General features: G+C 44.1%; 2 protein-coding genes across 2 annotated transcripts; one reads left to right on the top strand and one right to left on the bottom strand.

Moving 5' to 3' along the window:
- Positions 1 to 16,299: 16,299 nt before the first annotated feature.
- LOC142663001 (uncharacterized) lies at positions 16,300 to 44,009 on the bottom strand. Its single transcript, XM_075841295.1, has 9 exons — positions 43,366 to 44,009; positions 37,215 to 37,339; positions 36,987 to 37,142; positions 36,715 to 36,870; positions 34,601 to 34,718; positions 33,480 to 33,577; positions 33,115 to 33,226; positions 27,061 to 27,748; positions 16,300 to 17,871 (listed from the first exon to the last, which is right to left on the bottom strand). The coding sequence occupies exons 2-9, from the start codon at positions 37,293 to 37,295 to the stop codon at positions 17,031 to 17,033; spliced, it is 2,250 nt and encodes a 749-aa protein (XP_075697410.1). The 5' UTR covers positions 37,296 to 37,339; positions 43,366 to 44,009; the 3' UTR covers positions 16,300 to 17,030.
- A 2,214-nt stretch (positions 44,010 to 46,223) lies between these two features.
- Positions 46,224 to 95,029, top strand: LOC142663697 (uncharacterized). Its single transcript, XM_075842466.1, has 7 exons — positions 46,224 to 46,281; positions 63,407 to 63,530; positions 63,647 to 63,802; positions 73,673 to 73,796; positions 74,068 to 74,165; positions 76,392 to 76,497; positions 93,679 to 95,029. Exons 2-7 carry the CDS (start codon positions 63,453 to 63,455, stop codon positions 94,941 to 94,943), a joined length of 1,827 nt encoding a protein of 608 aa, XP_075698581.1. The 5' UTR covers positions 46,224 to 46,281; positions 63,407 to 63,452; the 3' UTR covers positions 94,944 to 95,029.
- Positions 95,030 to 101,000: the final 5,971 nt, after the last annotated feature.

Here is a 101,000-nt window from a genome sequence, read left to right as displayed (position 1 = left end):
TACATTTGTATGAAATGATGCTGTCAAATAAAAAATTTAATTTTTATCTCAAGTATCTATTTCAGTGATTCCAACTCACCTTATTTTGAAAACTCTACCCTTCAAGGTATTCATCTAGGGGTATAGTGAGAAATTTGTTAGGGGTTTTTCAAACATTTTTTAATTTGATGTGACTCATTATAACGTGAAACCACTTTAGGTATTCATCTAGGGGTGTAGTAAGAATCTTTATTTTTGTTTGGGCTTCTTTTAAATTTGAGTAAGTGGGCAAAAATATATGAAAATAAAATTACTCCGCTTCAAAAATCTATTTAGACTGGGCAATTTGTAAAATTAACGGGTGTATAAATAAAATAATCTAAAACTCAGTGGAGGTATGGTAAATTTTAAAGCATTCATTGATGCATAGGCCTGGCTTTGTGGGGCATGTCTCACACTGGTGGATAGTGTCTTTTCTAAAGCCTTTTTTGGAACACACCCGACATCTTGTTTTCTTCTCAGTGGGATTATACGGCAACTATAATCTCTCAAAGAAGTGCCCTCGTCTTCTGAATTGTCAAAAAAAAGGGCCTTGATAATTGTCTCCTGAATTTGGAGAAATGTACTTGTATTGCCTGCGTATCTGGACACCACAAATGCGTTATACATTGCTATTTTGGTGAGGTGGACTGCAAGCTTCTTGTACCAGGTATTAGTTTTCCGCATGGCACTATACGGCTTTATGACCTGATCAGATAGATCCACCCCACCCATAAAGCGGTTATAATCCAGTACGCAGGCAGGCTTGGCAGTTGTGGTGCTGGAGCCACGAACTGGAACGTGGATGCTGCTATCCTAATGGATGCTTGACAGAATGTGGACATTTTTCTTGTCCCTATATTTCACTAGCAGCATATTCTCGCTGCACATTGCTTTGCTTTCTCCTTTTGGCAATGTTTGCCCAAGGAGGGTTTTGGGGAGGCACTTAGATTTTTTTTTTTATTGTGCCACATGCCACTGCTGCTCTTGCCAAAAGGCACTTTTGGAGAGGGATGCTGTTATAAAAATTGTCTATATAGACATTATATCCCTGGCCAAGTAGCGGGTGTATAAGATCCCACACTATTTTTCCGCTGATACTAAGGGAAGGGGGGCACTCTGGGGGAAAAATTTTGGAATCCCTTCCCTCATAAATCCAGAAACAATGTGTGTACCCGGTGGAACTTTCGCAGATCTTATACAGCTTTATTATATACCGGGCCCTTTTATTTGGGAGGTATTGACGGAAGTGGAGCCTTCCCTTAAAACTGACTCGTCGACCGCAATATTTTTACCTGAGGTGTAAATATGGGCAAATTTTAAATTCAAATGGTTGATGACAGGCGGTCACGATCGCAGAGTATGTTGACTCACTAGGCCGCTCCGACGTAGCGGAGAGGCAGCTGACCAGGTCACAGTCTATACGAAAGTCTATAGTAGTAGTAACGCTATGGTACTTGAACTAGTCCAGACAGTGGCTGTGGCTTCAGTATGGATGGAGGATGGTTCAGCAGGTAGTGCCAGACGTGGCAGGCAGTATCCGATGTGGCCGAAGACACTGGACGTGGCAAACGACACTGGATGTGGCAAACGACAGCAGGTGCAGAAGGCACTACTCCGTCACTAGTTGGCACAGGAACAAGAACAGCACGGGATACAGGAACAGGTAACCGGGTACGGGTAACAACTGGAACGGGAAAGACTAAGGGACCGTTTGCAACACAGACTTGGGATAACTAACAACGCTCCGGCAAGGATCAGAAAGGCTGGGGCCTTCTTATAGACCAGGAAATCATGGGCAGTTGATGATGATGATTTCCTGTTGTGTGCGCGATGGCCCTTTAAGACCGGGCACGAGCGTAACACAACAGACCGGAGCGCAAGTGAGCGCTGGCGTCTTCTAGGAAGGAGATGGGGGCCAGTGCTCACGGATCCATGGCTGCGTCGGGAGGTGAGTAAACCCGACGGCCCGTGGCCATGGACGCTACAGTACTTTTTAATAAGAGCAGGAGCACTGAGGTTTTCTTTTGGCTCCCAGGACCTCTCCTCAGGACCAAACCCTCTCCAGTCCATCAAATAGAAAGTCCTTCCTCCTACCCTTTTGCAGTCCAGGATCTCCCTCACCTCGAACACATCAGAAAAACCGCTGGGAACAACTGTGGAACTAGAAGTCTTGCTGTAGCACTTCAGGACCACAGGTTTCAAGAGGGACACATGAAAGGAGTTGGGGATTTTGAGGGTAGGAGGCAGCCGCAGCTTATAGGAGACAGGGTTGATTTGTTGCAGAATTTCGAAAGGACCAAGGAACCCGGGAGCAAACTTGTAGGAAGGCACCTTCAAACGAATGTTCCGAGAGGACAGCCAGACTTTGGTACCCGGAAGATACTGAGGCGGCTCTTTTGGCGGAACAGGTGACGGTTACAGGCATTGTACCCAGATAAAGGTTAAGCCTGCCGCAAACCGTCACACTCCCGCCATCCGGGTGCCATAGCTTAGATGGCGCCCAGTGCTAGATGGGGATATGTCCCCTAAAACTGCATTACGTTATGTTTAATTTCCAGTTGTTTTATATTGTATTGTATTCAGTGCTGCTTCTATGTCCTCCCCTCTAGGGTTAATCTTACACTGAAGGAGAATGAGTCACAGACTGAGAGCGGGAACTTGTTTAATGTAAATAAGAAAAAGGAGGGGGCAAGAGCAGGAAGCCTGTTTCCTGAGGTAGGGGTGAGTGAGGGATATAGTGGTGCTGGATGAGTTCTCAGTTTAGTTGCAGCCCAGGAGAGGATGAGATAGCAGTGTGAGCTGCAGGCAGGGGCTGTCTACCTCAGAGATGGTACCTGACCTAGGGACAGTAATAGAGGACAAGTGCTGGAGTCCCATCTAACTAAGGAGGATCTGGAGACACCCCAAAGAATGAAAGGTACAGTGGAGAGACCCCATAGTGAGGTAGTAGAGAAGAGAAGAGATTGATCCAGCGCTGAATTGATTTAAAAGGGAAAAGCACGTCCCATGTTTATTGTAGAAAAAATTAAAATTGGAAAGGAGACGCAGTCCCAAGGCAAAGGTAGGAGATGTATGGGTAAATACCCAAAGCCTACGCGTTTCGAACGCGGTCTGCGTTCTTAGTCATGGCAGGAAGGTGTGAGGTAGCCTGTCCGATCCAGCCCAGACTGGAGAATCAGCGATGCATTGGTTCTGTGTGTGTCTGTCCCTGTTAATAAACGCGCCGCTGTGGCTTGTCCCCTGTTAATCTGTGTCGCCTGAATCTATCGCCCACATTCTCTTGGCGTAAACCGACCACCACTGACCCGGTTTCGCCACATTTGGTGGCAGCGGTGGGATAGATTCAGCCCGTTCTAGGGGAAGCGGCAGGGGATAGGTACCCTGGTACCATCCGGCGCTTCGCGGCCAGACCTCCAGGGCGGACTGCCACACGTGCTGCAGTACAGGGGGACCACAGGCACCTAAATCCCCAGTCATGGAGCCTGACTCTATGGATCCTCCCGGCGGAGCAGAGGCTGTCCCCTATGGCAGCTACCTCTGAATTACACTCCAAGAGCTGTGCCGGTTCCGGCGTATTGCCTTCTCGTCCCGCGACATCAAGGATCGGCTGATTGAGAAGCTCCAAGCCTGGGACCTGGCGAACCCGGCCGAGATGGGAGAGATGGCCGAGGGTGACGTTGACTACTGCCCCGAAGAACCGGCCAGTCGCCAGGGAACCGGCCGTAGCGCCATCTCGGACACCCAGGCCCTGCGGATGGGGGATCTGCTGACCGCTCTGGGGCCTCAAAGCTCCGAGGCCGAGCGCCTGATCATCGTTGGGGCCGTGGCCCGTGCAGTGGCACCCCCAGAACCAACAACCCCAATCCCTGCCGGGCCCCGAAGACCCCAAGTTGGATCCTTCGTCCACGGATATCGATGCGCACCTAACCATGCTGGAGACACAGCTACAGGTGCATGACATCCCCGGCCAACTTCGATGAGACCCCAGCCGCAGCCTACGGCCGCCCCGATCCCTCCAAGTGTCCGCGGCCCTACGGACTCCCGCCAGTGTTATGGGTGCCACCAGCCGGGGCACATCCGATGGGACTGCCCCCTGGCCCAATCAACGGTGCCCTTTCCCAGACCAACCCCAACCCGGGTTGCCTTTTGCCCGGAGGCGGGCGACCCCGATGAGTGTGACCACCTCCTAGATGCACCAGAGGTGGAGGAGGTGGTCTACCACGTAGAGCTTGCGAGCCTCGTGACAAACCAGGTCCCTGCCAACATGCAGGGCCACCGACAGCCCGTGGTGCTGGGACACCGCACCGTCCAAGGACTCCGTGACTCGGGGCATCCCTCACCCTGGTAAGAACGGACCTGGTTCCCCAGTCTAAGGTTCTTCCCCAGCGATTAGCCCGGATTGCCCTCGCGGACGGACAGCAGGGGTCCATTCCCCGCGCCAGAGTCTACTTGGACTGGGGGCCCGGAAAAGGGGAGGTCGAAGTCGGGCTCATGCCGGATCTCCCCGCCGATGTCTTATTGGGGAACGACTTTGGGAACGGTCTCACAAGTCAGTTCGCTGGGGCCGTGACCCGCAGCCAAGCCCCGGGAGAACCTTTACCGGCCTCCACCACCGACCCGTGTAACCACCGAGGCTCCTCTCCTGGAAGCCCCGCCCCCCGAACCGCCAGTGGTAAGTACCCAAGCCCCTGACGCCTCACAACTGACCGACCTGACGAACCCCCCGACAGACCGGGGAGAGGGGGTAGGGTCGCTTTTAGGGAGGCCCAGCATACGGACTCATAAAAAGGGCCGGGACCACAGGAATGCTGATGGACTCTCTCGGCAGCAGGACACTGATGGGCAGAGACTGACAGCACCGGGCCCAGATCTCATCACTGACCCGACAGAGGGTCAGCAGGACTGATTCTGGATCTAAGCTGGGGGAGGTCTGTGGCGGAACGGGTGACGGTTACAGGCATTGTACCCAGATAAAGGTTAAGCCTGCCGCAAACCGTCGCACTCCCGCCATCCGGGTGCCATAGCTTAGATGGTGCCCGGTGCTAGATGGGGATATGTCCCCTAAAACTGCATTACGTTATGTTTGATAACCAGTTGTTTTATATTGTATTGCATTCAGGGCTGCTTCAATGTCCTCCCCTCTAGGGTTAATCTTACACTGAAGGAGAATGAGTCACAGACTGAGAGCGGGAACTTGTTTAATGTAAATAAGAAAAAGGACGGGGCAAGAGCAGGAAGCCTGTTTCCTGAGGTAGGGGTGAGTGAGGGATATAGTGGTGCTGGATGAGTTCTCATTTTAGTTGCAGCCCAGGAGAGGATTAGATAGCAGTGTGAGCTGCAGGCAGGGGCTGTCTACCTCAGAGATGGTACCTGACCTAGGGACAGTAATAGAGGATAAGTGTTGGAGTCCCATTTAACTAAGGAGGATCTGGAGACACCCCAAAGGATGAAAGGTACAGTGGAGAGACCCCATAGTGAGGTAGCCTGTCCCATCCAGCCCAGACGGGAGAAGCAGCGATGCATTGGTTCTGTGTGTGTCTGTCCCTGTTAATAAACACGCCGCTGTGGCTTGTCCCCTGTTAATCTATGTCGCCTGAATCTATCGCCCACATTCTCTTGGTGTAAACCGACCCCCACTGACCTGGTTTCGCCACAGCTCTCTTCTCCTTGTATCTGCTGTACACTTCATGCGATCGACTGCCAGCACGATAGAGGACCGGGTCTGCTCTTTGGCTTGAAAAAACAAGTGGGTTGTAGATCAAGTGGAGTTCCAAAAACCGGATTGACTTACTGTGTTGTGTGTGACAAAGTGGGGGGCCATTGTATGTGATATATGTATTGATTGCTTGCTTGCTACAAAGTTTGCAAAAGTGACATTATTTAAAACCATTTTTCCCTTGCAGTTTCCTTCCTAAGTAGCTGAGTAAGGGGGAGGGGTTAGCTGGTACCAGGTGCTATAAATCAGGCCTCAGTACTCTGTAGAGCCTGCGCTGTGGCTTGAAAAAACAAGTGGTTTGTAGATCAAGTGGAGTTCCAAAAACCGGAGTTGAAAAGAGGAGTTAAAGCCCAAGTAAGTGCTCTTCTACTTCTTTTTCTTTTTGATTAACACCTGTTCGCTGTTTTTTTTGTAACTTGGATAATGGATAGCAAGATTGGAGGTTTTCTTCAGTGCACAGTTTGCCATATGTATGCACGACTGGAGCCGGAGTTCCAGGGTGAATATCTCTGTGGCAGATGTGAGCATGTTGTTCACCTGGAAGCTCCTATTAGAGATCTGGAGGAGCAAAATGCAACACTGAGGAGGATAGACAATCTTGAGCTGAGCTTGCTGCTCACGGAGCATGCAGTTAGTGGGTTACAACTGGAGGGTGAAGACATGGGTGAGCAGGATCATGTAAGTAGCTGGGTTAATGTAGTTAGGGGCAGTAGAAAGGGGTCAAAGAAAAGGAAGGCCGAATAAATGGTAGGTGGAGGAGCCTTAAGAATAATTTTAAAGAACTAGGCTACAAGCTGAAGGGAAGGACCTCCAAAGTAGTATTCTCAGGAATTCTGCCTGTGCCATGCGCATCACAGGAAAGACAGCGGGAGCTCAGGGAGTTAAATGCATGGCTGAAGTCTTGGTGTAGAGGAGAAGGATTTGGGTTCCTAGAGCACTGGGCTGACTTTTCATTGGGGTACAAACTGTATTCTGCAGATGATTTGCACCTAAATGGAAGGGGGTCCGCTGTGCTGGGGGAGAGAATTCTAGCTGGGGTGGCGGAGTATTTAAACTAGGGCTGAGGAGGGAGGTCAATGTAGAAAAAAAAGGGGTAGCCAGGTTAGAGAGGGGTCAGACTATATTGGTGGGGGGAGAAACAGAATGTGGGGAGAGGACTAGACAACAAGATAAGGAGATCCTTTCGTTAAAAAACATCAGTGTAAAGGCCCGATTAATGTCAAATCACATTTCTGATAATAAAAGTGAAAAACTGACAGGCAAGTTAAAGTGTATGTTCACAAATGCCAGAAGTCTAGCAAGCAAAATGGGGGAGCTGGAGGCCTTGATACTGGAAGAAAATATAGATATAGTTGGTGTTGCTGAAACATGGCTGGACTCTTCACATGACTGGGCTGTAAATCTACAGGGTTTTACACTTTTTCGGAAAGACAGGACAAATAGGAAAGGTGGTGGTGTATGTCTGTATGTGAGAAATGATATGAAGGCGAGTGTGAAAGAGACAATAGTGGGTGAATACTGTGAGGAGGTTGAAACCTTGTGGGTGGAACTAGAAAGGGAGGTAAACACTGAAAAAATTACTTTTGGTGTAATCTATAGACCCCCCAATATAACTGAGGAGATGGATGTTCAGCTATATAAACAGATGGAGCGGGCTGCACAGGCGGGTACTGTAGTGATAATGGGAGATTTTAATTTCCGGGATATTAATTGGTGTCATGGTTCAGCTTCAACTGCAAAGGGGAGACATTTCCTCAACCTGTTGCAGGAAAATTTTATGGGCCAGTTTGTGGAAGACCCGACTAGAGGTGAAGCTCTGTTGGATCTGGTCATTTCTAATAATGCAGATCTTGTTGGGAATGTCAATGTTCGTGAAAACCTCGGTAACAGTGATCATAATATAGTTACATTTTACATATACTGTAAAAAACAAACGCAGGCTGGGAGGGCAAAAACATTTAATTTTAAGAAAGCCAATTTCCCCAGGATGAGGGCTGCAATTCAGGATATGGACTGGGAAGAACTAATGTCAAATAATGGAACAAATGATAAATGGGAGATTTTCAAATCTACTTTGAGTTATTATAGTGCAAAATTTATTCCTATAGGTAACAAGTATAAACGACTCAAATTAAACCCCACATGGCTTACACCTTCTGTGAAAGGGGCAATACATGACAAAAAAAGGGCATTTAAAAAATACAAATCTGAGGGTACAGCTGTAGCCTTTGTAAAATATAAAGAGCTTAATAAAATCTGTAAAAATGTAATAAAATTAGCAAAAATACAAAATGAAAGGCAGGTGGCCAAGGATAGTAAAACAAATCCCAAAAAATTCTTCAAGTATATAAATGCTAAAAAGCCAAGGTCTGAACATGTAGGACCCCTAGATAATGGTAATGGGGAGTTGATCACAGGGGATCAAGAGAAGGCAGAGTTACTAAATGGGTTCTTTAGCTCTGTATATACAACTGAAGAAAGAGCAGCTGATGTAGCCGCTGCCAGTGCTGTTAATATATCAGTTGATATACTGAATTGGATGAATGTAGAGATGGTCCAAGCTAAATAAAATAAAATAAATGTGCACAAGGCCCCGGGACCAGATGGGTTACACCCTAGAATTCTTAAAGAGCTTAGTTCAGTTATTTCTGTCCCCCTTTTCATAATATTCCGAGAATCTCTAGTGACTGGTATAGTGCCAAGGGACTGGCGCAGCGCAAATGTGGTGCCTATTTTCAAAAAGGGCTCTAGGTCTTCCCCGGGTAATTATAGACCAGTAAGCTTAACATCCATCGTGGGGAAAATGTTTGAGGGGCTATTGAGGGACTATATACAGGATTATGTGACAATAAATAGCATTATAAGTGACAGCCAGCACGGTTTTACTAAGGACAGAAGTTGTCAAACTAACCTAATCTGTTTTTATGAAGAGGTGAGCAGAAGTCTAGACAGAGGGGCCGCTGTGGATTTAGTGTTTTTGGACTTTGCAAAGGCATTTGACACTGTCCCCCATAGACGCCTAATGGGTAAATTAAGGACTATAGGTTTAGAAAATATAGTTTGTAATTGGATTGAGAATTGGCTCAAGGACCGTATCCAGAGAGTTGTGGTCAATGATTCCTTCTCTGAATGGTCACCGGTTATAAGTGGTGTACCCCAGGGTTCAGTGCTGGGACCACTATTATTCAACTTATTTATTAATGATATAGAGGATGGGATTAATAGCACTATTTCTATTTTTGCAGATGACACCAAGCTATGTAATATAGTTCAGTCTATGGAAGATGTTCATGAATTGCAGGCAGATTTAAACAAACTAAGTGTTTGGGCGTCCACTTGGCAGATGAAGTTTAATGTAGATAAATGTAAAGTTATGCATCTGGGTACCAACAACCTGCATGCATCATATGTCCTAGGGGGAGCTACACTGGCGGATTCACTTGTTGAGAAGGATCTGGGTGTACTTGTAAATCATAAACTCAATAACAGCATGCAGTGTCAATCAGCTGCTTCAAAGGCCAGCAGGATATTGTCGTGTATTAAAAGAGGCATGGACTCGCGGGACAGTGATGTAATATTACCACTTTACAAAGCATTAGTGAGGCCTCATCTAGAATATGCAGTTCAGTTCTGGGCTCCAGTTCATAGAAAGGATGCCCTGGAGTTGGAAAAAATACAAAGAAGAGCAACGAAGCTAATTAGGGGCATGGAGAATTTAAGTTATGAGGAAAGATTGAAATAATTAAACCTATTTAGCCTTGAAAAAAGACGACTAAGGGGGGACATGATTAACTTCTATAAATATATTAATGGCACATACAAAAAATATGGTGAAATCCTGTTCCTTGTAAAACCCCCTCAAAAAACAAGGGGGCACTCCCTCCGTCTGGAAAAAAAAAGGTTCAAGCTTCAGGGGCGACATGCCTTCTTTACAGTGAGAACTGTGAATCTATGGAATAGCCTACCACAGGAGCTGGTCACAGCAGGGACAGTAGATGGCTTTAAAAAAGGGTTAGATAATTTCCTAGAACAAAAAAATATTAGCTCCTATGTGTAGAAATTTTTCCTTCCCTTTTCCCTTCCCTTGGTTGAACTTGATGGACATGTGTCTTTTTTCAGCCGTACTAACTATTTAACTATGTAACTATGTAACTATGTTGCCAGATTTGCAGAAAGTCCCCATATGCAGAGTCAGCAGCGGGTACCTGAGATGTAGTCGACACTGGAAGAGGGACTCTAGGATGTTGACTGTACACAATGTGAAATGGAGTGGAAGTGGTGGACTCACTTGTGTGGTTGTTGTACGAGAACTCGGGCCATGGAAGAAGCTGTACCCAGTTATCGTGCTGTAAAGAGATGAAGTGGCAAAGATAATTCTCCATGATCTGGTTGATCCTCTTAACTTGCCCATTGGACTGGTGGAGATAGGCTGAGGAAAAGTCCAATCTCACATCCAGGAGTTTATAGAGGGCTCTCCAGAATTTTGAAGTAAACTGAACCCCACGCCCCCCCCGCCCCCCCCCCCCCCGGTCGGACACAATGTGAAGAGGTAAGCCATGCAAGCGAAAGATGTGTTGAATGAAGAGACTCGCCAGTCGGGGAGCAGAAGGTAGGCCGGCCAGCGGGTTAAAGTGTGCCATCTTCGAGAACCGGTCCACCACCACCCAGACAGTGTTGCATCCTGCTGAGGGGGGAAGGTCTGTGACAAAGTCCATCGCAATGTGCTGCCAGGGGGCAATGGGTACAGGCAGAGGTAGAAGCAGACCAGCAGGCTTGGAATGAGTAACTTTGTTAGAAGCACACACCGTGCAAGAAGAGACCAAGAACATCCTTAGGTAGCGTGGGCCACCAAAAGTGACGAGCAATCAGGTCTCGGGTTTTACGGACACCAGCGTGCCCAGCTAGTTTAAAACTGTATCCCTGGCGGAGAATTCTTCTCCTGTCTGTCAATCGAACAAAAGTCCTCTCCGGAGGGATGTCTCTAACCTGCAGAGGATTAGCAGAGACAATGCAGGACGCGTCTATGATAGTCTGAAGGGACTCCACAGTGTCTTCCATCTCAAACTATCTGAACAGGGCATCGGCCCTCACATTCTTGTCAGCGGGACGGTAGTTGAGCACAAACTGGAATCTGGTGAAGAACAGCAACCACAATTTGAAAAAAGCTTTTTTGTAGACACCACTTCAGTTTTGAAATTACTTTGAGGGGACGTCACATCATGACGCTAGGACACCGTTCGTGGTGATTTTGTGATGGGGTGGATCCAACACTTATGCTCTATTTACACGACAGGGTCCAAGTGTCGGCCGATAAAAATGGCAGTTTTGCATCTGTTCCGCTATGGGCCGTGTTTCCGTTTTTAACGGGACGATTTTGACCTGTTTTGCATCCGTTTTTTTCACTGTCCGTTTTAAAAACGGATGAATTCCATTTGTACATTTCTTGACACACACTGCCTTCTGTAGATAATGCCACACACTGCCCTCTGTAGATAATGCCACACACAGCCCTCTGTAGATACTGCCATGGCCCCCCTGTAGGTAGTGCCACACAGCCCCCTGTATGTAATGCCACACAGCCTCCCTGTAGGTAATGCCACACAGCCCCCTGTAGGTAATGCCATACAGTCCCCCTGTAGGTAGGGCCACACCGCCCCCCTGTAGGTAGCGCCACACCGCCCCCCTGTAGGTAGCGCCACTACAGCCCCCTGTAGGTAGCGCCATACAGCCCCATGTATGTAATACCACACAGCCCCCTGTAGGTAATGCCACACAGCCCCCGTGTAGGTAGCTCTATACAGCACCCTTTTACATAGAACCCCCCCCTCCATAGATGGCACCCACTACCTTCATGTAGATAGCGCCACTGTAGGGGACCGTTCCAAGAGAAGTCCCTGACTTTAATGTCCATATATGGAGAGTGAAGTCAGGGACTTCGCCTAGAGCGGAAACACCGGCCACAACGCTGGGGATTCCGCTTCAGAAGTCTCTGAAGTCACTGTGTCCATATATGGACAGTGAAGTCAGGGACTTCGCCTAGAGCGGAAACACCGGCCACAACGCTGGGGATTCCGCTTCAGAAGTCTCTGAAGTCACTCTGTCCATATATGGACAGTAAAGTCAGGGACTTCTCCTAGAGCGGAAACACCGGCCACAGCGTCAGGGATTCTGCATAAGAAGTCCCTGACATCACGGTGTCCATATATGGACAGTGAAGTCAGGGACTTCTTCTGGGGCGGAAACACCGGCCACAGCACCGGGGATTCCGCTTCAGAAGTCCCTGAAGTCACTGTGTCAATATATGGACAGTGAAGTCAGGGACTTCTCCTGGAGCAGAAACACCGGCCACACCATCGGGGATTCCGTTTCAGGAGTAGGGGACCGGGCCAAGAGAAGACCCTGCCATCACGGTCCATATATAGACAGTGAAGTCAGTGACCACTCCTGGAGCGGAATCCTCGGCCAGAGCTTCGGCAATGCTGTGGCCGGGGATTGTGGATTTCGCTCCTACAGGGAGCTAAAAATACCCTCCTCCCCCTCACATGCACTTCGCACTGTGAGGAGAAGAGAGCGAACGAGTGGCAGAATGCTCGGCCGTCAGTCGGATCACATCCGAGTGACAGTCGTGCTTTACACGGCCCCATAGACTTCTATGGGAGCCGGGCGGCCAGGAGAACGGCCGAAAATAGAGCGTGTCTATTGTTCCTACTGCAGCCGTGTGACTGCCGTTCAAAGAATGGCCGTCGCACGGCCGGGAATCCCTGTCGTGTGAATAGGGCCTTAGTGCATTTCACGGCGCAGGGGTTTCTGTTATTTATATATTGGAATATATATGTCATGGCGCGGGGTGTGGACCCACTGGGCCGTACCGCGTAGCGGAGTAGCAGCTGACCAACAAGGTACAAAACAATGTCTAGAGTTCAGAACGGGTACCTGAGGCAATGTAGACAGTAGCGGGAGCACGACTTGACTATCACAGCAGGTGACACCGTGGATGCAGCGGGAAGACACGACTTGACTTTCACTTGTAAATACGATAGAACAGGATACAGGGTACAGGCAGCAGGAACGTGTAACACTGGGAACTGGAAAATACTGGGAGACCATTTGCAAGACAAACTTAGGTATACAAAAATGCACAGGCAAGGAACCAGTGGGCAGAGCCCCTTATTATAGTCCAGCAGCCATTTGGGCTGATAACTGATGGGTGACAGCTGGACGCGTACTGGCCCTTTAAGGTCGTGCGGGCGCACGCGCCCTGCGGGAATCAGCCCGAGGACCAGGAAGACAGTGCTAGCATTTCCCTGGGGGGAGCTGACGCCGTGAAGAGAGATGTCCATGGCCAGGATCGTCAAGGGGTATGTCTACTCCAGAACTAGGAGTCCTGGAGTAGCGGTTCAGGACCACGGGTTTCAGCAAGGAGACATGGAAGGAGTTGGGGATCTTGAGGGTAGGAGGCAGTCGAAGCTTGTACGACACAAGATTGATCTGTAGTAGAATCTCGAAGGGTCCAAGGAACCTGGGATCAAACTTGCAGGATGGCACCCTCAGCCGGATATTCCTGGAAGACAGCCAGACCTTTGTACCTGGAATAAACTGGAGAGGTTCTCGTCTTCTAGTGTCTGCCTTTCTCTTCATGCGATCCACCGCCAGAAGAATAGAAGATCGTGTCTGCTGCCATATCTACAGAAAGTTCCTGAAGGTAGAGTCGGCTGCAGGCACCTGAGACATAGTAGAGCCGGGCAGGGGTATTCGAGGATGTTGGCCGTAGACTATGAAAAACGGACTGGAGGTGGTGGACTCACTGGTATGGTTATTATAAGAGAACTCTGCCCACGGGAGCAGCTGAACCCAGTCAACATGTCGTCTTGAGACAAAGTGCCGCAGATAGTTCTCCATAATTTGGTTAATCCTCTCAACTTTTCCATTGGACTGAGGGTGGTAAGCTGAGGAGAAGTCCAACTTTACACCGAGTAGACCGCAGAGTGCTCTCCAGAACTTTGAGGTGAACTGGATCTCTCGATCCGAAACAATATGCAGGGGTAATCCGTGCAGACGGAAGATTTGTTGCATGAAGAGATCAGCCAGTCGATTAGCAGAAGGCAGGCCAGTGAGAGGAACAAAATGAGCCATTTTAGAAAAACGATTCACCACCACCCAGATCACACTGCATCCCGCAGAGAGAGGCAGATCTGTGACGAAGTCTATAGAAATATGCCGCCAGGGGGCATCTGGCACGGGCAGTGGTTGGAGCAGACCGGCTGGTCTGGAGTGGACAACTTTGTTTGCTGCACACACCGTACAGGGGAGACAAAGTCCAAGACGTCTTTGGGCAGCATGGGCCACCAGAAGTGACGGGCAATATGGTCTCGGGTCTTACGGGCACCCGCGTGACCTGCCAGCTTAGAACTGTGACTGCCAGCCATACAAAAGTTCTTCCCGGAGAAATGTCTCTAACCTGCAGAAGGTTAACAGAGTAGATGCAGAAAGGATCGATAATATTCTGTGGGGACTCCACAGTGTCCTCTGTATCAAATGACCTAGACAAGGCATCGGCCCTCACATTCTTGTCGGCAGGTTGGTAGTGGAGTTCGATCCGGAACCGTTCAAAAAACAATGACCACCTGGCTTGACGAGGATTCAGCCGTTGAGTCGTCTCTAGGTAGATCAAGTTCTTGTGGTCCGTGAAGACCAGGATAGGATGAGCTGCGCCCTCCAGTAGGTTAAACAAAAGAAGTCTCACAGGACACAGCAATATAAGGGTGGGATATAAAATCTCAACCACCCACAATATTTCGGAACTAGAGAAAAAAAGAGCCCAAAGTATCCAAATATTAAGAAAATACAAAATCTTTATTAATCAATACAGAGGAATCTAAAATACAATATTAACTAGATCAACAATGAAATACATTTAATAAGAATTGAATACAGATGATGCATGACATAAGTAAAGGTCCAATACAGGTAATGTATGATATAAAAAGATCACTTTTAGAAACATACTCATGTAGGCATATGTCAGGACAGAAAGAAAAAGAGGAAGTAAGAATAAGATGTAAGTAGTCACAGTTCGCATCTAATGAGCATAAAGAGTATCCTAGTTTTCAATAAAGCCTGACAAAGTCATGTTTAAGTGCTTACCCATATTCAGTGGTATGACCTAGAAGATAAAGTGGTGCCCCAACGCGCGTTTCGCGTATCGCTTCTTCATGGGGTATTGTTTCCATGTCCGGGCCCCGTTTAAATCCTAGACCCTGGTAGTCATGTGGTGTGTCGCTGGCCAATCCCCACCGGGAGTTGCGGCGCATGCGCTTGATTTTCCAGGAACAAAAATGGTCAAGCAAGGAACCAGTGGGCAGAGCCCCTTATTATAGTCCAGCAGCCATTTGGGCTGATAATTGATGGGTGACAGCTGGACGCGTACTGGAGCTTTAAGGCCGTGCACGCGAGCGGGCGCCCTGTGGGAATCCGTCCGAGGACTCGGAAGAGAGTGCCGGCGTCTCCCTGGAGGGAGCTGACGCCGTGTAGAGAGATCTCCATGGCCGGGATCGTCAAGGGGTAAGTCTAAACGACGGCCATAGACGTTTAGCCTTCTCTTTGGTCCGCTTTGTAGGTTTTTTTGAACTGTATCTTAGTCTGGGCTTCTATTGATGGGATGCAGATCTGTTGTGTGGCATAAACGACTTCACAAGACTGCAACTGACAACCTCTAGAAGAATCAAACATGGCAGGTCAGTTTTTTCATAGATATCTATTTTCAGTCAGCGAGTTCACGCTCATTCATGTTACGAAGAGACGCCGATGTTAGGTAAAAAAATTTCTAAATGGTCCTTTTCAGCTGACCAAAATCTCTAGTGTATGGCCAGCTTAAGCATCACTAGTAGGTTAGTGTGACTCAAAGTAAGCCACTAAGGCTACATTCAGAAGAACGTAGCAAACAGTCGTTTTTCACATCCGATGTGTACCCAAGCTGCATCCCACATAGAATAGAGCATATAGAGGGATGCATAAAGCGCAAAAAAATAGGACATCCTATTTTTTCACGGACCCTTCACACGCTCTGTTGAAACAACGGTCGTGTGAACGGCCTCATTGAACTACGAGTCCGTGTGATGGCCGTTGTTTTAACGGCCGTCACATGGACGACATATATGCTCATCTGAATGAACCCTTAGGAGGTAGTGTTAACAGCACTGAGTGTTAAGGCTGGTTTAGGAAGGTCGAGCCAGGTAGGGTGGCATTAGGGTATGTGCACACACACTAATTACGTCCGTAATTTACGGACGTATTTCGGCCGCAAGTTCCGGACCGAACTCCGTGCAGGGAGCCGGGCTCCTAGCATCATAGTTATGTACGACGCTAGGAGTCCCTGCCTCGCTGCCGGACAACTGTCCCGTACTGTAATCATGTTTTCAGTACAGGACAGTAGTTCCACGGAGAGGCAGGGACTCCTAGCATCGTACATAAGTATGATGCTTGGAGCCCGGCTCCCTGCACTGTGTTCGGTCCGGTACTTGCGGCCGAAATACGTCCGTAAATTACGGACGTAATTAGTGTGTGTGCACATACCCTTAGGGTGTAAACCACCTGCGTCAAGCTGAGGCAGTAATGTGAAAACATTTATATGCTCAATGGGACAGAGGTAACACTGTGTAATGCCCTGTTGTGAAGCGTTACTTGGAATATGTGGGTGTCGGTACAAGGAAGCCATGTTATGGGGTTAGGCCTGGAGGGATCTTATGAGTCAGTGCTATGTTAGTAGGTAGTTGATATCCCTAATGTGGGACCTGGATGCAGAATCGGTGGAGCAAATACAGCGTAAGTGCGCTAAAGGTTGTGATGGCATGTCTCCCACTATTTATTGTGTTGGGCCTATGTACGGACTGCATTTTTTTCTCGGGCACTAATGACCCTCAGTAGGGAACAGCAAGCAAGGTTTCTTGTGTCCTTATGGTCAGAAAGACGATAGGGGCCTTGGAGTTCTTGCTGACGCGGTGTAATGCTGCAGGGTGTCTTGAGCTGAACAGGGAGCCAAGTTCTGATGTTGGCTCAACCTTACACCATTTCAATTTGATGGGATATACAACACATACACAAGAGTAAAAGGTGTTGTCCCCTCAGGACAACCCTTGTCTATATGACCTATTAGAAAATATGGACATCATAGAGGGGAAGGAGGTCGTTACTAGCACTTCCGCTCTGGTGGACATGGTGCTCGTAATGAGACAACTCCTTTAAAAATAAAAAGAATTCAGATATTTTTTTTAATCCAATTGCTTTCCCTGGAGCACTATATCTGTGGTAAAACATTTGCTACACACTGAACATTAAAATAACTTCGCTTCTTATGCTGAGCAAGAGGTGATCTATGGTTATAACATTTCCCACATACTGAACATGAAAATGGCTTCTCCCCTGTGTGGATTAACTGATGATTAAGAAGATCGGACTTTTGGCTAAAACATTTCCCACATTCTGAACATGAAAATTGCTTCTCCCCTGTATGAATTCTCTGATGCTGAACAAAGACTGATTTCTGTATAAAACATTTCCCACATTCTGAACATGAATATGGTTTCTCTCCTGTATGCCTTCTGTGATGCACAGTGAGATCTGATTTCCGGCGATAACATTTTTCACATTCCGAACACGAAAATGGCCTCTCATCTCTGTGAATTCTTTTGTGCATAGAAATAATAGATTTCCTTTTAAAATGTTTCCCACATTCAGAACATGGAAATATTTTGCCCCCTTTATCGCCTGTACTTTGTTTAACAATCTGTGATTGACCATATGAAGGTTCCTTGTGATTAGTGGGATCAGTAGATAGATCTCCGCTGTGAAGGACAAACAGCATATTTGTGGTAAAAGGTGTTGTGGAAGGTTTCCCACAATAATCTTCAGTGATATTGTTGGATTTTTCTTCATAATCTGGAGATAAAAGATGTCCCATCACATTTTTGGTGCATTTATCTGTTGGAAATAGAAACAGGATATAATTAATCTTTTGCAAAACACAATAAATTAGATATTTTAAAAAATTCCTACATGGTGCTTCCCATACGACTAAAACCATTTTCAACCCATAAAATAACTTCTCTATTTTTATCATTACACAGTCAATATTCAAAAAATGTGTTTTTCATTTTCACTGCCCAATTTTAATAAAATCTATAAAACACCTGTGGGGTCAAAATGCTCACTACACAACTATATAAATGCCCAAAGGCATATCTCCATAAGTCCCTTATCGGCGGCAGCCCGGGACTTTTGGCTCCTGGGGTGCCCATGTCAACCCAAAGACCACATTGCAGTTTTGTCACGTTTTTGCCACGAATCGTGGCAAAAACAGTGACAAAACTGGAGGCCCCTGGAATAAATTGTATCTGCGTCCAAAGGACGTGGATACAATTGACATCACTAGTAAGGGTACCGTCGGTTCCATTCCCCACCATTTGGCCTTTTTTTATGTAGGCGGTGCGACAACATCATCGAGATGACATCATCGCGCCGCTTGCGTTGTTTTCCTTGGTGCGGCCTGGTCAGAAGAGACCTGGCCTTCATCGTCAGAGAAGAGGATAGTGCTGGAACGGGCACAGGTAAGTGTGTTACTAACTGAGGGGGTGGCGCTATATCCATGGGTGCTGTGTGTGGCGCTATCCACAGAGGGCACTGTGTGTTGCGCTATCTACAGGGGGCACAGTGTATGCGGTGCTTTACTTTAGTGTTTGACAATTATATTCAGTGGCACAGTGTTTGGTACTATTTTACTTGGGGACGAATTATATGGTGCTATGTGGAACCATGAGAATTTGATCTTCGTTTATAGGTGTGGAAATGTTGGAAAAGTGAGGAGCCTAAGACATCTGAGTGGAAAATTCTGCAGAAATTGGCCATGGCCAGGAGAACTCGTCATGCGGTCTGGAACGGATAGAGAAGAAAGGAAAAAAAACAAAAAACTACTAGAATCTGAGAAGTCACCTGTGAGTCACTGCATTTATAGACAATTTGTCATCTCTCCTGACTCGTTTATTATAGGAAATCCTTGTATTTCACAAAAAGTCATTGTGCAGTCCAGGACTGGCAGACAAATGGGTGTTACCATTCTCCTATCACAAGGATGTGTCCCTGCACAGTGCAATACTGTCAGCGATGGTTGGAGACTGACAGCATGTAGGGCCAGAATCCTTTGACAAGGGGAATCGTAACACCCATTTGTTAATTCTTGCACAAATAGGTAGTGTTAAAAATAGTTATGGCGCAGCAGCAGAGAAGGGGGGCTCAAATTTGGGTAACAGCCCAGGGTCTATGATCTATTTAATCTGCCACTGGATGTAGTTTCCAAAATGAAGTCTCATTTAAGGGGTCTTTACTGTACTGGTGCCTCTGGGTCTTTGCGACAAAAAACCAATCAAGCAAAATCTGACACTTTATTCTGCTGGTCAATACAATTACGGCGATACCAAATTTATCTAGTTTTTTTTAAATATTTTACTACTTTTACAAAGAAAAATATATGTTAAAAAGAAAAATATATATTATTTTGTTTCACCATATTCAGGGAGCCATAACTTTATATTTTCATCGATTGAGCGGTGTGAGGGTTATTTTTTGCAGGGCGAGCTGTTGTGTTTACTGGTACTGTTTTTTTGGTACATATAACTTTTTGATCACCTTGTCTTCCATTTTTTGACAGGCGAGGTAAAAAATGTTTTTTAAAAAAAAACTTGTAGAGTCAAAAGGCTCACTACACCCCTTGATAAATGTCTTGATGGGTGTAGTTTTCAAAATGGGGTTACTTCTCGGGGTTTCTTTTACTATTTGACCTCAGAGCCTCTACATTTGTTGACCAGTGCTGTGTAAATCACCAAATTAGGCCTTAAAGAGAACCTTTCACCTCCCCATACATGTGCAGCTGAGAGCAGTATGTAATGGGGAGGGCTGAACAAACCCTGGGGCACTTCACATTTTTTTTCTACCCCCCTCTGTTATTTAGATATCGGTGCTGTTATATTTGGCACCCGATATTTAAATAACCCCCTGAACAGTCAACGGGACGTGTACTGGCAAGGGGGCGTGTTACTATGGCTGTGACACTGTCTAATCAGATATGGACAGTGTTACAGCAAGAGCGAGGAGAGAGTGTGTGCGCGCACACACACACACGCTCTCACTCTTCAGCTTTCAAGATTAGTCTTCTCCCGAACTGGCAAGGGGGCGTGTCACTGCTACGGACAGTGTAAGGGTATGTGCACACGACCTCAAATTATGCTTGAAAAGACAGCTCCAATACGTCGGCAAACATCTGCCCATTGTTTGCAATGGGTCTTACGATGTTCTGTGCAGACGAGCTGTCATTTTACGCGTCACTGTCATAAGACGGCGCGTAAAATTACGGCTGTGTCAAAGAAGTGCAGGACACTTCTTGGGACGTAATTGGAGCCGTTTTTCATTGACTCCAATGAAAAACGGCTCCAATTACGTCAGTAAAAGACACCGCGAAAAACGTGTGCACTTGTAAAAACGTCTGAAATTCAGGAGCTGTTTTCTCCTGAAAACAGCTCCGTAATTTCAGACGTAATTTGGCGTTGTCGTGTGACCATACCCTTAGAGCTGTGGTGAGGAGCGCGCGCATGCGCAATCTCATCTCTTCAGCTTTTGCGAGAGATCAGTCTTGTATTGTCTACCGAACTGGCAAGGGGGCGCGTCTCTGCTACGGACAACATAAGCGCTCCCCAGCTCTTACACAGTCCGTAGCAGTGACACGCCCCCTTGCCAGTTTGGCAGATAAAGAACAAGACTCATCTTTCACAAGAGCTGAAGAGATGAGCCCTCTCCACAGCTCTTACACTGTCCGTAGCAGTGACACGCCCCCTTGTCAGTTCGGGTGAAAAGACACGCTCTCCTCGCTCTTGCTGTGGCACTGTCCATATCTGATTTGACAGTGTCGCAGTCCCTTGCCAGTCCACGCCCCATTGACTGTTCAGGGGGTTATTTTAAATATCAAGCGCCAAATATAACGGCACCGATATCTAAATAACGGAGGGAGGTAGAAAAAAAAATTAAAGTTCCCAGGGTTTGTGCAGCCCTCTCCATTACATACTGCACTCAGCTGAACATGTATGGGGAGATGAAAGGTTCTCTTTAAATCATACCTCCCAACTATTGAATTTGGAAAAGAGAGACATGTTAAGCCACACCCCCTAACCATGCCCAATATCCCGCATAAGCACATCAAATCACGCCCAGATTCTTTTTCAAATAAGAAGAGCACATTGTCACTGCGGATCTCTAGACTGTCTGGATATCACAGACATTATGGATCCGGTTATGTCGTCTTTGTGTTACTTTTCCTATCTTGGATATAACATTTGTTCATCGCGGCAGCAGAAGTGGCAGGACAAACCAAAAGACTGAGAACAATGAAAATCAAGAGGGAGACCCTGTGGTGGATGACTTTTCAATTGATAGGTGGCAGAGTTACATGATGGGGAATTGTATTTCCAGTTGTGTAACTCTGCTACCAGTCGTGGGAAAAATCATCCCCAAAATGTTTCCCCATGATGGAATACCACAAAGAAACACCTGGGAATCAGACATGATGGGGAAACATTTTTCCCTGTGGTGGATGACTTTTCAGCTGACAGGTAGCAGAGTTACATGAAGGGGAATTAGTTTTCATTGACAGTTCTATTGCAGCGCCGGGAAGAAGTCGCTGGAGGTGAGGAGACATTTTTTTTTATTCTTCATATTACTAACTTAATTTTTTTTTGTTTTGCAGGTTCCACAAGACTGTTTGGACTACGTCGCAGATTCGGTGGACTACTTCGATGATTCTTTTTTTTCAAATAAAATGGTCAAAGAGGGTTGTGTGGGGGAGTTCTTATTTCAATAGAAAATATTTTCTTATGTCTCTGTTTTTTTAATACTTTAATAGCGCCTTGGTAATGGCAGTTGTCTGATTGACCGCGTCCATTACGAAGGTGGGGCTTAGTGTGAGCCAGTAAAAAGGCTGCAACCAACCCCCCAATATTACCCCGGTACCCACCGCCAACAGGGGTGCTGGGAAGAGCCGGGTACGGTCCAGTACCTGACCATCTGTAGTGATGGGCGGGCACTGAGGCAGCCACAGTCTGGTAGTATTAGGCAGGGAGAGGCCGGAAACAGTGGTCTTTCCCACCCTGGTAATGCTAGCCTGCTGCTGCTATGTTGTATTTGGGTGGTTATGAAAATGGAGGGGACCCCACGTAGTTCTCTTTGTTTTTTTTAAACAACATTTTTCATAGTACATTATAGCAGCAGCCTAGCATTACAAGGGTGGGGAGGGCCATGGTTTTTGGCCCTTCCCAGCCTCATAATACCAGCCTGCTGCCACCCCAGTGCCCGCCCATCACTACAGATGGTCAGATACTGGATCGTACCCGACTCTTCCCAGCACCCCTGGTGGCGTTGGGTACCGTGGTAATAATGGGGGGTTAGTTGCAGCCTTTTTACTGGCTAAAACAAAGCTCCACCTTAGTAATGGACATTGTCAATCAGACAACTGCCATTACCAGGGCGCTTATAAAGTATTAAAAAAAAAAACATAAGAAAATATTTTTTTATTGAAATCAGAACTCCCCCACACAACCCTCTTTCACAATTTTATTTTAAAAAAAAATGTAGATCATCTCAGTAGTCCAACTAATCTACGGCGTAGTCCAAACAGTCCAGCGGAACCTGCAAAACAAAAAATCAGTATATCAATATCACAATAAAGTTAGTATTTACAAGGGGGGGCTGTGTGTAGATAGAGCCAGACACAGCCCGCTTTGTAAATAGTGCCATACACAGCCCCCTGTAAATAGTGCCACACACAGCCCCCTGTAAATAGCGCCACACAACCCCCTCCCCCACTTATACATAGTGCCACACAACCCCCCTCCCCCCCCTTGTACATAGTGACACACAACCCCCCTCCCTCCTCCTACATAGTGACACACAACCCCCATCTCCCTTGTACTTTGTGCCACACTGACGCCAGGGCGGAGAGGTAGCCTACTGCTACCACTCTCCGCTCTTCCTGACGTCACTCACCGTTAGAAGGCAGGCGGTCTTGCGGCGGCGTTCTGAATGGAGTCGGTGATGGCCCTGGAGTGGACCAGACCAGCCCCTACCTCTCAGGTAGGGCCATACAGCCCCCCTCCTAGGTAGAGCCACACAGACCACCTCCCTGTAGTAAGCATCTTTGGGGCTCCCCCTAGGAGTGGAATCCCAAGCCAAAGCATTGCCGATGCTCTGACTGGGGATTCCACTTCAGAAGAATATGCTGACGTCACTGTCCATATATGGACAATGTTGTCAGGGGCAACCCCAGAGCCATAGACCCGGTCAGCTCCCTTGGACTCCTGCTCTGCTCCTGACATCACTGTCCTTATAAGGAAAGAGTTGTCCGGAGCAGAGCTGAAGTCTTGGGCAGAGCGCTAGTAAAGACTCTGCTCCGGTACTCCATCTCTGGGGAAGCCCCTGACATCAGTGTCCATATATGGAAAGAGATGTCAGGGGCTACCCCCAAGCCTCCCTGTAGGTAATGCCACAAAGCCCCCTGTAGGTAGAACCATACAGTCCCCCTGTAGGTAGCGACACACACCCCCTGTAGGTAGCTCTACACAGCACCCTTTTACATAGAACCCCCCCCCCCCTCCATAGATGGCACCCACTACCTTCCTGTAGATAGCACCACTGTAGGGGACCGTTGCAGGAGAAGTCCCTGACTTCAATGTCCATATATGGAAAGTGAAGTCAGGGACTTCTCCTAGAGTGGAAACACCGGCCACAGCGCTGTGGATTCTGCATAAGAAGTCCCTGCCGTCACTGTGTCCATATATGGACAGTGAAGTCAGGAACTTCTCCTGGTGCGGAAACACTGGCCACAGCACCGTGGATTCCGCTACAGAAGTCCCTGACATCACGTTGTCCATATATGGACAGTGAAGTCAGGAATTTCTCCTGGTGCGGAAACACTGGCCACAGCGCCGTGGATTCCGCTTCAGAAGTCCCTGAAGTCACTGTGTCAATATATGGACAATGAAGTCAGGGACTTCTCCTGGAGCGGAAACACCGGCCACACCGTCGGGGATTTCGTTTCAGGAGTAGGGGATCGGGCCAAGAGAAGTCTCTGCCATCACGGTCCATATATAGACAGTGAAGTCAGGGACTTCTCCTGGAGCGGAATCCTCGGCCAAAGCTTCGGCAATGCTGTGGCCGGGGATTGGAGATTCCGCTCCTACAGGGAGTTAAAATTACCCTCCTCTTCTTCACATGCACTGAGAGGAGAAGAGAGCGAACGAGCGGCAGAAAACTCGGCCGTCAGTCGGATCACATCCGAGTGACAGTCGTGCTTTACACGGCCCCATAGACTTCTATGGGAGCTGGGCGGCCTGTAGAACGGTCAAAAATAGAGCGTGTCTATTGTTCCTGCTGCGGCCGCGTGACGGCCGTTCAAAGAACGGCCGTCACACGGCCGGGAATCCCTGTCATGTGAATAGGGCCTTAGTGCATTTAACGGCGCTGGGGTTTCTGTTATTTATATATTGGAATATATATAATCCGTTTAGCCTTCTCTTTGTTCCGCTTTGTAGGTTTTTTGAACTGTATCTTAGTCTGGGCTTCTACTGATGGGATGCAGATCGGTTGTGTGGAACAAACGACTTCACGAGACTGCACCTGACAACCTCTTTAAGAATCAAACATGGCAGATCAACTTTTTCATAGATATCTATTTTCAGTCAGCGAGTATCACGCTCATTCAGGTCACGAAGAGGCGCCGATGTTGGGTAAAAAATGGTCTAAATCAGGGGTCTCAAACTCGGCCAGGTAAGTGGGCCGCATATAGAAAAAATGTGAAATGGTCGGGCCGAATTACTTTCAAATTTGATACATTACAAAATTATTGTTAATCAAATAGTTATTTGAACTACTATAACACTATATTACTATAATTATAAAAACACTACACTACTATAATAATACCGCTAGGTTTAAAATTTGAGATATTTCTCCATGTGCTTATTTCAACAATCCAGTTTTCCAGTTTAAGTGTCGCTAAATGCAGTCCAGCAGCTCAGTTAGCAGCATTTGGCAAACACACGTCAAGATTGGGCAGCCCCTTTTTAGATAGTGCCGCAGTGCCCTCTGTGGATGCTGCCGCAGTGCCCTCTGTGGATGCTGCCGCAGTGCCCTCTGTGGATGCTGCCGCAGTGCCCTTTGTAGATAATGCAACACACCCCTAGATAATGCCACAGTGCCCTCTGTAGATAATGCCACAGTGCCCTCTGTAGATAATGCCACAGTGCCCTCTGTAGATAATGCAACACACACCTAGATAATGCCACAGTGTCCTTTGTACATGCTGCCACCTTGCCCTCCGCGGATGCTGCCACCGTGCCCTCCGCGGATGCTGCCACAGTGCCCTTCGCGAATGCTGCCACAGTGCCCTCCGCGAATGCTGCCACAGTGATGTCTGAGGCTTGCCCAGAGCTGGAGTCCCGGAGCAGAGCCGCTTCTAGAACTCTGCCTGTGATTCCAGCTCTGCTCCTGACATCACTGTCCATATATGGACAGAGATGTCAGGGGCAACCCCTGAACTGGAGTCCCGGGCAGAGCGCTAGTAGGCTCTTCCTGGGACTCCAGCTTTACACCTGACATCACTGGGATTCCTGCTCTGGGGAAGCCCCTAACATCATTGTCGATGTATGTACAGCGATGGCAGAGGCTTCCCCAGGGTCCCAGAGCAGAGCCTATACTAGCGCTCTGCCTGGGACTCTGGTTCTGGGGAAGCCCCAGACATCGTGTGTCCAAACATGGACACCGATGTCAGGGAATTCCACAAAGTCCTGGAGCAGAGCCGATAATAGCGCTCTGCCCGGGACTCTGGCTCTGGGGAAGCCCCAGACATCGTGTGTCCAAACATGGACACCGATGTCAGGGAATTCCACAGAGTCCCAGAGCAGAGCCTATACTAGCGCTCTGCACGGGACTCCGGCTCTGGGGAAGCCCCGGACATCGCTGTTCATATGCGAACAGCGATGTCAGGGAATTCCAGAGTCTCGGAGCAGAGATGACAGCCCCAGGGGCCGCAGATGACAGCCCCAGGGGCCGAATGCGGCCCACGGGCCGTGTGTTTGAGACCCCTGGTCTAAATGGTCCTTTTCAGTTGACCAAAATCTCTAGTGTATGGCCAGCTTAAGCATCACTAGTAGGTTAGAGTTACTCAAAGTAAGCCACTAAGGCTACATTCAGATGAACGTAGCAAACTGTTGTTTTTCACATCCTAGGTGTACCCGTTCTGCATCCCCCATAGAATAGAGCCTATAGAGGGATGCATAAAGCGCTAGAAAAATAGGACATCCTATTTTTTCACGGACCCTTCACACGCTCTGTTGAAACAACGGTCGTGTGAACGGCCCTTTTGAAGTACGAGTCCGTGTGATGGCCGTTGTTTTAACGGCCGTCACATGGACAACATATATGCTCGTCTGAATGAGCCCTTAGGAGGTAGTGTTAACAGTACTGAGTGTTAAGGCTGGTTTAGGGAGGACGAGCCAGGTAGTGTGGCATTATGGTGTAAAACACCTGTGTCAAGCTGAGGCAGTAATGTAAAAACATTTATATGCTCAATGGGACAGAGGTAATACTGTGTAATGCCCTGTTGTGAACCGTTACGTGGAAGATGTGGGTGTCAGTACAAGGAAGCCATGTTATGGGGTTAGGCCTGGAGGGATCTTATGAGTCAGTGTTATGTTAGCAGGTAGTGGAGATCCCGAATGTGGGACCTAGATGCAGGATCGGTGGAAGAAATAGTGGTAAGTGCGCTAAAGGTTGTGATGGCATGTCTCCCACTATTTATTGTGTTGGGCCTATGTACGGACTGCATTTTTTTCTCGGGCACTAATGACCGTCAGTAGGGAACAGCAAGCAAGGCGTCTTGTGTCCTTATGGTCAGAAAGATGATAGGGGCCTTGGAGTTCTTGCTGACGCGGTGTAATGCTGCAGGGTGTCTTGAGCTGAACAGGGAGTCAAGTTCTGATGTTTGCTCAACAGTACGCCATTTCAATTTGATGGGATATACAACACATACACAAGAGTTAAAGGTGTTGTCCCCTCAGGACAACCCCAGTCTATATGACCTATTAGAAAATATGGACATCATAGAGGGGAAGGAGGTCGTTACTAGCGCTTCCGCTCTGGTGGACATGGTGCTCGTAATGAGACAACTCCTTTAAAAATAAAAGAGAATTCTGATAATATTTTTTTTAATCCAATTGCTTTCCCTGGAGCACTATATCTGTGGTAAAACATTTGCTACACTCTGAACATTAAAATGGCTTCGCTTCTTATGCTGAGCAAGAGCTGATCTATGGTTATAACATTTCCCACATACTGAACATGAAAATGGCTTCTCCCCTGTGTGGATTAACCGATGATTAAGAAGATCGTACTTTTGGCCAAAACATTTCCCACATTCTGAACATAAAAATGGCTTCTCTCCTGTATGAATTCTCTGGTGCTGAACAAGAACTGATTTCTGTATAAAACATTTCCCACATTCTGAACATGAATATGGCTTCTCTCCTGTATGCCTTTTGTAATGCACAGTGAGATGCGATTTCCGGCGATAACATTTTTCACATTCCGAACACGAAAATGGCCTCTCATCTGTATGACTTCTTTCGTGCATAGAAAGAATATATTTGCTTTTAAAATGTTTCCCACATTCAGAACATGTAAATATTTTGCGCCATTTATAGCCTGTAATTTGTTTAACAATCTGTGATTGACCAGATGAAGGTTCCTTGTGATTAGTGGGATCAGTAGATAGATTTCCGCTGTGAAGGACAAACAGCGTATTTGTGGTAAAAAGTGTTGTGGAAGGTTTCCCACAATTATCTTCTGTGATAATGCTAGATTTTTCTTCATAATCTGGAGATAAAAGAAGAAGATGTCCCGCCACATTTTTGGTGCATTTATCTGTTGCAAATAGAAACAGGTTATAATTAATCTTTTGCAAAACACAATAAATTAGATATTTTAAAAAATTCCTACATGGTGCTTCCCATACAATGACAAACAATTTTCAACCCATAAAATAACTTCTCTATTTTTATCATTACACAGTCAATATTCAAAAAATGTGTTTTTCATCTTCACTGCCCAATTTTTATATATTCTATAAAACACCTGTGGGTTTAAAATGCTCACTACACAACTATATAAATGCCCTAAGGGGTGTAGTCAGTGGCAGATCTCCATAGGTCTCTTATCGGCGGCCACCCGGGACTCGAGGCTCCTGGGGTGCCCATGTCCACCCAAAGACCCCATTGCAGTTTTGTCACGTTTTTGCCATGAATCGTGGCAAAAATAGTGACAAAACTGGAGGCCCCTGGAATAAATTGTATCTGCGTCCAAAGGACGTGGATACAATTGACATCGCTAGCAAGGGAACCATCGGTTCCCATCCTCGCAATTCTGCCTTTTTTATGTAGGCGGTGTGATGACATCATTGAGATGACATCATCGCGCCGCTTGTGTCGTTTTCCTAGGTGCGGCCTGGTCAGAAGAGACCTGGCCTTCGTCGTCTGAGAAGAGGATAGCGCTGGAACGGAGACAGGTAAGTGTGGTACTAACTGCAGGGGGTGGCGCTATATCCATGGGTGCTGTGTGTTGTGCTATCTACAAGGGGCACAGTGTATGTGGTGCTTTACTTTAGTGTTTGGCAATTATATTCAGGGGCACAGTGTTTGGTACTATTTTACTTAGGGACTAATTGTATGGTGCGATTATATTTAGGGGCACAGTGTAGAATTTGATCTTCGTTTATAGGTGTGGAAGTTTTAGAAAAGTGAGGAGCCTAAGACATCTGAGTGGAAAATTCTGCAGAAATGGGTCATGGCCAGGAGAACTCGTAATGCGGACCGGATGGAGAAGAAAGAAAAAAAAAAGAAAAAAAATCTACTAGAATCTGAGAAGTCACCTGTGAGTCACTGCATTTATAAACAATCTATCACCTCTCCTGACTCGTTTATTATAGGAAATACTTGTATTTCACAAAAAGTCATTGTGCAGTCCAGGATACACAAATGGGTGTTACCATTCCCCTATCAGAAGGATGTGTCCTTGCACAGTGTGATACTGTCAGCGATGGTTGCAGACTGTCAGTATGTAGGGACACAATCCTTTGACAAGGGGAATCGTAACACCCATTTGTTAATGCTTGCAAAAAAAGGTAGTGTTAAAAATAGTTACGCGCGGCAGCGGAGAAGGGGGGGCTCAAATTTGGGTAATAGCCCAGGGCCAGTGGCGGATTATCATATGGGCGGTTCGGGCGGCCGCCCGGGGCCCGAGGCTCCCAGTGGGCCCATGGCAGCCCGAACCGCACATAGTCTTATAAAAAAATGTCTGCTAGTGCTTAGGACACGCCTCCCTGACAGTGCGGGCGCTGCCATTAAGTAACAGAACAGCGACGGATGGCTGTTCTGTTACTCCAAAGCTGGAAGAGAAGAGCTGGGCGGGCGGTCACAGTCGCTGAGGTTAGTACTGGCTGCCGATTTAGCCTCCTGCCCAACTGGTTCCCGACCGCTGGCTGTATTTTTACGGCCAGCGGTCAGGGTCCTTAAAACCCGAGCCATAGACTTTTTACGGCTCTGGTTTTAACTTGCTGCCCGCACTATCGGGCAGCTGAATGTCGGGTCTCCGGCTGTCAGTGACTGCCGGGGACCCTGAGGAGAAGATAGAAGCAGCTTTAGCTGCTTCTGTCTTCTCCGATGTCTTTTTACACAGCGCTCAATGAACGCTGTGTATAGGAATAGAGACAGCAACAGCGGCGCTGTCTCTATTCCTCCCGGTGATCATGTGACTGGTCACATGATCGCCGGGTGCCATTACTGACAGACTGCTGCTGGGTCTTAGTAGACCAAGCACAGCCCTATTAGTGACAATCGTCACTATGAGAGGGCTGATTTCCCCTGTAACTGGGGATGCTGTGAAGCCCCAGTTACAGTGGAAAAACATGGTGTAAAAGAAAGAAAAAAAGTATATAAAAGTTCCCCAAAGGTCTTTTTTGACCTTTGAGGGACAGACCATAGTAATAAAATAATAGTAAAGTAAAGTGCAAAAAAAAATTAAATAATAAATATACATAAAATACCCACCCCAGAAAAAACGTTCCCCCGCCAATCATTGTTGTAACGCTAGCGCTGACCCAATTACCCTAATATAGACATGTAATATATTAAAATTTACGGTAAACAATGACGATTACAAATAAAAGGTCTATTTTAGGGTAAAACTATGTTATTACCAAAAACAAAATAGCTGAAACGTAAAAAAGCTTAATTTTTTACTATTATTTTCAAACTTTATGAATAAAAATTCTAAAATCGCAAAAAAAGGTGTGTATAAAAACGATAAAAAAAGAAACCTGCATTGTCTACGGAAAAAAACGTTGCAAAACTCACGTCGTTAGCCCAACAAATAAAAAAGTTATAGCCATTTAACTAATGCGTGCTAAAAATGTCTAAACGGTGTCTGGTCCTGAAGGCTCAAAATAGCCCACTCCTGAACTGGTTAGAGTCACTGGCCGACGCTAGGTGGGGGATTATGCAGTAAGGGGGAGGGCTAACCATCTAACTGATGGCAGCTAGCTCTATGGGGGGATAATAGTTTCCTCCCATAGAGCTCTCTTCAGTCAGTTAGACGCTCAACCCCCCCCCCCTTGCATTATAGTAACTACGGAGGACCCTATGGGGGAAGGCGGGATTATTCCTAGAGCCCTCTGCCTGCAGTCAGATGGTAAGACCCCTTGCAGTATAACTCTCTCCCCCCCCCCCCCCATAGAGCTCTCAGCAGTTATTATATATTTTTTTTTTTTTATAAAAATGTGTGTTTGGTGCAACTTTGTAATTACGTTTTATTAAAAAATCTTTTTGCTTTTTAAAATACAGCTGCTTTGTATCCTGTATCAGTCAGGTCAGCAGGACTGACGGGATCAGTGAAACGGGCCCTGCGCTAAATTTTAATCTTAGATGTGATAGATTTGAGGTGAATCCTGCGTGTCACTGATTCGGTCAGTCCTGCTGACCTGACGGATACAGGATACAAAGCAGCTGTATCTCAAAAAGTAAAAATATTTTTTAATAAAATCAATCAAACACACTGATACACACACATACATTATATATACAGAGAAGGAAATAAGTATTTGATCCCTTGCTGATTTTGTAAGTTTGCCCACTGTCAAAGACATGAACAGTCTAGAATTTTTAGGCTAGGTTAATTTTACCAGTGAGAGATAGATTATATTTTAAAAAAAGAAGAAAATCACATAGTCAAAATTATATATATTTATTTGCATTGTGCACAGAGAAATAAGTATTTGGTCCCCTACCAACCATTAAGAGTTCAGCCTCCTCCAGACCAGTTACACGCTCCAAATCAACTTGGTGCCTGCATTAACGACAGCTGTCTTAAATGGTCACCTGTATAAAAGACTCCTGTCCACAGACTCAATTAATCAGTCTGACTCTAACCTCTACCTAACCTCTACAACATGGGCAAGACCAAAGAGCTTTCTAAGGATGTCAGGGACAAGATCATAGACCTGCACAAGGCTGGAATGGGCTACAAAACCATAAGTAAGACGCTGGGTGAGAAGGAGACAACTGTTGGTGCAATAGTAAGAAAATGGAAGACATACAAAATGACTGTCAATCGACATCGATCTGGGGCTCCATGCAAAATCTCACCTCGTGGGGTATCCTTGATCCTGAGGAAGGTGAGAGCTCAGTCGAAAACTACACGGGGGGAACTTGTTAATGATCTCAAGGCAGCTGGGACCACAGTCACCAAGAAAACCATTGGTAACACATTATGCCGTAATGCTTTAAATTCCTGCAGTGCCCGCAAGGTCCCCCTGCTCAAGAAGGCACATGTACTGGCCCGTCTGAAGTTTGCAAATGAACATCTGGATGATTCTGAGAGTGATTGGGAGAAGGTGCTGTGGTCAGATGAGACTAAAATTGAGCTCTTTGGCATTAACTCAACTCTCCGTGTTTGGAGGAAGAGAAATGCTGCCTATGACCCAAAGAACACTGTCCCCACTATCAAACATGGAGGTGGAAACATTATGTTTTGGCGGTGTTTCTCTGCTAAGGGCACAGGACTACTTCACCGCATCAATGGGAGAATGGATGGAGCCATGTACCGTCAAATCCTGAGTGACAACCTCCTTCCCTCCACCAGGACATTAAAAATGGCTCGTGGCTGGGTCTTCCAGCACGACAATGACCCGAAACATACAGCCAAGGCAACAAAGGAGTGGCTCAAAAAGAAGCACATTAAGGTCATGGAGTGGCCTAGCCAGTCTCCAGACCTTAATCCCATCAAAAACTTATGGAGGGAGCTGAAGATCCGAGTTGCCAAGCGACAGCCTCGAAATCTAAATGATTTACAGATGATCTGCAAAGAGGAGTGGGCCAAAATTCCATCTAACATGTGTGCAAACCTCATCATCAACTACAAAAAACGTCTGACTGCTGTGCTTGCCAACAAGGGTTTTGCCACCAAGTATTAAGTCTTGTTTGCCAAAGGGCTCAAATAATTATTTCTCTGTGCACAATGCAAATAAATATATATAATTTTGACAATGTGATTTTCTGTTGTTTTTTTATATAATCTATCTCTCACTGGTAAAATTAACCTAGCCTAAAAATTTTAGACTGTTCATGACTTTGACAGTGGGCAAACGTACAAAATCAGCAAGGGATCAAATACTTATTTCCTTCACTGTATTACACGTGCACAATGGTATTATTTAATGTATACTAGTATTTTTATAGCGTTGATGGTGCGGAATGATTATAACCTCTTGCTTACCTAAATATTGTTATCAGTGCTTTCTAGGTCTGCCTCCAGGTTTGTGTTTAATATTCTACTGTCAGGTAGAATGCAATGGCAAGAAATTAGATGAGAAGCAGGAGTCTAAGGCTTCATGCACACGACCGTGCCCTTAATTACGACTCATAATTACGGGCACAGCCGGCTGTTTTTACGAGCCGTGCTCCCATTATAAATTCTAGGAGCATGATCCGTAAAGTAAAAAAAATAGGACATGTCCTATTTTTTTCGGCAGGTTTCTACGGCACAGACACACTCCCGTAGGCCATAGAAATTAATGGACCCGTAATTACAGACGATTTTACGGTCGTGTTCATGGGACCTAATATGGGATAATGGGTCCAGGGCCCCCACATGACAAAGAAGTAAATAGAATAAAAAATTACTGTCAAGACTGAACAAGAATATGTGACCTTTTACAGCATTTAATGCTTATCATTTACCGGTGCTGATGTCTATAGGAATTTCCTCCTCCTTACACGGAGTTACATCCTCATGTGTCTCTTCTTCTGCTTCTCTTATGTCTTCAGTTTTTATATCAGTCAGATGTGTAACCTAATTCACCACATATGGAACAAATTATGTAAAATTAAGAAAACCGTTGGAAAAGTTAAAAAAGAAACCAAAAATTTTACACCACCGCCGATCATGATAACAAAATATTAGATGGCAGCCGTATATATTTACATTAGATAGTTAGATAATAAACTCCTAATTTCAGTTCATCATCTCCCTAAATATTTTAAGAACAAAAAATAGAATAATGCTAAATTAATGACCTGAGACAGCATTTAGTAATTCCATCTACCTGATGATCCTGTGGGACATTCCGATTCTCCTCTGGATCATTCTTGGAGTATAGAGGACTGGGATATCTCTCTGGTGTTTCTTCCTTATTGGGTTCAACTGCAGAAAACACAGTGACCGTAATCCACAATTATTCATGTAATGGCAGATTTTGGCATAAATTGCATGGGTTTAAAAGTCACCTTTAAAACAACAAAAAATTTGGGACAAAATTTGCTAAATTTTGCCTTACTTGTCAAAAAACATTTAAAAAAAAAGGTGCAAAGCAGAGTTCAAATTGTATGGCTGCTTATAGCCAGCGTAAAAGGTAATTCAAACAGAAAATTAGAAATGCACTAGATTTTTTTAAAAGTTGTACGCCTTTTAAAAATTTAGATGCAATTTTAGCCAACTAAACGCGAAAATTTCATGTCAATATTAAGAAAATTGGGACATTGTTTATATGTGATAATCAGTTGGAATCCACATGTAACACGTGGCAATTCCACAACTTAACTGACCTGTAAATTGTAGCAGACCTTTAATTTCCAAAAATGGCCTCAGTTTTTTATACTTTTCTGCCATTTATGAACTACTACAGTTTTTTTTTTGCGTTATTCACACATGCCATTTTTATTGCAGTGATGCCGCAGAATTTGATGTTTTTTTTATCACAGAAATATATTGGATAATTTAAAAAAAAGAAGCATATAAAAATTGTTAACTACAGCAAAAAACGTATATGCACGAACAGCCTAAGAAAACTAAATTGTTATAAGGCTGTGCTTTGTGAACTAAAGTTTTCATTTAAAAGGGGTTGTCCGAAAATTTAAGAAAAGAACCTGATGTAATAAAAAAACAAAACAAAAAAAAACACATGACATTTCTGCGTTCAAGCCCCTGCCGATCCCACATCGATGCTCCGGTGCCCCCTACTGGTCTTTGGTTACTTTCTCAGAGTAATAACAGTGGTTGGCTGCAGCGGTCACGTATATTCATGGCATGTTATCACTCCAGGAAAGTAAACTAGGACATGATTTACCAAGCGAGTAATGTTTGCTTTTTTATTTTATAACATTTCCTGTGATCCGTTTCATTTCTTGAATCTCGGACAACCCCTTTAAGGACAAGTTATTTTCTTACCTGGTGATGTGGTAGTCGGATTATCCATGATGTCATCATACTGATCCTTGTGTCCTTCTATATACTCCCACTCCTCCATGGAGAAATGGACAGTGACATCCTGACACCTTATAGGAACCTGAATCACATAAACATACAAACTCAGTGGGGAATAGGGGTCATCCACGGGATTATTTTTTTCTACACAGGCCTGTTTAATACCTCATGGCTCCATTTGGATAAAGGAATCCCATGGCACGGTACTGGCAGATTTTTCATGAGTGAGTTCCTACCCACTTTACGTCTGTTTAAGCAGTTGCGGATTGCCCAAAGACTATAAATGTCCGGACGGTTCGCCCATTAGGGTTGGAGGGGGTTTGCCCATTAGGGACATTTATGGCATCTCCACAGGATATGCCATAAACGTCAGATTGATGCGGGTCCCACCTCTGGGCCTCAAACCTATCTCTAGAATGGGGCCCCCTTAACCACATACTACCTTTCTCGGTTCCTGTAATTTTTGACCATGTAATCCGAAAACAGCGTAGCTCATTGACATACGCTCGTAATTCCCATAGAAATGTAAGGCAGTTACGGAAACAGCGAAGCTCAGCGAGCTACGCTGTTCTCTGATTACACTGTCGGAAATTACAAGTGGCAGCTGAAACAGAGAAAGGTAGAACGGGGTTTAGGGGGCCCCGTTCTAGTGATAATTGCAGGTCCCAGAGGTGAGATCCGCAACTATCTGACAACTATGGCATATTCTGTGGACATGCCATAAACATCCCTGATGGGCAAACCCCATCAAGCGCGGACCGTCCGGACATTTTTAGTCTATGGGCAATCTGGTTAAACAGACGTATAGTGACTAGAAACTCACCCATGGAAAAGATGCCAGTACTGTGCCATGGGGTTCCTTTACCCAAATGGAGCCATGGGGCATTGAACAGGCCTGTTTACAAAAACCTCTAAACCATTTTTTAATTTTTTGCATCCTTGATACTGCATGGTTTATTTATATGGGATTATTCAACTTCGCTGCCCAGGTACTGGGTTATGCTATCACTTTTTCTTTTAGGTTGTATTATATATTTGGTTATTTGCTTTTCTCCATATTGAAGGTCTGGTTAGTCACATGTTTGCACACTTTTTAATTGTTTTTAAAATGTTTTTTCTTATTGTTATGGAATATAGATTTTGCTACAATCTAAGAGGTGCAGTCTTTTATACATTTATTTCTAGCTTGATATGGTATTTCCTTACATGCTGACCTAGATATCAATTGGTCGTGCCCGCCTCTCTTTTGCAATATCTTGAATGGGACCCAAACTAGTCGTCCCCCCCCATGGTCTTTGGTTTTTAAAGCAAAGTGTTAGATATTATTTAAGGTCCTAGCTTGAACGGCTTGATACACACACAACACACACACACACACACACACACAAGGTTACAGTAGTCATCATCCACACGCAAGGTTACAGTAGTCATCATCCACACACAAGGTTATAGTAGTCATCCACACACAAGGTTATAGTCGTCATCCACACACAAGGTTATAGTCGTCATCCACACACAAGGTTATAGTCGTCATCCACACACAAGGTTATAGTCGTCATCCACACACAAGGTTATAGTCGTCATCCACACACAAGGTTATAGTCGTCATCCACACACAAGGTTATCGTCGTCATCATCATCCACACACAAGGTTATAGTCGTCATTCACACACAAGGTTATCGTCGTCATCCACACACAAGGTTACAGTCGTCATCCACACACAAGGTTACAGTCGTCACCCACACACAAGGTTACAGTCGTCACCCACACACAAGGTTACAGTCGTCACCCACACACAAGGTTACAGTCGTCACCCACACACAAGGTTACAGTCATCATCCACACACAAGGTTACAGTCGTCATCCACACACAAGGTTACAGTCGTCATCCACACACAAGGTTATAGTCGGCATCCACACACAAGGTTACAGTCGTCATCCACACACAAGGTTACAGTCGTCACCCACACACAAGGTTACAGTCGTCACCCACACACAAGGTTATAGTCGTCATCCACACACAAGGTTATAGTCGTCATTCACACACCTCCCTCCCGGTATTCCCAGCAGTCCTCACCTCTCCAGTCAGCAGCTCAGTGATCTTGTTGGTCAGGTCCAGGATCTCCTGATCTTTCTTATGTATTAGTGATTGAGGTGGAGACATCGTGATAGGAACCTGGTTCCTGCTCCATCCTTCACCCTCTTCAGTTCTCTTCTTCACTTCTGTGTTATCCTGTACATGGAGAGACATTGATGTCACTTTATACATTCCCGTCACCTCTCCCGTCATGTGCTTGATGTATTAAGATACAAGTCATGACATGGGATATAATTCCCAGAATCCCTCACCTCGCCAGTCAGCAGTTCAGTGATCTTGTTGGTCAGGTCCAGGATCTCCTGATCTTTCTTATGTATTAGTGATTGAGGTGGAGACATCGTGATAGGAACCTGGTTCCTGCTCCATCCTTCACCCTCTTCAGTTCTCTTCTTCACTACTATGTAATCCTGTAAATGGAGAGATATTGATGTCACTTTATATATTCCCTTCACCTCTCCCGTCTTCCCAGAATCCCTCACCTCTCCAGTCAGCAGGTAGATCATCTCTAGGGTGAGGTTTAATATTCTCTCAGTCATCCCATTTCTGTTCTTGTCCATCATTAGAAGGTCAGTCAGGAGAAGATCTATTTTTCTCCTTAAGAAACCTGAGGGAAACGAGAGCAAGTTATAAAACATTCTATATGAAGTATACGATCCCACTAATTGGAAGTTATAAAGGAAAATTCATACTGGAATATATAAACTAAAAAGAGCACAGCCTCTTAATGAACATTAACTATTGGAGGAAACTGTAGGAGCCATGTGTTTAAGGCTACCATTCAGTTACATTGAATGTTTCCCTCTAGTGTGTTGGTGTGTAGCATTTTTTTTCTTTTAATGTTGATGATTATGGGAACAGTTCATGAAAACCCAAAATTTCGTCTCTGTGAAAATTAGAATATTGGGTAAAAGTTGAAGATTGGTCACTCATGGTGTGACACTGTAATCAGCGAATCAACACAACACCTGCATTGGTTTCCTAAGCCTTTAAATGGTCCAACAGTCTGGTTCAGTAGGTTACACAATCATGGGGAAGATGCTGACTGTCTTCTGGACAACTGTCAAGTCATTGACACCCTCCACAAGGAGGGTAAGCCACAAAAGGACATTGATAAAGAAGCTGGCTGTTCACAGAGAGCTGTATCCAAGCATATAATGGAGAGGAAGGAAAAAAGTGTGGTAGAAAAAGGTGCACAAGCAACAGGGATAACCGCAGCTGTAATGACGGGGTAGGGAGACAGACAGGTGAGCCCTAATCTACCCGCCACTCAGTCCCTGCCTACTTGCACCGTCCGTCCTAGGCGACGGCGTACAACTGGGCGACGCTCAACACGCTCAATAAGTGCACGACGGACAAACAGACAAGGATACACAGAAGTTAGGGAAATGGCGCAGTTGCCCACGGTAGCACCGTGAGCAATGAGAGTAGTGAACGAGCCGAGTCAAACCAGGAGTGTACGAGGTACCAAACGCAGAGCAGGAGAATTGTCAGTAAAGCCAGGGTCAAAATGAAGCAGAGGACAAAATGTTCAAGCAGCAGAGCGAGGAAACAGAATCACAGGCAAAGGAGGAGCAGGAAATGCAGGTATAAATAGACAGAGGGCGGGAGCTAGCTCCGTCTGGCCAGGCTGTGATAGGCTCTCCCACTCCTCAGCCTCCCAGCCTGACTGGTAGAAGATCGTGTCACTCTCTCAGACTTAGGAGCAGGTGCAGACTGATTACCCACAGGCGTCGACACAGAAGCTGTGTCTGGCAGATCCTTTACAGCAGCCTTGAAAGGATTGTCAAGAAAAGGCCATTCAAGAATCTGGTGGAGATTCAATAGGAGAGGACTGTGGCTGGAGTCAGTGCTTCAAGAGCCACCACATACAGACATATCCAGGACACGGGCTACAACCGTCGCATTCCTTGAGACAACGTCAGAAGCGTCTTACCCGGGCTAAGGAGACAAAGGACGGGTCTGCTGCTCAGTGTCCACAGTTCTGTTTTCAGATGAAAGTAAATTTTGCATTTCATTTGGAAATCTCGGCCCCAGAGTCTGGAGGAAGAGTGGAGAGGCATCAATCTAAGTGTCCTGCGGTCCAGTGTGAAGTTTGCACAGCCAGTGATGGTTTGGGTATAGTTTGCTGGTGTTTGTCCACTGTGTTATATTAAGTCCAGAGTCAACGCAGCGTCTAGCAGGACATTTCCTAGCACTTCATGCTTCCCTCTGCTGATCAGATTTATGGAGATGTTGATTTCATTTTCCAGCAGGACTTGGCACCTGCCCACAAGTACCGATACCTGGTGTAATAACCACAGTATCACTGTGCGTGATTGGCCAGCAAACTCGCCTGATCTAAACCCCATAGAGAATCTATAGGATATTGTCAAGAGGAAGATGGAAGACACCAAACCCAGCAATACAGACGAGCTGAAGGCCGATATCAAAGCAACCTGGGCTTCCATAACACCTCAGCAGTGCCACAGGCTGATCGTCTCCATGCCACGCCGCATTGATAACACCTCAGCAGTGCCACAGGCTGATCGCCTCCATGCCATGCCGCATTGATTACACCTCAGCAGTGCCACAGGCTGATCGCCCCCATGCCATGCCGCATTGATTACACCTCAGCAGTGCCACAGGCTGATCGCCCCCATGCCACGCCGCATTGATTACACCTCAGCAGTGCCACAGGCTGATCGCCCCCATGCCACGCCGCATTGATTACACCTCAGCAGTGCCACAGGCTGATCGCCTCCATGCCACATTGATAACACCTCAGCAGTGCCACAGGCTGATCGCCTCCATGCCACGCGGAATTGATAACACCTCAGCAATGCCACAGGCTGATCGCCTCCATGCCATGCTACATTGATGCAGTAATTCATGCAGATTCGGAGCCCCGACCACGTATTGAGGGCAGATACTGGACAGACTTTTCAGTAGGACGACATTTCGGTATTAAAAATCATTTTTAAAATTTGGCTTATTTAATATTCTAATTTTCTGAGACACAAAATTTTGGGTTTTCATTAACTGTTACCATAATCATCAACATTAAAAGAAAAAAAATGCTGGAAATAGATCCCTCTGTGTGTAATGAATCTATAGAATATATGAGAGACACTTTTGAATTGAATTACTGAAATAAATTAACTTTTTGATGATATTCTAATCATTGAGAAGGATTAGTATGTATATACTAGGCCAGGGTGCGCCAAGAAAATAATCCCCACACCATTACTCCACCTTCACCAGCCAGTACTGTTCACACCTGACAGGAAGGGTTCATCGATTCATGCTGCTTGCACCAAATTCTGACCCTCCCATCAGCATGGTGCTACAGAAATCTGGATTTCTCTGACCAGGCGATTTATTTTCGCTGCCTTTTGCCCACTGGAGTCTTTCCTTTCTGTTTCCCTTAAGACAGTAATGGCACTCTAACTGGTCGTCTGCGGTTATTGCCCATTTGTGCTTAGGAATGACGGGCTGGCCCAGGCTAATCTAGAATCAATGACCAGGCCTTGTTCAAAGTTGGGGGTTATGTGTCTAATTTTCATACAGGGGAGCTCCAATCATTAAAAGGGAAGGTGTCCCTAATATAGAGGCCTTTCAGTGGATAACAAACTAACATTATATACAACCTTATACTATACACACACACACACACACACTATAGATATACACTGTACATAATACACATTATATATGCACCTATATTACATATCTATACATACACAGATATAATATACTAAAGCCATACCTCCCAACCGTCCCGGCAGTCTGCAAAATGTCCCGCTGGTCGCTGCATCCAAACAGCTGATCGCTGCTGACTGCAGCAGCGATCAGAAGAAGGCAGGAGTCTTGCGGCGGTGTTCTCACTGCGATCGATGCCGGCACGGGAGTGGACCAGTACGGTCACCTGACCTCATCGGTCAGGTGACTGGACTGGTTCATTCCCGGGCCGGCATCGACACCAGTGAGAACGCCGCTGCAGGACTCCTGACTTCTGACGGTGAGTGATTTCAAAAGCAGAGCGGAGAGTGGCAGCAGTAGGGCTGGCTACCTCTACCGCTCTCAGTTCTGGTGGCAATGTGGCATCTACAGGGGGGCTGTGTCCGGAGCCATCCACAGGGGGGCTGTGTCCGGAGCCATCCACAGGGGGGCTGAGTCCGGAGCCATCCACAGGGGGGCTGAGTCCGGGGCCATCCACAGGGGGGCTGAGTCCGGGGCCATCCACAGGGGGGCTGAGTCCGGGGCCATCCACAGGGGGGTTCTGGTGGATGATTTTTCCATTGACCGGTAGCAGAGTTACACAACTAGAAAACAAAATCCCCATCATGTAACTCTGCTACCTGTCAATTTAAGAGTCATCCACCACAGGGTCTCCCTCTTGACTTTCATTGTTCTCAGCTTTTTGGTTTGTCCTGCAGCTGCTGCCGCCGTGATGAGCAAATGTTATACCCAAGATAGGAAAAGTAACACAAAGACGATATAACCGGATCCATAACATCTGTGATATCCAGACAGTCCAGAGATCCGCAGTGAGAATGTGCGCGTGTTATTTGCAGAAGGTTCTGGCCGTGATTTGATCTGTTTATGCGGGATATTGGGCGTGGCTTAAAATGTCCATCTTTTCCGAATTCAAAAGTTGGGAGGTATGCTAAAGCTATGTATAAGGGGGGATTCACACGAGCGTGTATTCGGTCCGTGCGGGCCGCGTGGTTTTCACGCGGCACGCATGGACCAATACAAGTCTATGGGGCAGTACAGACAGTCCGTGCTTTTTGCGCAGCGTTTGTCTGCTGCGCAAAAAGCGCGACAGGTTCAATAACTGCGTATTTCGCGCATCACGCACCCATTGAAGTCAATGGGTGCGTGAAAATCACGCGCACCACACGGAAGCACTTCCGTGGGACGAGCGTGATTCGCGCAACAGCAGTGAAAAGGATGAATGAAAACAGAAAAGCACCACGTGCTTTTCTGTTTCCGAACATCCAAACGGAGTGTCTTTGCGATGAGCGAAGCCGGACAAGCGAACCGAACTTCACCGGGTTCGGCCGAACCCGGCCAAAAAATTATCGGTACGCGACGTCAGGAGATAGTCACTGTCCATGGTGCTGAAAGAGTTAAACTGTTTCAGCACCATGGACCGTGACTTCCGATCCCAATATACATGAACCTGTAGAAAAAAAAACTAAGTTCTGACTTACCGATAATTCCCGGCGTCTTCCTCCAGTCTGACCTCCCGGGATGACAATTAAGTCCAAGTGACAGCTCCAGCCAATCACAGGCCAAGCACAGGCTGCAGCGGTCACATGGACTGGCGCGTCATCCAGGGAGGTGGGGCCCGATGTCAAGAGAGGCGCGTCACCAAGGACGCGTCACCAAGGCAACGGCCGGGAAGTTCTCGGTAAGTACGAACTTTTTCTTTTTTTCTACAGGTTTTGCGATATTGTGTTTGGCATTCACTGTCGAGGGTGCTGAAAGAGTTACTGCCGATCAGTTAGCTCTTTCAGCACCTTGGACAGTGACGGCCGTCGACTAGCCTCATCTCTATGATGGCGGCTACGCGAAAATCACGCAGCCGCGCATCAGACACGGATGACACACGAAGCTGTCAAATGGTTTTTGCGCGCGCAAAACGCAGCGTTGTTTGCGCGCGCAAAAACGCAACGTTCGTGTGTATCTGCCTTAACCCTGTACTATATACACACACACACACACACACTATAGGTATACACTGTATATAACACACCTATGTTATATATCTATAGATACAGATACATAACCTACAATCCTGTACTAACTATATATATATATATATATATATATACACACACACACACACACTACAGCTAAACACTTTACATTATATATGACCATGTACTATATATACACACAATATAGATATACACTGTATATAATACACACTATGTATACACACACACACCTATTTCATGTCTATAGATACAGATATATAACAACATTGTATACAACCCTGTCCTAATATAATATATATATATACACATATATATATATATATATATATACACACACACGCTATAGATCTATACACTGTATACAATACACGCTATAGATCTATACACTGTATACAATACACGCTATAGATCAATACACTGTATACAATACACACTATAGATCTATACACTGTATACAATACACGCCATAGATCTACACAGTGTATATAATACACGCTATAGATCTATACACTTTATACCATACACGCTATAGATCTATACACTGTATACAATACACGCTATAGATCTATACACTGTATACAAAACACACTATAGATATACACAGTGTATACAATACACACTGTAGATATACACTATACATGATACACACTTTAGATATATGTATTATTTATTTTAAAGCACCATTAATTCCTGGGCACTGTACATAGGAAATACAGAAGGGTTTCAATACACAACCTGAGACAATAAAAACATCGGCTTATTGAGTAACATACTGGGACAGGAGTGAAGGCACTGGCACTGCCCGCATGGGCTTATAATCCACAGAGGAAGGAGACAGATATACACAGTCTATAATACACATACGACATATAGATATATTATTATACACAATGTAACCATCACAGGAACAATAAATAATACTCACCACTTATCAGCAGATGTAAGACCTCAGTGGGCTAAAGGACCTTTGATGATGTCATGATCATGTGATCAGTCACATGTGTGGGAGGAGTCATGGAGTTGTAACATTCCCTAATCTAACTCCCCCCCTTTACATTAGTCATGAGAACTTGACCCCCGTCATTCGGCAGCATCCCTCGCACCCCAATACACCTCATGTCCGTCATACACAGATACCGGCTGGTGACGGCTCCTGCAGCTTTATGTTACTGCCCCCTGTGTTGAAAAGATGGAGGAGCGATGTACTGACAAACACTTCTTACATTTTGTGTCCCCCTTATTTCCTTATAGATTGTAAGCTCTTGTGATCAGGGTCCTCACTCATCTTGTTTGTCATCATGTAATATCTGATATCGTCTATACGTGTTCCCTCTGAATTTTGAAGTGCTGCGGAATATGTTGGAGCTCTATAAATGAAGATTATATTTATTATTATGAGTCGGGTGTCCGGGAGAATAATGTTGAAACCACCCAAAAAACAGGAATATCCGGCACAAAAATGGGCATCAAAGTGGGCAACCAAGAGTGTGATTTGAAGGGTTAAATGACTTTGGGCCACTAATCTAATACTGCCGACACACAGATAGCGATGCCACACATCCTATTTAGTGCAGGCTGGCCCAAATTGGTTTTGGACAAATGAACTGCCATCAAAACCCCTTGGTGACATGTCACGTCCATGTACGTGGCAGCTGCCAGTGAGGAGTAGAGAGCGGGCTCACAGACTGAGCGGTACAGCTGACACCTCCCTGCAGCGGCGAAATCAAAGATCGCTTCGATCCCGCCTGTTTAACCACTTAGATGCCATGATCAATAAAAATAGCAAGTCCACAGTCCATCGTCGTCCCCATCCCCCCGTGACACAATCACGGGCTACCAATGATTGTAAAGGCAGTCTGGGGCCCTAATGCAGCAGGGCCTAATAGGCGCCTGTAAAAATCACAATATACTGAAATACATTAGTATAGCAGTAGATTGGGCGATCACCGGTTCAAGTCCACTAGAGAGATTAATAAAAAAGTATTTTTTTAAGGTACCAGAAAAATATTAAAAGTTAAAACAAAAAACTTTTCACATTTTTTCCCTAAAGTAATGTTAAAAAAAAAAATAACATTAACTGGTATCACCACGTCTGTAAAGGTCCAAAGTATTGTGATATAACTTTAAAAAAAAAAAAACGCCAGAATTGATGTTTTTGGGTCACCTTAGCTCCCCAAAGAGATTGAATAAAAAGTGATCAAAAAGTCGCATGTACCCCAAAAGGGAACCAATAAAAACGACAGCCCATCTCGCAAAAACCAAGCCCTGACACTGGTCAATGGATAGAAATGTAAAAAATGTATGGGTCTCAGAATATGGCGCCACAAAACAAACCCTTGTGAGGGTATGAAGACACAGGATGGACACGCTGAATAAAAGTACACAGCGTATCCGTCCTGGATGCCGCAGGGAATTCCGTCTGAAAAACCGCACAAAATTGTGGTGCAGGTTTACGGGCAACAAGTTTGCTACGGAACTACCACAGGAAAAAAAGAAGCTTATACTTACCACCCACATGGCGATGCGACCCTTGGTTCTCAGAGCAACCTGGCCTTCTGGGATGACGCAGTAGTCCAGGTGACTGCCTTTGATTGGCTGCAGTAGTCACATCGAATAAAACGTCATCCCAGGAGGCTGAAATACGCTCTGCTGCTACTGCGCTCTGCTGTTACTGTACTATGCTGCGGATATTCCGCAATTAAATCCATTGCGTAAAATCTGCCGTGTATGCGCCCAGTAATGCCGGGATTCCACGGGTCGGATACGCTGCGTAAAACTACGCTGCATATCTGACTTAGAAACCCAGCACATTCCGTCTGAAAAAACGGCTCCAGTTTATCAGGCTGAATTGCTGCTGCGGAAAGCAGCGCTAGAAAAAAAAAGTTGCAATATTTGGCTATTTGTTGCGGGTTTTACTTCCCTATTGAATTCAATGGGGGAAAACCCGCAACAGAAAACACAGCATAAAGTGATGGGCTGCGGATTTAAAATCTGCACCGAAGGTCAATTTATGAAAGTTCGTTTTTTTTCCGCAGGGTGGGCATGAGATTTTCTCAATCTCACTCACTGCTACCGTAAAAATAAAACCCCAAAACAATGGCTGAATGGCCAATTATTATTTTTTTGCCCATTTCACTCAATAAAGATATTTTCTTTTCATTTTCTCACTACATTATATGGTACAATCAATGGTGCCGTGAAAAACTACAACTCGTCCCGCAATAAACAAGTTCTCATACGGCTATGTCGACGCATAAAAAAAAAAGTTAGAGCTTTTGTAATTCGCGGAGGAATAACGAAAATGGGAAACCAAAAATTGGCTGCGTCTCCAAGGGGTTAAAATATGAGATCAGTGGCCCGAAGTCATAAAACCCTTCAAATCGGTAAAACGTACCCAACTGCCCACTGTGATGCCAGCTCTTACACTCAGAACCACTTTGGGTCAGCCCGGACTCGGCTGAATTTTATTTTTTACAGGTTTTTTTTGTCAAACGTTCTTGTTTTCGGGCTCCATTCAACTTTTTTCTCCTCAGGGCACCCGAATCCTTGTAATTCATCAATTCTCCATGGTCACTGAACCCAGGAAAAAAGAAAAATACTTTTTCCTTGAATAGGAAACCAACTTCAGCATAGTCAAGAGTGAACTACATGACACGCCTCCTCCACAGCCTGGAGCCTGACTCCTCCCACACATGTGACTGATCACATGATCATGACATCATCAAAGGTCCTTCCGGCACCAAAGCCTAGAGCTTGACTCCTCCCACACATGTGACTGATCACATGATCATGACATCATCAAAGGTCCTTTAGCCAACTAGGATGTTGCATCTACTGATAGGTTAGTGTTGGGTATGTGATTAGTATTGTTTATTATGTCCGGGGATGGTTGTGAATGATAACTCGTGTGTAGTTCTAGTGTTTGTATATTACTGAGTTGTGTGTAATGTTAGTATATTATATATGGTGTCTAAATCCTTAGCATGTCAATTTCTGCTGCCGAAAGTGCACGGATATGCTGAGGGTTTCCTCCATTGAATTAAATGGGAAAATAGAAAATCACAATTGAATTGTTGTCGATTTTGCTGTGGATTTCCTGCGTATCTACGAGGTCAAATAGTTTTAAATAAAAACAAAAAATGATGCTCCCCTCACCTGATACTCCCCTCCCCTGATACTCCCATGTCACTGCTTCTCTGGTCCCTGCTAGTTTCTGTACACCTGGCCTACAGTGATGTCATATCAACACATGACCGCTTCAGCAAATTACAGACTGAAGTGGTCACGTGTGACGCGCTGGAGACCGGGTGTACAGATTGCTGTAGGGAAGGTGCGCAAAGTTTTTTCTGCTTTTTGTTTTGTGGATACTCGAATGTTCTCTGCAGGGAAATCTGTATCATTTGGCTTCGGATTTACCTGTGGCTGTCAGCGGATTTGCTGCAGTAAATTTTCCGCAGCAAATCGGCGAGGTGTGAACGAGGCCTTACATAAATAGTATGGCTCCCCCTGGTGTTCAAAGTGTATAGAGAAATGTGGAAGTCCACTAAAAGAGAACCTTTCACCTTTAGTGGATGTCCACTAAAAAGAGAACTCATGTGCAGCATGTAATGGGGAGGGCTGCACAAAACCTGGGATACTTTACATATTTTTTTCTACCCTCCTCCGTTATTTAGATATCGGTGCCGTTTTATTTGGCACCTAATATTTAAATAACCCCCTGAACTGTTAATGGGGCGTGTAATGGCAAGGGGGCATGTTATTATGGCTTTGACACTGTCCAATTAGCTACAGACAGTGCCACAGCAAGAGCTGGAGAGCGTGTGCGCATGCCCACTCAGTTTTGTTTTTTTTAAATTATAGTTTGATTGGTTTCTGAGAGACCATGTTACCCATTCACAGGGAAAGTAAGAAGGGACTATCTTGTCAGCTGCCAAAGGGGAAGGAGACTGATTCTGCTCAGAGCCTCTCCCCCAGCAGCACAGATTAGCAGCAGCACCAAGGGGAACACAGGGAAGCAAAAAAACATGAGGTATTTTTATATGCTAGCATTTCTGAACTTTTGATATGAAAATGAATATTGAGGTGGACCCTTTAAGTCATAAAATTTTCTTTGATGCCACTAGGGGGAGTCCACAGAATATGAATTTATTATAGAAGCTCAATCGGAGCTGTAAAAATCTCTATGCAGTGAGCTCCCCCTAGTAGTGCCTTCAAACATAATGATAACGTGTAAATATAGCAAATTGCTATATGAAGGGAAATCAGATTTCGTGCTCTGTATCCTATAAAAGAGCTCTGCCAACATAAATAAAAATATTGCCAAAGTAGCGCTTCCCTTTACACAGGCAAAGAATTAAATGATACACTTCTAATATATTCTTACACGGCTCAAAGTCTTTTTAACACGTCTCCTACAGATCCCTGATACTTAAAAGGGGTTGTCCGAGATACCAAATTTTTTTCAAAAACTGTGTCATACATTACCCCTTATACAGACAACCTAAATAAAGTATTATTTTTTTTTTAAATTCTACTTAGCACATTTCTTCTTTGAATTCAGCACAGCTTGTTTACATGCAGTTCAGCTCTGGTTTGTTGATCTTTCCTTGTTATGAAACTTTTTTCCCGTGCACGCTCATTGCAGGCTGCAATGAGCGTGCACGTACCTTCCAAGAGTTCACGTGAGCTGTCCTTGCTCCTCCCGCTGACCTCCTTCACTGCACTTGTCTCCTTGCTGACATTCTTGAAGGATGGTGAGCAAATGTTCTCCCCCCATTATGTTTTTCACATTTATGTTTTCTTTCTCTTTTCAGGTCTATAAACCTCTTCGTGTCTCCCTCACCCTCGTCCACCCTCTTCTATCTCATGTCTCTCTCCACTAAGGCCATGTTCACACTGAGTTTTTTTGCCGGAGGAATATCTGCCTCAAAATTCCGTCTTGAAGTTTGCGGCAGATTTACCTCTCCCTGCACGTTGATTTTTGCGTAATTTTTCCCGGAGTTTTTTGTGCGCTGTTTGAGGTTTTGTTTGCCGCTTTGTTCGGGCCGTTTTTCGCTTCGTTTATCTTGGCGTTTTTTGCTTGTTTGTTTGCGTCTTTTTTTGCTGTGTTTTCCGTTGCGTTTATCATAGTCTTTTTCGCATCGTTTATCGTTTCTTTTTTTGCATCGTTGTTTGCGGCTATTTTTGCTGCGTTTTTCGTGGCGTTTTCCCAGTTGTTTTTCGCGGCGTTCTTTGCCTCTTTGTTTGCGGCTTTTTTCGCGTCTTTTCCGCGATTTTTTTCGCAACGTTTTCCGTGGCGTTTATCGTAGCCTTTTTTGCGTCGTTTTTCGCGTCTTTTTTTGCGTCGTTGTTTGCGGTTTTTTTTCTGCGTTTTTCGTTGCGTCTTTCGTGGCGTTTTTCCTGTCGTTTTTCGTGGCGTTCTTTGCCTCTTTTTTCGCGTCTTTATTTGCGATGTTTTTCGCGGCGTTTATCGTAGCCTTTTTGGCGTTGTTTTTGCTGCTTTTTTTGCTGCGTTTTTCGCGTCGTTTTCCGTGGTGTTTTTCGCCCACGGCAATTGAGCGCCGCGGGCATAAAACAACGGAAATACGCTTTCTCTGCCTCCCATTGAAGTCAATGGGAGGTCAGAGGCGTAAACGCCCGAAGATGGAGCATGTCGCCTCTTTTTCCCACGAGGCAGTTTTACTGCTCGCGGGAAAAAGACGCCGACGCCTCCCATTGAAATCAATGGTACGCATTTTCGGGCCGTTTTTTACAAGTTTTGCTACGCTGTTTCCGCTTAAAAAAAAACAGGCGGAAACATCCCCGTAATTTCAGCCGTTATGGACGCCCTCGTGTGAACATACCCTAACAATGTAGGCTTAGATACAGGACCCCAGAAGATCTTAACCAGTTCAGGACCGGGCTATTTTGCGCCTTCAGGACCAGACACCGTTTATCCATTTTTAGCACGTGTTCGTTAAATGGCTATAACTTTTTTATTTGTTGGGCTAACGACGTGATTTTTGCGATGTTTTTTCCGTAGACAATGCAGGTTTCATTTTTTATCGTTTTTATACACACCTTTTTTGCCATTTTTGAATTTTCTTTCATAAAGTTTGAAAGTAATAGTAAAAAAAAAAGCTTTTTTACGTTTCAGCTATTTTTTTTTTTGGTAATAACATAGTTTTACCCTAAAATATACCTTTTATTTGTGATCGTCATTGTCTACCGTAAATGTTTATATATTACATGTCTATATTAGGGTAATTGGGTCAGCGCTAGCGTTACAACAATGATTGGCGGGGGGAACGGTATTTTTTTGGGGGTGGGTATTTTATGTGTATTTATTATTTAATTTTTTTTTGCACTTTACTTTACTATTTTTTTTTTTTACTATGGTCTGGCCCCCAAAGGTCAGAAAAGACCTTTGGGGAACTTTATATATATTTTTTTCTTTCTTTTACACCATGTTTTTCCACTGTAACTGGAGCTGCACAGCAGCCCCAGTTACAGGGGAAATCAGCCCTCTCATAGTGACGATTGTCACTAATAGGGCTGTGCTGGGTCTAGTAAGACCCAGCAGCAGTCTGTCAGTAACGGCACCCGGTGATCATGTGACCAGTCACATGATCACCGGGAGGAATAGAGACAGCGCCGCCGCTACTGTCTCTATTCCTATACACAGCGTTCATTGAGCGCTGTGTAAAAAGACATCGGAGAAGACAGAAGCAGCGAAAGCTGCTTCTGTCTTCTCCTCAGGGTCCCCGGCAGTCACTGACAGCCGGAGACCCGACATTCAGCTGCCCGATCACGCGGGCAGCAAGTTAAAATCCGAGCCGTAGAAAGTCTATGGCTCGGGTTTTAAGGACCCGTCCCTGACCGCTGGCAGTAAAAATACAGCCAGCGGTCGGGAACCAGTTGTTAAACAGTGTACGGTGTCCCGCGGGCCGAAGATAACAGCCTCAAGGGCTGCATGCGACCCGTGTGCTGCATCGTGTTGTATAATTCCCTATCAAAGCCTACTATGTGTAGGCTTTGATAGGGGAAGAACTAAAAGTACAGAGGTCACTGTACCTTTCTAGTCCGCGGGTGCCGTCCCTCTTCACTTTTTTCACTGTGAACACGCATAGGCGCGCTCACAGTGAAAAGATGCATAGCCTGGGCGGGCGGGCACGCGCAGAAACGTCACGTCTCCAGTGACGTGTCGTGTCCCATCCGAGGTCTCGCTGGGGCGAGACCATGTGATCGGGATACGACACGACAGTGGAGGAGGAAGAAAACGTGACGTCAGAAGACATGTGATCGGCAGAAAAGAGCTGCCAGAACGGAGAACAGAAGCAAGATTGCACAGGTAAGTATATTATGGAATACTTAATGTGTGCATTGTGTGTTTAAATTTAAAATAAAAATATATCTCGGACAACCCCTTTAATATCCACCCAACTATATTAGTTTTATAGTTCATGATGATAATCTGTTATTCTATGTCCACGACAAAAAGAAGAGACCGTGAGAAACCGGTCTAGTGCCTCTAGTGATGGGGAAATGAAGATACCTTTGGTATGCTCCACAACCACCATCTTCTTATACAACAGTTGTCTAATGCCAGGAAGGGTTCTGTAAAGCTGTTTAGGCTCCGCTAAGATGGAGGTAAGTTTTTTTTTTTCGTTCATCTGTTCCATCACAGGAACAGAAGGCTGAAAAAAACTGAAGTGCCGAAGCCGTTGCATCACGGACACTAACAGCGCCTGACTTTAACCCTTTCAGGACCAGGCTCATTTTGGCCTTCAGGACCGGCCCCATTTTTTCAAATCTGACGTGTCACTTTATGTGGTAATAACTCTGGAATGCTTTCACCTACCCAAGCGATTCTGAGATTTTTTTTCTCGTGACATATTGGACCTTATGTTAGTGAAAAAATTTGGTTGATAAATTCAATATTTATTTGTGAAAAACACCAAAATTAAGAGAACATTTGCAAAAATTAGCATTTTTCTAATTTAAATGTATCTGCTTGTAAAACAGATAGTAATACCACACAAAATAGTTACTATTTCACATATTCCATATGTCTACTTTATGTTTGCATCGTTTTTTTGAACATTCTTTTATTTTTCTAGAACTTTAGCAGCAATTTCTCACATCTTCAAGAAAAATTCAAAAGGCTATTTTTTCAGGGACCAGTTCAGTTCTGAAGTGGTTTTTAGGGACTTATATATTAGAAAGTCCCCATAAATTACCACATTTTGAAAACTGCACCCTCAAAGTATTCAAAACAGCATTTAGAAAGTGTTTTAACCCCTTAGGCGTTTCTCAGGAATTAAAGCAAAGTAAATGGGAAATTCACAAATGTCTTTTTTTTTGCCAAAATTCATTTGCAATAAAAAAAAGATCTGTAACACAGAAGGTGACACCAGTTTGGAAACTACACCTCTCAAGGAATTTTTCTAGGGGTATAATTAGAATTTTGACCGCACAGGTTTTTTTGCTGAATTTATTGGAATTAGTCTGTGAAGTTGAAAATCTACTTTTTTCTGAAAAAACATAGAATTTTCTAATTTTTACAAGGAATAAAGAAGAAAAAGCACCCTAATATTTGTAAAGCAATTTCTTATGACTACGGCAATACCCCATATGTTGTAATAAACTGCTATTTAGACCCACTGCAGTGCTCAGAAGGGAAGGAGTGCCCTTTGGAGCGCAGATGTTACTGGAATGGTTTTCGGTGCCATGTCATGTTTGCAACGCCCTGGAGGGACGAAAACAGTAGAAACCCCCAAAAGTGACCCCATTTTGAAAACTACACCCCTCAAGGAATTTTTCTAGGGGTGTGATCACATTTTTAACCCAATAGTGTTTTTGCAGAATCTTGTGGAATTCTGGCATTAAAAATAACATTTCCATTTTTTTTCACAAATGCGTCTTCTCTAGGACATATTGTTCCTACATAGTACATGAAACTGATGAAACGCACCCCAACATTTATTACCCAGTTTCTCCTGTATCCAGAAATACCCCTACTTAGGCCGTAATCTGCTGCATGCCCACACAGTGTGGCCCCAAAGCAAAGAAGCACCCTTTAGCTTTTCAGAACATAATTTTAGCTTGAATGACTTGATAGGCCCCACTCCATGCCTATAAAGGATTTGAGCTGGCAGAACGATCTGACACCCCTAGAAGTGACCCCATTTTGAAAACTGCACCCCTAAGGTATTCACCTAGTGGTTTAATGAGTGTTTGTACCGCTAGGTTTTCATAGCCGGAATCATGGTATTTAGGTGCAATTTTTTTTAACCAAATCTATTATTTTTGGGGCATGGTTGCCTTCCACACCATATTAACCCGTAGAAGTGCATTTGCCAGTGTATGTAACTATGTCATGCCAACAAAGCAGATGACCAACAAATGTGTCAATCCACAGCTGTTAAGAACAGTTAGGCTGGGTTCACACTACCTATTTTCAGATGTAAACGAGGCGTATTATGCCTCGTTTTACGTCTGAAAATAGGGCTGCAATACGTCGGCAAACATCTGCCCATTCATTTGAATGGGTTTGCCGACGTACTGTGCAGACAACCTGTAATTTACGCGTCGTCGTTTGACAGCTGTCAAACGACGACGTGTAAATGGACTGCCTCGGCAAAGAAGTGCAGGGCACTTCTTTGCCACGTAATTTGAGCTGTTCTTCATTGAACTCAATGAAGCACAGCTCAAGATTTACGAGCGTCTCAGAGCGTCTCAGACGCCTCGTAAATTACGAGGAGGAGCATTTACGTGTGAAACGAGGCAGCTGTAAACAGTCTGTCTTTTCACACGTAAATGCCTCTCATCGTGTGAACATACCCTCAAAGCAGGGAGAATTACAATTAGATCTGTATTGGACTGAAGGGATATATATTTGAGAACTGGAGGAAAAATTTTAGAACTTGAGCATGTTCACAGGATGAAAGAACAGGGCTTTATAATGTCACTTCTTTTTTTCAAAGGGACTGGTCATACAACGTCTGTTTAGCCCCATCAATCTCTATATCAGAGACGAACGTGCCAAGGGACGTTGGCACAGCATTACAGGTCCCTGCCCGGCAAAGTAGGAACCATAATGTGTGCAAAACAAACAATCCCCTAGAGAATATATAAAAGGGCAGTGTCCAACACCATCTTTATGGGCAGTAAAGGATCACTAATCCCCTAACATATTGTCAGTTTTCTTGGAAGTATTTTCGAGTTTAACAGGTTGTGCAAAAACCTGAACAAAACAACAAAAAAGCCCATAATGTATTGATCAGGAACAGCTCATAAATTGAGTAACCTCTAAATATAAAGAACTATGCCCATATCACCAAACAGTTTATAAGAATTAATTACTGCTTTATATGGCAGGACATATAATAATAGACAAACTGCGTAAAATTATATAAAAATATATGTCTTGAAGAAATATTACATTTGTATGAAATGATGCTGTCAAATAAAAAATTACATTTTTATCTCAAGTATCTATTTCAGTGATTCCAACTGACCTTATTTTGAAAACTCTACCCTTCATGGTATGCATCTAGGGGTATAGTGAGAAATTTGTTAGGGGTTTTTCAAACATTTTTTAATTTTGTGTGACTAATTATAACGTGAACCCACTTTAGGTATTCATTTAGGGGTGTAGTGAGAATATTTAGTTTTGTTTGGGCTTCTTTTAAATTTTAGTAAGTGGGTGAAAATAAAATTACTCCGCTTCAATAATCTATTTAGAATGGGCAATTTGTAAAATGAACGGGTCTCTAAATAAAATAATCTAAAACTCAGTGGAGGTATGGTAAATTTTGAAGCATTCATTGATGCACAGGCGTGGCTTTGTGGGGCATGTCTCACACTGGTGGATAGTGTCTTTTCTAAAGCCTTTTTTGGAACACACTCGACATCTTGTTTTCTTCTCAGTGGGGGTATTACTGAGGGAAAGTGCTGGCCTAGGATTATACGGCCACTGTAATCTCACAAAGAAGTGCCCTCGTCTTCTGGATTGTCAAACAAAAGGGCCTTGATAATTGTCTCCTGAATTTGGAGAAATGTATTTCTATTGCCTGCGTATCTGGACACCACAAATGCGTTATACATTGCTATTTGGGTGAGGTGGACTGCCAGCTTCTTGTACCAGGTCTTACTTTTCCGCATGGCACTATACGGCTTTATGACCTGATCAGATAGATCCACCCCACCCATAAAGCGGTTATAATCCAGTACGCAGGCAGGCTTGGCAGTTGTGGTGCTGGAGCCACGAACTGGAACGTGGATGCTGCTATCCTTATAGATGCTTGACAGAATGTGGACATCTTTCTTGTCCCTATATTTCACTAGCAGCATATTCTCGCTGCACATTGCTTTGCTTTCTCCTTTTGGCAATGTTTGACCCAGGAGGGTTTTGGGGAGGCACTTAGATTTTTTTTTTTATTGTGCCACATGCCACTGTTGCGCTTGACAAAAGGCACTTTTGGAGAGGGATGCTGTTATAAAAATGTGTCTATATAGACATTATATCCCTGGCCAAGTAGCGGGTGTATAAGATCCCACACTATTTTTCCGCTGACACTAAGGGAAGGGGGGCACTCTGGGGGATCAATTTTGGAATCCCTTCACTCATAAATCCAGAAACAATGTGTGTACCCGGTGGAACTTTCGCAGATCTTATACAGCTTTATTCCATACTGGGCCCTTTTATTTGGGAGGTATTGACGGAAGTGGAGCCTTCCCTTAAAACTGACTCGTCGACAGCAATATTTTTACCTGGGGTGTAAATATGGGCAAATTTTAAATTCAAATGGTTGATGACAGGCGGTCACGATCGCAGGGTATGTGGACTCACCAGGCCGCTCCGCCGTAGCGGAAAGGCAGCTGACCAGGTCACAGTCTATATGAAAGTCTATAATAGTAGTAGTAACACTAGGGTACCTGAACTAGTCCAGACAGTGGCTGTGGCTTCAGTATGGGTGGAGGTTGGTTCAGCAGGTAGCGCCAGACATGGCAGGCAGTATCCGATGTGGCAGAAGACACTGGACGTGGCAAACAACACTGGATGTGGCAAACGACAGCAGGTGCAGAAGGCACTACTCCGTCACTAGTTGGCACATGAACAAGAACAGCACGGGATACAGGAACAGGTAACCGGGAACGGGTAACAACTGGAACGGGAAAGACTAAGGGACCATTTGCAACACAGACTTGGGATAACTAATAACGCTCAGGCAAGGATCAGAAGGGCTGGGGCCTTCTTATAGACCAGGAAATCATGGGCAGTTGATGATGATGATTACCTATTGTGTGCGCGCTGGCCCTTTAAGGCTGGGCACCAGCGTGTGCGCGCACCCTACGGGACACAACAGACCGGAGCGCAAGTGAGCGCTGGCGTCTTCTAGGAAGGAGATGGGGGCCAGTGGTCATGGATCCATAGCTGCGGGCGTCGGGAGGTGAGTAAACGCGACGGCCCGTGGCCATGGATGCTACAGTATCCCCCCTCTTATGCCCTCTCTTCTTGGGGCCAGAGCGAAAGAGGAACTTTTTAATAAGAGCAGGAGCACTGAGGTTTTCTTCTGGCTCCCAGGACCTCTCATCAGGACCAAACCCTCTTCAGTCCACCAAATAGAAAGTCTTCCTCCTACCCTTTTGCAGTCCAGGATCTCCCTCACCTCGAACACATCAGAAAATCCGCTGGGAGCAACTGTGGAACTAGAAGTCTTGCTGTAGCGCTTCAGGACCACAGATTTCAGGAGGGACACATGAAAGGAGTTGGGGATTTTGAGGGTAGGAGGCAGCCGCAGCTTATAGGAGACAGGGTTGATTTGTTGCAGAATTTCGAGGAACCTGGGAGCAAACTTGTAGGAAGGCACCTTCAAACGAATATTCCGAGAGGACAGCCAGACTTTGGTACCCGGAAGATACTGAGGCGGCTCTCTTCTCCTTGTATCTGCTGTACACTTCATGCGATCGACTGCCAGCAAGATAGAGGACCGGATCTGTTGCCAGATTTGCAGAAAGTCCCCATATGCAGAGTCAGCAGCGGGTACCTGAGATGTAGTAATTTTGAAGTAAACTGAACCCCCCGCTCGGACACAATGCGAAAAGGCAAGCCTGCAAGCGAAAGATGTGTTGAATGAAGAGACTCGCCAGTCGGGTAGGCCGGCCAGCGGGATAAAATGTGCCATCTTAGAGAACCGGTCCACCACCACCCAGACAGTGTTGCATCCTGCTGAGGGGGGAAGGTCTGTGACAAAGTCCATCGCAATGTGCTGCCAGGGGGCAATGGGTACAGGCAAGGGTAGAAGCAGACCGGCAGGCTTGGAATGAGTAACTGTGTTAGAAGCACACACCGTGCAAGAAGAGACCAAGAACATCTTTAGGTAGCGTGGGCCACCAAAAGTGACGAGCAATCAGGTCTCGGGTTTTACGGACACCAGCGTGCCCAGCTAGTTTAGAACTGTATCCCTGGCGGAGAATTCTTCTCCTGTCTGTCAATCGAACAAAAGTCCTCTCCGGAGGGATGTCTCTAACCTGCAGAGGATTAGCAGTGACAATGCAGGACGCGTCTATGATAGTCTGAAGGGACTCCACAGTATCTTCCGTCTCAAACAATCTGGACAGGGCATCAGCTTTCACATTCTTGTCAGCGGGACGGTAGTTGAGCACAAACTGGGATCTGGTGAAGAACAGCGACCACCTGGCTTGACAGGGATTTAGTCGTTGAGCAGACTGAAGGTAGGTAAGGTTCTTGTGGTCGGTGAAGATCAAGACGGGGTGAGCTCTAGAAGATGTCTCCACTCCTCCAGAGCCAATTTGATGGCCAGTAGCTCCCGATCTCCAATAGAGTAATTGCGCCCAGCAGAAGAAAAAAGTCTAGAATAGTAGCCACATACTACTGCCTTTCCTTTGGAGCTCCTCTGGAACAGAAGTGCCCCAGCTCCAACAGAGGAAGCGTCCACTTCCAGTGAGAACTGCCGAGATACGTCCGGATGATGGAGGATCAAAGCTGAAGTGAAGGCTTTCTTGAGGTTAATAAATGCGGACTCTTCCGCTGGAGTCCACACATTGGCGTTCACACCCTTCTTGGTAAGGGTAGAGATGGGAGCCGTCAGAGATGAGAAGTTTGGAATAAACTGCCAGTAGAAATTGGCAAATCCCAGGAACCGCTGTATGGCCCTTAGGCCTTGAGGGCGTGGCCACTCCAGGACAGCTCTCACTATCTCAGGATCCATCTTGAGACCTTGATCCGAGATGATGTAGCCCAGGAAGGGCAGAGAACTCCTCTCAAAGACACACTTATCCAGCTTGGCCGTATAAACGATTCTCCCTTAATCGTAGTAGAGCTTGACGGACATGCCTCCAATGAGTTGTCGGATCTGAGGAGAAAATCAAAATATCATCGAGATAAACAACAACACAGACATAGGGTAGATCTCGGAAGATATCATTAACGAACTCCTGAAACACTGCGGGAGCATTACACAGTCCGAATGGCATCGCTAGATATTCGTAGTGCCCGTCCCGGGTGTTAAATGCCGTCTTCCATTCGTCACGCCGGCGAATCCGGACTAGGTTATAAGCCCCCCGCAGGACTAGTTTAGAAAAATTTTGGGCTCCTAGCATGTAATCAAACAGTTCGGATTTAAGTGGCAACGAGTACCTGTTCTTGACCGTGATCTGGTTGAGACCACAGTAGTCTATGCAGTGTGTCGAAGGGATCCGTCCTTCTTTTTTTTTTTTTTTTTTAAATGAAGAATCCAGCCCCAGCCGGGGAGGAAGATTTTCGTATGAAACCCCTCTCCAAATTCTCCTTCATATAGGCCGACATGGACAGAGACTCTGGCAAGGAGAGGGGATATACTCGGCCACGGGGGAGAGAGGCATTTGGAACCAGTTCAATGGGACAGTCATAATTACAATGTGGAGGCAACGTCTCAGCCTGTCACTTGCAGAAGACATCCGCAAAACTGGCATAATGAGATGGTAGACCGGAAAATGACTGAGGCAGAGGGGGCATAACAGGACAGACTTGTTACAGGCAATGGCTATGGCGTCTGGAACCCCATTGAAGGAACCTCTCCGGAACTCCAGTCAAGAACCGGGGCGTGGAGGTCGAAACCATGGCAGACCCAGCAGGATAGGATTGATAGCCTTCGGTAGTACAAGGAAGGCGATCTGCTCCGAGTGAAGAGCTCCGACCCATAGTGTCAACGGCTCAGTGATGAACACAATCGGATCGGGCAATGGTAGACCATTCACAGAGGCAACAGCCAGGGGTCTCTCTAGAAGAACTGTGGGTGGCTGCAAACGGTCCACTAGATCCTGCTGGATGAAATTAGCAGCCGCTTCGGAGTCAAGATAGGCGGAGGAGGGATGTGACTTCTCTCCGGAGACGATGGCCACGGGAATCGACAATTTGGGAGAGGTTTAAACGTTTGGAGACGTTTCACCTAGAGTTGCCTCTCCAACGGCGCACAAAATGACCCTTAAGGCCACAATACATACATAGTCCAGAGGAGCGTCTGCGCTGCTTCTCCTGTTCAGGTAACCGGACTCTGTCTACCTGCATGGGTTCTTCAGGTAGCGCACTAGTGGACCCAGCTCTCCTGTCGAACTTCTTGGGTGCGCTCCCGGATTCTCATATGAACCCGGGTGGCTAACAGAATGAGGGCATCCAAGGTAGAAGGAAGGTCGCAGGCTACCAATTCGTCCTTGATGTGAGAGGACAGTCCCTGCCAGAAGGTTGCCACTAGTGCCTCATTGTTCCATGCCAGCTCGGCTGCCAAGTTACGAAAGGAGATAGCATACTCCCCTACTGTGGAACCCTCTTGCTTGAGGCTCAACAGAGTAGCTGTGGCAGAGGATGTTTGACCCGGCTCCTCTAACACGGCACGAAAGGACTGCAGAAACAAGGCTAGGTCCGAGGATACAGCTCCTTGTTGCTCCAAGATTGGGTTCGTCCATGCGAGGGCCTTGCCAGCAAGAAGGGAGATGATAAATGCTACCTTGGCTTCCTCGGAGGGGAAGAGATGAGCCCGTAGCCTAAAATGAACCGTGCATTGATTAATAAATCCTCTACATGCTCTGGGATCACCGTCGTAGCGAGGAGGAAGAGGCAGAGGAACTGTGGATCCAGAAAAAACTAGGAGCAACAGCCTCACGAGGAAGAACCGGAGGTGGAACAGTGAGTAGATCCAGACGGACCATGATGGTATTTACCGCCACAAGGAGTTGATCCTGAAGTGTGCATAGGTCATGCATCTCCATCTGTGTCTTCTGGACCGCAGTCTTGGGCTGGCTAACGGGTTCCATGGCCTGAGCGTACGGTCACAGGGTATGTGAACCCACTAGGCAGCTCCGCCGTAACGGAGAGGCAGCTGACCAGGTCACAGTCTATACGAAAGTCTCTATAGTAGTAGTAGTAGTAACACTAGGGTACCTGAACTAGTCCAGACAGTGGCTGTAGCTTCAGTACGGATGGAGGTTGGTTCAGCAGATAGCACCAGATGTGGCGGGCAGTATCCAACGTGGCAGAAGACACTAGACGTGGCAAACGACAGCAGGTGCAGAAGACACGACTCCGTCACTAGTAGGCACAGGAACAAGAACAGCACGGGATACAGGAACATGTAACGACACGGGTAACAACTGGAACGGGAAACACTGAGGGACCATTTTCAAGACAGACTTGGGATAACTAACAACGCTCATTCAAGGATCAGGGGGGCTGGGGCCTTCTTACACACCAGGAAATCATGGGCAGTTGATGATGATGATTTCCTATTGTGTGCACGCTGGCCCTTTAAGGCCGGGCACGAGCGTGTGCGCGCACCCTACGGGACACAGCAGACCGTAGCGGAAGTGAGCGCTGGCGTCTTCTAGGAAGGAGATGGGGGCCAGTGCTCACGGATCCATGGCTGCGGGCGTCGGGAGGTGAGTAAACCTGACGGCCCTTGGCCATGGACACTACACGGGCCTTATTTTATATAAATGGTCATAATTTGGATCATTGGGGGGTGGGCAGCAGGTATTATCTGCATAATGCAGAAATTTGAGGATGACCTCAAATCTTTTTCTGGTCATAATGGTGCCATAAAGGGGGGTATTATATAGGACATCCGCTGACCAGTAGTCCCTAATGCTGTTTTTTTTTTTTATGAGGCCCATATTCAGGAACAGGCCCCAAAATTTGCAAAGCTCCCCTGAGTTTGTGGGGGTCCAAATTTGGCCTTTGGAATAGTAGGATGTGGGATTTTTGGCAAGAAATTGTTCTGCATATAAATTTAGTCTATTTGACCATTAAATGTATATATTCAGCGGAGAAAAATAATTTGAGAAAAATCAAACTCTCCGAACCCCGTGGTCTCCACTTGAATTCCCGGGGATGCGGTGAAGTCGGGAACCTGGGGGGCATAATTTGGAGCAGGCATCCATATCGCCTCACTATCTGGGGGACTAGTCAGAACCAGCAACTCTTCTGCGCTGCTGGGGGGGGCTCATCAGACCCGCTAGAAGAAGATGATGTAGGCACGAACTGCATTTCATCATCGTCTGTATCCGAGCATAGCGTATGCCTCCTCTGGGCTATAAAATTTCTGTGCCATATTGCAGTAATGCACACTACAATGTAACAGATATAATTTTAAAATGTAACTGTTCCTAAGAAAAAAAAAATATTTTCTTAAACGGTCACTGTATGTGGCACGGCAACAGTGAATGGTGGCGATTTGTGTGGATCGTACTGGACACTGACACGGCTCAATGTTCTCTCACTGGGCTGAGAGGGGACGATCTGGGGGTATTTAGGCTATCGCCTAAACTAATATGGCGCAGTAATGGGTGGGCGATTTGGGGGCTATTCTCATTACTGGGACAGGAGAGATCTGGGAGGACCTGGGGAGTTCTGGGGAGATCTAGAAGAGATCTTTATTCAATGTTCTTTTACTTTTACTTTCTGACATTGCTTCACACACTGACTCTCACAAGCTCTCTGACAGAAATGAGCTCGTCCGAGCCGGTGATGAGAAGAATCCTGCGTCTCTTGTTTACCTATGCTGTGATTGGTCATTCACTTTTGAATGACCATTTACAGCCATCGGCGTCACAGGACCGCTCTGATTGGTCCTGTGCCGGCAAGCGGTGAGTCTGTTTTAACTTGCCGCCGCGATCTGCCCGTTGTAGACATGTCATCTGACATGGTGATCGTTTAGTGTCGTCACGTAATTGTACGTGAGAAGGCGGGAAAACACAGCCGATTGTCATGTACAGTAACGTGATTGCTGCTGGAAGGGGTTAATGGATTCTGTCGTCTTTACGTGAAGGTGTCCGTCATCTTACCGAAAGAGTTAACGCAGCCACCGACGCAGATGTGGACGGGGACTAAAGTTAAAACACCTTTTTATTATTAAGTGAGAATATAACTCCAGTCCATTACAACGTTTTTGGGTTTGGTCAATCTGTAGTATTTCCTGTAGGGATGTCACGATACCAGAATTTGGAGGTCGATACCGATACTTCATGTAGTATTGCGATTTCGATAGCAAAATGCTAATTTGCCAACAGTAATAAAAAAAAAATCTTACTTTTTCTGATGTGAGGTGCGACGTTATATTGAATTTTGAATATGCCTCACATTAATAGTAATTAACAGCATCATGTTTCTCATTCATAATGGGCTAATGCGTAAGGTACATGATGCGGTTAATTACAATTATTGTGAGGCACATGGAGGTTAAATTCATCATCACACCTCGTGCCCCACAGTAAGTGACAGAAAGCAGTTTTCATTAAAAAATTTTACAGCGTACACATCATAAATGACACAAAAAAATTGTTGTGCAGGTAATTACGGCTGCGCCAACACCAAAGATGTGTATATTTTATGTATTGAGACTCCTTTTAATGTTTATTTTAAAAATAGTGTGTGTGTTTTTTTATTTTATTTAATATTACTTTGTTTTTACTTTACTTTATTTTTAAACTTTAATGTCACGGCATATATCTATATGCCAGTACATTAGCCTGTGTACGGATAGTACACAGGCAGTTGTTAGGACATACCTCAGTATTCCCTAACAACAGGAAATATGGTCAGACAGCCCTGAGGTCCTTCAATGGACCCTGGGCTGTCTGCCCATATATGGTATGACGCTCAATCGCATCACAGGAATTCCCTGTGACGCATCCAAAAGGCATTCCCCCTTCTCATTTTCTCCTGAATGCTGTAGTCCAGCTTTGATCGCAGCATTCAGGGGAATAGCGGCGGAGATGAGCAGTTTCTCTGATCTCCGCCGTTATAGAGTGGAGCTGCGGCTGTGTAACAGTCAATGCCCCGCTCCTGACAGTAAGTGCACGCGCGGTCAGCATGAGGTGATGCGGCCGGCGTTCCACTAATGAGCGGCGGTTCAGGCACTGAGGACAGAACATGGGGGTGTTTTGCAGTGCGCCCGCCATGTTCTGTCTTCAGTGCCGGCGCTCATTAGTGCAGCGCTGGCCGCATCGTATCATCAGTGACGGCGTGTGCTTGTTGTCAGGATTCAGGAGCGGGGCAATGGCTTTATCACTCAACCGAAGCCCCGCTCTCCTACATTCATGTGTTACAATACTGGGCTGAGCGGCCGCAAAACGTTGTATTGAAATACATGAAATAACGGTATCGAACCGTTTGGGGATGCAAAGTATCGAAACAGTATCGAAGTTTCGATGCATCGTGCATCCCTAATTTCCTGCCATAAATGCTGATTGATCTCGACATATCAGGATAAATCCCAGTATTACCACATGTAGTCAGATTGTTTGCCAAGCTCAGTATGGTGACTCCCAGATGCCATATATGTGGAGCCTTATCAAAATGTCCCTTACTGGTTGCCTTACTTACTTGGTATGACGAAATACTCCTACTGGAACTTCTATAATCTTCAATTGAGATTTCATATAGGATGTTCTTACAAGTGTTATTTGATTCGATCTCCTTTTCCTCTCAGGTTTATAAAGCTAAAACAAAAAGATTTCCTGTCTGATCTTCTAAGGATGGATAAGGACAGAAATCAGATGGCACAGAGACTATTAAGCCTCACCCTAGAGATCATCTACCTGCTGACTGGAGAGGTGAGGGATTCTGGGAATTATATCCCATGTCATGACTTGTATCTTAATACATCAAGCACATGACGGGAGAGGTGACGGGAATGTATAAAGTGACATCAATGTCTCTCCATGTACAGGATTACATAGTAGTGAAGAAGAGAACTGAAGAGGGTGAAGGACGGAGCAGGAACCAGGTTCCTATCACGATGTCTCCACCTCAATCACTAATACATAAGAGAGATCAGGAGATCCTGGACCTGACCAACAAGATCACTGAGCTGCTGACTGGAGAGGTGAGGACTGCTGGGAATACCAGGAGGAGGTGTGTGGATAATGACTATAACCTTGTGTGTGGATGATGACTATAACCTTGTGTGTGAATGATGACTATAACCTTGTGTGTGGATGATGACTATAACCTTGTGTGTGGATGACGACTATAACCTTGTGTGTGGATGACGACTATAACCTTGTGTGTGGATGACGACTATAACCTTGTGTGTGGATGACGACTATAACCTTGTGTGTGGATGACGACTATAACCTTGTGTGTGGATGACGACTATAACCTTGTGTGTGGATGACGACTATAACCTTGTGTGTGGATGACGACTATAACCTTGTGTGTGGATGACGACTATAACCTTGTGTGTGGATGATGATGACTATAACATTGTGTGTGGATGATGATGACTATAACATTGTGTGTGGATGATGATGACTATAACATTGTGTGTGGATGATGATGACTATAACATTGTGTGTGGATGACGACTATAACCTTGTGTGTGGATGACGACTATAACCTTGTGTGTGGATGACGACTATAACCTTGTGTGTGGATGACGACTATAACCTTGTGTGTGGATGACGACTATAACCTTGTGTGTGGATGACGACTATAACCTTGTGTGTGGATGACGACTATAACCTTGTGTGTGGATGACGACTATAACCTTGTGTGTGGATGACGACTGGAACCTTGTGTGTGGATGACGACTATGACCTTGTGTGTGGATGACGACTATAACCTTGTGTGTGGATGACGACTATAACCTTGTGTGTGGATGACGACTGAAACCTTGTGTGTGGATGATGATGAATATAACATTGTGTGTGGATGATGATGACTATAACATTGTGTGTGGATGATGATGACTATAACATTGTGTGTGGATGACAACTATAACCTTGTGTGTGGATGACGACTATAACCTTGTGTGTGGATGACGACTATAACCTTGTGTGTGGATGACGACTGGAACCTTGTGTGTGGATGACGACTGGAACCTTGTGTGTGGATGACGACTATGACCTTGTGTGTGGATGACGACTATGACCTTGAGTGTGGATGACGACTATGACCTTGTGTGTGGATGATGACTATGACCTTGTGTGTGGATGATGACTATGACCTTGTGTGTGGATGATGACTATAACCTTGTGGGTGGATGATGACTGTAACCTTGTGGGTGGATGACGACTGTAACCTTGTGGGTGGATGACGACTGTAACCTTGTGGGTGGATGACGACTGTAACCTTGTGTGTGGATGATGACTGTAACCTTGTGTGTGGATGACGACTGTAACCTTGTGTGTGGATGACGACTGTAACCTTGTGTGTGGATGACGACTGTAACCTTGTGTGTGGATGACTGTAACCTTGTGTGTGGATGATGACGACTATAACCTTGTGTGTGGATGAAGACTATAACCTTGTGTGTGGATGAAGACTATAACCTTGTGTGTGGATGACGACTATAACCTTGTGTGTGGATGACGACTATGACCTTGTGTGTGGATGACGACTATAACTCTGTGTGAAGGCAGTAAAGCCGAAATGTGATTTGATGGATCAAGTGGTTCAAACTTGGACCCTATGGATTCTGAAAACCAGTTAAAAAATAGTGGTCAGTGATCTTTAGACTGTAAATTGACTATAACTTGTTTGCAAATCTGTCAAAGAAAAATCTGTTTTTTATGGGGGGGGCCTCTCAAAGCGGTGGTCTTCTGGAGAGATTTCATTGTAGTTCTTAAGGATATAACGGGCAAAATGAACATAGAAAAAGTCAAGGTTTAGAGGTCTCAGATATGATGAAATGTTCAGTGGGTTGGGAACCAGGAAATTTTCTTTGTGCACAGAGTACATGGTGCGAATAAGGAATTTGTTTATTCATGAGATGCAGGATCCGCAGTCCCTAAGAAACTATGTAAACTATAAAAGTGCTTGATTGAAAGAAGCCATGCTTAAGGTGCCTATACACATGAGATGACAGTTGTCAGGGCCGGCCGACTATCTGATGTATATGGAGGTGTCCCGACTTTTCTCCAATGGCAAATGTATGGCAAAGAAGGATCGGGCATGTTGGATTTCAATATGCCTGGTGTTTAGTTCCTGCGAGAGATAATTTGCTGCCAAAGGAGTCTGTCAGGGGCCTTTTCCCCTCTCCCCATTGAATACATACGCACGCTCCACTAAGTCAAGTGTATGCAGGAGTTGGGAAAAATAGCTTTTTGGATGACCGTTATTTTAAGTGTATGACGTATTTCAGACGGGGAAAAAGCAAAAAAGATGACGGACACTGGTGGTATTGTTGTCAGAAATGCTTTAGTACTCAAGTGCACACAGATGATGGTTTACTCTGACAATTCAGATAAGCGGGTTTCCCAGAAGGCCTTAGAATTAAAAATAAGATATTTGAGAAGAGTTGCCCTGTCACTATTGCGTTCTGCCCTCCGGTAGGGCAGCATAGAACAGCTTATAGATAATTTTTAACCCCATTTTTAATATTATTAATGATATAGAGGATGGGATTAATAGCACTATTTCTATTTTTGCAGATGACACCAAGCTATGTAACATAATTCAGACTATGGAAGATGTTCGTAAATTGCAAGCCGATTTGGACACACTAAGTGTTTGGGCATCCACTTAGCAAATGAGGTTTAATTTGGATAAATTTAAAGTTATGCACCTGGGTACGAACAACCTGCATGCATCATATGTCCTAGGGGGAGCTACACTGGGGGAGTCACTTGTGGAGAAGGATCTGGGTGTACTTGTAAATCATAAACTAAATAAGAGCACAATGTGAATCAGCTGTTCCGAAGGCCAGCAGGATATTGTCGTGTATTAAAAGAGGCATGGACTGCCACCATCTCTATACTACAAGCAAAACGTATTCCTGCTACTCTCCTACTCACAGATTTCTCCCAGGGATGGACAATATCTTTTGCTCTAGCCGCACTTTATTACATGAACGTGACTAATAAGTAATATCTACCGAGGGGAACATCCGACCACTCACCGATTCTACTTTTCATGGATATTAATCTACCCCCCTTGTCTTATTGCTGGAGATTTCACCCCTTCTGGCTGTCACGGTTCCCGACAGCTTCAGGTATCCTTGTCTGTTAATCCTTCTCCTGAGTTGGCTGTACAGACCTGGAACTTGACTAAGGCATACCTTAGAGGTTTCCTGTGTTCCTGTATTTATTTATAATTTTTTAAGTGCTCTGAGAAAGAGGCTGAGACGTCAGCCGAGAAGAGTTTGATAGAGGCAGTGAGACTGTATGTCAGTGACCCTACTGGTCAACTTAGATAATTGGAAGTGTCAAGAGAGATCTTACAACCAATTGCTGTATCTCAAGAGTACACAGAAGAGGTTTTTTCAAACTGGGCAACCAGTCTAGTAAATTATTAGCGAATATGGCTAATTCCGCTAACTCTCCTGAGTATTTTTTATTGGTTCATGACCATATGGGTAATCTCTGCACGTCGGTTGCATCAATATCTTCTGCTTTCCAGACCTTTTGTTCCTCCCCTTGTAATTCTAAGTCTTTAGATGATATCAAGCAGTACGTTCAGGCCACCTCCTGCCATAGACTTTCCCAGGAACACATGTCTATATTAGACTTTCCTATCACTATTGAGGAAATAATGCTAGCTATCACATCTTTGGCTTCTGGCAAGGCAACGGGCCTGGATGGACTGCCACAGATGTTTACAAAAAATATCAAAATGCACTAGCTACCCAATTATTAGCTCTGTATATCTGTGGCTTTGCTAATAGTCGTCTGTCCCCTTTTATGTATGAGGCTGCGATAGTGGTAATACTTAAACCTGGGAAGGATAACAGACTGCAGATCTTACCAACCTAACTTCCTAATAAATTGTGATTGTAAAATCTTAGTTAAAGTTCTGGAACTAATGCTTAACACGGTCATATCCACCATTATTCACAATGGCCAGACTGGCTCATTGCCGCATAAGTTCAGTTCTATTAACCTCCGTAAGGTTCAACTCGGTGACCCATGATGTGCTGGGAGACAGGGCCTTGGTCTTGTTGGACGCGGCTAAGGCCTTTGACTCCGTAGAGTGGGATTTCTTGTGGGCGTGTATAAAGGTTTTTTTGCTTTAGCCCTAAATTTAGTGAATGGACCCAACTAGTCTATGCCTCTCCTGAGGCTAGAGCGCTCACAAATGGCTGTCTGTCTTCTACTTTCCAACTCCTTAGCGGAACGCAATAGGGGTGACCCCTTTCGGCCACTTTATTTGCCCTTGCCATAGACCATATAGATACTAGCACTTTGTCTATGGGCCTCTCCTGCTGTTGTTGCCATGTCTTGTAAGAGCAGTTATTTAAAACTAGGTCTATATGCTGATCACCTTATCCTATTTCTTCAGAATACGATGCCCTCCTTATCAGCTGCAATTGATATATTATAGATGTGTTTGGCCTATATTTATGCCTTTTTATTAATTGGGATAAGTTCGTTCTTTACCCTCTTGATAACTATCTTGACCTGGGCTTGGGGAGGGTCCCCTTACAAGTGGTGCCCTTTTTCAAATATCTGAGTGATTATTACTCCTTCATGCTCTGGATTTCTAGAGAAAATATTACACCTTTTTTAACTTGACTTGGGTCAAGGCAAAACTTCTTATTTGGAAGACGTTACCCCTATCCATGGTGGGACGAGTCAACCTGGTTAAGATGCTGATTCTTCCAAAGTTTCTATACATCTTTTAACACACAGGTGCCTATACCTCAATACTTTTTCAGGAATTTTGATAGTCTAGTAGCTTCCTATGGTCCGGTACTCGAGTCAAGCTTAGCCTACAAATTGGGGAACTGGTGCTCTCTAATTTCTTCCACTACTATCCCTGGCTTCATAACTTATGCTTCATGCACACGACCGTTGTGCCACTCGGGCTGTTTTTGACAGAATCCGAGTGGCACACGATAGTCTTCACACACCCATTCACTTCAGCGGGTGAATCGGGTCCGTGAAAAATGGTCCGAGTCTCCGATCCGTGGAAAGATAGGGCATGTTCTATCTTTCCTCGGATCACTGACGGGACTCGGATGGCGCACATGGTCGTTTACATGAGGCGTTGGGTATCTGGTATGAATTGGATTTGTTTCTGGAGGGCAGTTTTGAGAGTTGGGGAGTCATGGATGTAAATCGTGTTGTCATATGATACTAGAAAAATTTTCTATCTTATGAAAGCGCTGAAACTGTAGTGCCTTCTAGTATATACAAGGCATATTAGCAGTGTGAAAAAAATACTAAATTATGAGCTTCATCGTAACTATACATAGTTACATAGTTACATAGTTTGTACGGTTGAAAAAAGACACATGTCCATCAAGTTCAACCAAGGGATGGGAAAGGGGAAGTTGGATGGGAAAGGGGAAGTAAAAAATTTCTACACATAGCAGTTAATATTTTTTTGTTCTAGGAAATTATCTAAGCCTTTTTTAAAGCCATTTACTGTCCCTGCTGCGACCAGCTCCTGCGATAGGCTATTCCATAGATTCACAGTTCTCACAGTAAAGAAGGCTTGTCGCCTCTGCAGGTTGAACCTTTTTTTCTCCAGACGGAGGGAGTGCCCCCTTGTTTTTTGAGGGGGTTTTACATGGAACAGGATTTCACCATATTTTTTGTATGCGCCATTCATATATTTATATAAGTTAATCATGTCCCCCCTTAGTCGTCTTTTCTCAAGGCTAAATAGGTTTAGTTCTTTTAATCTTTCCTCATAACTTAGATTCTCCATGCCCCTTATTAGCTTCGTTGCTCTTCTTTGTATTTTTTCCAACTCCAGGGCATCCTTTCTATGAACTGGAGCCCATAACTGGACTGCATATTCTAGATGAGGCCTCACTAATGCTTTGTAAAGTGGTAATATTACATACCTGTCCCGCGAGTCCATGCCTCTTTTGATACACGACAATATTTTGCTGGCCTTTGAAGCAGCTGATTGACACTGCATGCTGAAATTTAGTTTATGATTTACAAGTACACCCAGATCCTTCTCAACAATTGACTCCCCCAGTGTAGCTCCCCCTAGGACATATGATGCTTGCAGGTTTTTCGTACCCAGATGCATAACTTTACATTTATCTACATTAAACTTAATTTGCCAAGTGGACGCCCAAACACTTAGTTTGTTTAAATCTGCCTGCAATTCACGAACATCTTCCATAATCTGAACTATATTGCATAGCTTGGTGTCATCTGCAAAAATAGAAATAGTGCTATTAATCCCATCCTCTATATCATTAATAAATAAGTTGAATATTAGTGGTCCCAGCACTGAACCCTGGGGTACACCACTTATAACTGGGGACCATTCAGAGTAGGAATCATTGACCACAGCTCTCTGGATACGGTCCTTGTGCCAATTCTCAATCCAATTACAAACTATACTTTCTAAACCTATAGTCCTTAATTTACCCATTAGATGTCTATGAGGGACAGTGTCAAATGCCTTTGCAAAGTCCAAAAACACTATATCCACAGCGGCCCCTCTGTCTAGGCTTCTGATTACCTCTTCATAAAAACAAATCAGGTTGGTTTGACAGCTTCTGTCCTTTGTAAAACCATGCTGGCTGTCACTTATAATACTATTTATTGTCACATAATTCTGTATATAGTCCCTCAATAGCCCCTCAAACATTTTCCCCACAATTGATGTTAAGCTTACTGGTCTATAATTACCCGGCGAAGACCTAGAGCCCTTTTTGAAAATAGGCACCACATTTGCCCTGCGCCAGTCCCTTGGCACTATACCACTCATGAGAGACTCTCTAAATATTATGAAGAGGGGGACAGAAATAACTGAACTAAGCTCTTTAAGAACTCTAGGGTGTAACCCATCTGGTCCCGGGGCCTTGTGTACATTTATTTTATTTAATTTAGCTTGGACCATATCTACATTCATCCAATTCAGTATATCAACTGATATATTAACAGCACCGGCAGCGGCTACATCAGCTGCTCCTTCTTCTGTTGTATATACAGAGCGGAAGAACCCATTTAGTAACTCTGCCTTCTCTTGATCCCCTGTGACCAACTCCCCATTACCACTATCTAAGGGTCCTACATGTTCAGACCTGGGCTTTTTTGCATTTATATGCTTGAAGAATTTTTTAGGATTTGTTTTACTATCCTTGGCCACCTGCCTTTCATTTTTGTATTTTTGCGGATTTTATTACATTTTTACAGATTTTATTAAGCTCTTTATATTTTACAAAGGCTGCAGATGTACCCTCAGATTTGTATTTTTTAAATGCCCTTTTTTTGTCATGTATTGCCCCTTTCACAGAAGGTGTAAGCCATGTGGGGTTTAATTTTAGTCGTTTATACTTGTTACCTGTAGGAATACATTTTGCACTATAATTACCCAAGGTAGATTTGAAAATCTCCCATTTATCATTTGTCCCATTATTTGACATTAGTTCTTCCCAGTCTATATCCTGAATTGCCACCCTCATCCTGGGGAAATTGGCTTTCTTAAAATTAAATGTTTTTGCCCTCCCAGCCTGCGTTTGTTTTTTACAGTATAGGTAAAATATAACTATATTATGATCACTGTTACCAAGGTTTTCACGAACATTGACATTCCCAACAAGCTCTGCATTATTAGAAATGACCAGATCCAACAGAGCTTCGCCTCTAGTCGGGTCTTCCACAAACTGGCACATAAAATTTTCCTGCAACAGGTTGAGGAAATGTCTCCCCTTTGCAGTTGAAGCCGAACCATGACACCAATTAATATCCCGATAATTAAAATCTCCCATTATCACAACAGTACCCGCCTGTGCAGCCCGCTCCATTTGTTTATATATTTGACCTTCTATCTCTTCAGTTATATTGGGGGGGTCTATAGATTACACCAAAAGTAATTTTTTCAGTGTTCACTTCCCTTTGTAATTCCACCCACAAGGTTTCAACCTCCTCACAGTCTTCACCCTCTAATGTCTCATTTACACTCACCTTCATATCGCTTCTCACATACAGACATACACCACCACCTTTCCTATTTACCCTGTCTTTCCGAAAAAGTGTAAAACCCTGTAGATTTACAGCCCAGTCATGTGAAGAGTCCAGCCATGTTTCAGCAACACCAACTATATCTATATTTTCTTCCAGTATCAAGGCCTCCAGCTCCCCCATTTTGCTTGCTAGACTTCTGGCATTTGTGAACATACACTTTAACTTGCCTTTAAATGTTTCACTTTCACTATCAGAAATGTGATTTGACATTTGGGCCTTTTTATTTTCACTGCTGTTTTGTAACGAAAGGATCTCCTTATCTTGTTGCCTAGTCCTCTCCCCACCGTCTGTTTCTCCTCCCACCAATATAGTCTGACCCCTCTCTAACCTAACTACCCCTTTATTTCCTACATTGGCCTCCCTCCTCAGCCCTAGTTTAAACACTCCGCCACCCCAGCTAGAATTCTCTCCCCCAGCACAGCGGACCCCCTTCCATTTAGGTGCAAATCATCTGCAGAATACAGTTTGTACCCCAATGAAAAGTCAGCCCAGTGCTCTAGGAACCCAAATCCTTCTCCTCTACACCAAGACTTAAGCCATGCATTTAACTCCCTGAGCTCCCGCTGTCTTTCCTGTGATGCGCATGGCACAGGCAGTATTCCTGAGAATACAACCTTGGAGGTCCTTCCCTTCAGCTTGTAGCCTAGTTCTTTAAAATTATTCTTAAGGCTCCTCCACCTACCATTTATTCTGTCGTTGGTACCGACATGGACTACAACAGCTGGATCATCACCAGCCCCTCCCAGCAATTTGTCCACCCGTTCCACCACATGCCGAACCCTGGCACCAGGGAGACAGCAAACCATTCGGTTGAGGCGGTCTTGGCGACAAATTATTCTATCCGTCTTCCTGATTATAGAATCCCCTACAACTATCAATTGTCTTGGCTTACCTGCAATACCATCCCGCCGACTACTAGCTGGGCTGTTCTCCCTGCTGTTAGGGAGATCAGTATCCACTAGGGCTGCCTTTTCTGAGACTGACACCCTCGCATCATCACCCAACCTGGCAATTTTGCTAGGAATGCCAGAAACCGGATCGGCCTTCCTTGTCTTTGACCCCTTTCTACTGCCCCTAACTACATTAACCCAGCTACTTACCATATCCTGCTCACCCATGTCTTCACCCTCCAGTTCTAACCCACTAACTGCATGCTCCGTGAACAGCAAGCTCAGCTCAAGATTGTCTATCCTCCTCAGTGTTGCATTCTGCTCCTCCAGATCTCTAATACGACCTTCCAGGTGACCAACATGCTCACATCTGCCACAGAGATATTCACCCTGGAACTCCGGCTCCAGTCGTGTATACATATGGCAAACTGTGCACTGAAGAAAACCTCCAATCTTTCTATCCATTATCCAAGTTACACCAAAACAGCGAACAATTGTCAAAGTAAAAGAAAAGAAGAGTACTTACTGGGGCTTCAACTCCGGTTTTAGAACTCCACTTAGTTCACAAGCCACAACCACCAAGCTCAGAAAGAGCAAGCTCAAAATGAGGTCTGCTGACTAATTTATACAACCTGTGTCCAGTTAACCCCTTCCTCCTAGACAGCTGCTCAGCTGGAACGAATCTGCAAGGGAGAAAAAATTCTAAAAAATTTTTTTTTTAAATTGTGTGAGTTTTTGCTATCTTCTATTTGCTAGCAATCAAAACAGATTCACAAACACAGAAATACAGCAACACAATCCGGTTTTAGAACTCCACTTAGTTCACAAGCCACTTAAACCGCCAAGCTCAGAAAGAGCAAACTATGTATGTGCCGATTGTAAAAAAAAAAGTTTTTTACCCCGCTGAGTTTGTATGTTTATGTGTATCAGGTTCCTATAAGGTGTCAGGATGTCACTGTCTTTTTCTCTATGGAGGAGTGGGAGTATATAGAAGGACACAAGGATCAGTATGATGACATCATCATGGATAATCACCAGACCCTCACATCACCAGGTAAGATGAGACCTTCCCTGTACTTGACTATAAAGTTTTGTTCACATAAGACCGCTTTGAAGCATTTTGTTTTGTAAAGCATGGATCAGGAGTAGATCATAAACAGCAGAAAAGTATAAAGACATAAACTATAGCCTTAATTTTGGCTGAAAAAAAACCTGCACTGTGTGAACAAGGCATAGTAGTTTAGAAGATCACCAAGAAATGTCCATCACCTGATGACCACATATAAACAATGTATTCAGTCCGTTGGTGTGTGTGTCTTCTACAGATAGATGCAGTAAGGAAGAAACACCAGAGAGATGTCCCAGTCCTCTATGCTCCAAGAATGATCCAGTGGAAAATCAGAATGTCCCACAGGATCATCAGGTAGATGGCATTACTAAATGCTGTATATGATAATGTTTGATCTTGGGTCATAAATTGTAACATTATTCTACTTTATGTTGTTTTAAATATTTAGGAAAATAATAAACAAACTAGGAGTTCATTATCTAAGGCTTCGTTCACATCTGCGTCAGGGTCCCGTTCTGACATTCCGTCGGAGCTTCCCGTCAGAACGGAACCCTGACTGAAACAAACGAAAACCAGAGGTTTCCGTTTGCGTCACCATTGATTTCAACGGTGATGGATCTGATGCCAATGTTTTCCGTTTGTCTCAGTTGTGTAAGGGTTCCGTTGTTTTGAGGGAATGAAAAGCGACGGAACGTCCGAACAGGACCCTGACGCAGATGTGAACAAGGCCTAACTGATGTAAATAAATACTGCTGTGATTAGCTTGACAAAAACCCTATAGTGATGGTGGGAATATTTTTATATAAATATATTTTTTTCATCCATTTTGGAGTATTGCCTACCTTCTTCCTTTGTTTGTTTGATGGAGTTCTTGGACCAGGAATTTTTGAGGAGGCGCCTGCATGTTTGTTACTTTTTGTGCTGATTTATCGACTATTATGTGATTGTAGTCCTGGTAGTTGGTGGTTAAATGGATACTAACTTTTCCATTTTGGTGACTGTCATAAAAAGTTGCAACTTTTAGCGTAAAATTTACGCCTCTCGTGAATTTACACCCAAAACTGGTATAAACTGCATGGTAAATGTGGGCCAAACACTTAAATTAGTTTTAACCCCTTTCCGACATTTGACGTACAGTTACATCATAACCGGGAAGGATGAGTATGGAGCCCACTCCATACTCCGCAAGTGTCAGCTGTATGTTACAGCTGACATCTTGCTTCAACGGCTGGGATCGGAGATGACTCCGATCCCATCCGTTTAATTACTCAGATACTGTGGTAAATGGCGACCACGGCATCCAAGCTGTTCGAAAAATGGAGGTGGTATTTTGTGTGCCGATGGCTGTCACGGTAGCCGGGTCTGCCTTCTCTGTGGTCCTAGTCGGTGAGAAACACAATATACTGCACTACATAAGTATTGCAGTATATTGTGCAAGCGTTACAATGATCGCTTGTTCAATATAGTTTTAATAAAAGTAGAAAAAATAACCCTCTTCCCTATAAATCACCCTATTTTTCCCCTAAAGTAATGTAAATAAAATAAACATAATTGATATTGTCGCGTCCGTAAATCTCAGAACTATTACAATATAAAATTATTTAACCGGACGGGAATAAAAAGGGATAAAGTTGCATGTATCTCACACAAACAAGCCCCCACACCGCTTAATCGACAGAAAAATAAAACAAAGTTATGGGTCTCAGTGTATGGCAGTGCAAAAACATACCCAAAAAAGAATGAAGTAAGCGCTGTTTTTTTTTTTTTGTTTAGTTTTTTCCCATTCCACCCCACACAGAATTTTTTTTTCCAGTTTTCCACTACATTATTTGGCAAAATAAATGGATGACAACTCATCCCGAAAATACAAATCCTCATACGGCTATATTGACAGAAAAATAAAAAAGTTATGACTTTTGAAATGTGGGAAGGAAAAAAACAAAGATATAAGAAAAAAAATTGGCTATGGCGTCAAGGGGTTAAATGTATTTCCCTCCCTTAACTTTAGAAACATAATCTTTTTTTTTTTTTTTTTTTTTTTTCCACCATCCAAATAAATGTATTATTTTTTTTTTTAGTAAGGCCGCAAAAACAGTTACAGCCAAAGTAGAACGGGCAAAAAATGGTGGCCTGGGGGTAATTATTGTATGTTTGGGGTATTGTACATTCTGCGTGATCAGGAAAATGCATTCTTGTCTAATATTGGTGCATTTAGGTTCAGAGACGTGTGGATATTTTTTAGGGAATGGGGCTTTTTTTTAAATTTCTTTTTACAATTTACTAAATTTCTTTATTAATTATGTCATGGGGTTCCCTAGCAACAACATGAGTGCAGAACCGTCTGCTTCTGGATTCGGGAACACAGTACATAATATAAGTTCCCTGTCACACTATAGAATCGGGATGTCCGTGTGACAGCCTCATCCTGCGCAGTGCCATTAAAGAGAGCACGTAAATTAACGGGCTTCTGGCACAGGGGCTTCGCCATTAATCCCTTCATTTACGTGGGGTGGGAAGTGGTTTAACTTATTCAACTGTCTTCTTAATTGTATATTCTTTGTTTCATATATGATGAATTAGGTTCAAAATTTGACTGATATAAAAGCTGAAGACCTAACAGGAGAGATGCGTGCGGGTGTAACTAAGCTGTGTAAGGAGGAAGAAATCCCTACAGAGGTCGGAACCGGTGAGTGATAAACATTTAAGGGAGTTTATCATCGGTAAATTAACTTTGGTTTAAATCCTGGCTTTATGTTAAAAAAATTATTACAGTTTTAAATGGTGTTTTAAAATTTTTTTATGTTATTATCTGTAAGAAAAAAAACCTGAAATATTGCAATCCCCTCCTGCCTTCCCCTATTCCATGACAGCACCCATGGAAGCCTGTGTTACGACCAGCAGGTTTGTGGACCCGCTGGACTACACCATCGATTTGGCTTGGGGACATCTCTAAGGGCGTTATCTAAGTAGCCTCCCCGGTCATCACCCTTTAACCCCAATTCAGGGATTTGGTCTTCACTGCGGGGAGGCTACCAGGCCGCTACCTCTTGAGGTGGTCCCGGCGGAGTAGCTGCTGGCCAAACTGACAAGAAACAGGCACTGGCAGATGGTAACTTAAAGGATTGAAGCTGACAGCGGGTCACTTATCACAGGCAGGCAGCTGGACGCTGGCAGGCTGCAGGCAGCTGGACGCTGGCAGGCAGCTGGACACTGGATAATGCTGGTAGAGGCTGACCACAGATAGCAACAGCGGACTGGATACAGGCTGGTAATGAATAACCAGATATAGGCTGATCACAATAGCAGACAGGAGGGACAGGCTGGTACAAGGTACAAGACAAGGTACAAGACACCGCGGCAAGTACCGCTAGCAGGAGCGGGACCCGCTGCCGGTGTTAGAACATGGATAAAAGACAAGGACTTTATCTCTGTTTTCAGTGGATTTCTGTCCCTAGGAGGTCGGGTGGTGAGCTCGAGGCAGGGCTTCTGGTATAAGCTTAAATACATTTTTATTATCTTACCAAAATGTATACATACAAAAGAAGCAAAAAGATATAGTACAATGATATATAGAAAAAAGGGAACGAAGGAATAAAATTGTTACGATACTGGCGAACACTGCTGGAATCCTATGGTCAGAAGTAGCGAGCGGAGCACAGTGCAGAACCCGGTGAGACGTCCCCAGGAACAGTGCTTGGAGGGTGGAACACGAGTAGTAGTAAATAGCAAGGAAGTAGGAACAGTCTGGCAAAGACAGTTCTCAGGAGCAGGAGACTGGAACAAGTCACAATACTCAAGCACTGTTTGGTATTCATGTGGTCTGAAGTAGGCCCAAACCGGAAACAAGATGGTTCCACACGATGCAACATTTGCCATCTTGGTTAAGGGCAAGTTTAAGGGCAAAACAGCAGCCTCCAGTGGTAAGGAGTAAAAGTGCAGCACAATTCTTCAAAGTGTAAAACAGCGGCCACTAGTGGTAATCTTGCAGTACAACAACCGAATCCTGACATTACTCCCTCCTTTCGACAGCGGCCTCAGGACGATGTTTGACTTGGTTTATCTGGATATCTTTGGTGAAATTCCCTAACCAGTCGAGGAGCATCGAGATTGCCTATGGGTTCCCACAAATTATCCTCAGGGCCATATCCTTGCCATTTTATTAGATATTGCAACCGATTTCTGAATATCCTGGAGTCCAGGATGTTTTCAACAGTATAATGTTCTTGTCCATCAACTTCGATAGGATCAGGGGGAGGCAGGTGGCGTCCTGGAAATGGATTTGGAACAACAGGTTTCAGTAGGGATACATGGAACACTGGATGTATTCTCATTGGTCTGGGAAGTTTGAGACGAAAAGCCACTGAGTTTACTTGTCCAATAATCTTGAAAGGACCAATAAATTTTTGGCCCAATTTTGCTGAAGGTAAGTGAAGTTTCAGATTCTTGGTGGAAAGCCATACTTCATCTCCCACTTTGAAGGTTGGAGAAGGTCTACGAGATTTATCTGCTGTTTCCTTATATTTCTCCTGGGCAATTGATAATGTAATTTTTAGCATTTCCAGATTCTGTTGAAGTGATTGTATTCTGTCAGTCACTGCAGGAATAAAAGTTTCTCTGGGAAGATTAGGAAGAATACTGGGATGGTAACCCAAATTTGCAAAAAACGGTGTTTGTTTAGTGGAGGCATTCTGAGAATTATTGTAGGAGAACTCCGCCATTGAAAGCAAATCGACCCAGTCATCCTGTAAATGGCAGATGTAGCATCGGAGATACTGTTCTAACGTTTGATTTGTTCGCTCAGTCTGACCATTAGACTGGGGATGAAAAGCAGAAGACAAACTGACATTTATGTCGAGTGCTGTGCAAAAACTCCACCAGTATCTTGATGTGAATTGTACTCCGCGATCCGAAACCACTTCATCTGATATTCCATGAAGACGAAACACATTCTGAATTATAAGATCAGCAGTCTCTTTAGCAGAAGGTAGTCCAGGGCAAGGAATAAAATGGGCTGCTTTAGTGAGCCGATCAACCACTACTAAGATGGAATTCTTCCCTTTGGAGACTGGTAAGTCGACAATAAAGTCCATAGAGATAGATCCCCAAGGACGAGATGGAATTGACAGAGGCTGCAATAATCCCATGGGTGAGGTACGAGGAGTTTTGTACATGGCACAGGTGTTGCAAGAAGAAACATATTTCTTCACATCTTTTTGATAATTGGGCCACCAAAAGAAGCGGGAAAGAAATTCTTGTGTTTTCTGAATCCCCTTGTGACCTGCTAGTTTAGAGTCATGCATTCATTTTAGCACGTTTAATCTTACAGTTTCTGGAACGTAAATACAGTGCTTGTTAGTCCATACTTGATTTTTGAAAGTTAGGGACACTTCATCTGGTGGGTGCAAAAGAATTGGGTCGGTCTCATAGGCTTCCTTTATCTCATCAAGCAAGTCCTTGCTATGGATCACCCCCAGGAAATTGGACTCAGAAAGAATAGTTGTTGGTGGTACTGTCGAGGAGGAGTCATTGGAGAACAACCTAGATAAGGCATCAGCCTTACCATTTCGGGAACCAGGCCTGTAAGAGATCACAAAGTTGAAACGATTTAGAAACAGACTCCACCGGGCTTGGCGGGGAGACAAACATTTGGCAGATCTAACAAATTCAAGGTTACGATGATCAGTTAGAACCACTATTTGTTGAGCTGTGCCTTCTAAATTATGTCTCCATTCTTTGAAAGCAGCAATGATGGCTAGGAGTTCCTTGTTCCCCACGTCATAATTCTTTTCAGCAAAAGTCAAACTTCGAGAAAAGTAAGCACAAGGGTGCAGCACATCTTTCTCTCCAGTTCTCTGTGATAAAATAGCCCCTATTGCACAGTCTGAAGCATCCACTTCAACAATAAACGCTTTTTCAGGGTTAGGATGAACCAGTATAGGGGCTGTTGTGAATTTTGTTTTCAGATTGAAAAAAGCATCTTGTGTCTGAGGAGACCACACAAAAGGTATCCCTTTCTTTGTTAATTGGGTAATTGGTGTAATAATGCCCGAAAAATTCTTGATAAAACGTCTGTAGAAATTAGCAAATCCTACAAATCGTTGGACCTCTTTCACATTTTTTGGAGTTGGCCAGTCTCTAATTGCTTGAATCTTGCTAGAATCCATGTGTAACCCTAGGGGAGAAATGATATAACCCAAGAACTGTATTTCCGTTTGATGGAATTCACATTTCTCCAACTTGATATAGAGTTGATATGCTTTCAGGCGCTCCAACACCATTCTCACATGATTCTGATGTTCTTCTGCAGAATTAGAAAAGATTAATATGTCATCCAGATAGATGACTACGAACTGATCTAACAAGTCCTTGAAGATATCGTTAATAAAATGCTGAAAGGTTGCAGGAGCATTGCAAAGTCCAAAAGACATGACTAGATATTCATAATGTCCATAACGTGATCTAAACGCTGTTTTCCATTCATCACCTGGTCTAATGCGAACCAAATTATATGCACCTCGAAGATCCAATTTGGTGAATATTTTAGCTTGACGAACTCTATCCAGCAACTCCGGAATCAATGGCAGAGGGTAACGGTTTTTAATTGTGACTTTGTTTAATTCTCTATAGTCAACGCAAGGTCTCAAAGAGCCGTCTTTCTTTTTAACAAAAAATATAGGTGCACCTGCTGGCGATGAAGATGGACGAATAAAACCTTTAGCTAAATTTTCATCTATGTATTCTTTAAGAGCCTTCAGTTCCGGCTCTGCTAATGGGTAGATGCATCCAAAAGGTATAGCTGCTCCAGGCAACAGTTCAATCGGACAATCGTAAGGTCGATGTGGAGGAAGTTTATTAGCATTCTCTTTGTCACATATATCAGTAAATTCGTCATATAGAGGAGGTAATTTAGGAGATACTTCAAGCTCCCCTTCAATCTTTTCGTGAGATTGTTCTGGTAAAGACTCTGAGGAGGGGACCTCCGATGGAAAAGGCACTTCTTTGGTTTCCCAGTCAATTGTAGGGTTCTGAGCCTGCAGCCATGGTAGTCCAAAAATAATTGGAAAATGTGGGGATGAAATTAATAGGAAAGATAGAACCTCATGGTGATTAGGTCTAATAATTATCTCCAATGGTTCTGTCTCTTGATCAACTGGACCTGAGTTCAGAGGGGATCCATCTACAGTTTCCATAAGAATGGGTGACAGTCTCTCTTGAAATTTTACACCATGTTTATTAGCAAAAGAAATGTCCATAAAGTTCCCATTTGCTCCATAGTCCACAATGGCAGAGGCGGATATCCATTGAGAATCAATTCTAAACTTGATGGGAATAAAGCAATGAGTGTCTTTGTGTTCTTTTTTATATTGGGTGCTGTGCAGGAGACTGAATGAATGAGTGCATGCACTGGTGGCACTTGTTCAGAAGAAACAGATTCTACATCAGAGAAGTCATTATCTGCTACTACTGCCACCATCTTGCGTTGACGACATGGACAATTGATAAGGAAGTGATCAGTTTTACCACAATAGAAGCATTGATTTTCTCGAAACCTTCGTTCTCTTCTGTCGGCACTTTCACTCTTTTGTATACTGTCAATTTGCATAGGTTCAGCTTGGTGTTCTTGGTAATTCTTTGTTTCAGAGTCTCTAGGAGTGGGAGCTGGAGCAGACGAGTAATAGTTATTATTACGGGACCAGGTAGAACCCCATTTTTCTTGTTGACGCTCTGACAGCCGAGTGTCTATTCGAATACAATGGTGTACAAAATCATCAAACTCTGTGGGAGCTTCAGCCCGTGCTAACTTGTCCTTAACCCCTTAAGGACGCAGCCTAGTTTTGGCCTTAAGGCTCAGAGCCCATTTTTCAAATCTGACATATTTCACTTTATGTGGTAATAACGTCGGAATGCTTAAAGCTACCCAAGCGATTCTGAGATTGTTTTCTCGTGACACATTGGGCTTCATGTTCGTGGTAAAATTTGGTCGATATATTCAGTGTTTATTGGTGAAAAATTGCAAAATGTCGAGAAAATTTTGAAAAAATTGCATTTTTCAGAATTTAAATGCATCTGCTTGTAAAACAGACTGTTATACCACCCAAAATAGTTACTAGTTCACATTTCCCATATGTCTACTTTAGATTGGCATCGTTTTTTGAACATTCTTTTATTTTTCTTGGACGTTACAAGGCTTAGAACATAAACAGCAATTTCTCATATTTTTAAGAAAATTTCAAAAGCCTTTTTTTTAAGGTACCTGTTCAGTTCTGAAGTGGCTTTGTGGGGCCTATGTATTAGAAACCCTGATAAAACACCCCTTTTTAAAAACTAGACCCCTCAAAGTATTCAAAACAGCAGTTAGAAAGTTTTTTAACCCTTCAGGCATTTCACAGGAATTAAAGCAAAGTGGAGGTGAAATTTGCAAATTTCATTTTTCTTGCTGAATTTCAATTTTATTCATTTTTTTTTCTGTAACACAGAAGGTTTTACCAGAGAAACACTACTAAATATGTATTGTCCAGATTCTGCAGTTTTTAGAAATGTCCCACATGTGGCCCTACTGCGCTCGTGGACTAAAACACAAGCCCTAGAAGCAAAGAAGCACCTAGTGCATTTTGAGTCCTCTTTTTTTATTAGAATATATTTTAGGCAGCATGCCAGGTTTGAAGAGGTGTTGAGGTGTCAAAACAGTAGGAATCCCCCAATAGTGAACCCATTTTGGAAACTACACCCCTCAAGGAATTCATTTAGGGTTGTTGTTACCATTTTGACCGCACAGTTTTTTCACAGCACGTATTTGAATTGGGCTCTGAAATGAAAAAAATTGTCATTTTTTCCAATAAAATGTCATTTGTAATCAAAATTTCTTATTTTCACAGGGAACAAAATACCCCATTTTGTTGCCCAATTTGTCCTTAGTGTGGCAATACCCCATTTGTGGTGATAAACTGCCGTTTGGGCCCATGGGAGGCCTCAGAAGGAAAGGAGCGCTATATGTTTGTTGGAGTCCAGATTTTGTTGGATTGGTTTTCGGGTGCCATGTCGCATTTGCAGAGCCTCAGAGGTATCAAAGCAATGGAAACCCACCAAAAGTGACCCCATTTTGGAAACTACACCCCTCAAGGAATTCATTTATGGTTGTTGTTAGCATTTTGACCACACAGTTTTTTCACAGCACCTATTTCAATTGGGCTGTGACATTAAAAAAATGACATTTTTTCCAATAAGATGTAATTTTTTACCAAAATTTCTTATTTTCACAGGGAACAAAATACTCAATTTTGTTGCCCAATTTCTCCTGAGTGCATCAATACCCCATTTGTGGCAATAAACTGCCGTTTGGGCCCATGGGAGGCCTCAGAAGGGAAGGAGCGCTGTGTGTTCTTTGGAGTACAGATTTTGCTGGTTTGGTTTTTGGGTGCCATGTCGCATTTGCAGAGCCCCAGAGGTATCAAAGCAATGGAAACCCACCAGAAGTGACCCCATTTTGGAAACTACACCCCTCAAGGAATTCATTTATGGGTAAAGTGACCATTTAGACTCCATAGTTTCTTCACAGAACTTATTTGAATTGGGCTGGGAATTTAAAAAATATATATTTTTTCCAATAATATGTCATTTTAGCTCAAAAATTCTTATTTTGACAAGAAATAAAATACTCCATTTTGTTGCCCAATTTGTCCTGAGTGCGGCAATACCCCATTTGTGGTGATAAACTGCCGTTTGGGCCCATGGGAGGGCTCAGAAGGAAAGGACCACCATTTGGCCTACTGGGGATTTTCTAGTGCGAAGTCATGTATGCAGAAGCCCCTGAGGTACCAGTACAGTTGAAACCCGCAAGAAGTGACCCCGTTTTAAAAACTACACCCTTAAGGCATTCATCTAGAGGTGTAGTGACCATTTTGACCGGAGACCTACACCCCATAAACTGTAATGTGGGTTCTCCCGGGTATGGCAATACCCTACATGTGGCTGTTATCAGCTGCCTGGACACACAGCAGGGCCCAGAGGGGAAAGACGAGGGGGGATAAGCTGTGCGGAGTGCATCAGGGTAAGTAAAATTGGGGTAAATTATAAACCAAGGGATGTATGATAAATTTTAAAACCCTTTCATACAGAGTTCTGGTTATTCGGGACACGTGTCACATTGATATATTGTGTCATCCATTATCGCCCTCTTATAGCAGACTTTGCACCTCTTTTGACTTTTTCCCTTCTTGCCAGTTTGGGGAACTTCTCCTGGAAAGTGTTGCCGCCCAGGTACGATGCGTGTGGGCTCGCTTCCAGAAGTACTGGGTGCCCCCCCCCCCTTCTTGGTCCCTAAAGATTAGGTTCTTGATAATCACCTCTTGAAATTCCAGGAAAGTTTCCGTCTGGCCTGCACATCGACGAAGCATGTACGCATTGTACAATGCCATCTGTATGATGTGCCCGGCCAGCTTCTTATACCACACCGCATGGCGCTGTAGGGCTTCAGGGCTTGATCTTACAAGTCCATCCCTCCCATGTACCTATTGTAGTCCAGGATGCAGTCTGGTTTGGGGGTGGCCTTTCCTTCATATATCCTAAACCTGTAGGTATACCCTGATGCACTCACAGCTTATTCATCTTCACGCCATACCTTGCCCTCTTACCCGGCAGGTACTGGCGGAATTGAACCCTCCCTTTAAAATGTACCAGGGACTCATCAATAGAAATACACTTCTCGGGGGTGTATGCTTGGGAAAACCGGGCACTGGAACGGTCTAATAGGGGTCTCCGTTTATACAAACGGTCAAAACTGGGGTCATCTCGGGGTGGGCACGGCTGATTATGAGTATAATGTAAGAAGCGAAGTATTGCCTCATTTATTTATTTTTTTAGGTTCCAGTTCAGTTCTGAAGTTGCTTTGAGGGGCCCATATATTAGAAACCCCTATCAAATACCCCATTTTAGAAACTAGACCCCTCAAAGTATTCACAACAGCATTTAGAAAGTTTATGAACTCTTTAGGTGTTTCACAAAAATTTAGAGCATAGTAGAGGTGAAATTTACATTTTTTTTTTGTCAGAAAATCCTCTTTTTACCATTTTTTTTATAACACAAAAGGATTTATCAGTGAAACGCAACTTAATACTTATTGCCCAGATTCTGCCGTTTTGAGAAATATCCCACATGTGGCCCTAGTGCGGTAATGGACTGAAGCGCCGGCCTCCGAAGCAAAGGAGCACCCAGTGGATTTTGAAGCCTCTTTTTTATTAGGCACCATGTCCGGTTTGAAGAGGTCTTGTGGTGCCAAAACATTGGGAACCCCCCAAAAGTGACCCCAATTTGGAAACTAGACCCCTTGAGGAATCCATTGCAGTTTTCTTGGGGTGCATGCGGCTTTTTGATCAGTTTTTATTCTATTTTTAGGTGGCGTGGTGACTAAAAAACAGCAATTGTACGATTGGTTTTTTTTTTCGTTTTTTTTTACAGCGTTCACCGTGCGCTATAAATGACATATTCACTTTATTCTGCGGGGCGATACGATTACGGCGATACCAGATGTTTATAGTTTTTTTTATGTCTTATGGCGTTTGCACAATAAAATACGTTTTGTAAACAATCATTTACTTTTTGTGTTACCTTATTCTAAGAGCCAGAACGGTTTTATTTTTCAATCAATAAAGCCGTGCGAGGACTTATTTTTTGCGTAACGAACTGTAGTTTCGATCCGCACCATTTTTAGGTAAATGCGACTTTTTGATCTCTTTTTATTCCATTTTTTGGGAGGTGAAGTGACCAAAGAATTGTGATTGTGGTTCGGTTTATTATTATTTTATTTTCCGGCGTTCACCGTGCGGGATAAATAATGAAATAATTTTGTAGTTCAGGCCGTTACGGACGCGGCGATACCAATTATGTATAGTTTATTTGTTTGTTTATATATTTTTATTAATAATAAAGGACTGATAAGGGAAAAAGGGGGATTTTTACTTTTAATAGTTTTAAATCTTTTATTTTCTTATTTTTACACAACTTTTTTTAACTTTTTTTTTACTTTATTACTTTGTCCCACTAGGGGACATGAGGGTAGGAGGCTCTGATCGCTATTCTAATACACTGCACTACATGTGTAGTGCAGTGTATTAGAACTGTCAGCTACTCGCTGACAGCAAGCATAGTGGGTCCTGACGTTGTCAGGACCCACTAGGCTTCCGTCTATGGCATAGCCGGACGCCATTGTTTGGTGTCCGGTTGCCATAGTCACCATCGCCGGCCGCTATCGCGTAGCAGGCCGGCGATGGCAGCTTAACCCCTAAAAAGCCGCGATCTCTATAGAACGCGGCTTTTAAGGGGTTAATCAGCGGGGACACAGCGATCGGTCCCCGCTGTAGGAGCTGTGACAGCTGCTGAATAAGACAGCAGCGTCACAGCTCCTGTATGTGTCGGGAGGACGGCCGAAACGGCCGTTACTCCCGAGACGTACTATTACGGCATGGAGCGCGAACGATACAGCTGCCATGACGTAATAGTACGTCCAGGAGCGGGAAGGGGTTAAAGGAACAGTGTCATCACAAATTTATTTTTCATATGTTAAAGATGTTAGTGCTTTATTAAAAACGTTTATATTTATTTGTGTGTTTGTGTTTTACTTTTTCTTATTTTTACACTTTTTCTTCCCTATGGGCGCTGCCATTTTTTGTTCCATTTCTGTATGTGTCGATTAACGACACATACAGACATGGAATACGGCAGCCACAGTCCCATAGGGACTGCGAACGGCTCCCGTCCCATCCACTTCTGTGTACGCCGTCTGTGTGGGAACTGCGCATGCGCCGCTCCCACACAGTCCAATTTGAAATTGGCGCCTTCCGGCGCCATTTTCCTGTGGACCGGAAGTCGCGGCCGGACAGTAAGATTACTACTTCCGGTCGCGGCTTCCGGACTTGTGCACTTGGACCAGCGGGAGCGGACGGGCCGGAGGGAGCCGCGGCGGCAGGAGCAGGTAAGAGATTTCAATGTATGTTCGTGTTTGTGTACGTTTACTACTGTATGTTAACCTTCTACACTGTGTGTTAGCTCAAAAAATGGCGACACACAGTGTAGGAGGTTAGACCGTTCAAACCCCTCGTTTATCCCGCCACTAGCCAGGATAAAGGAGGGGGGGATGCTGAGAGCTCACTAGAGCGAGGGCTTTTTACCCAATTTTGCAATGCTGCAATTTTGGGAATAGCTCCATCTAGTGACCAGCAATGGGAAATATTATAAATTAGAATCTAATTTATAATATTTCCTGACTCGTGAAAAAAATAAAAAAAATTTGAACAATGTTTAATCACCTACACACTAAATGTTTAATTAAAAAAAAAAAAACATGTTTTTCTGGCAACACATTCCCTTTAAGTGCACTAGATAGTCCTTTTTTAAAGAATATTAATTTTGCAGCATTATTCCACTCAGTATCCATCACCCACTGTCTGAAATCTGTGGCATATTTGGCAACAGAGCGTCTGCCCTGACGTAGAGCCATCAACGCTGCTTCTGCTGTAGTACACCGGTTAGGATCATCAAATACTTGGCTCATGGCTGCTAGGAAGGCGTCCAAGTCATCAAGCCGAGCATCAATAAGAGGGCTTGCCCAGGCTACAGCCTTATGTGTCAGAAGCATAATAATACACAGCACCTTTGAATTATCAGTAGGGAAGTGAGCAGGATGTGCACCAAAATATAACTTGCATTGGTTTATAAATCCACGGTATTTGTCACGATCCCCACCAAACCTGAATGGTGGAAGCGGCAGGGTAGATGAAGAGGCTGGGGTCACAACTCGATTCTGAAGTTCCCGGATCAGCTCTGCTTGCTGAGCCACCATGTCTTGTAAACCCTGTGTAGCTTGTCCATAAACTTGAACATCATGGGTTGTTTGATTTTCAAACGCCAAATATTTAGTCTTTTAAAGTTTGCATGTCAGCAAAGATGTTAGTAAGCAAACAATTCATATTGTTCACACGAACCTCCAAACTTGCTTCTCTGGCGGATTCCATGGAAAATGGCTTGAGTACTGTTACGATACTGGCGAACACTGCTGTAATCCTATGGTCAGAAGTAGCGAGCGGAGCACAGTGCAGAACCCGGTGAGACGTCCCCAAGAACAGTGCTTGGAGGGTGGAACACGAGTAGTAGTAAATAGCAAGGAAATAGGAACAGTCTGGCAAAGACAGTTCTCAGGAGCAGGAGACTGAAACAAGTCACAATACTCAAGCACTGTTTGGTATTCATGTGGTCTGAAGTAGGCCCAAACAGGAAACAAGATGGTTCCACACGATGCAACATTTGCCATCTTGGTTAAGGGCAAGTTTAAGGGCAAAACAGCAGCCTCCAGTGGTAAGGAGTAAAAGTGCAGCACAATTCTTCAAAGTGTAAAACATCGGCCACTAGTGGTAATTTTGCAGTACAACAACAGAATCCTGACAAAAATAAACATCCGGTAGAAGAGATCTAAGAATTATGGTCAAAGATTTCTCCTCAAAAAACATGTTTCATGCAAGGTCATGACTTGAAAATAATATAAGAAGCGAGGCAAGATGTCCATTTATCTGGCCAAAGAAAAACCTAAAAGCACAAAAAGCACAGGGAACATAACACCCAGAATAGATAGAAAAAATATGCATCTACCACGTATCAAAAAATAGAAATCTTTATTAATGATAAATAACAATACATGGTATCACATAAATATATAAATGAACATAATAGAAAGGGTAATATACGAAGAGCGGCCTTAGTGGTATAGATGTAATAATACCCAGAGGTAAACAGAACAACCCATCTCAAACCAACAATGTCCCATACTCCATTTCACCATAAAATACAAAACATGACTGACTAAGCAGCAATGGCCAGAAAGTCAAATATAAACCTTATAGGTGCGTAAAAAAGATGATGGGTGTACATGAAGTATGACACGAATACAGCAATGAAAATAGTAGGTTAAATATAGGCTGAAAAGAGTCATCACCAGAATATAATTATTAGTAAACTGTACCTAAAGACATGGTAGTAGGAGGAGGGCACGTGGGGAGATGTGGGACAAGAAACGCCTCGACGCGCGTTTCGTCTAAGACCGGCTGACGACTTTTTGGATCAGTTTTTATTTTATTTTTTAATAGGTGTGGTGACTATAAAACAGCAATTCTATTATTGTTTATTCTTTTTTTTTTTACAGTGTTTTACAGCGTTTTTACAGCGTTCACAGTGCGGTATAAATGACATTCACTTTATTGTGCGGGTCGATACAATTACGGCGATAACAAATGTATATGGTTGTTTTTGTTTTATGGCGTTTGCACAATAAAATACTTGAAAAAAAAAATATAAACTTTTTGTGTTGCCATATTCTAAGAGCCATAACATTTTTTATTTTATATTTTTTTCATCAAGAAAGTCGTGTGAGGACTTGTTTTTTGCGTTATGAACTGTAGTTTCGATCAGCACCATTTTTGGCTAAATGCCACTTTTTGATCTCTTTTTATCCCATTTTTTGGGAGGTGAAGTGACCAAAAAATAGTGATTCTGGTATGGTTTATTATTTTATTTTACGGCGTTCACCGCCTAGGATAAATAAAAAAATAGTTTTATAGTTCAGGCCGTTATGGATGTGGCTATCCTAATTATGTAACGTTTTATTTTTTATTTAATAAGAAAAGGACTAGATAAGGGAAAAAGGGTGTTTTTTTTTTGTTTTTTTTAACTTTTATTACCTTTTAAAACTTTTATTTTTATACAACTTTAATTTTTTTTGTCCCACTCCGGGACTTGAAGGCAGGAAGTCCTGATCGCTATTCTAATACACTGCACTACATGCATAGTGCAGTGTATTAGAGCTGTCAGTTACTCACTGACAGCAAGCCTAGTGGGTCCTGGCTTTGGAAGGACCTACTAGGCTTCTGTAGATAGCAGACCCAGAAGCCATTGTTAGGCCCTTTAACAAAGGGTTTATTTATTTATAGGGTTTAACAGCTCCTAGGGCTCCATAGTCAATACATATAGAAAGGGGGAGAGGAAGCCACCTTATCGGGTGCCATTATGTATGGGAAAAATAATTTGTCCATTGACCCTTACCTGTGCTCAGGGAATTGAACAGAGAGCCATTATACACCGTAAAAAGGGAGGATCTCTACTAATATGTTGTAGGGTGGCCTGAGGAATCCTCCCCCATGCACTCGATCAAAGATTTTTCAGTATCCACTGACAAAATAAGGGAACCTTCAAAGGGGTTGTCTGGGCACGGACCGTTTTTTCATACTGATGACCTATCCACAGGATAGGTCATAAGTATGTGATCGGTCGGGGTCCAACATCCGAACCTTCTACCGATCAGCTGCTCTGGCTGCGTCTGGGCACCGGATGTTTGTTCCGGAAGCAGATGGCTGCGTTCACAGTATAGCGGTCCTATGGATATGTCATCAGTATGAAAAACCAGTCCGTGCCCAGACAGCCTTTAAGGTTAGAGGTGTTTTCCGTGCCAAGAACCAAAACCAACCTGGTATGATGGATAGAAAAAGGGGTTTAAGATGCAATCATCTTAACGTATAATCTCATATCTAGGTTTAAAAGTGATGATATAGGGCGATACTCCCCCCCCCCCCCACAAAGAAGGTTCTTATGTTTAGGACAAACAGATGTGTAGGCAGCAGAGATTGGGAAGGTAAAGAGCTTCCGCTTCCCTGAGAAATAGAGTTGTCACTAATTCAGAGAGAGTTTTATGGAATAGTGCCATATAGCCATCTGACCCAGGACCTTCCCCATTTTTGGAGGCCTTAATAGGTGTTTGTGGTTCCTCTAGATGAAAATCCACCTTGAGCTTCTCTTTTTTGCTCAGGGATAAGCGAAGGGAGTTTATTCTCTTGTGAAAATTCTATCATTTATGGTTCAAAATATTTTTATTAAACAACTGTACAATTGGAACAAGATATATATAAAATAAAATATTCTCCACTCCAGTGCAATTTAGAGCAATAGTGTGAACCCTCAAGTGAAGTAAAGATGGAAAGTCAGTACTATGGCAATTTGCAATATACAGTACAAAATTATATAACAATGTGAAAACAAACCATAAAGATCAAAAGAAAAGGGAGAGGGGTAGAGGAGGAGGGGGAAAAGATGGGGAGAGGGTATCTGGCAATTATCTGGCATCAGATGGAGAAACCCACTTCAGCCTGAGGAACATACAACATTGGACAACCAGTTGTCCATTTCTGGGGTGGATCGAAATTGCGTCAGGTCGACCATAAATCACAAACTGTGGCATATTTGTTAGTCATTGGCTTTAATCTCCCCCATACTCATCAGGGGTTCAATGCTTCCACCCACTGCAACCTGGATGGAGAAGTAGTGGATTTCCACAATCAGGGGTCATCTCACACAGCATGGATAAACTGACGTAGAAGTCCCAATTTTCTGTCCCCTGCCTGTACAAAACCAGGAGCCAACTTACAACATAGAGTATAGGCCATTCCCTTTTACAGCAGATAATGGCTGTCTATTCAATTCCATGAGCACAGGTTACGGTTAACAGAGAATTAATTTTCCCATACATCATGGCACCCGATAAGGTTGTTTCCTCTCCCCCTTTCTGTATGTATTGACTATGGAGCCCTAGGAGCTGCGGAAACAAACCACTAAAAAAAAAAAAAAAATCTTGATGTAAATAGTTCTATAAAGTTTGTCAAACGTTAACAAGACAAAATCTTTAATGTTGGTTTTCAGCTCGGACCTGACCGCGGACATTTACTAAAACTAGATTAGTGCCAATGTTTAAAGCAATGAATTTTAAAATGTGCTAAAAAATTTATTTTATTCTAATATTTTATACAGTCACTGTGTCAGCCATTTATTCAAAAAGTTAGTCCTCATCTTTAGTTAAAGAGTTACATAGTTAGTAAGGTTTAAAAAAGACACGTGTCCATCAAGTTCAACCAAGGGATGGGAAAACAATTGACGCATTGATATAGGAGTTGATATATTTTTTACTCGTTCGTAATTGCATTAAAGGTCTTTAATGGTCTGATCGGACTGGCACCTTGTCCACGACTCTCCAGTCTAACTCTAGTTTTATTAAATAAATTATAAATCTGTAAGCAGATAACATACACCATTGATAAAAGGTGATGGGGACAGATCAGCTCCACTTCCCTTCTCCCCCTCTGTATAAAGTGATCTCTCATAAAAGCAACTCTCCCATAAAAGTTAATAAGTCATTTTTTGACAATTTTCTCGTAAAGCAAATGCAAAACCAGTTAATAAACAGATTATAATTAAATTTAATTTTAAATTACATTTTTTTAAATTAAATTCAGTAAATCTTTTTCATTGGTAGAAAATAAGGGTATACATTCCCACGAAAACTAAAACAAAAACCACATTCTCCTTATTTAGTCTTCAGAGTTATGTTCAGTACAATCTTAGAGAAAAAGAAGTGTATTCCAGTGGAGTGGACACAACATCCGCTATCAGACTCACATCCTTTCATTGTATGCTACCAGAAAGTAGAACATTGAGACTGAGACACATACCCAGAGGCGAATATAGAAGTAACTGGTAACCATAGCAAATGTAAAGAAGCAGTTATAACCATTCAGCACCCTATATACCATAAAAATATTTAATGTAGATAAAATATTCAGTCCTAATACACATATAATATCTTCCAGAGTACGTGTTGTGAGACTGACAAGAAATGTTGGTAGGCGATTGCTATATTTCCGCAGGATTCCTCTCGTACGTGTACTAGGCTCCAGGAAGTATCTGACCCATCCAGGGAGAGCTGGATGACATGGAAGGAATCCATGAAAGCGGAGTTTCCTTAGCAAGGACTAGTTTACTATGGACTTTGGTAATTTCCAAGTACGGGCCTGGATTTTTATGGAATGATAGGCAGGTTAGTAGTGGGGCAAATTATTCCCTTCCTGGCCAGTACGGGATATTCTCTGCAACTCAGGTGTTGCAGTTCAGATAAACACTGAACTATAAGAGGTCTGCCCTGTGTGGAAAAATAGAACCTGCTCCTCTGTATGGAGACCGTAATACTGAGGTCTGCTGGCCTCTTGCTGGACGTTTGCATGTTGTGTGAGGTAACGCACAATTTTGGGTCTTGTTTCAGGTTGTTGGTAGTATGCCACTCGTACAGTGAGGGAAAAACGTGTTTAGTTAGCGCTCAGTCAAGGAGAGTTTACTTTGTTTTGTGCCTGAAGTTAAGGCGGTACATTTAATTTTGTATTCTACCACCCAATAAAGAACCGGAAACCCACCTGTTTGAATCAAACGGTCTCTGACTACATTTTGGACTCATTATGCCGACCGCTACAGAGTTAATTCCCATAGTATATACAGTAGTAGTACCAGCCATAGTACATAGAAAATGTTTGCAATAGTGAATATACTGTATGATAGTATCATTTATAGTGCAGGTATAATTGTAATATTTGTAAACCTCCCTGGAGGTGCACACATCCTTTCTGTATTGTCTGGGTAGATAATGCAGCCGGTTTTGTGTTCTATACGGCAGCTGCAGTTTTTCCCTTCATATCGGTGTTCCCGACCACTGGCTTTGCAGGAAGCTGCAGCGCAGCCCCATTAACTTGAATGGAGCTGTGTAGCAATTAGCTGCACGGCGCGTTGCCAAAAGAACCATTGTCCAGGGAACATCTGTGAAGAATCCGCAGTGCTAAACCCCCATCATTTTCAGGATTGATGGGGGTCCAGGCAGCCGGACTCCCACGAATCAGAAATTGATGGCATATCCTACCGATATTACATTATTTTCCGTAATCGGCAAACCACCTTTTAAAGTATCTACTTTGTGTTTTGCAAAAGATAAAATAAAACCTGTTTCTATTTCCAACAGATGACTGCACCAAAGACGTTGCGGAAAATCTGTCGCCTTCACATTATGAAGTTACTTGTAACAACATCACAGAGAATTCTGGAGAACATTCGACACTTCTTACCACAAATATACTGTTTGTTCTTCACAGCAGAGATCTATCGACTGATCCCACTAATCACAAGGAATCTTCATCTGGTCAATCACAGATTGTTAAACAAAATACAGGAAATAAAGGGGGCAAAATATTTCCATGTCTGGAATGTGGGAAACATTTTAAAAAGAAATCTATTCTTTCTATGCATGAGAGAATTCACAGAAATGAAAATCCATTTTCATGTCCTGAATGTGATAGAGGTTTTTACCATAAATCACACCTTATTGTACATCAAAGATCTCACACAGGGGAGAGACCTTATTCATGTTCGGAATGTCGGAAATGTTTTAGACAAAAATCTGAGCTTGTTCAGCATCTGAGAATTCATACAGGGGAGAAGCCATTTTTATGTTCAGAATGTGGGAAATGTTTTACACAGAAGTCCGATCTTGTTAAACATCAGAGAAGTCACACCGGGGTGAAGCCATTTTCGTGTTCGGAATGTGGTAAATGTTTCACCAGGACATCACATCTTGTTGAACATATGAGAATTCATACAGGAGAGAAGCCTTTCTCATGCCCAGAATGTGGGAAATGTTTTAGTCAGAAATCGGATGCTGTTAAACATCGAAGAACTCACACGGGGGTGAAGCCATATTCTTGTTCTGAATGTGGGAAATGTTTCACCAGAAAATCACATGTTCTTGAACATCAGATAACTCACACAGGGGCGAAGCCATTTTCATGTTCGGAGTGTGGGAAATGTTTTGTTAGGAAATCGCACCTTGTTGAACATCAGATAACTCACAGAGGAGAAAATACATTTCCGTGTCCAGAATGTGGGAAATGTTTTAGCCAGAAGTCCAAACTTGTTAAACATCAGAGAACTCATACGGGGGTGAAGCCATTTTCATGTTCAGAATGTGGAAAATGTTTCACCAGGAGATCCACTCTTGTTAAACATCAGCAAAATCACACACAGGAGAAGCACTTTTCATGTTCGGAGTGTGGGAAATGTTTTACCAGGAAATGGTATTTTATTGAACATCAGAAAACTCACACAGGGGCGAAGCTGTTTTCATGTCCAGAATGTGAGAAAAGTTTTAGCCTTAAAGCAACTCTTGCTCAGCATAAAAAGCGAGTTCATTTTAATGTTCAGACTATGGAGAATCTTTTACCTCCGATGTAGTGCTCCAGGGAAATCAATAAGATTCAAACTTCATCATCATTTTGTTTTCCAAGACCACTTTTTCCTCAAAATTGTTCCCGTGTAACCAAAGGATGAATTTTGATTTCCATTGATGGAGATCCAAGAGTGGCCACATTTTACAGTTTTACTGCTCCTTCTGGGAAATACTGACCTAAGAATCTCTACGAATGTGCAAAGTATGTAAAAAAACAAAACAAAATTTTTGTTTTTTTTAACTAATGTATAATTTATTTTTGTAGAACGCACATGAAAATGAATAAATGAAACCCAAAATGTATCACCCTGTTTCTTATCTTCAGAAATATCTCCCAGGGCCCAAGAGCAAAGAGGCACCCTGTGGCTTCACAAATTTTGCTTGAAAAAGTTTCAGGTCCCTTTGCACACTTGTAGAGGCATTGAGTGGCCAGAATGATAGAAAATCCCCAGAAATGACTCCTTTTCTAAATGACACCCCTTATCGTATTCATCTAGGGGTGCAGTGAGTATTTAGAACCCACAGTTTCTGTATTTTTTTAGGAATTAATGCAAAGCAGTAGAAAAATATTTCACAAATGTGTTCTTTTTATAAACTTTTTTTTTTGCACAAAGCACGTGAAAATTAAGGAAATGCTCCCTACAATTTATCATGCTGTTTTTCCTGTGTTCAGAAATATCCCCGTGGTTGCCCTAACGCGCTTCCTGGAAACGTGGCAGGGAACTAAAGAAAGGAGCGCCCAGTGACTTTCAGGACAAAAATTTGGTTTGAAACTTATTCAGGTCCCATTCCACACTTATAAGGGCATTGAGCAGTCAGAACGACAGAAGCCCCCCAGAAGTGGCCCATTTTGAGCACTGGGCTGACTTTTTTTTTTTTTATTGGGGCACAAACTGTATTCGACAAATGATTTACACCTGAATGAAAGGGGGTCTGCTGGGGGAGAAAATTCCAGCAGGGTTGGTGAAGTATTTAAACAAGATCTGAGGGTGAAAACAAGGCAGAAAATAAAAGGTTCGCTAGTGGTCAAACTATATGGGGGGAGGATTGGGGCACTGGAATGTGTCTACAAAATTTCAAGAAATCAAATTTCTGATTGCTGAAACATGGCCGGACTCTTCACATGACTGGACTGTAAATCTTCAGGATTTTATACTCTCTCCGAAAGACAGAGCAAATAGGAAAGGCGGTGGAGTACGTCTGTGTGTTAGAAGTGATATGAAGGCGAGTGTGAAAGAGGCAATGGGTTGAAAATTGAGAGGATGTTGTAAGCTTGTGGGTGGAAACAGGGAGGTAGACAAGGACTTATTTTTTTAAAGTAATCTTTAGCATACCCCCCCCCCCCCAATCCAACATCACTGAAGGTCAACTGTACAAGCAAATGGAGCGTGCTGGTACTGTAGTGATATTGGAAGATTTTAATTACCCAGATATTTCCAAAAAGGGCTCTAGGTCTTCCCCAAGTAATTAGAGGTCAGTAAGCATAACCCCCATTTTGAGAAAAATTATAAGGAGAATATATACAGGAGTATGAGATAGAAAGAAAGAAGTGACGGCCAGCATGGATTTACTAAGGCCTGAATTGTCAGAACAACCTGATTTGTTTTTATGAAGAGGTGAGCAGAAGCCTAGACAGAGAGGCCGCTGTGGATACACTGTTCTTGGACTTTGCAAAGGCATTTGACACTGTCCCTCATAGACGTCTAATGGGTAAATTAAAGGGGTTTTCTGGAAGTAAAAAATTACTTTGAATTAAACTAAACAATGGAAAACATTTAACTTTGTAATGTACTTACGTTTGATTAGCTGGATGTATCATCGTATCCCCTCTTCCGTCACGTGACCGCTTGTCCATGTAAAATTTGCACTTCCTGTGCATACCCGTCCATTCGCGCCTAACTTCCGGTTTGCAGTTTCCGGTTTTCACATTGTACGGTTACGTCATAAATGACTTAACTGTACCACGTGTTTTCCCCATCTGCTTAGAGCATGCGTGGTTGACACTACCACGCATGCTCTGTTAAATGATATGGCTGCGTCTTCAGCAGCTGTGTGTTTCATTGCGCATGCGCAAGTTTTAATATGTGGAGACGGTGTGCACTGTGATGGCCGTGTCTGCCGTCGCTCGCTCTCTCCTTCTCCTCCTCACAGTCCGAAGCGCATGTGAGGAGGAGGAGGGTGTTTATGTGCTCACTGTAGGAGCGGAATCTCCAAGCCCAGGATTGGGGATTCCGCTCCAGGAGAAGTCACAGACTTCACTGTGTCCATATATGGACACAGTGACTTCTGAAGCGGAATCACCGGCGAATTGGCCGGGGATTCCGCTCCAGGAAAAGTCACTGTGTCCATATATGGACACAGTGACTTCTGAAGCGGAATCACCGGCGAATTGGCCGGGGATTCCGCTCCAGGAAAAGTCACTGACTTCACTGTGTCCATATATGGACACAGTGACGTCATGGACTTCTGAAGCGGAATCCCCGCCGATGTGGCTGGGGATTCCGCTCCAGGAGAAGTACCTCACTTCACTGTTCATATATGGACAGTGAAGTCAGGGATTTCTCCAGAGCCGTCCCCTACATGAAAGTAGGGGGGGTGGCACTACCTACAAGGGGGCTGTGTGGCATTTCCTACAGGGGGGGCTGTGTGGCATTACCTACAGGGGGGCTGTGGCAGTATCTATAGAAGGTAGTGTGTGGCATTATCTACAGAGGGCAGTGTGTGGCAGAAAATTGACAAATGAAATTCATCCGTTTTTAAAACGGACAAGGAAAAAAACGGGTTAAAAACGGAAGCATGGCCCGGAACGGAACAGATGCAAAACGGCTGAGAAAACGGACCAAAACCGCAGTTTTTTATAGGCCGACACTCAGTCCCTCTCGTGTGAATAGAGCCTAAAGGTAGTTGATGACGCGCCGTGTCTTTACACAGTCGAAAGTGCTGTCTTAGGCCTCATGCACACGACCGTATTTTTTCCCACCCGTAAATACTGGCGTAAATACGGGTCCGGTGTCACACGTATTCGACCCGTTTTGCACCAGTATTTACGAACCCGTGCCCGTAAATATGGGTCCGGTGTCACCCGTATTCCACCCGTATTTACGGGCACGTTTTTGGCGGCAAAATAGCACTGCACTAATCGGCAGCCCCTTCTCTCTATCAGTGCAGGATAGAGAGAAGGGACAGCCCTTTCTGTAATATAAGTTAAAGAAATTCATACTTACCCGTCCGTTGTCTTGGTGACACGTCCCTCTCTTCACATCCAGCCCGACTTCCCTGGATGACGCGGCAGTCCATGTGACTGCTGCAGCCTGTGATTGACCTGTGATTGGCTGCAGCGGTCACATGGCCTGAAACGTCATCCAGGACGTCGGGCCGGATGTCGAGAGGGACGCGTCACCAAGGCAACGGGCGGGAGACCGGACTGGAGGAAGCAGGAAGTTCTCGGTAAGTATGAACGTCTTTTATTTTTATTTTTTACAGGTTTATACTGATCGGTAGTCCCTGTCCAGGGTGCTGAAAGAGTTACTGCCGATCAGTTAACTCTTTCAGCTCCCTGGACAGTGACTATTTACTGACGTCGCTTAGCAACGCTGCCGTAATGACGGGTGCACACATGTAGCCACCCGTCATTACGGGACCTCCATAGACTTCTATGGACTGTCCGTGCCGTTATTACGGCCTGAAATAGGACATGTTCTATCTTTTTCAACGGCACGGGCACCTTCCCGTGAGAAAACGGGAAGGCACCCGTCGCCAATAGAAGTCTATGAGCCCGTTATTACGGGTCCTAATTACGACCCGTAATAACGGGAGTTTTTACGGTCGTGTGCATGAGGCCTTAGCAAAGACACGGAGCATCATCAATCACAGAACACGCCCCCTCCTCTGACAATCTCGTCGTCCACACCTTCTCATCCTTCTTCACACTTGTAGTATATATATACAGTGAAGGAAACAAGTATTTGATCCCTTGCTGATTTTGTAAGTTTGCCCACTGTCAAAGTCATGAACAGTCTAGAATTTTTAGGCTAGGTTAATTTTACCAGTGAGAGATAGATTATATAAAAAAAAACACTGAAAATCACATTGTCAAAATTATATATATTTATTTGCATTGTGCACAGAGAAATAATTATTTGATCCCCTACCAGCCATTAAGAGTTCAGCCTCCTCCAGACCAGTTACACGCTCCAAATCAACTTGGTGCCTGCATTAAAGACAGCTGTCTTAAATGGTCACCTGTATAAAAGACTCCTGTCCACAGACTCAATTAATCAGTCTGACTCTAACCTCTACAACATGGGCAAGACCAAAGAGCTTTCTAAGGATGTCAGGGACAAGATCATAGACCTGCACAAGGCTGGAATGGGCTACAAAACCATAAGTAAGACGCTGGGTGAGAAGGAGACAACTGTTGGTGCAATAGTAAGAAAATGGAAGACATACAAAATGACTGTCAATCGACATCGATCTGGGGCTCCATGCAAAATCTCACCTCGTGGGGTATCCTCGATCCTGAGGAAGGTGAGAGCTCAGCCGAAAACTACACGGGGGGAACTTGTTAATGATCTCAAGGCAGCTGGGACCACAGTCACCAAGAAAACCATTGGTAACACATTACGCCGTAATGGATTAAAATCCTGCAGTGCCCGCAAGGTCCCCCTGCTCAAGAAGGCACATGTACAGGCCCGTCTGAAGTTTGCAAAGGAACATCTGGATGATTCTGAGAGTGATTGGGAGAAGGTGCTGTGGTCAGATGAGACTAAAATTGAGCTCTTTGGCATTAACTCAACTCGCCGTGTTTGGAGGAAGAGAAATGCTGCCTATGACCCAAAGAACACCGTCCCCACTGTCAAGCATGGAGGTGGAAACATTATGTTTTGGGGGTGTTTCTCTGCTAAGGGCACAGGACTACTTCACCGCATCAATGGGAGAATGGATGGAGCCATGTACCGTCAAATCCTGAGTGACAACCTCCTTCCCTCCACCAGGACATTAAAAATGTCTCATGGCTGGGTCTTCCAGCACGACAATGACCCGAAACATACAGCCAAGGCAACAAAGGAGTGGCTCAAAAAGAAGCACATTAAGGTCATGGAGTGGCCTAGCCAGTCTCCAGACCTTAATCCCATCGAAAACTTATGGACGGAGCTGAAGATCCGATTTGCCAAGCGACAGCCTCGAAATCTTAATGATTTACAGATGATCTGCAAAGAGGAGTGGACCAAAATTCCATCTAACATGTGTGCAAACCTCATCATCAACTACAAAAAACGTCTGACTGCTGTGCTTGCCAACAAGGGTTTTGCCACCAAGTATTAAGTCTTGTTTGCCAAAGGGATCAAATACTTATTTCTCTGTGCGCAATGCAAATAAATATATATAATTTTGACTATGTGATTTTCTGTTTTTTTTTAAATATAATCTATCTCTCACTGGTAAAATTAACCTAGCCTAAAAATTCTAGACTGTTCATGTCTTTGACAGTGGGCAAACTTACAAAATCAGCAAGGGATCAAATACTTATTTCCTTCACTGTATATATATATATATATATATATATATATATATATATATACACATATATAGCAAAAAAGAAAACAGCAGCACTCACTAGAGAAGATGCACAGGTGCCAAGCAAGCCATCCAGATCCAAGGACTAGGTAGTATATAAAAATAGAGATCTTGCAGCACTCAAAGTGGTGAAAACAAAGTGGTTTATTCAGCCAACAAACAGCGACGTTTCTGTCCAACAATAGGACCTTTATCAAGCATGATAAGGTCCTATTGTTGGACAGAAACGTCGCTGTTTGTTGGCTGAATAAACCACTTTGTTTTCACCACTTTGAGTGCTGCAAGATCTCTATTTTTATATACTACCTAGTCCTTGGATCTGGATGGCTTGCTTGGCACCTGTGCATCTTCTCTAGTGAGTGCTGCTGTTTTCTTTTTTGCTATATATATATATATATATATATATATATATATATATATACACATATATCATTTTGTGTGTGTGTGTATATATATATATAATTTTGTGTGTGTGTAAGTATATG

The sequence above is a fragment of the Rhinoderma darwinii genome, chromosome 11 (assembly GCF_050947455.1).
Source record: "Rhinoderma darwinii isolate aRhiDar2 chromosome 11, aRhiDar2.hap1, whole genome shotgun sequence".
NCBI lineage: Eukaryota > Metazoa > Chordata > Amphibia > Anura > Rhinodermatidae > Rhinoderma > Rhinoderma darwinii.
The sequence above is the reverse complement of the archived record's forward strand: the minus strand, read 5'-3'. Positions and strand labels throughout refer to the sequence as shown.

Bases quoted from the DNA above. Each gene is read 5' to 3' on its own strand.
- LOC142663001 (XM_075841295.1), bottom strand. From the start codon at position 37,295: ATGATGGACAAGAACAGAAATGGGATGACTGAGAGAATATTAAACCTC. The intron at 27,749-33,114 runs GTAAATGATAAG...TATTTGCAACAG, and splicing joins TCCTATAGACATCAGCACCG to ATAAATGCACCAAAAATGTG. The intron at 17,872-27,060 runs GTGCTCCAGGGA...AAAAACACATTT, and splicing joins AATGTTTTACCACAGATATA to TTTGAATATTGACTGTGTAA.
- LOC142663697 (XM_075842466.1), top strand. From the start codon at position 63,453: ATGGATAAGGACAGAAATCAGATGGCACAGAGACTATTAAGCCTCACC. The intron at 63,803-73,672 runs GTGAGGACTGCT...TATGTGTATCAG, and splicing joins CTGAGCTGCTGACTGGAGAG to GTTCCTATAAGGTGTCAGGA. The intron at 73,797-74,067 runs GTAAGATGAGAC...TGTCTTCTACAG, and splicing joins CCAGACCCTCACATCACCAG to ATAGATGCAGTAAGGAAGAA.